Source organism: Polypterus senegalus, chromosome 1, assembly GCF_016835505.1.
Source record: "Polypterus senegalus isolate Bchr_013 chromosome 1, ASM1683550v1, whole genome shotgun sequence".
Lineage (NCBI taxonomy): Eukaryota > Metazoa > Chordata > Cladistia > Polypteriformes > Polypteridae > Polypterus > Polypterus senegalus.
In genome coordinates, this window is record NC_053154.1 from 15948699 (window position 1) to 16092877 (window position 144179).

Consider the following 144179-nt stretch of genomic DNA (forward strand, 5'->3'; position numbering starts at 1 on the left):
TTGCCCATCAAAGTGAAAACCCGTTTTCAGAAAGGTTTGCAAATGTATTAAAAATCAAAAACTGAGTATTCAGACCCTTTGTTGTGGTGCTAAAATTGCGCTCAGGTGGACCCCGACTGCTATTATTCTCCATGAGACGTGTCTAGGACTTGACTGGTCACCTGAGGCAAAATGAATTGACTGGACCTCGTTGGGTAAAGACTCACGTGTATCTGTGTAGAGAAGGTCCAGGCATGTCAGGACAAAAACCACAGCATGAAGTCTAAGGAAGCCTCTGTAGACCTCCGTGATCAAATCGTGGTGAGGCACAGACCAGGCCAAGGGGACAAACCCATTTGTTGAAGCGCTGAGTGTACCAAGTGGCTTCCATAATCGTGAAAGGGAAAAAGGAGTATGGAACCACCGGGACTCTTCACAGACTTGGCTGGCACTGCCAGCTGAACCCAACACAGACAAGCATGGGACACAAGTTCAAGGCACACAGTGATTTTTTGTTTATCTTTTGTAACTTGTGGGAAACGCTTTCCCCATTCCCCATAAGTATAACACAGTCCCAGCACAAGCACAATATTCTCTTCCTTCCCTCTTTTCCTTTGCCTCCTTCACTCCTTGGGTCAAGCTTCATCACTCCTCCTCCTCCCCAGTCTGGCTCCCCAAGTAGTGGCTTCTGGCTCCTTTTATAACGCACCCAGAAGTGCTCCAGGTGCTTGATTATTCGTTTCCGGCAGCACTTCTGGGTGTGGTGGAACAACTGCCCACAGGGGCTCAGCAGCTCCTGCTGCAGCACCCCTTGGTGTCTCCTGTGGGTCCCAACAGGGCTGCACCAAACTCCAAATCCCATGAAGCCCTGTGGAAGTCAGATGCGGCGCTGCAACCCAGGGAGGTGCCATCTAGCATCCTGGGGGATGTAACGCTCTGGCCATGCGTGTTACCCTGGTCCTCCCAGGGTGGCCAGCCGTACGCTACACCTGAGAAGTGGGCCATGGTCAAGGAGGTGACCAAGAACCCAACGGCCACTTTAACAGCTTCAGAAGTCCTCTGCTGATATGGGAGAATCCGTCAAGAAGGAGGACTATCTCAACCACATTCAGTCAAGCAGGCATTTACAGTGGAGTGACTAGTGTCACACACGTGCGCATGGGAGGGGAGGCAGCTAAAGGGCTCAAAAGAAGGTAATTCCCGATCAGACCCGGGGGTGGCAGAGTGCACTAATCCCCTCTCTTGTCTCCCCGCTGACAAAATTCAGGAAATTCCACCTGGCTCTCAGGACAACATCACTTCCGGTTCCGCCCCAGAAGACGTCACTTCTGGTTCCACCTCCCAAGAGGTCGCAGCCCAATGACCTCATTTCCGGTTCCGGTCTCAGGATCCCTCCTCTTCCTGCCGTCCAACTGTATATCCACCATGTTTACTGACCTGTGCAATTCTGTTTTGGACTCTTGTCTGGAAAGACCATTTTGCTTAACCTTTTTTCACATTTTGCAGCCAATCCTCAAGCATGTGGGAGGCCGCCACAAACCTCTTTGTGTGACAAGGCTTCATTATTTACCACAGTAGACAGAAGCCTCTCCTCAGTCAAAGACACACGACAGTTAAAAGGACAACATGAGGGAAAAAGACTCTCTGGTCTGATGAGACAAAGACTGACTTCTGTGGGCAGAACTCCAAGCACCATGTGTGGAGAAGGCCAGGCTCTGCTCATCACCTGCCTAATGTCATCCCTATGAAGTAGTATGGTGGTGGCAGCAGGGGGCGATTACCCCGTGGTCTGAATGTGGATCGCAATGCCCCAGCGCAGTGAAGGGGAGACACCGTGCTGTAAGAATGGTGCCATCAAAACTGAGGCCCTGACTCTCTGTGGTCATAAAAGATCCCTGGACATCCTTTGTAAAGAATGGGGTGTATCTCGATGTCCCGACTAAATTGTCCACCAGGGCCTGGTCATTCTGGCCCCCTAATCACCCCCTGTCTCTGATTGGTCATTTCTCTCTCATCACTTCACCACATAATAGCCAATATGTGGCACAATAATGGCTGCCATCACAATATCCAGGTGAGTGTTGCACATTAGTGGGGCATGAAGATACTCCATACTCACTAAAGTGCTTTGAGTTGTGACAAAAGTGCTATATAAATGTAGATAATTATTATTATAATAATGCAAAAGTGCCAGTGCTTGTATTATGAGTTGAGATTTAAGAAAAAAAAAAAATCAAAAGACATGTTGAATGGCAGTGACCACTACACTTCAGTTACTGGCCATAAAAGCAGACATTCACAACACGCCAGAGGACATCGTTCTGCCTCCGTCAATCAAGAGATGTTTCTGAGAAGAATCAAGTATCCTGAAACCTCACACTGCCATGTGGAGAGGCACTTGCGTCATAGCCTGAAATGTCACACGGCAAACGCCCAGAGAAACTCTCTGAGGTGACCCAGCCAAAGAGCAGCAACTCACGTCCGAAGAATCCAAAGAAATATTTTAAAGAGACTCGATAACAAGGCTTCCAAAGCCTCCAAACACTCCACCAAGCAGCTGACAGAAAACTGGCAGGCCCACTTGTCACCTCACATCAATGCCATTGAAGGCCGAGCAGCCCTGGCACCAGAACTCAGGGAATGAGCTCCATTTGTCGGTAGAATTTCCCCTCAACCTGACAAACAAATGAAGGGGATTTTATAGGCTTAGGGCTTGCGAATGAGTGACACGATCAACATGGCACTACTCGACTTACCTGAACAATTGTGTGTACTGAAAAATAAACACTGCTTACAAGAAATGCTAAAAATAAAAAATCAAACAGTAACAGCGCCACGTCAACTCTTTAAATCAGGGCTGGATGAAGACCTTGACAGGCGGTGCCCCCATAAATGTCTGCTTCAAAATATAAACAGTAATAATAAAGTGTAAAATAAAATTTTAATTTTCAATATGAAACAAAAGTTACAGTAAGATGGAAAATGATGGTGACTTTTGTACGCTTCCATTTGAAAACTTTTCTCTTACTTTTTTTAATTGCAAAGTCTTTGATCAGACCCCCAAAACTAATCTTATGTAACACATCTGCTTCTGTACTTAGCAGAGATAAGGCATCCCGCCTGCCTTTATTTTTTACATTTACAGTATATAGTGCTTTTCTCACTACTCAAAGCGCTCAGCAATTGCAGGTTAAGGGCCTTCCTCAAGGGCCCAACAGAGCAAAGTCCCTATTCCGATTGCCAGTGCAGATCCCTAGCCTCAGAGCCACCACTCCGCAATTGTACAGTTGTTCTGTTGGGAGTTGTATTGCACTTCAACTGAGAAAATGAACAATTTGTGACCATTACGTGAGCCTCGGTGGACTGTGTGCCAGTTACCAGATTCTAATTTTGGTGCGTTCCCAAGATTAATATATACAGGGGGTCCTTGGGTTACGACACAATTCCGTTCTTACAACAGTGATGTAACCCGAATTTTGGTGCAAGTCGAAACACACCCTAGCCTAAGTCACTTACCTATCCTAACACATTTGCAAAATCATAATCTAGAACATAAAAACACAACTAAGCCACAGAAAAAGGAAAAGGACCTAAATATACTGTACTATACACTACTGTAGTAACCACATCGCCCCAATCCTGAAAACCCTTCACTGGCTCCCTGTCCCACTCAGAATTGAGTACAAGGTCGTTCTCCTCACCCATCAGTGCATTTATGGACATGCCCCCCTTTACTTACTTTACCCCTCATACCTTCCTCACGCACTCTCCGCTCTGCACACACTAACACTCTCCAAGTCCCTAGAACCAAGCTTCGCAGTATGGGTGATAGGGCTTTTTCATCTGTGGCGCCGAGACTGTGGAACGCCCTCCCTGACTACCTGAGAGCCCCACAGTCGACTAATGTTTTAAAACGGAATCTAAAAACTCAGCTTTTTAGAAAGATATTTTGTTAAAGTATAAATAGATTTTCTTGTTTTATTATTTTTACTCTGTAGCACTTTGAGATTGAGATGAAGTGCAATATAAATAAAATGTATTATTATTATTATTATTATTATAACAGAAAAAATGACAAAAAAATGAGTGTAAAAAAAAATTCCTCACCTTTATTCCTTCTGATCTCTTTACAATGTCTAATTTCACTTCCATCATGATGGCTTTCTTCTTCTTGGAAGGACTACCATCTGAAGCCATGATAAGGGCTAAAAAGTCAGCAAACAAAGCAACACAAACAGAACACTTGTGCCGAGCGCAACCAAACTAGTTCAGCAACTCCCTCACTCAAACACTGCATTACTACGTATTTTTCTGCTGTGCAAAACCCAACTAGTTCGCCCACATAGTCTGTAAGTACGACGCTAACGGCATAAGCCGAAACACTCACGTCTCAATTTTTTTAAGTTTTTATGGGAGCGAGCGTTGTAAACTCGAGACGTCGTAACCCGAGGACCCCCTGTATATCATTAAACTCTATTATTACTCTTTTTATTATTACATATTATGGGAAACAGCCCATACACAGACAGGCAGCCACCATAGTCTTAACACCCAACACACATTTATTGTACATGCTATTTACAAAGTGACAGCACACAACCCACTTTCACCCAAAAGTCCAGGCCTCTCAACCAATGCCTTCCTCTCTGGTCCGCCTCTACTCCTCTCCTCCTGAGCTCTACCCTCTTCCAGCCATCGAATGGAGGAAGGCGGCCCCTGTTATAATAACCTGGACATGCTCCAGGTGCCTCCAAATGAGCACCGGTGGCACTCCCTGGTGTGGCGGAAGTGCCGGCTGTGCACCCGGAAGCTCTCTGGATGTCCCTGGCTGGTCTTCTTCCCCCCAGCACTTCTGGGTGTGGCAGGCATTCGGACACCCCTGGCAGTGACCACGGGCCCCTATAAGGTTGAGCTTCTATGCTCTGTTCCCGTGTTCCCCAAAGCCACCAGGGCGGTCGCCCCTTCATGGTCTGGAGGAGACATAATCCCCACTCTGGTCCTTCTGGATGTCCCGGCTGGGTACCACCCCCAGCCGCTTGCCACAATATATACAGAGAGATTCATACTCGAAAGAGAAACAGAATATTCTTCTGTAACTCCCGTTAGGATGGAGCAATCTGAAATAAAAACATACCTTGACGTATGTGTAATCAGTTGCATTACGTGGGATGCTGGAAGTGGTTTCCGTGTTCTGCCAGACACATTTCAATGTGGCACTCCATGTTCCTGAACGTATCGGCAAGCATCTCAGGAGGAATAGCAGCAATTTCACGTTGGATGTTTTCCATCAAACAGTGTGATGCTTGTTCCGTTAGACTTTTCTTATGAGCAGACCCCAAAGGAAGAAGTCTGGTGGTGTCAGGTCCGGTAACTGTGATGGCCAAAGCCCCTTTGAAATTACCTTGTTGCCGAAGAAGGACTCAATTTCTGCCATATGTGTGAGAAGTTTCTCCATCTTGCTGGAAGTAACGATCATCCAGTTGATTCTGACATTGCTTAAACAAATTGATGACCCACTGCTCAATACCGTACACCACCATCCTGATGAGAAGTCAAGTGACTGAGTGAAGGGGTACAGGCGGGATGCACCCAGAAGTTGTGATGGCTGTCCAGCACCTACCTCATTGCTCTGATGCAGGGGCATTCCGGCTTGTTCAAAGCTCCATATACTGAGGAGCACATTGCACATTGTTTCGTTCAGATTGCTTCATTCTAGCGAGAGTTATTACAGAATAGTCAGGGCCTAATATAATATATATATCCATCCATCCATCCTCTTCCGCTTATCCGAGATTGGGTCGCAGGGGCAGCAGCTTTAGAAGCAGCTTTTAGAAGAGAGGCCCAGACTTCCCTCTCCCCGGCCACTTCTTTCAGCTCTTCCGGGGGAATCACGAGGCATTCCCAGGCCAGCTGGGAGACAGTCTGTCTAGCGTGTCCTGGGTCTTCCCTGGGACCTCCTCCTGGTTGGATGTGCCTGGAACACCTCACCAGGGAGGCGTCCAGGAGGCATCCTGATCAAATGTCCGATCCACCTCATCTGACTCCTCTCAATGTGGAGGAGCAGCGGCTCTACTCTGAGCTCCTCCTGGATGACCGAGCTTCTCACCCTATCTTTAAGGGAAAGCCCAGACACCCTGCAGAGGAAACTCATTTCAGCCGCTTGTATTCGTGATCTCACTCTTTCGGTCACTACCCATAGCTCATGACCATAGGTCAGGGTAGGAACGTAGATCGACTGGTAAATTGAGAGCTTAGCCTTTTGGCTCAGATCCTTTCTCACCGCGACAGACCGATACAGAGCCCGCATTACTGTGGACGCCGCACCGATCAGCCTGTCGATCTCACGCTCCATTCTTCCCTCACTCATGAACAAGACCCCGAGATACTTGAACTCCTCCACTTGGGGCAGGATCTCTCCCCCAACCCTGAGAGGGCACTCCACCCTTTTCCGGCTGAGGATCATAGTCTCGGATTTGGAGGTGCTGATTCCCATCCCAGCCGGTTCACACTCAGCTGCGAACCGTTCCAGAGAGAGCTGAAGATCACGGCCTAATGAAGCAAACAGGACAACGTCATCTGCAAAAAGCAGTGACCCAATCCTGAGTCCACCAAACCAGACCCCCTCAACACCCTGGCTGCTCCTAGAAATTCTGTCCATAAAAGTTATGAACAGAGTCTGTGACAAAGGGCAGCAATGGTGGAGTCCAACTCTTACTGGAAACGGGTTCGACTTACTGACGGCAATGTGGACCAAGCTCTGACACCGGTTGTACAGGGACCGAACAGCACTTATCAGGGGATCCAGTACCCCATAATCCTGGAGCACCCCCCCACAGGATTCCCCGAGGAACACGGTCGAACACCTTTTCCAAGTCCACAAAACACATGTAGACTGGTTGGGCAAACTCCCATGCACCCTCCAGGACCCTGCTAAGGGTGTAGAGCTGGTCCACTGTTCCGCAACCAAGATGAAAACCACACTGTTGCTCCTGAATCCGAGGTTCGACTATCTGACGGACCCTCCTCTCCAGGACCCCTGAATAGACTTTTCCAGGTATGCTGAGGAGTGTGATCCATCTGTAGTTGGAACACACCCTCCGGTCCCCCTTATTAAAGAGGGGGACCACCACCCCGGTCTGCCAATCCAGAGGCATTGTCCCCGATGTCCATGCGATGTTGCAGAGATGTGTCAACCAAGACAGCTCTACAACATCCAGAGCCTTGAGGAACTCCAGGTGTATCTCATCCACCCCCGGGGCCCTGCCACCAAGGAGTTTATTGACTACCTCGGTGACCTCAGTCCCAGAGATGTGGGAGCCCACCTCAGAGTCCCCAGGCTCTGCTTTATCATAGAAAGGCATGTTAGTGGGATTGAGGAGGTCTTCGAAGTACTCCCCCCACCGACCCACAACATCCCGAGTCGAGGTCAGCAGCGCACCATCCCCACCATATACGATGTTGACACTGCACTGCTTCCCCCTCCTGAGATGCCGGATGGTGGACCAGAATCTCCTTGAAGCCATCCAAAAGTCGTTCTCCATGGCCTCCCCAAACTCTTTCCACGCCCGAGTTTTTGCCTGAAACTACTTCTGACAGGGGACTCTGCCAAACATTCCCAGCAGACCCTCACAACACGTTTTGGCCTACCAGGCCTGACCCGCATCCTCTTCCACCATCGAAGCCTACTCACAACAAGGTGGTGATCAGTTGACAGCTCCGCCCCTCTCTTTACCCAAGTGTCCAAGACAAGTGGCCGCAAGTCCGACGACATGACCACAAAGTCGATCATTGAACTGAGGACTAGAGTGTCCTGGTTCCAAGTGCACATACGAACACCCCTATGCTTGAACATGGTGTTCGTTATGGACAATCCGTGACGAGCACAGAAGTCCAATAACAAAACACCGCTCGGGTTCAGATCGGGGGGGCCATTCCTCCCAATCACGCCCTTCCAGGTCTCACTGTCAATGCCCACGTGAGCATTGAAGTCTCCCAGCAGAACGAGGGAGTCCCCAGAAAATATGCCCTCTCCAAAAAGGGTGGGTACTCCAGACTGCTGTTCGGCACATACGCACAAACAACAGTTAGGACCCGTCCTCCCACCTGAAGACGTAGGGAGGCTACCCTCTCGTCCACCGGGTAAACCCCAATGAACAGGCTCCAAGTCGGGGGGCAATAAGTACGCCCAAACCCGCTCGGCACCTCTCACCGGGGGCAACTCCAAAGTGGTAGAGAGTCCAGCCCCTCTCAAGGAGATTGGTTCCAGAGTCCAAGCCATGCGTCGAGGTGAGCCCGACTATATCTAGCAGGAACCTCTCGACCTAGCGCACTAGCTCTGGCTCCTTCCCCTTCAGAGAGGTGACATTCCACGTCCCAAGAGCCAGCTTCTGTAGCCGAGGATCGGACCACCAAGTTCCCCGCCTTTGGCCACCACCAAACTCACACTGCACCCGACCTCCTTGGCCCCTCCCATAGGTGGTGAGCCCATGGGAAATAAATATATATATTGTGGCACAAGGCTGGGGGTGGTACCCAGCCGGGACGCCCAGAAGGACCGAAGGAGGGCTTGCACCTCCTCCAGACCACAAGGGGGCAACCATCCTGGTTGCAATGGGGACCACGGGTGCAGAGATTGGAAGCTCAACCCTGTAGGGGCCCATGGTCACTGCCAGGGGGCGCCCTGGTGCCTGGAGAGCCCTGGACCTCAGCACTTCCGCCACACCAGGAAGTGCTGCGGGGAAGAAGACTGGGGACTCCCAGAGGGCTTCCGGGTGCGCAGCCGGCACTTCCGCCACATATAGTGTCAAGTCCACTATGATTCCTAAATGCTTCTCATAAGGTGGATTTTCGAATTTCAGACCTCCCATTGTGTGTTCATACGTAAGCGAATCATTTGTGACTGCACTGTATTGCCCAAGTGGGAAAGTAAACATGGGTTCCCTGATTTTCAGGTGGCATAGATAGATATATCGATTGATCTTTATTTGTTCCCAGAGGGATATTATGCAGGTGTATTGCTGAAGGTATAAAGGAGGCTCCATAGCGTTTCCTGATACACTTCTGCTAAGTAATTCATTGGCTGAAAGTCCTCAGTGTTGTTGTGGCAGAGAGAGGATGTGCAGCATTGTTCATAATGGCACTCAGTTTTGTCAAAGTCCATTACATAATTGAGCCTGCCCTTTTAAAAAGCTTGTTAATTTCTGAATTGATGTTACCACCCAGCACACCACACTGGCCATCGCAGACGTCAAGGATGTCACTTCCCACATTAAAGGAATGAAGTCTCCTAAGAAAGAAGAGCCTGCTCTGGCCTTTATTGTATATAGTTAGGTCCATAAATATTTGGACAGAGACAACTTTTTTCTAATTTTGGTTCTGTAGATTACCACAATGAATTTTAAAATGAAACAATTCAGATGCAGTTGAAGTGCAGACTTTCAGCTTTAATTCAGTGGGTTGAACAAAAAGTTCAAAAAGGTGAGGCAACTAAAGCATTTTTTTAACACAATCCCTTCATTTCAGGGGCTCAAAAGTTATTGGACAAATGAAATAACTGGAAATAAAATGTTCATTTCTAATACTTGGTTGAAAACCCTTTGCTGGCAATACCAGCCTGAAGTCCTGAACTCATGGACATCACCAGATGCTGGGTTTCCTCCTTTTTAATGCTCTGCCAGAATTCGGCTGTGTGTGTGATGTTGTGCCTACACGCTCTCCAAGCCTCACCAAGGCTGCCCAAGGATGGAAATTTCACAATGTACTGTCTCCTTCCTTGAGACAACCTGTTGCAGGGTTCCTGAGACTCAGCGAGGAAAGTGTAAGAGCTGCATTAAGTATTTTTTGCATCACATTATTATCTTCGGTGGCCATTTCTGGTTGAAAACATGTTTGTTATACTGGGATTTACACTTCGTAAAAACGAGATTCGTTTAACATGATGTTCTATGAATGGTTATACTGGCCCACACAAAGTATTTGTTATTCTGGAAATGTTGTTTCTTCGGTATTCGCTATAATAAGATTTAACCTGTTTTAAGGTGGATTGATGAAAGTAATCCAATGTTACAAATTTGTTGGTTAAAAACTATGAGAACGTCTAGGATTATCAGTTCATTTCTAATCGAGTCAGTTGTTTCAATCAATGGGATGACAATCCAGTGTACAGTAAGTGTGTGAGGCCCTGCACTATTTAAAGAACATAAATTTGGGTCAAAACTATCAAAGTCTGATCTTCACCACACAGGTTTATGGAAGTATATCACGCCTCGATTAAAGATCGTTTCAGAGTAGCTCAGAAAAAAAATTGATAATGTTCACTAGGCTGGAAAAGGTTACAAAACCATTTTTAGAGTTTGGACTCCACCAGTCCACTGTCAGGCAGATGGAGGAAATTCAGCACCGTTGTTAATCTCTCTAGGAGTGGTCAACCAACAAAGATCACTCCATGAGCAAGAAGTGTAATATTTCAGAAGGTCACAAAGAATCGTAAAAATGTGATCATGTTTTAGGACATATTTATACAGAAACAGAGAAGATTCTAAGGGGTTTTCAGACTTTCCAGCACCAGACTGAACAAAATGAAAGCCTGCACTTGATTATCGTGAGGGAGCAAAATCCAACTGACAAAACAGGGTTTTAAAGGAAGGGGCCATCTAGGAGTCAAGGAATGAGCTGGGCTAGAAAGAAAATGAACCTCATCGACAAGACAGAGTCAAAGTCAAACTAATGACAACAGGTGCCTAATAAACAAAGAATGTGAAGTCACACAGCAAGGTCTGATTAATTTAGATTATCCCAAGGCAAAGATAACATTGATCCCGCATTGCTGTCCTAAATAGTCACGCATTGTACCAACATGTGATGGCAACTGGAAACAACATGAACACCAGCATTCATGAAACAGCCATGTAAGCCGTAACGTGGCTTCTCAAACCCGCGGCTGAGCGAAGTTACTTCTGTAAAATAAAAGATAATAAATAACAACAAATAAAAGACTATTACAGAGGTTCAGAAGCCAAACTAACAGAGGAGAGAGACCTACGAAAAATGAATTTGAAGTCGCAGCCATGTCTTATTCTTGTAAATAGATCCTGCAGGGATGTCACAAATAGTCAGTCGGTGACGTCACATGTTGCAACCACATGGCCGCCACCATTCATAAAACAGTCATGCAAAATGCAACATGGATGCTCAAAACAGCAGCTGACCAATGTTAAGTGTCATAGTGTGAAACATAATAAGGTATGCACAAACAAAAAAATATTGCAAGCGAAGCTTCAGAAGTCAAACTAAAGAGAACAGAGGCCTAAGAAAAATGAATTTAAAGTCAAAGCCATGTCTGATTATTTTAAATTATCACAAGACTAGTAGAGTGAGGATCCCGCAGTGCTGTCATAAATAGTCATAAGATGATGTCACGCATCACACCAACAAGTGACGGCAACTACAAACAACTTGACCACCACCATTCATAAAACAGCAATGCGAACTGCAAGATGGATTCTCAAAATGACGGCTGACCAACATCACAATCATAACGTGAAGCATAATAAATGATGTACAAACGAAAAAAGATCATAACAGAGCTTTAGAAGCCACACTAGTGAGAACAGAGGCCTAAGAAAAATTAATTTAAAGTTGGAACCACGTCTGATTCTTTTAAATTATCACAAAACTAGAAGAGTGAGGATCCCGCAGTGCTGTCATAAAAAGTCTGACGATGATGTCACACATCACACCAACAAGTGACGGCAACTACAAACAACTTGACTACCACCATTCATACAACAGCAATGAACTAAAGAGAACAGAGGCCTAAGATTGACAAAAAAGAATTTGAAGCCATGCACCCAAGTCTGCTTCTTTAAAATTATCCTAATACTAGGACAGTGAGGGTCCTTCAGTGCTGTCCAAAATAGTTGTTAGGTGATGACATCCCACATCGCACCAACAAGTGATGTCAACTACAAACAACATGACTACCACCATTCATAAAACAGCAATGCAAACTGCAACGTGGAATCTCAAAATGACGGTTGACCGACATCACTGTCATAACGTGAAACATAATAAATGTATAAACTAAAAAAGATTGTAACAGAGCTTTAGAAGTCAAACTAGCGAGAACAGAGGCCTAAGAAAGAAAAAAATGAATTTGAAGTTATGCAGCCAATCTGTTTCTTTTAAATTATCCCAAGACTAGGATAGTGAGAGTCCTGCAGTGCTGGTGTAAATACCAGATGGATGCAAACTGCAACATGTATTCTTAAAATGGTGGCTGACTGAGATGTGAAACATTATAAATAATGCACAAACAAAAAATACTAAGGTTTATGAAACTAACCTGAAAGCACTGAGAGAAAAGGAGGACCAATCGATGAATGGGGTGCCAGTCCCCAGTCACACATTCACATGGGGATAATTCAGAGAGACACATCAATCAAAAATAAAATACAAAAAGCATTAGCAGCCCAAACTACTTACGAGTTACATTACAACACAGCCTCCAATTGGGAAACAACAATAAGCAGCACGTTGACAATTTCCAGAAAATAAAACCAACGCAAACTTGTACCTATCACTACAGAACATGTAAATATTGTACATTGTGAAACAAAGAGAGTGCCAAACTCAACAGTTGAGAGATAAATGGAAAGAGACAACGATAACAGTATTGCAGAAATCGGAACATTAGGCCGTTGATGGCGCCACAGACGGAATGTGTTACAGGTGCCAAGTAAGACTGAGACCGGCCAGAAATGCCAGCAGCTGGGAAAAAGCATCGACCCTTCCCCCAAGGGGCAGCCCTCAGGCTCGGGAAAAATAAATACAAAATGTAGTGGTATTTATAGCCACGGGGTCAGGAATCAAAACAACATGTTTATAAAAAATATGAGTTAGCATAGAGGGATTAAAAATAAGAGTGTGAGGAAAACTTATAAAGGCAAAGACTGACATTAATCATCTAAGGTTACAAGCAAGTTAGTTTATTATTCAGCTGTCAAAAGTTACCCTTTGTTGACACGCATTACAGCAGGGGTCTCAGGCTCCGGTCCGGGAGCACGACTGTGGCTGCAGGTTTTAATTCTGACCAGTTTTTGCTGTTAACTTCTTTTAACTGTTGCGTTTTTTAAACTGAATTCATTCAAATTTTTTTCCTTCGATGGCACCCACATAGAAATGAGAAGTTAAGTGAGCCGACAGATGACCAGCTAAGCCTGACCACTTTCTTAATTAGAAGCCGATTCTTGTCATTAATTAAACCCATTAATTCCAGTGGCATGTTGGTGCTCTCATTCTATCACTGCAGACATTTCTTTCTTTCTTTTTATTTTTTACATTTTTTTTAAGAACACTGTTAAAATGTTTTGGTGACCTGAGCAGATCAACATTACCAAGATGTTCGTCCTTCTTAATTTTCAGATATGGTATGATAGACACAGGTTTACTTATCATGTGTTGGATTGTTTTGTATCTCATTATTGTATGGATGTTAATTAAGGGAAAAAAAGAAACAATTAAGGGGGCTTAGATCTTAAATAGCAAGTCAATTAAAATGAATGTAAAAGAAGTTAATTAACAGCAAAAACTGGTCACTAATTAGGAAAAGGGTTAGACAGAAAACCTGCTGCCATGGCAGAGTGGCAGACCCCTGCATTATAAACATGACATCAACTTATCTAACATATCTACAACCTTTTTTCCCCCCTGAGAACTACTTTTACAAAATGAAAATGGCCGAGAGCTCCTCATGTTTTCTAACGTTTATTCTCATCGCTTATTTCAACCCAAACAAACTGAATAAGATTGTTTTGCCTGAACATTTACAAAATGTCGGTGTCCACAACTCACATTTTGCATTAAAACAACACAAAACAATATTTAATTCACCTGCAAGTGCATTTTGTACGTCTGTATGCATTTTCTAATGTATCTCACACTATTGAATTAAAACATGAATGCTGTCAAAACAAAACAATGCAATTCCAAATCCACAGATATGACTTCTTCGTTTGTCATTTTGTCACATGTCACTGTGTCACTTTATTCACAGGTCCAGTTGCATGTGTGACGTGTTGTTTAGTTAGTCAGGTGACTCAACAAGAGAGGCAGGTGTCTGGTGGAGTGGAGCCACTGAGGTTCACTCTGATGGAGTCCTTTAAATGTTCATCTCTCAGTCTTGTTCTGCACTTTGATTTCATGACATTCACGTCAGACTCACAGAGGTATGGAGACCCAAACAAAGCAGACATTTTCAGAGCTGCTTGGTGAAGATTCTTATAGTTATCTGGCTCTACTAAAAGCTGAGGATGCTGTTGAGACTTTAACTGCACATTATTTGAAAGGTTTACTAATATTTAATATATAAAATCCAATGTCTCTCTGTCTGCCTGTATGTCTGCCCGCTTTTCATGAGAGAACAACTTAACGGATTTAGACTGGATTTTTTTCGATAATTTGCTTGAAAATTCCAGTTGATTTTGTGACCTCTCTCATTGCGCTATGTATCACAGTTCACTTGTGGTACCGGTTAATTAGCACGAATCCGAGATCCACACAGCAGGCCGGGGGGGCGGGGCCTTCCTCACTCACTCGGCAGCTTCGGGCCGTGGTCCTTAACTTCGCTTAGTTAGCGAACGAGAGAACAATTGAATTCAACTTTGTTTGATATTTAAAATAAAGTGTTACTTACTTAGGTCTTGATGAGTCTGAGGCCGGATAATCTCTTAAGTGTATGCCACATTGAAAAGATAGATTGCAATTCAGATTGTGGATCGTGACCTTGTGGTAAAAGGATCGTGATATGATATTTTGGAAAGATCGCCCATCCCTAATTTGACTAATCAAGTTTTCAAATTTATGTAGGATTCATTAACCCTTTGGCAAGCTACTTGGAAAGGCGTTGCGAGCTACCAGTAGCTCGCCAGCGACGTGTTGGAGACCCCTGTTTTAGGATAATCATTTTAAAAACTTAAACATGAAAATCCAACACCACAGCAGAAGAACATTAACAGAAAAGAGGCGTTGATCCGTTTCACTCATTTGGTCACACGGTAGCTAAGCTTTACCAGTATGTGAACCAGTAACTTGAAAATGTTTGCTAACACCTTGAATTAACTTGTGCCCAATTGAGTACAGCCAAAAACTATTGACTATGTTTAAACTACAGGGTGGGCCATTTATATGGATACACCTTAATAAAATGGGAATGGTTGGTGATATTAACTTCCTGTTTGTGGCACATTAGTATATGTGGGGTGGGAAACTTTTCAAGATGGGTGGTGACCATGGTGGCTATTTGGAAGTCGGCCATTTTGGATCCAACTTTTGTTTTTTCAATAGGAAGAGGGTCATGTGACACATCAAACTTATTGGGAATTTCACAAGAAAAACAATGGTGTGCTTGGTTTTAACGTAACTTTATTCTTTCATGAGTTATTTACACGTTTCTGACCACTTATAAAATGTGTTCAATGTGCTGCCCATTGTGTTGGATTGTCAATGCAACCCTCTTCTCCCACTCTTCACACACTGATAGCAACACTGATAGTTGGATCCAAAATGGCCGACTTCCAAATAGCCACTATGGTTACCACCCATCTTGAAAAGTTTCCCACCTCACATATACTAATGTGCCACAAACAGGAACTTAATATCACCAACCATTCCCATTTTATTAAGGTGTATCCATATAAATGGCCCACCCTGTATATCTAAAAGAATATGATTTGTGACTCTGGTTGACCAACACAAAGTCTCTTCCATCTGTTATTGAGACATGCAACCAAGCCAGAGCCACAATTTTTATTTGAGGCGGTACCCAAGAATAACCAGAATCTGTACTTGGCGCGCAATCTCGACTTAGCTGTGAATTTCGCCACTACGTGTAGCATACTTACAGTATTCTGTGTCAGTCTGCTAAGTGGCGTTGCTCTGTATTGTTTGGACGGCATTCCGTGTCGGTTTTTCTTGGTGCTTATTAAACGTGTTCCGTGATTTTTGTGATGGGTGATCATAAAGAACAGTGAGTCTGCATTAAAATGTGTTTTCTCTTAGGGAAAACAGCTGATGAAACTGTAATGATGCTTGAAACTGCTTTTAAACAGGAAGCTTTAAGTAAAACTCAGGTCTATGAGTGTTTTTTTTTTGCATTTCAAACGAGGGGAAATGTCACATGAAGACCAACCAAGATCTGGCTGACCTTCCACAATTAGGAATGTCGAAAATCTTGAAAAAGTTTGCAATGCAATTTATGAATATCGTCGTCGGACTATTGAAGAGATTTCTGACTTGACTTGTGTGTCTTGGAGTTCTTGCCAACTTCCCTACTCACCTGATCTTTGCTCCGTGCAACTTTTTCTTGTTCCCGCATATGAAAAAAGAACTCAAAGGAAAGCATTATGGTACCGTGGAGGAAGTCATAAAAAAATCGCTGCAGGCCTTGGACAACGTTCTTCTTCGGCGATTCCAAAAATGTTTTCACCAGTGTGAAAACTGTTGGGACAAGTGCATTCATTCACATCAGGGCCATTCTTAGGCATGGGCAAGCAGGGCAGTCGGTCGGGCCCTGAGACAAAAGGGGTACATCATTCGAGGGTTCTTTTTTTTTTTTTTTAAAGATAGACACAAGCTACATATCTGAACTACGAAGTTTAATGCTAAGCTTACTGCCCTTTCCCCGGACAGGGAAGAATTGGAAATGAATCCACAAGAAATCAGCTTTCCTGCACCAGAAAGCTTGCACGGAAGAAGAGTGCGCAGACAATTTGAGTCAAATTTTGACTACGAAGCATAAGATCAACCGAAACTTGATTCAAAGGATAAATATCACATTGAGTTTTTCAATGTATTGCTTGACCAAGCGATATCGTCAATGACTGAGCACTTTGACCAAATGAAAGGTAATTATGATTACTTTGGTTTTCTTTATAATTATGAGAGAATAAAATGTCTAAGTGATGCAGATTTGATTAAATCCTGTCAGGATCTCAATGTGATTTTAATAGATGAAACGACTGGTTCCGATGTTGATGCTCAGGACTTGTTCTCTGAATTGCGTATTTTGGCAAATCTGGTGCCTCCTAATGCTTCTGCTCTTGAAACAATGCAGTTTATATACCAGAAAAGCTTGCAAGATTCTGTTCCAAATGTCACAATAGCGCTACATATCGCCTTGACTATACCAGTTACTGTCGCTGCTGGGGAATGCAGCTTTTCTAAGCTAAAGATAATCAAGAATTACCTCAGGACAACCATGTTACCAGAACGATTGAATGCTTTAGCATTAATGTCCATTGAGCGAGACGTTGTCCAATCGCTTGATTACTCTGCATTAATTACAGATTTCATAAGTGTTAAAGCGCAAAAAGTTGATTTGATTTCTTGAGCTTTATTCTGGAATGTGCTTTAGCCCAAGTTTTAATTTGGTAGAAAAAAATGGAAAACGGTATAAAAAACACACTTTTTAATTGTGAGAAAAAAATAAATAAAATTCTGTAAAATTTATAAAAATATGCACCACTGCACTGCACATTTTGCACACGCTGGGCTTAGCTACATACCTCCATACAGTGCCCAGTGGAAACTGGTCAAATCTGGCTGAACTGTAGCTAATACTACACGCATTAGTGCCCCCACAGTCTAATTATGCCCAGGGCCCCCAACGTCCTGAGAAAGGCCCTGATTCACATGGAGAGTACTTTGAAGGAGACTAAAGTTTCTGTAAGTAAAACTTATTAAAACAATTGTTTTTTTAAATTTCGGTTATTTTTGAGTACCCCCTCATATATATATAGTACCCTCTATAATGTTTGGAATAAAGGCACATTTTTGCTTTTACACCTGTGCTCCACAGTTTCAAATTATAAATCAAACAATTCAGACATTGTGATTAAAGTGCACATTGCAGACTATCATCTAGGGGATTAGCATACATTTCGGTCACACCAGCTTTTTCTACATGGTCCCCCCATTTCAGGGCACCATAATGTTTGGGACAGTAGGTGTCCCAGGTGTTTGTGATTTCTCAGGTGTGTTTTATGGCTTGCTTGCTTCTACTCTTTGAAGTCTGTAGTTGCCATTGTTCAACATGAGGACAAAACCTGTGCCAATGGAAGTCAAAAAAGCCTTTATATTGCCACACACATGACATTTATGCTGGAGTGACTAGACGAAAACCACTCTTGAGTAAAAGGCACACAACAGCATTTAAAGGACTTGGAGACCTTGAGGAAAAAGACTCTGTGCTCTCATGAGACAAAAACTGAACTGGGCAGAACTCCAAGTGACAGGTCTGCCGAAGACCATGCACCGCTCAACACCTGCCTAATACAACCAACACTTGGCTTAACTTGTCCCTGATTAAGTACAGCCAACAACTATCATCTAAATTTAATTTATATCTAAAAAGAACATGATTTGTGGCTCTGATTGACTAACATAAATGCTATTCCATCTGTTATTGATCAAGCATGATTTTGGCAGTGCCATGCTATAGGGGTGCAGGGCCAGGGCTACTGGTCAACATTGAGAGAAAGATGAATACAGTCAAATACAGAGAGGTCCATGGAGAAAACCTGCTGCAGAGTTCACACCAGCTCAGACTGGGGCAACAGTATACAGCCAAGACAACACTGGATTGACTTGGGGACAAGTCTCCTTCTGTCCTTCACTGGCACAGCCAAAGTCCAGACTTACGTCCCACAAAACATCTGTGGAAAAACCTGAAGATGGTAGTTTATAGACGCTTCCCTTCCTATCTAATGGAGGATCTTCCAAGGAAGAATGGAATAAAATGCCCAAATCAAGATGTGCAAAGCTTGTATAGACTATCCCAAGAAGAGGCTGGGTCTGAATACTTCTGAGTGAGGGAATTCAGTTTTTGATATTTAATAAATTTGAAAACCTTTCTGAAAACATGTTTTCACTTTGTTATTATGGGTTATTGAGTATAGATTGATGGACCAAAATGGCAAATGTATTAATTTAAAACTTAATCTACAACACAGTAAAGTGTAAAAAGTGAAGGAGTTTGAATACTTTATCAGTTCACTGTAAGTTGGAGTTCAGGGTGATGTTTGTAGATGGGTCCAGAATTGGGTCAGACACAGGAAGGAGAGGGTGATGGTGTGAGGAGCCTTATCAGAACTGTCTGATGTTAAGAGCATTTGACACTCAGGTCAGACATGACATTCTACTGTCCAGAGTGGAGAACATGCAGGGTATCCATGGCAATGCCCTCCAGTGGTCCAAGTCCTATCTGACTGACAGACAAGAGTTTGTTAGTCTTAGCAACAGCAGATCCAACTCAGTGCCAGTCACACAAGAAGCTCCTCAGGGCTCTGTCCTCGGCCCTCTTCTCTTCTGTATTTATATGCTTCGCCTTGGCCATATTATTCATAGCTATGGACTGGGTTATCATTTTTATGCAGACGATACTCAACTCTACTTCAATGTTAAAAGTGGAACTTCATCAGAGCTTTCACAGCTCACAACTTGCCTCTGTGAAATTAAAACCTGGATGGAGCAGAACTCTTTAAAATTAAATTGCAACAACTGCTGCAAATTGGCACTAAAGTGCAACTTAATTAAAATGAGCTCCTTCCCAGTCCATCTTGGCGGTGATCTCATCAGACCTGCCTCTAATGCAAAGAATCTTGGTGTCATTTTTGATTCCTCCCTTTCTCATTCTGCCTTCATAAACCACCTTAAGAAACTTTCTTACTTTCACCTCCGTCACATATCCCGTGTTCGCTCCATCCTCTCCTTTTCTAACTCTGAGAAACTTGTCCATGCTTTTATCACATCCCACATCGATTATTGTAATTCCCTGCTGGCAGGTGCCCCTTCTAATCTTATATCACAGCTCCAGCTTATTCAAAACTCGGCTGCAAGAGTCCTTACACGGACAAGCAGCAGCGAGCACATCACAAAGATCCTGCTTTACCTTCACTGGCTCCCTGTGTCTTACAGAATCGAATATAAAATTCTACTAATAACCCACAAAGCCTTAAACGACCCTGCGTCAAACTACATCAGTGACCTTCTCCATCACTATGTGCCTGTCCACCCATTAAGGCCCTCTGATTCTGGTAATCTTATTGTGCCCCACACTAATCTACACTCCATGGGTGACAGCAGGGCCTTCAGCTGTATAGCGAGTGCCCAGACTCTGGAATGACCTACTGAAATTAATCAGATCAGCTGACTCCATGAATTCTTTTAAAAAACAACTTAAAACTCATCTGTTCAGGAAGGCATTTAGCTCAACTTGACTTTATTACCCCTCTCTCAGTTTACCTCCATGTCAAGTTGCTCATGTAACCTGTGTGTATGTGCAGACCATCAATAATGTTGTCTGAATGTACTGTCTTATTCTTCTTTATTTATTTATCTGGTTTAGTAAAATGCTATCTACTGTATACCCTGCCGTTCTTTCTTAAACTCTGTGAAGTGCCTTGAGCATAGGAAAGGTGCTATATAAATAAAATCTAGTATTATTTATTATTAAGAGTGGTGTCCAGGAGGGGTCAGTGCTGGGGTCGCTGCTATTTGTAATATATATAAATGATTTAGATAAGAATATAAGTAACAAGCTGGTTAAGTTTGCAGATTATATAAAGATAGGTGGATTGGCAGATAATTTGGAATCCGTTATATCATTACAGAAGGACTTGGACAGCATACAGGCTTGGGCAGATTTGTGGCACATGAAATTGAATATCAGTAAATGTAAAGTATTACACATAGGAAGTAAAAATGTGAGGTTTGAATACACAATGTGAGGTCGGAAAATCGAGAGTACACCTCATGAGAAGGATTTAGGAGTCATAGTGGACTCTAAGCTATTGACTTCCCAACAGTGTTCAGGAGCCATTAATAAGGCTAATAGACTGTCAGGTTATATAGCGCCTTGACGTGTGGAGTACAAGACACAGGAGGTTACTTATGCTCAACCTTTATAACACACTGGTGAGGCCTCATCTGGAGTCCTGTATGCAGTTTTGGTCTCCAGACCACAAAAAGGACATAACAGCGCTAGATAAGGTCCAGAGAAGAGCGACAAGGCTGATTCCAGGGATACAGGGGATGAGTTATGAGGAAAGATTAAAAGAGCTGAGCCTTTACAGTTTAAGAAAAGGAAAATTAAGGACAGACATGATTGAAGTGTTTAAAATTATGAAGGGAATTAGTCCAGTGGATCATGACTTTAAAACGAGTCCATCAAGAACACGGGGAAATTGTTGGAAACTTGTTAAAGGTACATTTCACACAAACATTAGGAAGTTTTTCTTCGCACAGAGAACCACAGACACATAGAATAAGTGACCAAGTAGCGTGGTAGACCAGTAAAACTTTAGGGACTTTTAAAATTCGATTTGATGTTATTTTAGAAGTATTAAGTGGATAGGACTGGCAAGCATTGTTGTGCTGAATGGCCTGTTCTCATCTAGATTGTTCTAATGGTCTAAGCATTTGGCAGTCTCAGTTCCTGCAAACTTTTACAGAGAATAAAAAACTTTATAGTCATTTAATGTTATTTCATGAGAAAATGTAGCATGGAAAGGAAATAAATACTGTATTATCTGTAAATGATCTCAAATCAATGATTTATTTTAAAGTTACAACAGCAAAAACACAATATTATACAACTTCTTAGTTATAGCTTTTGAAACAAACTTAACAGTAAGACTGTGAATGCAACCCTTAACTGTTTGGTTAATCTGAATAGTGAACCAAGCTGTCAATGCAGCCATGAGAAAAAATGGAAAAAACGTAAAGACTGACTGCCATGTTTTAACCAAAGGAAAAAAAGTCTGCAACAGAGGGATATTCGCAATTTACTTTCAAAAATCAGAAACAGATATTAATCACCTTTGAAAACTATACATTTTTATAAGGCTTCTGGAAAAGAGGCCTGTTATAAGCAAGCCTGAAAGGCTGACAAGGAAAAATAAAAAATAAAAAAGAGTTGTCACCTTGACTTTACAGTGATTGCTTGTTTTGCTAACATGAATCTCCGGTTCAGGTTTTTAGGATTTTTCTAATTAGCAAGCTTCTCCCATTGCTAGCAAACTGCAGTGTTAGCGTAAACTTGACTCCGGGTAGATGGTTCGAAAGGTCAAGTTAATCCTTGGCCCTCTGTCATGGTATTCCTTTGGCACTCTGTGCTGTAAATATAAAAAGAGGAGAGGCCTTGTTAGGATGATCCTTGTAAATGACATGACATTACTACTGTAACCAGCCCCAGATACAATTCTAACATTTGTTCAAGCGGTGGTCAGTGGTCTTTCACCAACTGTTGGATTGCTAAATCAGTCCGTTATCTTTTTTTTTTTTTTCCTTATGTAAGAAGCCATGCCTGAAACTAGGCTTGCGTCTTTTTGAGTATTCTCCCTTGGCCTGACAGCTACATTTCTCATACACAATCTAAATGTAATTTGGATAAGATACATATTATATAAAAAATTTGACCTGATTCTAGGGCTGCTTGAAATGAACCAGAAAAAAAAGGCAATCCAATTAGGCCAACACATGCATCTGTTTTATTGTAAGAACAAGCTGACACAACCAGAATGGGAACTAATAGGACAGGCCCTGGAAAAATGTACAATACAGGTATTTGTGGGGTGTTCACTGTCAATATACAATATAATTTATTTTTGTATAGCTCAAAAATCACACAAGAAGTGCCACAATGAGCTTTAACAGTCCCTGCCTCTAGACGGCCCCCCAGCCTTGGCTCTCTAAGAAGACAAAGAAAAACTCCCAAAAAAAACACTTGTAGGGAAAAATGGATGAAACCTTGGGAAAGGCTTTTCAGGTAGGTTGGACGTGGGTTTCAAAAAGAAGGGTGGATGGAAAATACTCAATAAATGTAGATTATCTAAGGGCAAATTGGCAGAGACAGGTAGGATGCCTGCTGCAGCCCTTCATTCTACCAAACGGCACCCCAGAAAGCTGCCAGGGTACTGCTGCCTGTATATCAGGGCTGCTGTGAATGTGTGAGGTCCTTCAAATGTGACACAAACAACACGTACCACTAGTGACTCTGTTATTCCTGTTCCCAAATTCATTATACTGGATGTTGGGTTAATTTCAGGTCTGCTGCTACTTTGATGGAAATAAAAAGTTGTGCTGCTCCAGAATTACTGAGCACATTGCAATCAAATGTGATAAGTTTAACTGGGATCACCAATGAACTGAAAAACGAATCTGATATTTAGTCACAAACAACTCCACAGCTAACCTGCATCAGGGCCGGTTTAATGTATGGGCCATCAACAAAAAAAACCTAAACACGTAATGCCAGTCTTACACGTTACAAGCTGTACCTGTTCATCCGCATTTGCCAGTAGGCCACCCAAACACGAAAAAAATATAACTGCTTTAGTAAAAAATAAATACATAAATAAAATAAATAATAATAATAAAAAAATCCCATGTGGATACTTCCTAGACACCTGCTTTCAGCTTAGTGCAGGAGTTCTCAGCCAGCAGCCTCCTCACCTTAACATGCGGCATTCACAAAATGTAGCATTCCTATATGCTGATGTCATACAATTATAAATCATTAACTTTCATTGGTCATTTCCTTGTGCTTTTATGTTTAGCAGATGTTTAACAGTTCATTATATGTTAAGACTCCTAATCTTCTCATTATTTTGTATGTCTGTCAAATCAGCGTATTCGAACACTTAGGATACTTATTTAGGGTGTCAAGTAGAACTGACATTTCAAATGCTGTGAGCGAGTACAAACCATTTGATATCGCATATGACCACAAAGCTTTACATAATGAGCATGGCAACTCCTATAATTTTTGCAAGTTACTGTTTTGCCTCAAACCCATTCAGCCCTATTCATATTTACAGTTTTAAGGATGTGCACAGACCAAGAAGCAAAACTCGCATGCTGTCAGCAACCAAAATACATTTATACTTGTAGCGGCCCATTCGTTCACCGAGTTGATATTCTCCTAGTCAGTAGGTGGCAGTGTTTGGTTAATGTTGCATACTCAACAATTTCAAATGTTAGGTGAAATGAATTTTTATATGATTATTCAGTGACACCCAATGAGACTCTACTGATGGAAGAAGAGTTGTGTCTGTTACCTCTAGTGTTCTGAGAAAAATGAGTGGACCTTCAGACCCATTAGCCAAAAGTGGTGAAGTGATGGAGAGTATAATTTTCCCATTAAGCAGATGTGTGACCTACATAATTAAGAGATGTACTTTGAATATTTCTCATGTTTACTGTGAACAGAAGGGGGCGCTACCAAGCCTTAGACCCCAAACACAATCTCACAAACACAGTCCCTATTTTATAAACTACCTTTGAGAGGTTTCTCTCTCTGTATAATACAAAGCAATACCAGAATGTATCTTCTCTCTTTCTCTCTTCTCTTCTCCACGTCTCCCAGTTGAGTGTCGTCCAGCTACTCTCCAAACTCTGACTCCAATGTACTGAAGCAGAGCTGCTTCCTTTATCCAGGACCTTAGAGTACGTCCAGTGCCATGACATTGTCCCATGGAAGCACTTCCTGGTTAACTGGAACTCCCATGAAGCAGGTACCATTAACCCCTTCGGCACCCCCTGGAGGCACCCAACAGGGCTGCCCCACAGTTCCAAATATGCCATGTGGGTATCTGTAGATGTATTGTAACCCAGGGATGCTGCCATCTAGCGTTTTGGGGGATTTAATAACTCACGTAAGTTGCCTCCCCCTGTCCCGTCATTGTACTGGTATCCTGGCAGGTTAAGAATCCTTTATCAAGTCTTTCCAGGATGTGAGACTATCCAGTCCATCCTGTCGATCTCCAAGATGCAGCAGGGACCACCCTGCCTATTTGGTGGGACGGCCTCCTGTCCAGGTAAGGTATCTTGAACCAGCCTGGCTGGGATGTCAGCCGATGCCTGCCACCCACCCCTTGTGCTTTGATGACCTCTTGTGTCATATTCAGCCCTCTTAAGCCCCATCAGATTGTCTGGGAAGCTTACAGTCACTCGTCATATTTTAGCCTCCAGGGCTATGCAGCAAAGAACAGTCACAAGCTACAAACTCTGATCGTCCACTTTTAAGTTTGCAAATTCATATGCATCAACAAGGATTAAGGAACAACCAATACAAGTACAGGAACAACAACTACACTGTGAGGAATTAAATGTCTAATGTGGTGTGACAGATTTTAGAATTCTTGGCCCCTGCTTCTCACGAGGAAACGATAAAACTGTAACAGTAACAACTGAGCGTCATGTGGCTATGCTTCAACACCTGAACTATGCTGTGTTCACACCCTCAGTAGTTTGCGGATTTTTCCTTAGAGCCTAACTAATAATTGTTTGCAGAAACCGCAAATATCCTCCACAATTTTTTATGGCTTATTTCATGGGAATACTGTACTGTAGAGAGAACACAAAGCAACTGTAGAGGAAGATATGGCTTGGGATGGTGAAACTAGCCAATCTAAGAGCATTATTCATTTGTCCTTGCTGCTGATTGGCTGCTGCCCTGTGACACTTCTCCTGCAGATGCAGCCCAGCATTCCCGCATCATAACAGTTTACCACGTGTAGCTGTCTCGAGTGTTTCGCTGAGTGTTCTCATGTTTTTCATTTTGTTCTTCTTAAAGCCCTAAGATGTGGGTTTACTTTTACATTTTTTGGTTTGGTATAATTTATTAAGCTGAGTTTGAAATGAAATTAAAGCATTTTGGGGGTATATTTAGGGGTTAAACTATAAAAATAGGCATTTATGGGCATTTTTTTGACTACATCCAAAATCTGTGTTTTTTCACAATTTGCAGGGGGGGGCTCTAGGAACGTAACCCTTGCAAAATTTCGGGGGTCGTCTGTATTTTATTCCTTCTCTAACTTTTCATACTACTCTTTCAAAAATCACCACAGCTTTGCAGTACACTGTGGACTATTCTTATGAATACACCATATTCTTTTGTTTCAGCAGGTGGGTTTGGGTTATCACTATATCCAAACTACAAACAGAGAAAGTCACGGGTGATTTGTGTATACCTTAGGCTATTTCTAATTTATTTTAGAACATTTAAGCAATTTTAATAAGATCAGGCCATTTTGCATTTTGTGCCATCACCATTGTGACCGAAGCACTGCACAGCAACCTGTGGTGCTGGAATACACAAACGTTTTAGAACATCTCAGCTTTTTCAGTTTTTATGGAAATGCAGGCAGTTTAATGTCTTAATGTTTCATGACGTCAAGGCATAGAACAAACGAACAACAGCAAATAAAAAATAAGTCAAGGAATCATTCATTGTACAAAATTTTATTCAAGTTTTGATTCATCAAAGTAGTCACCCACTGCTGACATAACAGTCAAACTGTGGTAACTCTTTTGATTCAGAATGCAAGTCACCAACTCTGCTTCTAACAAAAGAAAACCAAACCATCACACTTCCTCCTCCATGCTTGACAGATGGTGTCACACAATGAGGAACCATCCTTCTACCAACTCGACGGCATACAAACACACTGCGTGATGAACCGAAGATTTCAAATTTTGATTCAATGGTCGACAAGTCTTTCTTCCAGTCTGCAGTAGTACACAGCTGGTATTTTAAGACCCTATTTTGTACTTTAATGAATGGCTTTTTTTAGTGCCACTTGCTCTTTAGCACAAAGTCTCTTCTTCACAGTAGAGTCTGACACTTGCTTTTTTCAACCACTTTTAAGCTGCGCCTGAAGCTGTTGTGCTGTGAGGCGCCTGTGATCACACAAGCTGGTGACTCTCAGAAACTTGTCTTCTGACTGAGTTGTGACTTTGGCTCTGCCAGATCTCCTCCTATCAGAGGTTCTTCCAGTTTCCAACTGCCTTTGGATTGTGTAGGACACCACTGATGTCACTGACAATTTGATTTTTTTTTTTTTTGCAATTTCTTTAAATGAAAGGCCTACACTTCTAAGGGTAATAATGCTCTGTCTCGTTTCATTTGTTAATTGTCGTTTTCTTGCCATTATCACTGGAATATTGTCCAGGTAGTACCACAGAGGGAGTAGTAACATAGTCTGTTCCAACTCCGCTTTAAGACAGATTGAGAGTTTTTAAGGAATCAACAGAAGTCCGGACACCTGTGCAAACTGTGTGCTTCAACTTGCAAGGCTTCATTGACTTCAATTGCTCCAGAGCACCTGTAGGTTGTGACCTATTAGTTGTTCCTTGACAAAGGCCCATTTGTAATATGCTGAAATTTCCTTTTATTTCAGTTTTTGCTAACCTAAACTTTAAATTGAAACCTCTGGCAGTGTACTGCTTACCTTTTCACCATTTTAGGTCATGCATTGTATTTCAACTAAATAAATATGAAGAAAAACTGGAAACACTGAGGTGTTCTAAAATGTTTGACACTAGTGTAAAGGCAGGTGCCCCAGCTGTCCATGATTTAAGGTGTGTGGAGGGCTGGGTGGTCTTTTGGCCTTGGAACCCCTCCAGATTTAGTTTGTTGATTTTTTTTCCTCCACCTTAACTGGAGTTTTGTTTTTTATTTTTCTTGTCCATCTGACCTTATCACAGACTTAAATTATGATATTGTATATAAGGAATCTACCCTTCTACTAGTTATGTATATCAATGTTTTATAACCTTATATCGTTGTATTTACTTTTTCTTTGTTGCTTATTCATTAATATTCTTATCTAATCTTATTTGTTCTTTCTTTTCTTGTAACTTCCTCTTTGACATCTTGTAAAGTACTTGGAGCTATATTGTTTTTTTTAATTAATTTTATTGTAATCATTCCATTCAAATAGATCTATTTTTACAAAAAATAGGATTGAAAACAAGTCACAGCCCCCAGAGAGAGAGAGCTTGGTCAACGGAGTGAAGCTTAAGGCTTGTAAACATACCTAAACTGATGAGTTTAATAGGGCAATAGAGATGAATGGAGAAGAGAAAGAAATGCGGAGATAATTGCTTCCTCTGCGCTTTAAGAGCTTATTCTAAAATATTATTGATAAGATCCTGCCTGGTTTTGAAAAAAATTCTGTACAGATCCTCAAACTGAATATTTGATTTTTTTCCAATTTCAAATAGTATATAACATCAGTTACCCACTGACTTAGAATAGGAGAGTTAGGATTCTTCCAGTTTAGCAAAATATTGGTCTGCGTGCCAAACGTGTAGTGAATGCAGTCACAGTTTGTTTGTCCTTCTCCACTTTAAACCCATCTGGAAGAATACCAAAAACAGCTGTTAATGGGTTATGAGAGATTGTGACACCAAGTTGTCTGAAAGGCACTTAAAAATTTTGGTCCAAAATGATGTTAATTTGGTGCAGGCCCAAAACATGTGACCCAGTGAGGCTGGAGCTTGATTGCAGCATTTGCAGGTTAGACAGTTTTAGACAAGACAGATGTGCTCGATATATAATTTTGAGTTGAATAATTGTATGCTTTGCGCATGTGGAGCTCGAGTGAAGTCTCTGCATTGCTATTTTCCACTCCTTTTCTGATATATTGATTAAGAGATCTTTTTCCCATTGTCCTCTTGGATCTTTAAAAGGGAGGGACTGTAAAATAATTTTATATATTGCAGAGATGGTGTCTAAGTCCTTGAAACTGAGCAATATTTTTCCCGGAATGGAGGAGGGTACAAGATGAGGAAGGTTCTGTTTAACAAAGTTCCTAATTTGAAGATAGTGAAAGAAATGTGTGGCTGGAAAGTTACATTTGGAATGTAATTGTTCATAGGATGCAAAGATGTTACGTTTATGTGAAAATGTGCTATCTAAATAAATGTTCTTATTTTGTTAATAAATTAAACAGATCTTTTCCTAGTTTTGCTGCCCAGGATGGAATCCATGCAAGTGAGAACAAGGATGTAGACTGACAAGTAAATCAAATGCTTTGTCTCTGGACTTAACCTAACAACCTAACCATAACCTCGTACAAAGCCCACAAAACTGCTGGCTTTACATTGACTCATTCATAACTCAATTTCAGGATCAGCAGTACTTATGCCCGTGAATAAGGTCCCAAAATAGCTGAACTTGACCATTGGGGTGGACGCTTATCTCTTCCCTAAATTATGCAAGACAATCATTCAAGGAGAGAACCATAAACTCAGATTCAGATGTGCACATTTTCATCCAAACACATCCCACTCAGCTGCAAACCAGATCTACAATTCTTGTTTTTTTGTTTTTTTAATATTCACCCTTTTGCAATATCTTCAAATAATATAAAATTCCGCCTGGAAAATGCTTGGTGTACACTTATTAAAGAAAACACACTTTTGTGAACCTGATAACATTCTGCAAAACAAATTACACACACGCATGCTTGTACAAAGGCTGTCTTGCACGGAAGCACAATGATTAAGTGCTCTAATTAAAATTGTTTTCTAAACCTAAAAGAGGAAATTCAAAAACCAAATGACTAAAACGTGATGATTATTGATCACACTGCATACTAAAAGCAATGAAATTAGTCTCCTCTCATCAATAGTTCACTATAAGCAAAACGTGTACACAAAAAAAAAAAAACAATTTGGACGAGAGTATCAGTAGGTTTCAGGATGTTATTCTATAACATTTCAGTAATTATTTACCGCTCTGATGCTGATCTTTATGATCACAAAATTGGTCATTACGATAGCAATTGACAAGAAGAATTCATAATTAATTGCAGAATTACGGTATTTGAGGGTTCCTCTACAGTGCCTCTTTCTCTTCCACGATTTGGCTTAAAAACTAATCAGCACATCGTTATCTCATAACAGGCTTAAGGTATGTGTTTGGGATTATTCCGACCAGTCGTTTTAGCTCTAGACCGTCCTCAAGAAACTGTGAGACACACACAAAGACACACAGAGATACAGATACACACCCATCATCGAGATATCATCAGGGGACCCAAAAATGTTGAGATCCGTCGAAAACCAGAGATCAAACTTTTTGACGAATCTAAAACTTTTGCTCCTCCCCCATAGACGTTAAGTTATGGTTGGGGGTAGAGGTTTCCGGAAGGACGCAAAGCAAAAACAGCACACAATATGAAGTGCTCAAATATTACAGAAATTTTAAAATATTTCGGGTCTGTATGACCTAAAATGTGTACCCCATTAAAATCACTATTCATATTACTCCTTACAGTAAACTTCTGTTGCATTCTCGACATGACTTACTGGTATAAGATAACATTTTGCTTTATCCTAAAAGCCATGTAACTCACCTGCCAGTCTTCCTGTACTGCGCCCTCCATGATCAGCAAGGTGCCATGTGAAAGTGGGATTTTCAGCCGCTCCACGTAAGTGTAATCACCGTTTTCTTCCTAACCAGAAATCAAAGATGACAAATCAAAAGACAAGCCACGTGAACTACTTCTAAAAGTGCATCTTCTAGATACACCTGAGGTACCTGCCACTCTAGCATATCAGGAAGTAGCTAGGCATCCCACGGTGCCTTTCCAGCATGGGAATTTTTGGGAAAAACAAATCATGCTACAACTGCCACTAAAATCAACTACCCTGGGCTAAAGACAGAAAAAGGCAATACTTGTTGATAAGGCCTTAGAGAGTCGTATGTGACGTAAGGGCCCAGATTAGAAGATTAGATCAGGCTGCAAATGAAAGGCTGGACCATCTGTTGATTAAGTCATTAGCAGACCAAGACACCAAGTATTGGTTAGTAGAACACAAACAAGGAGATATAATCTTGGTTTGGGAATGGTCTACTGCCGCGAGGAAGGAGAGGTAAGAGCTTTTGATTTCTGAAATAGCCAAAATGGAAACAGAACTCTACAGAGTGAAAGCAGTAAGCCACAATCAACAAGGGAGCCAGACAATACTGGGAGGGAGTGGTCAGGAAACTGACCTGGAATGACATGTAGAGGATACCACAAGTCAGATTTAATTTCCTTACAAGACTAACCTTTAATGCTCTATCTAGGCCCAGGAACTTGTGTCTTTGGTACAGTTCTTCTGAAGAATTCCTACTCTGTATTGCCCCAGACCTCACACTCATCACATACTTTCCAGCAATAAGGGTGCAATTGGACAGAATCACTATGGATGGCCAGCATGGCCAGGTTTTGGCAGAGATTAGCAGAGATTGTGGTGGTAAGCAGACAGAAAGCAAATGAAACTGATCCAGGATATAAACAACAGTTGATTCCTTTCATTAGATCGGGAGGTAGAGGACAGAACAACCCTCAGACAGCACCGATCCTATCAGCAAGTGACAACTGGAACGTGACAGGACAGGAAACTTCAATTCCTCACTGAGGTTACCACAACTTTACTCCAACATTACATTGCACTGTGGTCTACAGAATCAAATTCAAGCTGAGCCGTGCCATGGAAAACAAGTAGAGATGCAGCCCGCAGGAGAAAGACAGATAGAGAAACATACAGATTTGAAGGCAGAATGCATTGAGTCAGGATGGAGTGCTGTCATCAACCCTGCTGAGATGTGGTGCTGATGCTACATGGGGTCAGCTACCCAGTATTTCCTGAGGGGTAGAGGGAGTGTGATCAAGGAACAAACAAAAGAAGGCACTGAAGGAGCTAGTGGAAGAGTTGGAGAAAGGGAGCTTTTGCAACTGGATAAGGAGGTTAGCCACAATATGGAGGAAAGGGTCCTAGGGTCAACTACAGGGGGTAGAAGGGAGAAATCCCTGGTAGTGCTCCACCACCTGGAGATGTTCCTGGAACACAAAAACATCTATGAGGGGTGGCTCTTGGCTGGTGACCTTGTAGGCAGCCCAATGGCACCGTCAAAGGAGTGTCAAGTAGCAATGCACTACCTATGCAAGTGTATCTACCATGTTGTGTGAGAAAAAGTACCCCACAAATTATGGAGATGACCTTTATGACACACCCATCTGTTGTGTTCACGTATAAGGACTCCTTTCTATATGCCATCCACAATGTCAGTAGTAACCTCTGGGGTCTGGATGGAAGCACTTATTGGTTTTGGTACATTGCTTACAGAACACAAAGCACACAGCTTTTTCATCAATTCCTGAATGGTACAATTCACAGGGTACTGCTCCACAAATCCATCACGTATCAAATGTATGAACTTATAGTTTTCACAATTGAGGCAGACTGTTCCAGGGAATGTGCCCTGTCTTATGCACACAGATAACAGAACTGACAAAAACAAAACAAAATGTGCAAAGAGACTTCCTGCCTGCTTCACCTGATTATGTTTGCTGCTACTAAAATAAGCCAGGGGGTCCTTACTGGACACAGAGCTACTTTTTTTTGTTCACCACCCTACAGAAATCAGTAGGACCATGGCAGTGTGTTGTCTGGGAAACTATGTAATCCGTTAAAGAAAAGAATGTACGATCATGAGTGCAAAGCTATCTGGCACTTAGATGATTAAATGTGCCATCCCCTGAACACGTGACTATAGTTCTGTATAAGCAGCACAAATAAAAGCTTGAAACGTCAAGAATGTCTGCGCTAGTTAGGGGCAGCTTGAGAAGAGGGGAAGGCAATGATAAAAATGACCAAGTCAATGTTCTTTTGCAGAGGAAAGCAGAAAAAAGTGAACTTACATTAAAAGACAAATGCTGTTTTTCAGTGGACACAAGGGTAATGTTTGATTTACACTGCTTTTTATCAGATTTGCTCTTTGTTCATTTCAAGTCAAGCTTATTGTGATATGTACAGTCGTGGCTAAAAGTTTTGAGAATGACACAAATATTGGTTTTCACAAAGTTTGCTGCTTCAGTGCTTTTAGACCTTTTTGTCAGATGTTTCTATGGTATACTGAAGTAGAACTACAAGCAATTCATAAGTTTCAAAGGCTTTTATTGACAATTACATTAAGTTTATCCAAAGAGTCCATATTTGCAGTGTTGGCCCTTCTTTCTATATCAAGACCTTTGCAATTCGCCCTGGCAGGCTGTCAATCAACTTCTGGGCCCAATCCTCACTGATCGCAGCCCATTCCTGCTTAATCAATGCTTGGAGTTTATCGGAATTGGTGGCTTTTTGTTTGTCCGCCCAACTCTTGAGGATTGACCACAAGTTCACAATGGGATTAAGGTGTGAGGAGTTTCCTGGCCATGGACCCAAAATTTCAATGTTTTGTTCCCTGAGCTCCATCATGCTAGAAAAGGCATTGTTGGTCACCAAACTGTTCTTGGATGGTTGGGAGAAGTTGCTCTCGGAGGATTTTTAGTCCCATTCTTTATTCATGGCTGTGTCCTTAGGTAAAATTGTGAGTGAGCCCTGCACTCCTTTGGCTGACCTCACACATGGTCTCAGGATGCTTTACTGTTGGAATAACACAGGACTGATGATAGCGCTCACCTTTTCTTTTTTCCCCCCAATGCCCCAAACAATTGGAAAGGGGATTCATCAGAGAAAGTGACTTTACCCCAGCAGTCCAATCCCTGTACCTTTTGCAAAATATCAGTCTGTCCCTGATGTTTATCTTGGCTTCTTTGCTGCCCTTCTTGACACCAGGCCATCCTCCAGAAGTCATCGCCTCACTGTGTGTGCAGATGCACTCACACCGTCCTGCTGCCATTCCTGAGTAAGCTCTGCCCTGGTGATGCCCCAATCCTGCAGTTGAATCAACTTTAGGAGACGGTCCAGGCACTTGCTAGACTTTCTGGGGTGACCTGACGCTTTCACAGAAGGGAATAAGTTCATTTTCATGGCAAAGAGGGACTTCGCAATTAATTGCAATTCATCTGATCACTCTTCATAATATTCTGGAGTAGATGCCATCATAAAAACTAAGGCAGTAAACTTTGTTAAAATTCATGTGTGTGTCATTCTTAAAACTTTTGGCCATGACTGTATGCATTGTAATGAAATTAATACATGCCTGCAACCTCAAAAAAGTTGGCAAAGACACAATAATCTATACTAATAAAAGGCAAAGCCCTCACTGACTCACTAATTCTCCAACTTCCCGTGTAGGTAGAAGGCTGTAATTTGGCAGGCTCATTCCTTACAGGTTACTTACAAAAGTTGGGCAGGTTTCATTTCGAAATTCTATACGCAATGGTCATAACTGGAACCTATTTTTTCGTCCATATACTATAACAGACTTCTGCTCGATGCCCGTGGGAGGCGGAGTTACGCCTCCCACATAATTTAGTGCCTGCCCATATAAGGTCGTCCGTCAGCGGCAATCCAATAGAAACACTGCCGCTAAATATTCACGGGTGAAGGACTGTGCTTATGCAGGGGAAGATGAGATGGTCAGGGTGGTGTTTGGCACAAACTCGGGGAAACTGCGAGAGAAACTTTAAGTGCCGGGTCTTAGCTAACATTAACTACAGCCGTGGACATCGCACGAGATGGCACAAGCACAGCTGGAAACCTTCCATGCATGTACACCGAGCGGCTCACGTGAATTGACGCAGTGCACAGACAAAAAGCAACAGTTCCAAAGAGTGCTGAACAAAAACCGAATTACACAATTGAGAAGGCAGCAAAAAAATATAAAGCGTGTGATGCATACAAGCATATTCATAAGTGCAGCTACTGCGGAAACAAAGCAAACGGTGTAAAAAGTCAATGTCCCGCTAAAGGAAGACAGTGTAAAAAAACCTGTGCATGTAGTGTGTCACGTCTCAGATAAAGAGGAAGACGAGCTGCTTATTGATGCAGTAAGAAACGACTCGATGAATGAAACGACGATTGACAAACACGGAATGCAACTTGAACACATCCTACAAATACGAACCTAATAGAAATAATGATAATCAAATCCTTGATGACAGCAACACTCCTAACACTCAAAAACAATTACTGTATATTGACACTCATGTTACGTTATTTTTAAAATGTTCCCTTTTCTTTTTCATAACTTCTTTAACACACTACTTCTCTGCTGCGAAGCGCGGGTATATATTGTCACACACATGCGAGTTGGAGGCAGTCAAAGAGCCTAAGGGTGAGTGAAATCTCGCGAGACAAGGGTTTATCATGTGGTACTTACCTGAATCTCTTTATACCTACAGAAAACTGGAAGAAAAATAAACCCATCCATTTTCAGTTCCAAAATGGCCGCGATGGCGTCACTTCCGGTTCCAATCCGATGACGCCACTTCCGGTTCCACACTCAACTACTCCAGTCTACTCACGATGACGTTGGTTCCGTGGTCCCGCCTCCAATCGTCACTTCCTGCCAACCATTTCCTCTCCCATCATCCCATCTGTTATTTAAACGCCATTTTGTTACAGTATTTCATTCATTCTGTACTGGAAAGTCTTTTTGAATCAACCTTTATTTATTACTCTATATATATAAATATATATCCCGATCTACATACTCTCAAATAGACAAACCACACGCCGTGGCGCAATGGTAGAGGCTTCGCCTCTAGCGCCGACGACCGAGGTTCGATTCCCGAGAGGGGGTGCACTGAGTATGTACGCGCGCTTCCCGATTCATTTTACCTTCGCATCCCCTTGGTTTGAGACGATGAAAAAATATGCGGTTAACGCAGAAAGACAGATCACCAATTGAAGCTTTATGAATAATGGATACTTTATTTGCCATCAATGATTGTTTTGGTAAAGCCATACTCAGTGTATTCATTAGATGAACGGTAAAAAAGTAAGAGCGAGGGGAGGGTAACTTATTGAGGCACGCAGGCAAAACCACAATAGCACGCGGGCTCGATGTACTGTAGTGCGCGTCAACTCGATCTGAATTGCGCGAAGTTCTATTTAGTCCATATGTGTCAAAATCAAGGCCCGCAGGCCACATCCGGCCCGGCGTGTAATTATATCCGGCCCACGAGATCATTTTATATACTGTATTATTGTTATTAATGGCCCGGGGATTTGAAGCGCTGATAACACAATAAACTACAGATCCCATAATGCAGCGCTTCAGCTGCCTTGCCGAACACCTACTGCGTTAATCTAGTCTAGCTTATGATGCTGCAAGTTATTGCGAAGCTAGTCCGCACGATGCCGAAGAGAAAAGGTGATTCTGAACATAGAGCCTTTAAAAACCGATGGGAGGCTGAGTATATGTTTACTGACATTGCCGGTAAACCCGTGTGTCTCATTTGTGGAGCTAATGTGGCTGTAATTACAGAATTTAATCTAAGACGGCACTATGAGAAAAAACATCAGGATAACCCGAAGAAGAGTTAAAGAAGAATCTGACACTTCAGCAGACGTTTTTACCCATGCAAAATCACAAAGTGATTTCAAGTGAAGCTGCTTTTATGGGAGACACAAATGCACCAGTGCAACTTGCCCCACTTTCCCTGTTGCCAAGTAATGTTGAACCAAGTCGGCACAACGGTGTTCCCAAATACGCACTTTGCTGATAAACTGAGCGCACTGCGCACTGAGTTCGCACGGCGCTTTGGTGACTTTGAAGAACAAAAAAAGAATTTTGACTTGTTTCACAGCCCATTTGCTGTCGATGTGGAAACTGCACCTGTGCAGATTCAGATGGAGGTGATTGAGCTGCAGTGTAATGGCACACTGAAGGCAAAGTATGATACTGCAGGGCCCGCACAGTTTATTCACTCCGTTCCCGCAGAAATGCTCCAGCTCCGTCTACATGTGGCTCGAACCTTTTGCATGTTTGGTAGCACATATCTGTGTGAGAAGCTCTTCTCAGTCATGAAGACTAACAAAACAGCACACAGGAGTCGCCTCACTGATGAGCACCTGCAGTCCATCCTGAGAATCTCCACAACACAGAACCTCACACCAAACAGAAACGAACTTGTGGCCAAAAAAGATGCCAGGCGTCCAGCTCTAAAATGACATATGAGCAAAGACAACTGAATGATTTGATTTGTTATTGCTGAAAAGAACACATTTCATTTATATTTCCAGGTTTTGTTATGCACCATGTTCATGTTTGAATTAGTATAATTTTGACAGGATATATTTTTATGGAGAGCAAAACCTTTTGGGATATTTAAAATTTAAGTTTATTTTTTATATAAAATTACATAAGAGTAAAGAAATTTAAATGTTTGTTCTTTTAACATTTACTTTATTTCTAACTTGTATAATTTAGACAGGATATATTTTTATGGAAAGCAAAATATTATAATTTATTTAAGGTTTGAATTGATTTATTCCGGAATAATATTCCTGTCTATTTTTATTCATATTTATGTTCAAAAAAGTTAAGTTTTAAAAGTTTAGTTTTAGTGTGTTCAATAAATGTTTATCCTGTTCGGCCTGCGACCTAAAGTATGTTTTGGATTTTGGCCCCCTGTGCAATTGAGTTTGAAACCCCTGATTTAGTCGACACAAATATCTTTGGTTGGAATGTAAGGCAAATTTACTCTTTACATTTGTATGGTGAAGAAAAATTTATGCAATGATGCCTACACTTAACTTATATTCCTACCAAAGATATTTCTGTGGACTAAATAAAAATTCCTTCTATTTAAAATTTAAATAGAACTTGAACAGAAACGATAGTTCATAATATCCACGCAGACTTGCAAGTAAGAGCAGGAGTCATCCGTTTTAACAAGCAGCGTATTGCACTGATACAAAATAGCCTGCCCATTTAATTATTTAGGAATGGATAAATAAAGATTTTGTACAAATAATGTTTTTCATTTTTCTTCCTTGATGGATTCTGCCACCCCCAGCAACAGTTGCTCGCACCCCAAAGAGTGTATGTATGTATATATATATGATAGCAACACTCATCACTCACAACAGTGACAAAACAATTGCATTGACAATCATGTTACGTTATTATTAAAATGTTTCCTTTTCAATTTTTTAATACTTCTTTAACACACTATTTCTCCGCTGCGAAGCACGGGTATTTTGCTTGTATATAAATAAGGTACACTTCTAAGCATACAACACACATGTATGATGATGAGTCAAAAGATAACCTCAAAATTGCAAAAGAGATTCTAAAGCCCAGACCACTGCCATGTATGTTGGTAACATTATTAGCAATGACATTAGGAGTGTCCAGCAGGCGGTAGCAGGGTGAGCTACTTGATATCAAAATAGCAGTATAAAGATGGCAGCCCCACTGCAGCATGTAGCAAAGAGGAGCATAATTCTGTCATCTCCTTTTTGAGCAGTGCAGGGCTAAAGCCTGTCGAAATTTATTGCCAAATGAAGGTTCATTATGGTGATGCATGTCTGTTACTTCAGCAAGTGCATGACTGGAGCAGGACATTTTGAAACAGTGGGAGTTCTATGACAAACTTTCTTCATACCAGGTCAGACGCACCGAGAAGTAACACCAGAGTCAACTGCATAAGTTGGAATGCATCGTGATGGAAAATCGTTGAGTGACGGTGAATGAAATAGCCGCATAAGTGGACGTCAGTCATGGTTTAGCACAACACAGCATCCATGATGTGCCCCACTTCCACAAAATGTCTGCAAGGTGGGTGCTATGGCAGCTGGCTTCAGTGTTGAAACGACCAGGCCCTGGCTTGTGCCCCAGTAGTGAATGTCCACGATTCGGACCTTCTGATCCAAAGCCACTCAGAGGCCCCTTCTGCAGCATCAATGGTAGATTTTATGATCTCCTTTTCACAGCTCCTGTAATGCCAAGCATGTCGTGGACCTTGCATAATGAGTGGCCAGAAAAAGCCACTCCAGATCACTTGCATGAAAATGGGAATCAGATAAGTCAGACTGAGACCGATTCAGAAATAACTGGAAAAACATTGATCATTGGTACATTTTGTTTTGTACATTCACTTTGCTCTCTCACCAGATATCGATGCTATTTTATACGTTGTTTACTCTTCGTGACTCAAGCATGCACAGTTATTTGAGGTCCAATCAACAAAGCTAATGTTCCTTCGAGCAAAGAAAACTGAACTATAACGTAATAGTGATTTTCGCCCTCTACGCCTGGAGGTCAACTAAAGTCGACATTCACCTTCAACCCCTTGTGTCAAGATAAATCAACATTCACCCTCACAGAGAGTCAGGTCTTCAGCTTTACATCTCATCAGGAAGATGGTGCCAATTTGTACAGCACAGTGTCCTCGTTACTGTACTGGGGCACTGAGATCCATAGACAGACCACAAGGTAAGTGCCCCCTGGTGACCGCACCAACAATTCTTCCAGCAGCAACCCAAGCCTTTTACTAGATGACCTCCCACCCAAGGCTTAAACATGTTCAGCTTCAGTTGGACAAATTGTTCTGAAGTGCAGGTGGTATGGCTGCCGGCTAATGCAAGGCGATTCCTTCTGTTCTGCACGTGTGAACAATCAGGCCCTACACACATAGGAGTTTATAGTCCAATGTTTGAGTCACTATGTTACATAACAAGCATTCCAGATGCTCCTCCGGCACTGCTCCACAAGCTCCTGGTACTTGGACCACTTCAAAAATTAGCCTCTTCAATGCGGTCCTCCCAAGTGACTGTCAGCTTCACTATGAGCACCTGCTTCGAAGAGGCAAATGTTAATGCCCCATCTGGTTTCAAAGAAGTTGGTGTAACATGGTCCAGATACTTGGGCTGCTTGCCCAAGTCAACTATGAGCTCCCAGTGAAGTAAGTAAAAAGTGTGTTTCACCATACAGTCCTATGAAAACGCTTGGGAACTCTCTTAATTCTTTGGATTTGTGTTTCTCATTGGCTGAGCTTTCAAAGTAGTAACCCTTTTAATATCTGACATGCCTTATGGAAACAGTAGTATTTCAGCAGTGTCATTAAGTTTATTGGATTAACAGAAAATATGCAATATGCATCATAAAATTAGACAGGTGCCTAAATGTGGGCACCGCAACAGATATATGACATCAATACTTAGTTGAGCCTCCTTTTGCAAATATAACAGCCTCTAGACACTGTCCTCCTACAGCCTTTGATTAATGTCTGGACTCTGGATGGAGGTATTTCTGACCATTCTTCATACAAAATCTCTCCAGTTCAGTTCAATTTGATGGCTGCCGAGCATGGACACCCTGCTTCAAATCATCCCATAGATTTTCGATAATATTCAAGTCAGAGGACTGTGACGGCCATTCCAGAACATTGTACTTCTCCCTCTCCCTGAATACCTTTGTAGATTTCGAACTGTGTTTTGGGTCATTGTCTTGTTGGAATATCCAACCCCTACTGTATGTAACTTCAACTTTGTGACTGATTCTTGAACATTATCCTGAAGTATATGTTGATATTGGGTTGAATTCATCCGACCCTCAACTTTATCAAGGGCCCCAGTTCCTTAACTAGCCACACAGCCCCACAGCATGATGGAACCTCCACCAAATTTGACAGTAGGTAGCAGGTGTTTTTCTTGGAATGCGGTGTTGTTCTTCTGCCATGCAAAGCGCTTTTTGTTCTGACCAAATAACTCAATTAGTGTCTCATCAGTCCAAAGCACTTTGCTCCAAAATGAATCTGGCTTGTCTAAATGAGCATTGGCATACAACAAGCAACTCTGTTTGTGGCGCGAGTGCAGAAAGTGCTTCTTACTCATCACCCTGCCATACAGATGTTCTTTGTTCAAATTGCACTGAATTGTAGAATGATGTACAGATACACCATCTGCAGTGAGATGTTCTTGCAGGTCTTTGGAGGTGATCTGTGTGTTGTCTGTAACCATTCTCACAATCCTGCCAGTGGATATGCCGCTCCTGTATTTTTCTTGGCATGCCAGACCTACTGGGTTTAACAGCAACTGTGCCTGTGGCCTTCCATTTCCTGATTCCATTCCTTACAGTTGACACTGGCAGTTTAAACCTCTGATATGGCTTTTTGTAGCCTTCTCCTAAACCAGGAGACTCAACAATCTTTGTTTTCAGATCTTTTGAGAGTTGCTTTGAGGATCCCATGCTGTCTGTCACTCTTCAGAGGAGAGTCAAAGGGAAGCACAACTTGCAATTGACCTCCTTAAATACCTTTTCGCATGATTGGACACACCTGTCTATGAAGTTCAAGGCTAATCCAAGCAATTTGGTGTTGCAAATAATCAAGCGATTCTAAATTGTCCTTAGTGTGTGCTTGGTGTGTGGATGTGTGTACACGCCCTGAGTTGGGCTGACACCCTGCCCGGGGTTTGTTTTCTGCCTTGCGCCCTGTTTTGGCTGGGATTGGATCCAGCAAACCCCCGTGACCCTGTAGTTAGGATATGGATGGATGGATTTAACTTCATACAACTAAATACTGCTTCACTAAAAATCTTTGTACAGAAAACACCCCAGTACTCAGATGTTCCTAGGAAATGAAAGACATACCACTGTTATCTTTTTTGTTGAAAGTACAGTCAATTATGCAGGCTGAGAGGGATTCCAAAAACTTTTTCATATGACTGTATGTTAAGTCATTGCAGGTGTGACCTCCTACCACCTGCTGCTTCTCTGCTCATACAGAATAAAACAGATGCCAAACACTGAACTTTGCTTTGGGGAGTGGGAGGGCATGTTGCAGGTGCCGTATTTGCCTGAGTGGCCTCTTCATCTTCTGTAACATGTTTTATTTTTTTACATGTTGTACTGCATGTACTGTCATCCTATGAAAAGCCTAACAATCTGCCAATGGTTGTGATTGCTAACAGTAACACTCCAAACACTTCCACTTCTGATCATTGCTCTATTTTTTTCACACTCATCACTACCAGGCAATGATGTAAACACACTTAAAAAGAGCAGCTCAGACTCTGCAGATTTTATTTAATGTATAGAAGAACCTATAGAAGATCAAAAGAATATACTGAACATTGCAATATTGGCTTTTACAAACTGATTTTTCTGAAATAAAATCAAATCAACAATTCAGTAAATTTCCAAATCCTAACTGACATATACACCCTCATCATTCACACAGTGCCCTTTTACAATTTACATCCATCCATCAATCCTCTTCCGCTTATCCGAGGTCGGGTCGCGGGGGCAGCAGCTTAAGCAGAGAGGCCCAGACTTCCCTCTCCCCGGCCACTTCTTCCAGCTCTTCCGGAGAATCCCAAGGCGTTCCCAGGCCAGCCGGGAGACATAGTCCCTCCAGCGTGTCCTGGGTCTTCCCCGGGGCCTCCTCCCGGTTGGACGTGCCCGGAACACCTCACCAGGGAGGCGTCCAGGAGGCATCCTGATCAGATGCCCGAGCCACCTCATCTGACTCCTCTCGATGCGGAGGAGCAGCGGCTCTACTCTGAGCCCCTCCCGGATGACTGAGCTTCTCGCCCTATCTTTAAGGGAAAGCCCAGACACCCTGCGGAGGAAACTCATTTCAGCCGCTTGTATTCGCGATGTCGTTCTTTCGGTCACTACCCATAGCTCATGACCATAGGTGAGGGTAGGAGCGTAGATCGACTGGTAAATTGAGAGTTTTGCCTTACAGCTCAGCTCCTTTTTCACCACGACAGACCGATGCAGAGCCTGCATCACTGCGGATGTCGCACCGATCCCCTGGTCGATCTCACGCTCTATTCTTCCCTCACTCATGAACAAGACCCCGAGATACTTGAACTCCTCCACTTGAGGCAGGATCTCTCCCCAACCCTGAGAGGGCACTCCACCCTTTTCCGGCTGAGGACCATGCTCGGATTTGGAGGTGCTGATTCTCATCCCAGCCGCTTCACACTCAGCTGCGAACCGATCCAGAGAGCTGAAGATCACGGCCTGATGAAGCAAACAGGACAACATCATCTGCAAAAAGCAGTGACCCAATCCTGAGTCCACCAAACCGGACCCCTTCAACACCCTGGCTGCGCCTAGAAATTCTGTCCATAAAAGTTATGAACAGAATCGGTGACAAAGGGCAGCCCTGGCGGAGTCCAACTCTCACTGGAAACGGGCTCGACTTACTGCCGGCAATGCGGACCAAGCTCTGACACGGTTGTACAGAGACTGAACAGCTCTTATCAGGGGTCCGTACCCCATACTCCCGAGCACCCCCACAGGATTCCCGAGGGACACGGTCGAATGCCTTTTCCAAGTCCACAAAACACATGTAGACTGGTCGGGCAAACTCCCATGCACCCTCCAGGACTCTGCTAAGGGTGAAGAGCTGGTCCACTGTTCCGCGACCAGGACGAAAACCACACTGTTCCTCCTGAATCCGAGGTTCGACTATCCGACGGACCCTCCTCTCCAGAACCCCCGAATAGACTTTTCCAGGGAGGCTGAGGAGTGTGATCCCTCTATAGTTGGAACACACCCTCCGTCCCCTTTTAAAGAGGGGACCACCACCCCGGTCTGCCAATCCAGAGGCACTGTTCCCGATGTCCATGCGATGTTGCAGAGACGTGTCAACCAAGACAGTCCTACAACATCCAGAGCCTTAAGGAACTCCGGGCGTATCTCATCCACCCCCGGGGCCCTGCCACCAAGGAGTTTTTTGACCACCTCGGTGACTTCAGTCCCAGAGATGGGAGAGCCCACCTCAGAGTCCCCAGGCTCTGCTTCCTCATTGGAAGGCATGTTAGTGGGATTGAGGAGGTCTTCAAGTACTCCTCCCACCGACCCACAACGTCGAAGTGAGGTCAGCAGCGCACCATCCCCACCATATACGGTGTTGACACTGCACTGCTTCCCTCTCCTGAGACGCCAGACGGTGGACCAGAATCTCCTCGAAGCCGTCCGAAAGTCGTTCTCCATGGCCTCTCCAAACTCCTCCCACGCCCGAGTTTTTGCCTCAGCAACAACCTAAGCCGCGTTCCACTTGGCCTGCGGTACCTATCAGCTGCCTCCAGAGACCCACAGGACAAAAAAGTCCTATAGTACTCTTTCTTCAGCTTGAACATGGTGTTTGTTATGGACAATCCGTGACAAGCACAGAAGTCCAATAACAAAACACCACTCGGGTTCAGATCAGGGGGGCCATTCCTCCCAATCACGCCCTTCCAGGTCTCACTGTCATTGCCCACGTGAGCATTGAAGTCTCCCAGCAACACGAGGGAATCCCCAGAAGGTATGCCCTCTAGCACCCCCTCCAGAGACTCCAAAAAGGATACGCACAAACAACAGTCAGGACCCTTCCCCCCACCCGAAGGCGGAGGGAGGCCAACCTCGTCCACCGGGGTAAACCCCAATACACAGGCTCCGAGTCGGGGGGCAATAAGTATGCCCACACCTGCTCGGCGCCTCTCATCGGGGGCAACTCCAGAGTGGTAGAGAGTCCAGCCCCTCTCAAGGAGATTGGTTCCAGAGTCCAAGCTGTGCGTCGAGGTGAGTCCGACTATATCTAGCCGGAACCTCTCGACCTCGCACACTAGCTCAGGCTACTTCCCCTTCAGAGAGGCGACATTCCACGTTCCAAGAGCCAGTTTCTGTAGCCGAGGATCAGACCGCCAAGGTCCCCGCCTTCGGCCACCACCCAGCTCACACTGCACCCAACCTCCTTGGCCCCTCCCATAGGTGGTGAGCCCATGGGGAGGAGGACCCACGTTACCTCTTCGGGCTGTGCCCGGCCGAGTCCCATGGGTGCAGGCCCGGCCACCAGGCGCTCGCCATCAAGCCCCACCTCCAGGCCTACGATTTACAATTAACCTAAATTGTATGTCTGTTACAGTAGGGGAGTAAAAAGAAAACTACAGTGGCAAAAGGGCAATTTACCCAGAAACAATGTCTTGCAGACAGTGAGAAAGAGATTCAAACATGTCTGCCAGAGTGCAGTGGCACTGGTAACCACTGTGCCACTCTACTTTCTTAGAGTGAAACCCAAACGCATAATTTACCTCACACAAATTCCATTATATCATTGTAGTAGAAATAAAAATATATTATTGATGAGTGCTTTGGGCTTTTAATGTAAATTTTACTATAATATGGGCATCCCCCACCCCTAACCCTTATCTTAAAAATAACAATGGTCTACAAAAAAATATTTTTTGTTTGCTACTGGAAACTTCAGAGCAGCTCTTTATTAAGTTTTTTACACTAATTTCATGTATGAAATTGGAATTAAGCCAGCACATCAGGTTTTTGAAATACATATCATTGACGTTTTGACAATTTTGAATATCAATATAATATATCAACATGATATCTGTAGTTTGGACTATTTCCCACCAAAATTGTTTTGATGTGTTTATTCTGAAAACAAACCAGAAGATAATACCAGAGACACATTAAAGCATATTTATGTCAATTTACCTCAATATAAAAGTGAGGTCAGCGTGCCCAAAAATGTTGGAGGCCCTCGCTTTTGCACTTGTACTGCACATCCGTCTCTCTTTGCAAGCACCAACAGTAGTCACCCATCATGCTCGGAGTGAATTTTCCCCGATATCAGTTTTCCATCACCTTTGTATCTTGATGAAATCTTTCTCTATATTCATCGCTGGCATCGCCCAGATTTGGTGTAAAAAGTGAAGATGTAAAAATTGCAAATCAGTGACATTCGGGCTCCCATAAGCTGATATGCTTTCAGCAGGTCCTCTACAAGCTCAACATTATTCTCTGCTCTGTGACTGCCAAGAAAATTCTGGACAACCTGCACGAATGCTTCCCATGCTGTTAATTCAGGGGGGTTCAGTTCCCTTTTGAACTCATCGTCAAGCAACACTTCACGGATTTCAGGAACAACAAAAACACCTTCCTTAATTTTGGCTTCACTTTTCTTGACACCAAATTAATTTCTTAAATGTTGAAAAGCATCGCCGTTTCTGTCCATCGACTTGACAAAATTTTCAAAGTAATGGTGAATCGAACAAATAAAATGTCCTGAAATGCAATGTTATGTTTAACAGTAAAATCTCTACCTACTGCACCGTCATGTCTGAGTTGTGTCATTATGCTTTAGAGTCAAATAAGACCTGGTAATCAGTAACAAATATGTTTCTGCTAATTAAAAATTAATAATTTTTAAATAAAATTAATAATGACGAGGTAAACAACTCACAGCTGTTAGTAACGTGTGGTGAACTCTGCTATCTCAATGGCATCCCTAGTGGAATTACCGGTATTTATCAAAATGGTTATCTGCCTTTACCGTCCAGTCACCCTAGCTGTCCAAGACCTGGAACATGATAACTAAAAAATGGGACGTGCTCGACGAAAATGGCTTTCAGATTTGGAGTCAGCAAGTGAAACCTGTTAAAGTAAAGGTGAAAGACTCCCAGTAGCAAAATGCTTGTTGACCAGCAACCCTAACACCTAACCCTAACACTTTTTAGAGCCCTGATGTTAATAGATTCTTCTGGGGGCTCTGAGATTAAATATACCTCTTAGGGCCCTGAGGTTAAAAACACTCCTTGGGTCCCTGATCTTATATTTTACCCCATGGGTGCCTTAAATTAAAAAATAATCCTGGTGGCAAATGTCTATCTTTTAGTTTCCCTTATTTTAGATTAATTTTGATACTTTTAATGAAACTTTAGATTAAAATAATAAGGAGCTGTTAGAATTTTTCCATTTTATTAAGGTCATAAATTTAGTTTTGATTTAAATTAGTTTTAAAGTATAATTTAATTGTTTATATGCAGTTTTTAAAATGACCAATAGGGGGACTATTTTGGAACCTTCATACAAATTTGCAAATATTATACAATTATTTACACTTTATTTAAATATATTTTAAAAGTATTTTAATATTTTAGAATGAACATTTCTACAGCAAAAACCTTAACTATTATTGTTTTTTTAATTTTATAGTGTAAAATAAAATGGATGGTTAAAAGACAAAAAATATGATAAATATTTGGATCAGTGCACCCGTGAACGACTTTTAAGTCTCCCCATCCCTAAACCAACCACTAAGATACAGTAGCTACCCGTAAGGCACCAAGTCATCACCATTTTTAAATAGACCCTATACCGTCTTACCGGAGATGGCTGCTTGCGTAGCTCAAAACTGCGAGTATCGCCAAGGCTGACTGATCCAATGACAGGGTGTGGTCCAAGTGAAGGCTCAGAGTCACTGTGCCAGGCAATGCTGTCCTTGCCGTCACGATAGAGGTTACACAGCAAAGAGTTAAAGGTGTGTCCGGAAGCCAACTCAACACGCTGACGCAGCTCCACTAACACTGGGTGCCACTGAGAAAAGAACAAACAGTTTTGATTGGTCATAGAGTCACCCATGAAGTGTTCTGTAATGCTCCACACTGTCAGAGATCTAAGCATTTGCAGGTTGTTTTGATTGCCATTCAAGGAAATAACATTTGCAATGAATCCTAATTTGCTAACTACAGTTCTGAGCAAAAAAAAAAAAACTATAGATAGCCCTTTATGGACTTTCTGACTTTTTTTTTTATATATTTTTCTGAAATTCATTGTTAACATGCGTTCAACCAAATCCTAACACCAAGAGTTTAGAATGGCATACAGTGGATTCAGAAAGTATTCAGACCCCTTCAATTTATGCCCTGTGACACTACGCGAAAATCCGTGATATAGAAAGACCATATAAATACATTTTTTTTTATGCTTTAAGCCTTAAAATACCCCTCCCACACGCTTTAAACACATGTTAACTTATTAAAACACACTTTGTAAACACATATGATATGTGGATGTCTGCCTAAGTATAGGAGTAACATCTCTCTATTATAAAAAAAAATCTTGGCAGGGAGACCAAGGAGACGAGGCGTGATCTTCTTTGAAGACAATATGACGTCCCACGAGAGACATTTTAACATCACGCAAGACAAGGCAGTGAGACAGAAGGACGGCTGCTGTACAGGCTTTTAAAAAATTGACGTGCAGAGAGACAAACAGAACATGCATCTTGGTAGAAGCAGCACAAAGCCAGTAGCTGGTCCGTCCGCTTCTCCTTAGCGTGCGTTCAGCTCCCCCCCCTTCACAACGAGAGCGAGAGAGACACGAAGTGGCAGGAGCGTGGCGCACCTCTGAGGAGGTTGAGTAAAGCGATTGAGACCAGTTCATCTCGGAGACACACTTTGACGACATGTGAGACTAGACATTATAACCTTAGGAAGCTTAACCCGTGACACGGTGACTTTTGCATGTCACGTCCTACTTACTTATGCTTTTGGCAGACACACTTCAGGTGCTCCCAGCTCTTAAAACAAAGACAAGAAGAACACGCAGCTCGCCAGCAACAGCAAGCCAGCAGATGATCCGAGCGCTTCTCCTTAGCGTGCATTCTGCCCTCACGCCCCCCTCCTTCATAATGCTAGCAACAGAGACGCGAATTGGCAAAAGAACAGCTGCTGTAAATGTTTTTAAATGACTGACGCAGCAGCAGCAAGACACCAGCTAAACCAATCACATCTCTTTAGCGTGTGTTCAGACCCCCCTTCCCAATGCGAGCAGTGTTATGAGTCTTTTGATCTCCTCTCCTTCCTGGCAATTTAAGAATTCTAACTACTAGACGCTTAAGAGCTGTGTGTAGTTAATAGTAAATTAAGTTATGGTTAATTCCATTTGGAGCTCTACCCGTTTCTTATTTTATTTATTTATTCTGTTTGGCTTTGGAATTGTGATGGATGAACTGGTGTCCCAGCCGGGTTGTACACTATTCCCTTACCTGGCTGGGAGACCAGTATAACAGATGGTCAGGAAGGGTGGTGTGACATTTCCCCTCCTTGCTAAGAGATGGTGCAGTAGGACTGCTATCCCAGCAGCAATGGGAGGCCAGCATAATGGATGGATGGACAATGTGGCTGGAGAGGTATCCCGACCAGGAATGGTAGTATGCTCCTTCCTGGTTGGGAGGCCAGAAGAAATTTGGGGCAGTGTGACACTGACTCCCATTCACAGGTCACTGGGTGGTAGCATCCCTCGTGGTGAGCCCCCATACAAACACCAGCAGGGAAGCATGGGAGTTGTGGTCCCATTTGGCTGCCCTGTTGAGTTCCGTGGGGGACACCAGAGGGAGTTAATAGGAGATGAATGGCTTTTTGCAGGGTGGTCTGCCTGATTGCAAAAGTGCCTCCTAGAGACAACTGTTTGGCCACTAAAGTTCTCCCAGAGAGCCCTTTACTTTGACCTGAAGGTCGGATTCTGCAGAAGAGCTGGACAACACTCGACTGGGAGGAATGGAGGAGAAAAGAAAAGGAGTGCATTGTGTTGTGCACTACTGAGGAAAAGAAGCCTGTCTGAGATACTGCTTAAACATAAAAATCACATTTGGTTGAACCCAGGTGTGTCATTGTGTAGTTGTGCCTGGGGTTTGGGGCTCAGTGATGCCCCCTAATGGCCACAGAAACATTCTGTTACTTGTTGTAAACCACTTTGAGCTACAGTGCTTGTAAAACGTATTTACCCCTTTGGAAGATTTCACATTTTATTGCTATTCGGAATTGAATCACAGTGGATGTCAAAGTAAATACAGATCTCTACAAAGTGGTCTAAATTATTTGCAAATATAAAACATGTATAAGTCTCAATTGCATAAGTATTCCCCTCATTTAATAGGACACCCCAAAATCATCACTGGTGCAGCCCACTGACTTTAGAATTCACAGAATTAGTTTAATAGAGATTGACTGTCTGGGGTTTCATTTGATTGTGGTCTAAATGCACCTAGTCTGGAAGTGGTGAGTTAGCAAGATGAACTAACCTACACAATGAAGACAAAGGAACACTCCAAGCAAAACTGTGAAAAGGAGATTGAAATTCACAACTCAGGGGATGGAGACAAGAAAATATCTAAGTCACTGAATATCCAGTTAAATCAATCATGGTGAAATAGCAAGAGCACGGCACAACTGTGAATCTACTGGAGTAGGCCATCTATAAAAACTCAACGAGGCAAGTGAGGGAGGTCATTAAGAGACCTCTGAAAGAGTTAGAAGTTACTGGGGCTGAGACTGAAGAGATAGGCTATGCAGACAGCGCTTGTTGCTCAGGTGCTTCAACAGTCGCAGTTTTATGAGGGACTGCCAAAGAGAAAAAGCACACAGCCCATTTCAGCTAGATTTGACCAGGAGACCCATGTGAGACTCTGAAGTCAGATGTAAGCAGGTTCTGTGGTTTGATGAGACCAAAATGGAGCTGTTTGGCCATCAGACTAAATGCCATGTTTGAACACTGCACATCATCAAAAACACACTATCCTCAGCATGAAGCACGGCATTGGCAGCATCAGGCTGTGGGGATACTTCTCTGCAGCAGGCCCTGTAAGGCGTGTGAGGGTGAAAATTAAGGCAGCAAGCACAAGGAAATACTGGAGGAAAACTGGATGCAGGTTGCAAGAAAACCTGCACTTGGTAAGAAGATTTGTTTTCCAGCAAGATAACGACCACAAGCACGGGGGCCAAAGCTACACTGGAATGGCTTCAAAACAACAACATTAATTTTCTGAGGACAGACAGGATTAGAAATGAGGACATTAGAGGGTCAGCTTAGGTTGGACAGTTGGGAGACAAAGTCAGAGAGGTGAGATTGCTTTGGTTTGGACATGTGCAGAGGAGAGATGGTGGGTATATTGGGAGTAAGGATGATAAGGATAGAGTTGCCAGGAAAAAGGAAAAGAGGAAGGCCTAAGAGAAGGTTTATGGATGTGGTGAGAGAGGACATGCAGGTGGTGGGTGTAACAGAGCGAGATGCAGGGCACAGAAAGATATGGAAAATGATCCGCTGTGGCAACCCCTAACAGGAGCAGCTGAAAGAAGAAGAAGAAGACAGAAGAAGCCTAGATTAGATATAATTAGATTACATTAGATTAGGTCTACAGGACGGTAGTGAGACCAGCTATGTTATATGGGCTGGAGATGGTGGCATTGACCAGAAAGTAGGAGACAAAGCTGGAGGTGGCAGAATTAAAGATGCTAAGATTTGCATTGGGTGTGACAAGGATGGATAGGATTAGAAATGAGGACATTGGGTGGTCAGCTCAGGTTGGACAGATGGAATAAAAAGTCAGAGAGGTGAGATTGCACTGGTTTGGACATGTGCAGAGGAGAGATGCTGGGTATATTGGGAGAAGGATGTTAACACTAGAATTACCAGAGCCTACGAAAAAACTCGTAGATCCGGCCCACCTTAAATCCATCCGCACCTCTCCATCAGCGTCTTTTGTCCTGTAAATGTGCCGATAAATGCAAGCAGCCTGGTATCCCATCCCCCACCGCCGCAGAACGTGCACAATTTTCTCCCAGCTCATGCCTTGATTGATTATTTGGGAGTGAAGTGCTGGAGTTTTAGAGTGGAAATCGGCACATTTACAGGACAAAAGACGCTGTCGGAGAAGTGCGAATGGATTTAAGGTGGGCCGGATCTACGAGTTTTTTCGTAGGCTCTGGTAATTCTAGTGTTAAGGATAGAGCTGCCAGGCGAGAGGAAAAGAGGAAGGCCTAAGAGGAGGTTTATGGATGTGGTGAGAGAGGACATGCAGGTGATGGGTGTGATAGAACAAGATGACGAGGACAGGAAGATATGGAAGATGATGATCCGCTGTGGCAATCTCTACCATGAGCAGCCGAAAGAAGAAGAAACAATGTGACAGCTTAAAGGTAAAAATGGCGAATTGACCGAGATCCTGGTTGCTGAAAAAACCCGCAGACACAGGAGGCTCTGAGGACTGAACAATGAGAATCATTGGGGGCCGAGTTCCAGGGGCCTCATCTATAAAACTGTGCTTAGATTCATCCATCCATCATCTAACCTATTATATCCTAACTACAGTGTCACAGGGGTCTGCCAGAGCCAATCCCAGCCAACACAGGGTGCAAGGCAGGAAACAAACCCACCGCAGTGTGCTTAGATTCCATAAGAAAATTTTTACTTACACTTGAAAGTCATAAATGGTACACACACACAAGAAAAACTCACACTTCTAAAACCGTATGTATGCCTGATGACACGGCAAGTTCCTTTGTAAATCACAAATCAACTTAAAACTATATGCACATACATACGCTTTTAGCCACTCCCTATCACCGCATCTCAATATATGGCATGACAATGCCTTTTTTGTGGATATTTTGATCTAATCACCATATACATTAGCCCATATTCCTAAGTGACCTTTGTACTATAAAGCACAAAAGAATCAAAAGGAAAAAGGACAGAAAAAGAAACTTAAGTGAATGTGATCTTGAAGTATTACTGACTTAAATGGTGAACTGCAAAAACATTCTTTTTGCTGGTCTCTCTGCAGGAATCACAAGTAAAAGAAAAAAAAAAACAAGCTGAGTGAAGAGAGCAATAACAAAGTGACCAGACCACCACCAGAGCACAGAATGAATTGACGCAGACTGTATGCGTAGAACCACAAGATATTAAAAACGTTCCTATTGAACTTGCAAAGTGAAAATAAAATCATTTTGCCAAGTAAATGTCAGTGTTGCAATACACTCAAGTCAATTTACATTCACCTTACAACACCCAAATGTCTTTGAATTGCCACTGCGTTGAGGAACAGGATGTGGGTGATGCATGTGCTCATCTTGGCCTGCCTCAGGTGGCAGAGACACTCCATGTTTGTCTACTATGTTATGCAGTACTGCACAAGCCATCACAATGCAACAACCCTTTGTGGGGCTGGACAGCAGTGTGAGAGGCTATGCAAGTACTGATCAGGACGATTCAGACTTCCAGACTATGTACTGAATTGAAGCCTACATTACAGATTCCATCAAGAAGAAATCACATGATTCCTGCTCCATTACAGGTTTTAACAAGGTATTTGGCGATGGGTGTTTTCAGCGTGAACTGGGTAACCAGTCAGTAATCCTGAGGTCATCACTGAGCTGTAATCAACTGCTTGGGGCAGAATTAAATAACTGCCAGTGTACATACTCAATTTTGAGTCTGCTTCCTCTTACTTTTCACAATGCATTATTAAAATACACAGACCTTCTAGAGAACAGGAGCTAGTTCAGTCTTACTTAAATACTTGCAAGGTCACAGTACAATGTGCTGGTACACGTCCACTATCTGCAGGGAAGTGCCAGCACTTCAAGCCAAGGTGCTAGAGTCAGGCAATTTGCAGCGACTGCTGATTTTCCTAATGTTATCGGCACAATTAACTCAATAAATGTACAAGGCACCATCACAGAGAGTCCTGAGGCTTTGGAAAACATCTTGTATCACCCCAGTCCCAAAGGTATCATGTCCTAGTGAGCTGAATGACTTCCGGACTGTCACTCTGATGTCACATGTGATGAAGACCATGGAGCGGCTGCTACTTCACCACCTGAGGCCACAGGTCCGCCACATCCTCGACCCTCTGCTGTTCGCATACCAGGAGAAGGTGGAAGCGGAGGATGCCATCATCTATATGCTACACCGATCCCTCCCCACTTGGACAGAGGCAGTGGTGCTGTAAGAATTATGTTTCTGGACTTCTCTAGCGCCTTCAACACCATCCAATCTCTGCTCCTTAGGGACAAACTGACAGAGATGGGAGTAGATTCATACCTGGTAGCATGGATCATGGACTATCTTACAGACAGACCTCAGTATGTGCGTCTTGGGAACTGCAGGTCTGACATTGTGGTCAGCAGCCCAGGAGCGCCGCAGGGGACTGTACTTTCTCCGCTCCTGTTCAGCCAACATACATCAGACTTCTAATACAACTCAAGAGTCCTGCCACATGCAAAAGTTCACTGACGACACTGCTATGGTGGGCTGCATCAGGAGTGGGCAGGAGGAGGAGTATAGGAACCTAATCAAGGACTTTGTTAAATGGTGCCACTTAAACTAACTACACCTGAACACCAGCAAAACCAAGGAGCTAGTGGTGGATTTTAGGAGGATCAGGTCTCTCAGGAACCTTGTGATCATCAGAGGCGACTGTGTGCAGAGGGTGCAGACCTATAAATACCTGGGAGTGCAGCTGGATGATAAATTTGACTGGACTGCCAATACTGATGCTCTGTGTAAGAGAGGACAGAGCCAACTATACTTCCTTAGAAGGCTGGTGTCCTTCAACATCTGCAATAAGATGCTGCAGATGTTCTATCAGATAGTTGTGGCGAGTGCCCTCTTCTACACGATGGTGTGCTGGGGAGGCAGCATAAAGAAGAAGGACGTCTCACGCCTGGACGAACTGGTGAGGAAGGCAGGCTCTACTGTAGGCACGGAGCTGTACAGTTTGATATCCGTGGCAGAGCAACAGGCGCTGAGCAGACTCCTGTCAATCATGGAGAATCCACTGCATCAACTGAACAGGATCATCTCCAGACAGAGGAGCAGCTTCAGCGACAGACTGCTGTCACCGTCCTGCTCCACTGACAGACTGAGGAGACCCCACACTATGCGACTCTTCAGTTCCACCTGGGGTGGGGGCTAAACGTTAACATTATAGAAAGTTATTGTCTGTTATACCTGCATTTTTATCATTCTTTAATTTAATATTGTTTTTTATCAGTATATTGCTGCTGGAGTATGTGAATTTCCCCTTGGGATTTATAAAGTATCTTTCTATCTATCCATCCATCCATCCTCAGAGTGAATTTGCTTTTGTAAACAAAGAGCACTCACATCCAATTAATATAAAACTAATACATGAGGCTCAAATGTCAGACTAATGTTGTTGCAAGGTTTCCCAGCTGAACCTATGATTCCTTTATTTTATCAAATAATAGTGTGGGAAGCAAATTGACTTCAGGACAATACTGTGTGATATGGCTGGCTTCTTGGTAACACTGCCTTTTCCATTTATTTGCTACAGCAGTCTTTTAATAGGCAAAACAGACAGGCTATACACCAAGGCAAATTAACACCTAACATTATTACAAATGTTTCGCCCATTGCTCAACTTCATTTCCGTTTCTTTCTAATTCGTATGGCTTATGAACTTCAGACATGGAGAAGTGTTGAAAAACTGATGGGTCCTCTGACAAGATGGTACCTCCACACTCATTTATTTTGCAATCCTGCCCTACATATCAGAGGCCATTCAATTTCCTCCTCCTCCTTCTCCTTGAAGTCTGGTTTATCTGTGCTAGGAAATATATTAAATGAGTCAAAGCTGGAAGTGTTCCTTTCTCTTTGCTCAATCCCTTCTGTATTGTACTTTTTCTGTTGGCAGGTGAAGTCTATGCTCACTCTCCCCCTCTTCCAATTCATCCTCTGTAATCATTTGCTTCATCCCTTTCTCATAAATCCAAACAGACATCCCCCCTCCACAAAGCTTCCCTCAAAACTCTCCCAATCACGTTTCATTGGCTAACAGACCGTTGCCCATCCTCGGTGTTCTGCTGGCAAACCATCCTTTCAAATACCAAACATTGCTCTAACAATCTAACAACACTATTTAAATTTGTTCATAGACTGCACCCTACTCCCCAGAGACTTTATCTAATGGGACTAGAATTAGATCTGCTTTGTCATCTCTGTCCTCTTGAAGTTCCTGACACTTTCCTCCATATGTTCTGGGAATGTCCTCCAGAATGCTCTCTGGTGCTATGTGGCTATGATTCTTTTGTTCCCCATTCCATTGTCCCCGCAAGTTCTTCTCCCCCTAGACCTCTCTCTCTTCCAATGGCGGCTTTTATTGACTACAACCATCTCAATGGAAAGTTTCTGTCTCTCCTGTAATATGAAAGTCTTCATTTTACAATCTTACCCTTCTTCAACTTTCTGCAGCTAGAATCAACAACTCTTCCAAGCTCTACTATCCACAACTGGCTTCATGCTGCTCATTTAGTAAAGCGCTGCTTGTGGTTGTAGTTTCTTCTGTACATCTTTCTTCTTTTTTTTTTTTTTGTTAACATCTTTTGTTAACATTGTCATGCACTCCTTGTGTGAGGTGTGTGTGTGTGTTTGCATGTGCCAGTTTACCAGTTGACTCTTTTCTTTTTCTCTTATTGCGTTTCTGTTTAATTGTAACAGAGCAAGATGTAGAGGACTGGAAGATAACAGAGCAAAATGCAGAGGACCGGAAGATATGGAAAAAGATGATCTGCTGTGGCAACCCCTAACAGGAGCAGCTGAAAGAAGAAGTGTTTCTGTTTAATTGGCCGTTTCATGTGGGGTAGGGTTGGGGGTGTTTGTGTTTGTTGTTACACAGCCCAAAAAAAATTTTGTTCTTTTACTGTATCTCTTTTACATTTTAATCACAAAAAAATATTATTAATAATGTTAAAAACAACTATATTGAGAGAACATGTCAGTAGAGTGTGACAGAATTAGTTCAAGAACATCAGAACGGGACTGACAATTCATCCAACACGTGCAATGAAGTGACATTTTCTGTTCACTGTCTTGCTGTCTGGAGTCACTGCCAAAATCAAAAACAATCAGCGTAGGACTTATGGATGGTCAAAAGCTGCCATAAACTCAGGCCAATGTTCTCACCTAGTTTGTGTTTAAACAATGCAGACTTTTTTGTAAGGAATGGCTTACGCATGTTTCAGAGTAGAAGCAGGTTTTATACACGAGGCCCCAGATCTCAATCCAACTGAGAATTTGTGGCTGAACTTGAAAAAAGCCGTTCATTCACAATCACTAGGACACCTGACAGAGCTTGAGCAGATTTGCAAAGGATAATTCGGAAGCCTAGATGTGCAAAACTGACAGAGAGGGAGAGAGACACCAGTGCACAAACATTCAAAAGACTGACAAGGCTGTTAAGTATGCATCTACTAACTACTGAATTGAAGGGGGTTAATTTGTGGTTTTTTTATATATAATAAATGTAGGCAACTTTGAAGAGACCAATTTTCACTTTGACATTAAACTCCTTAGTGTTACTTGGGCTGCGAAAAACATGCTGAAAGCATTAGTCCCGAGTGTCACTTAGGCAACTGTACAGATGCATCTTGCATAAGCATTAGAACCGAGATTCAGAGAAAGTCTCGTGGCTAATAAGGGCAGACTGTCATGGATACAGTATATCACATCAAAAAGAGCAAGATTTGGCATAAAGCTTTACAAGCTTTGTGAATCTAAAACGGGATACATTGAGAACTCGGTTCCATACACAGGGAAAGGGACAATGTTTGATCCGAAATACAATCAGCACAGCATTGCTATGTCATCGGTGTGGACTGTGATAGATGCTCTGCTGGATCAAGGTTACTATGTAACCATGGACAATTGTGATACCTTGCCAGAGCTATTTGACATCTTGCTGCAAAAAAAGACTGATGTATATGGAACAATGCGTCCCAACTGTCGTGGCATGCCTGAAGACTTTGGCAGTGCTAAATTATGCGAGCTGCACCAGTAGCTTGGCAAAAGTGTTAAATGCTTGCACTGGAATAGAAGGACAAGAAAGATGTTTGTCTACTTAGCACTGTACATAATGCAGCTACAGTCACTGTACAGGTAAAAAGGAAACAAGCAGGTTACGAAGCCTTGTGCTGTGGTCGACTACAACATCACAATGGGTGGCGTAGATCGTGCGGATCAAGAATTGACTTTCTATCCCATTATGCAGAGGCAAGAAAAGAAACATTTCAAAATTATATTTTGTCATCTGGTGGAACAGTACATTTGGAATTCATTTGTGTTATACAAACAAAAATCTTGCAAAACTGTATCTCATGCAAACTGTACATGACAGCTTGTAGAACAAATCAATACTGCACATCCACTGTCCACACTACCGCTAAAGAGATGCGGTCAACATAGCATATCGTGGATCAATCCATAGCGTCTTATTGGTAGACATTTTGTTGATTATATACTACCAACAGAAAAATAAAAACAGAATCCAACTCGTATCTGTGTAGTGTTCTGTTCAAAAACTGGTAAATGTGAAAACTAAGCCCAAAATTAAAACACTGTTATTGTCCCGACTGTGACGTTGCATTGGGTCTTTCACTGTGCTTTTAAGATTTACCACTGAAAGGACTCATTTTGAGATTATAAATTGTTTTGGCATCATTAGCAGTATTATTATTACTGTTATTATTATTGTTGTTGTTGTTCAGTTTATATTTTTATGTTTATTCATCATTACCATTAATATTTGTATCATTATTATACTTTTGAGATTTAATAAAAATGTCATTTTTCATGCCAAAAAAATGCAACGCTTTTTACATGTTTTTTCGGAATCAAATGCAATGCTAAGGTGGTTAAAGAGTCTTTTTAAGATTGATCGGTGTCAAAAAATTGAAATCAAATCCAGTATGATTTAATGCTATATAACATGGGTCCCCACACTTTTTCAGCTTGTGAGCTACTTTTAAAATGACCAGGTCAAAATGATCTACCTACTTTAAAAATTATATATATATATATATATATATATATATATATATAGTGTGAAAAACTATTTGCCCCTTCCTGATTTCTTATTCTTTTGCATGTTTGTCACACAAAATGTTTCTGATCATCAAACACATTTAACCATTAGCCAAATATAACACAAGTAAACACAAAATGCAGTTTTATGTGATGGTTTTATTATTTAGGGAGAAAAAATCCAAACCTACATGGCCCTGTGTGAAAAGTAATCGCCCCTTGTTAAATAATAATCTAACTGTGGTGTATCACACTTGTGTTCAATTTCGTAGCCACCCCAGGCCTGATTACTGCCACACCTGTTTCAATCAAGAAATCACTTAAATAGGAGCTGTCTGACACAGAGAAGTAGACCAAAAGCACCTCAAAAGCTAGACATCATGCCAAGATCCAAAGAAATTCAGGAACAAATGAGAACAGAAGTAATTGAGATCTATCAGTCTGGTAAAAGTTATAAAGCCATTTCTAAAGCTTTGGGACTCCAGCGAACCACAGTGAGAGCCATTATCCACAAATGGCAAAAACATGGAACAGTGGTGAACCTTCCCAGGAGTGGCCGGCCGACCAAAATTACCCCAAGAGCGCAGAGACGACTCATCCGAGAGGTCACAAAAGACCCCAGGACAACGTCTAAAGAACTGCAGGCCTCACTTGCCTCAATTAAGGTCAGTGTTCACGACTCCACCATAAGAAAGAGACTGGGCAAAACGGCCTGCATAGCAGATTTCAAGATGCAAACCACTGTTAAGCAAAAAGAACATTAGGGCTCGTCTCAATTTTGCTAAGAAACATCTCAATGATTGCCAAGACTTTTGGGAAAACAACTTGTGGACTGATGAGACAAAAGTTGAACTTTTTGGTAGGCAAATGTCCCATTACATCTGGCGTAGAAGGAACACAGCATTTTAGAAAAAGAACATCATACCAACAGTAAAATATGGTGGTGGTAGTGTGATGGTCTGGGGTTGTTTTGCTCCTTCAGGACCTGGAAGGCTTGCTGTGATAGATAGAACCATGAATTCTACTGTCTACCAAAAAATCCTGAAGGAGAATGTCCAGCCATCTGTTCGTCAACTCAAGCTGAAGCGATCTTGGGTGCTGCAACAGAACAATGACCCAAAACACACCAGCAAATCTACCTCTGAATGGCTGAAGAAAAACAAAATGAAGACTTTGGAGTGGCCTAGTCAAAGTCCTGACCTGAATCCAATTGAGATGCTATGGCATGACCTTAAAAAGGCGGTTCATGCTAGAAAACCCTCAAATAAAGCTGAATTACAACAATTCTTCAAAGATGAGTGGGCCAAAATTCCTCCAGAGCGCAGTAAAAGACTCATTGCAAGATATCGCAAACGCTTGATTGCAGTTATTGCTGCTAAGGGTAACCCAACCAGTTATTAGGTTCAGGGGGCAATTACTTATGTAGGTTTGGATTTTTTTTTCTTCCTAAATAATAAAAACCATCATTTAAAAACTGCATTTTGTGTTTACTTGTGTTATATTTGACTAATGGTGAAATGTGTTTGATGATCAGAAACATTTTGTGTGACAAATATGCAAAAGAATAAGAAATCAGGAAGGGGGCAAATAGTTTTTCACACCACTGTATATCAGAGTATCAGAGGTGGGTACTAACGAGTTATACTTGTCCCGCTACATTTACTTGAGTAACTTTTTAAAAAAAATTGTACTTCTAAGAGTAGTTTTACTGCACCATACTTTTTACTTTTGTGAAGAAGAAACGCTACTCTTACTCCGTTACATTGGGCAACACTCGAATCATTACTTTTTTTCCATTAGGTAAAGTCTGACAGACAATTTTCAATCTGCTCTGTAGCATATGCTGTCAGGTTGCACACACGCCTTCCATTGTGTCTCAACTGCGATTTTTGTTCCCTCTCCTTTCTCTTTCTCAGATCGCTTTTCGGAAGGAAGTCAGTTTCGTAGTTTTTATGAACAGTTCGAAGGTGCCTTTCCACAATTTCCTTTTTTGGAATAGCAATGATAGATTGTGAGATCAGACAAACGCACTTCAATTGTGACATTGTGAGAGAAATAAATCCTCTTCCAATTCCACATCCAGCCCATAAAGAACAATTTTATAAATTGCTATAAATTGGAAGGCTAACTAGATCACTTAGATAGCCAGAGTTTTGCAGTAGCTTGCACGTTTGATTGTGCGTGCAGGATGACCAGTGTGTTAGAAGAAAAGAGATCTAAGACTTGCCACCCTGTATGTCAATCAAGTGGCAAATGCCATAGGGAGGATATATGATAGACTAACATTTAAAAAAAAAATTTTTTTTGAATGCAACGCGATCTACCTGCACTACATTTCCGATCTACTGGATATATACCGATCAACGCATTGGGCACCCCTGCAGTATAACAATAAAATGTGACAACCTCCAAGGGAGTGAATACTTTTTACGAAAGCCAAATCAACAAGTAAATAAAAGGGCAAGCTTAGTTATGTATGGGCCACACTCTAGACCTCCCTAGAGGTAGTAGAGGAGGAGAGAATGAAAGCCAATCTGAGTGCCATTATGAACAATGCTGCACATCCTCTCTGTGACACACCAATACTGGGGACATTAACACAACCAGTTATTCAGCAGAAGTGTGTCAAGAAATGCAATGGGGCTCCTTTATACCAATGGCAATATGCCTGTATAATGCCACAGGGTGACTGTGACAGTCAAGTCAGAAGTTTTCTATCATTTCTTTTTAAAATTTTCTACCTTTTTAGTCAATCTGGTATGTGTTCAGACCACAGTGGGTGGGTGGGTGTGTGTGTATATTTATCTACCTATTTATGTATTTGTTTATTTAAAGAGTTTCTGAAAAAAGGCAATATCTATTTGTATGAAGATGTTCTATTAATAAATGTTTTTATTTTTAGTCAGGCATTGATTCTAAAGTAAACAGGATAAAATATGAATGGTAAACACTGTGGTAACAAAGAATTGTGTTTAAGGCAAGAATGGATACATCTGGCATCTTGCTTCTTTTATCTCATAACTGTAAATGGTTGTATGTGTGCACTAAAACACTGAATGCCCAAAAGATAAGTGACTTATCCGGCATCCCCAAAGCAAGTTTTCAGTCTGCTCCTGGAAGGGTCCTATAATTTGCTATTTAAACAAAGCAGGAAATGTTATGTGGATGACAGGAAATGCATTAACCTTTGTCCTGGGTTGTAAAGTGGAGTGGGAGTAGGTATAAGGCAGCTCTCCAAACCAGCATGTCAGTCTTGGCTCTTCATAAGGCACTCCTGTAAAAAAAATATGAGTAAAAATGGTTACCACGGTAGATAATCCACTGCACTTTTTTTTGTTAAGAAACACAACATGTCATATTATCATAAAGCATTACAGAAGACTAGTTTGCAAAGTAAATGCCTCTCTATAGGTGAAAACCACCCAACATGTACAGAGTTACAATACAATTGCTTACAAATTAATTTTTACAGCCTTTTCAGTAATTTGCTTAAAATCATACACTAATTAGATAGACAATACTTTACAGAAGCTCAAGAAATATAAAAAAAAACAACAACTCCCTCAAATGTTCACAAGAATTACAAAAAAAGAAACAAATGTGTGACTTAGCTAAAGGTAAAAGAGGAGTCACAGTGATCCACTATAATGCTTCTTGACACACTTCTGCTGAATAACTGCTTGGCTCAAAAGTCCTCGGGGTTTGTGTGTCAGAAAGAGGATGTGCAGCATTGTTTATAACGCACTCAGTTTTGTTTTAATTTGTTCCTATACTACTCCCCTCCAGCAGGTCCAGACGGCATCCCATACAGTAACTGAGCTTGCTTTCTTAATTAGCTTGTTGATTCATCATGCCTGTCTTGAAGTGACAGTAGCTGGGCTGGTATTATGCAATAGCCATCCCAGAGTTATAGAACATGTAAAGGATATCACTACCCACATTAAAGGAGCCAGTCTATTAAGGAAAAATAAGAGACTGTCTTGCTGTTTCTTGTATCATTCTTCTGTGTTTCTAGACTGGTTAACTCTGTCTTTGACTCCCAAGTACTTATAGCACTGCACCACCTCTATATCCACTCAATGAATAGTGGCCGGACATAGAGGCGAAAGTCAAAAAGAGTTCCTTCCCTTGGTTTTGCTAATGTTAAGTTGAAGACAATTCTCAAAGTTCTCCACATTGACTCCTCTACGCTGTGTCATCACCCTTGTCAAAATACCCCATTCATGCAGGTCTTGACTAAACCAGTAAACTAGTGGATTAAAGTCAAGTGCATTTCATGCCAGTTTCATATCATGTGTACAAAGTTTCAAACAAATTCTTACTTGCATGATGTTCAGACTCCGTGGCCTAGTCATTCTGGCTCCCTTATCATCCCCATCTCTAATTGTCTACCTATCTCTCATGCCTTCAAAACCTTATTGCTAATGTGTGATGAGCGGACTGGTGCCAAATAGGTACCGTTGCATCATCCTGATGGTTGCTGCCCATTACTGGTGGTTGAAGTGGCTCCCCCACTCTCTATGTAAAAGTGTTTTGAGTAGTGAGAAAACTGCTAAATAAATGTAAAGAATTATTATTATTTATTATTACTAGGGGGCTTTGCCCCCTGCTCGCTTCGCTCGCCAACCCCAATGTTTGGTTGTCCGGAAACACACTTGTAAGATTTTTTTTTTCTTTGAATTGTTGCTATTTCATTAGTTTCACTTTTATTTCAGAACTTCTGTAAAAAGAGTATTTGGAATCTTTTGTGTCCCAATGTGCTGAATCTTTTAAATGAGGTCTGTGAGACTTGTGTTTAATGACTTTGTACCATATTTCAGCACAGACAAAATGACCCACATCATCAGCAGTTAATCATTTTTTTTTTTGCAAAGTAACCAATAAATGCATGTGAGTTAAACCCCGTTTTTGAAATTCTCTGCCTTAAACTAATTACCTTTTGTTTGTGTCAATGCGATCTGTGCTCTCTTTTTTTTTGATACTGTAGCGACTGACATAATAAAATGTCACAATAGTTCTACTTTAACAATCGCCGACCGAGTAACCCCAAACACAACTTTATACCACCCACTCCAATCCCTCCTCCCAGGGTCTCGCCTCTCCCTTACCGCATCAGTCAGCACACAGCTATCAGTCTTCCGTGCTGCACTCTGCCCTCAATCGATCGGACCCAACAGTCACTTAAAACAAAAAAATGCTTCAGCTTGGCTTGGATGCTACAATATTTTTGACTGTTACTGCTTTCATATCCTGTACCTTTCTCTGCATGTGTATTGCGCCTTGGGTCTCTTTTATCCGCGCTGCTCTTTCTTCTTTGGGGAGAGCACAGGATACGTGTGTGCCACGTGACTTTATATGACTGAATGTGTTGCTGGCTGGCCGTGCCCCTATATAATAGGAGAGGCGTGTCTTGCAAGAATCTTATGTTCCACGTCCCCGCGAGACTGCCCGGGGACAATCTCTTGGCACCAAGTCTCATGTTTATGGTCCCTGCGAGACACTGCGTGGCCAGTCTTTTTTGTCTCGCGGGTCTTTAAAATGTCTTTCGAGAACTTCCAAGAAGATCACGTATCATCGCCTTGCTTTTCCATTCCACCAGGATTTTTTTTTTATATAGAGAGATGTATCTTCAAAACAGTTGACAACTGTAAAATACCAACAAAAAGACACACACATTCCGGGAAGTTACATGATTTTGAAAATTTTTGACCGATTTAATGGACATTTTCTGTTTTGACCCAGGCTACTTGTTTGTCCCTAAATGTTTCTCCTTCACTCTCAACAGTCATGGGTATCAATTGGGGTGAGGCCCATTCCTATCCCATTCCTGCCACCATGTGTTCTTTGGCTTACCTCTTCTCTCCATCCCTTTCACCTCCATCTTGATGTACGTTTTCACACAATCACTTTGATCTAAGCTATATTTACCTTGGGGCCTTTCACTTTCAATATCTTCTAGGTCAATTCTGCTCCTTTAGTCTCTTTATGAGATGTAAGACTAAGTAGGGATACATCCCAATAAACTGGGAAGTAAAAACAATCAGTCTCTACTAAAATTTTGTATCGTGAAAGCAGTTGGATGTGTTTTAATTAATTGGTATTTTGATCATTTATTAATAGTCTCTGCTCATCAAAACATAATATGACTACATTTCTGACTTCCTTCATAGTGTACACTTGTCCAGTTGTGTAACAAAGATGTCATCTTGTAATACCACTGGGCTTTTTGATATGCAGGGAGGTCAACTAAATTTTAAAATAAGCTCAAATTTGAATTTTACTGAATTTTTCAATGTTTGGGCATTGCCCTCCCCCACCCTCCTGTAGACACGACCCTGTACATAACCTTAACAGATTAACAGATATTCAAGACAACAAGTTTATTAATTTTAATGCAAGATAAAAGCTCTCTATGTGGCCTATCCACATATATGGTGATTAGGAAAATTAATTCACTTACAAAGCAAGCAATGCAAACTCAAAAAGAAAAACACAACCACCAGTGACACAATTTACCCCATACCTGACACATGATAACTGACAAATATCCCTACAGGACTTTTATTGATTTTACTTTATATGGTTTTATTCTCCCTTGTAATGCTGAAATATGGAGCCAATATGAATTGCATGGATGAATACATAACGGTACTTTGACATGTCGCTTTTGTGGTTTAGTTAATTTGACCAAAGACAATATATTACCATTTTTAGGGCTCAAATCAAGTAAGGAAATGTTTTTCAAACCCTTTGACTATAAAATGGAAGTAGCAAGCGTGATATCCTCTTTGTTCTATTGTCCAAACTGAACCCAGAATCTGTGATGTTTTAAAAACTAAGCCATCATAGCATCTTGCCAAGCTTTATGTAAAAAAAAAAAAAACAGTGTGTGTGTGTATATATATATATATATATATATATATATATATATATATTTATACAAACATATAATGTACAGTGGTGTGAAAAACTATTTGCCCCCTTCCTGATTTCTTATTCTTTGGCATGTTTGTCACACAAAATGTTTCTGATCATCAAACACATTTAACCATTAGTCAAATATAACACAAGTAAACACAAAATGCAGTTTTAAATGATGGTTTTATTATTTAGGGAGAAAAAATCCAAACCTACATGGCCCTGTGTGAAAAAGTAATTGCCCCCTGAACCTAATAACTGGTTGGGCCACCCTTAGCAGCAATAACTGCAATCAAGCGTTTGCGATAACTTGCAATGAGTCTTTACAGCGCTCTGGAGGAATTTTGGCCCACTCATCTTTGCAGAATTGTTGTAATTCAGCTTTATTGGAGGGTTTTCTAGCATGAACTGCCTTTTTAAGGTCATGCCATAGCATCTCAATTGGATTCAGGTCAGGACTTTGACTAGGCCACTCCAAAGTCTTCATTTTGTTTTTCTTCAGCCATTCAGAGGTGGATTTGCTGGTGTGTTTTGGGTCATTGTCCTGTTGCAGCACCCAAGATCGCTTCAGCTTGAGTAACGAACAGATGCCGGACATTCTCCTTCAGGATTTTTTGGTAGACAGTAGAATTCATGGTTTCATCTATCACAGCAAGCCTTCCAGGTCCTGAAGCAGCAAAACAACCCCAGACCATCACACTACCACCACCATATTTTACTGTTGGTATGATGTTCTTTTCTGAAATGCTGTGTTCCTTTTACGCCAGATGTAACGGGACATTTGCCTTCCAAAAAGTTCAACTTTTGTCTCATCAGTCCACAAGGTATTTTCCCAAAAGTCTTGGCAATCATTTAGATGTTTCTTAGCAAAATTGAGACGAGCCCTAATGTTCTTTTTGCTTAACAGTGGTTTGCGTCTTGGAAATCTGCCATGCAGGCCGTTTTGCCCAGTCTCTTTCTTATGGTGGAGTCGTGAACACTGACCTTAATTGAGGCAAGTGAGGCCTGCAGTTCTTTAAACGTTGTCCTGGGGTCTTTTGTGACCTCTCGGATGAGTCGGCTCTTGGGGTAATTTTGGTCGGCCGGCCACTCCTGGGAAGGTTCACCACTGTTCCATGTTTTTGCCATTTGTGGATAATGGCTCTCACTGTGGTTCGCTGGAGTCCCAAAGCTTTAGAAATGGCTTTATAACCTTTACCAGACTGATAGATCTCAATTACTTTTGTTCTCATTTGTTCCTGAATTTCCTTGGATCTTGGCATGATGTCTAGCTTTTGAGGTGCTTTTGGTCTACTTCTCTGTGTCAGGCAGCTGCTATTGAAGTGATTTCTTGATTGAAACAGGTGTGGCAGTAATCAGGCCTGGGGGTGGCTACGGAAATTGAACTCAGGTGTGATACACCACAGTTAGGTTATTTTGTAACAAGGGGGCAATTACTTTTTCACACAGGGCCATGTAGGTTTGGATTTTTTTCCTCCCTAAATAATAAAAACCATCATTTAAAAACTGCATTTTGTGTTTACTTGTGTTATATTTGACTAATGGTTAAATGTGTTTGATGATCAGAAACATTTTGTGTGACAAATATGCAAAAGAATAAGAAATCAGGAAGGGGGCAAATAGTTTTTCACACCACTGTAAATATATGTAAATAAATAAAATCCACCATCTGTCTGTCCGCTTTTGGTTAACGAATGCTTAACGGATTTAGATCGGGTTTGTTTCTAGAATTTGCTTGACCATTCCTGTTGATTTTGCGACCTCTCTCATCGCGCTATATATCATAGTTTGCTTGCGGTACTGATTTATTTGTACGAATCCAAGAGAGACGCAGCAGACTGAGGGTAGGGGGGTGGGGCCCTCCTCACTCACGCTCCAGCTTCAGGGCACGTACCTTACCTACGCTTAGCTAGCGAACAAGAGAACTCCTTAATGGATTTAGATCGGGTGTTTATTTCTATAATTTGCTTGAACATTATGGTTGATTTTACGACTTCTCTCATCGTGCTATGAATCATAGTTCACTTGCAGGAGCGAAATATTCACACTTTTCCAAGACAGAGGCTGTGGGCTGAGGGGAGGGGGAACTGTGACGTCTGAAGCAGAGAGTCGAGCAGGGCCCTCTTCACTCACGTTCCAGCCCCTTCGAGAGGCTGGAACTACTTATTGGAGTGTACCTTGCCTCTGCTTAGTTTGTTTATTGATTTTTTGTTTGTTTACTGATTTTTGAATTTCCACAAATATGCAGACGGACCTGTGGCGGATGGCTAATATATATATATGTATATTCTAAACATATATACACCGTTCTAAACAGCAAGTTAAAATCATGTGTACAGAGTATAGTGGAATTCTTAATTTGTATCTGCTAACCATTACCATGATCGTTGCATTTCAAAAACTGGTCATGCAATATCCTGCATGAAATCCAGAATTACGAATGTATTTTTTAGGGTAGTGTTACTTAAACTATGTGTCACGACCCACCTCTTGCAGACTTCTGAATTACAACTGAACTGAAAGGTCTGTTGATGTGTCACTGCTTGCACTTTTTGGCGAACAAACCACCACTGCAGATTCCCAAAGGGGATTAATCCGGATGACCTTTGGTGATGATTCTCAGAGTGGAAAAGGACTACAGTCGGTGGCGATTTTCCAAGGGGAAAGTACAATGCTCAAGGGAACAGCAGAATGATTGCCTGCTGTTACGCGGTGACTACAAGTTGCCATTTTACGCCAATGCATCATTTATCTTCATAGTAATGTTACCCAGAATTTCACAAAGTGATTGATTAGATAGACTTTTTTAATCCCATGGGAAAATTCAGATGCATGCAACAGCAGAAACATAAAAACCAAGGATACAGTCTCACAAGACAGATAATACAGTCAATCAATCGATGAGTAAATAAATAAATAAAAATAAACTTGAGGACATCGGGTGGAAGCATTGAATTGCCTGATAACAGTGGGCAGAAAAGAGCCCCAGAGGCTCTTCTTAGGACACCATGGTGGAATAAGCCAGTGGCTTAAAGTGCTCCAAGACAGCGCTTCCTGGAGGGGATTTTTCATGATGGCATCCATCCTCTTTTCCACAACTGCTTCCTGTGTATCCAGGGTTTGCCCTGTGAGGAGCAGGCTTTTCTAATAAGTTATACATCTTTTGTGCTCAGGTTGCTTCCCCAGGAGACTGCAGCGTAGAACACTACAATGGCTACTATGGACTGGTAGAACACTTCCAGCTGCTTGCTGCATACATCAAAAGACCTGAGTCTCCTTAGCAAGTACAATCTGTCTGGCACTTCTTGTACAATCCCACTGTGTTGTCAGATGCTTCTGTTGTCATCACAGCAATGGTATATAAGGTATGACAGCAAAAGCATTTCCAGGCTATCCAAATTTGCGGATAAAAAAACCTGGTTTTGTGACTTTCCCAAGATCTTTATTTTACCGGTTCATAAATTTTTCTTCTTGTCCCTGATCTTTGATTATGTTTTGGCCTAGTAGAAAGGCCGTTCTGACACTCAGTTTTGACTTTGGATTGTTTATTAACTTCATGTAACTCCTGGTTATTTAACTCATCATGCTGTCTTCTGCAAATCTTCTGCAACCTAATGAAGGTTAAAAGGATTTTCCAGGAAGAATGTAAAAAGTTCCAAATCCTGTTATGCAAGGCTTTTAGAGACAAGCTTGTAAAGTCTCAAAGTTGGAACTGCTGCCATAGGGGCATCTACAAAGTACTGAATTAAGGGTCTGAATACTTACATGAATGAGACATTTCATTTTTTTGATTCTTTAATAAATTCTCAAACCTTTCTGGAAACATGTTTAAACTTTGTCATTATAGATAATTGAGTGTAGAACTGATGGCCAAAAATGGCAGTTTTACCCATTTAAAATTACACAATAAAGTGTGCAGAAAGTGAAGATTCTGCATACACAAACATAGGACAATAAACAAATGACACAAACCATAAATTTAGTCTGAATGGATTTCTTTCTTTATTTTCTGTCCTAATGATATGATTGTGGCTTCTCTATATTTGTGTATAGCAGAGCTTCTTAAATTATGGGTCGTGACCTAAAATTGGTCATGGGTTGCTGCCATTTGGATTGCACAAGGTCTCGATTCACCATAGTATTTAACGGGAAAGGGGTCATGTATAGGCCAACAGTATGACTGTCACTATGACTGTCAGTGACAATTCTCCAAGGGGGACCCTACCCCCGTCTTCCGATCTGACAGTCGTCATGGACTAGGTTTCAAAAACAGTAGAAACGGCAAGACTTGGACATAAGAAATAAAATGTTTAAGAAACCCTGGGACCTACTAAAGAAAATGAGCTATTTAGCAAGTGATGAAGATCAGAATCATTTTTAACTAGGAAATGATCAACAACTGAGTTATGATTATTAAAGATACTACACTGTACTTTCTCAGGTGAGGAAAAAAGAAAGAATATACTGGTATTAAAAAATATTGAAAAACTACAGGCTTAAGATCTCATTATAAATATACCAGGGGGCCAACAAGATTTGAGACTTCACTTTCCCCCCTATGCCTCTCTAGCCCTTGAAATCATAAATAACTAATCCAAGACAGGGTTTTGTAAGTGTATGTTGCCCACATTCTCACAGAACTCTGTGCCAGAGTCACATCAATCACTATTAACGAATAAATAAAGCAGACAGAAATGGCCAGACTAAAAACATTTCGTAAGTCATGCAAGCTTTCAGAAACAAGCAAACCAGATTAAACTAGAATGTGAGCTACAGAAAAACATTTGGCAAGTCTGTTGCTTATCTCAGACCTTAAGATATTGTTGGTATCAAGGGAAAAAGAGTAGATTTTTTAGGCGGTAAGTGTATTTATTTTTAGTGGAGCTGTCTTCATTTAATTACTTAATGTATTATTTTATTCTGTTTGTGTATTTTTATTTTTTGTCTGGCAGACAAACAGTAACTGGGCATAAAAGTCTTTTGCCTGTTTATTTTTAACAATGTAAATTTAATGTAGGTAGCAACCCAACAGTAGGCTCGAAAATATTTACAAGTTTGTTTTTTTTTAAATAAATGGTGTATGGCTTTGAAGAAATCCTTTAAAAACATAAGGCGTCCCTCAAATTGTTAGGTGGTATTCTATAACCCAAAGAAGCATGGATGAGCTCCACACTACTACATTTCCATTTAAAAATGCAGGCATTAGTCTCCAATTCTGCCCTTTTTCCGCAACAACCCCAGCATCTTCAGAGCTGTATACTTCTAAAAATGCCAGCTTGGTGCTGCAAAATGGACAAGTGAAAGTGTAGACTTGAAAAATCATAGTCCAATAGCAATCTGATTTGTTTGTGCTTATTACATAGTCCTTCCCTGATTGGATCCTGCTGGTTAAAAAATCTTATGCCATAATTGGTTGCTTTTCATTGTGCTTGTTTTGTTGCATTTCTGTTTGGAAGTACTGAAACACTAACCTTAATTTTAGTATAAATCAGTACAACTCTTAAAAGTGTTAATCCAGTACAAGTTGTACTTAGCAGGTGATTCTGTAAATGAAGGCACAGCACAGGCACTGACCTTTTAGATAGCAACTGATAAAGACCTGTACAGACTGTACAAACAACTAATATGAGAAAGGGGAATTCAGCAGATCCAACATGTAACCAACTTTGGTAAAATTGTACCACTGTGGCATTGCATGAAGCTAAAAGCATATACCGTGCCCTCCACTATTATTGGCACCACTTGTAAAAATTAGTAAGGGTTTGAAAAAAATTCACTGCTTGCTGAAGAACCCTCGTCCCACACTGGCAACATGAGAAACATCTGACTTTAATCAAAACAAGTTCATTCAAAGAAAAACAAAGCCGTCATCAAAACATCTGCCACAATTGTTGGCACCCCTGCATTTAATACTCTGTACAACCTCTCTTTGCCAATATAACAGCATGAAGTCTTCTCTTGTAACCTTTTATGTGGTTGGAGAATACAGAGCATGGCATCTGAACCCACCATTCTTCTTCTTTCCATAATCTCTCCAGATCATCCAGGGTCCTCTGCCCTCTCCTGTGTACTCTCCTCTTCAGCTCACTCAACAGATTTTCAATAGGGTTCAGGTCAGATGGCCATGGCAGAACTTTGATTTTGTGGTCAGTTAACCATTGCAGGGTTGATTTGGACATGTGTTTTGTATCCTTCTCCTGGTGGAAGATCCAATGATGACCTAGTTTTAGTTTCCTGGTGGAGGCAGCCAGGTTTTGACTGAAAATCTCCTGCTATTTCATGGAATCCATCATGCTATGTACCCTAATGATGTTTCCAGGGCTTTTGAAGGAAAAACAGCCCCACAACATCACAGAACCTGCACCATATTTCACAGCTGGGACCAGGTTCTTTTCATTATAGCCATCCTTCTTTTTACACCAAGCCCACTTTGCATGTTTATTGCCAAAAAGTTAAATTTTTGTTTCATCAGACCATAGAACGCGGTTCCAGTCAAAGTTGTAGCAACGTTTTACAAACTCCAAACATTTACGTTTGTGGATAACTGACAGAAAAGGCTTCTTTCTGGCATACCAAATAATCTTTATGAAGATACCGTTTGATGGTGGTTCTGGAGACTTGATAACCCCAGGATTTTACTTTTTCTTGCAATTCACCAACATTGATCCTTGGAGATATTATTGCCTCTCTTACCATCCATCTCACTGTACATGGGAGTAAAATAAACTTGGGTCCTCTTCCAGGCAAGTCTGTCACAGTTTCAGTTGATGATCACTTCTGTATTATTGCCCTAACTATAGAAATGGGCATTTTCAGGTAAGTAGCTATTTTATTATAACCATTCCCTGAGGGCAACACATTTATCCGTCATTTAGATTGAGTATTCTCTTTTCTTTGCCATGATGATGGTTGGCTAAGGAAATTCGGTTCTGTGTCTCCTCACATTTGTATCCTAGTTAATCAGGAAGGCATTGGATTCAGCTGGAAAGTTCCTAAACACTCGAGTCAACTTAACAATGTCCAATTTCAATGGGAAACATGCTTCAGTTACATTGTTCCACATTCATTTCCATGGGTGCCAGATGGAGTATTGCCACGACTGCTGAAGGCCTGTGCGCTGGAACTGGGGAGTCCTCTACAGCGCATCTTCAACCTGAGTCTGGAACAGGTGAGACTCCTGAGGCTTTGGAAAACATCTTGCATCACCCCAGTCCCAAAGGTATCACGTCCTAGTGAGCTGAACAACTTCCAGCCTGTCGCTCTGACATCACCTGTGATGTAGACCATGGAGGGGCTGCTGCTTCACCACCTGAGGCCACAGGTCCGCCACACCCAACCCTCTGCAGTTCGCATACCAGGAGAAGGTGGGTGCGGAGGATGTCATCATCTATATGCTACACCAATCCTTCTCCCACTTGGACAGAGGCAGTGGCGCAGTAAGAATTATGTTTCTGGACTTCTCTAGCGCCTTCAACACCATCCAACCTCTGCTCCTTAGGGACAAGCTGACAAAGATGGGAGTAGATTCATACCTGGTAGCATGGATCATGGACTATCTTTCTTACAGACAGACCTCAGTATATGCGTCTTGGGAACTGCAGGTCTGACATTGTGGTCAGCAACACAGGAGCGCCGCAGGGGACTGTACTTTCTCCGGTCCTGTTCAGCCAACATACATCAGACTTCCAATACAACTCGGAGTCCTGCCACGTGCAAAAGTTTGCAGACGACACTACTATCATGGGCTGCATGAGGAGTGGGCAGGAGGAGGAGTATAGGAAACTAATCAAGGACTTTGTTAAATGGTGCGACTCAAACCACATACCCCTGAACACCAGCAAAACCAAAAAGCTGGTGGTGGATTTTAGGAGGCCCAGGCCCCTCATGGACCCTGTGACCATCAGAGGTGACTGTGCAGAGGGTGCAGACCTATAAATACCTGGGAGTGCAGCTGGATGATAAATTGGACTGGACTGCCAATACTGATGCTCTGTGTAAGAAAGGACAGAGCTGACTATACTTCCTTAGAAGGCTGGCGTCCAACATCTGCAATAAGATGCTGCAGATGTTCTATCAGATGGTTGTGGTTGTGGGGAGGCAGCATAAAGATGAAGGATGCCTAATGCCTGGACAAACTGGTGAGGAAGGCAGGCTCTATTGTACGCACAGAGCTGGACAGTTTGACATCCGTGGCAGAGCGATGGGCGCTGAGCAGGCTCCTCTCAATCATTGAGAATCCACTGAGCAGGATCATCTCCAGACAGAGGAGCAGCTTCAGCGACAGACTGCTGTCACCGTCCTGCTCCACTGACAGACTGAGGAGACCCCACACACTATGCGACTCTTCAATTCCACTGGGGGGGGTAAATGTTAATATTATACAAAATTATTGTCTGTCTGTTATACCTTCATTGTTATAACTCTTTAATATTGTTTATTATCAGAATGCTGCTGCTGGAGTATGTGAATTTCCCCTTGAGATTAATAAAGTATCTATCTATCTACATGTGTTTTTGTTAAAAATATTTATTTCTTGATGAGGGCTTTGTTTTTCTTTGAATGAACTTGTTTCAATTAAAAGTCTGATGTTTCTCATTTTTCCAGTGCAAGATGACGGTTCTTTAGCAAACAGTGACTTCTTTCTAAACTTTCTTACTAATTTTTGCAAGGGTAGCCAATAATAATGGAGGATACTGTATAAGGAGAAATGCTCTAATGAGAAGTTAGGCACATCTGCATTACACCAGAATTCTGTCCAGTGTCTCAATCCTGTATGCAGAATTATAAATAAATCCTTGATTTAGTGATTCAGATTATTAAGCCTGGTATTTTTCTTCCATACCTGCATGCGTTTACAAGCACAAAAGAAAAATAATTAACTGGCTGCTACAGTTTTGCAAAAAATCCCATTGATGATGGCATTACTGTCCTTTCAAGGATTTTTCCACCAAAGCACGCATGCTCAGTGAAGGCAAATGTCTACGTCATCTGCATTTTCGGTCATTTTAGTGTGGATGGAGATACTTTGGTAAATGATGTAAAAACACTAGTGTAGATGGACATCTTATTCCATTAAACATGCTGTTTTTCAATGAAAACATAGCTGTGTGGATACAGCCTGAGGATAACTATGGTTTACTTAACCTGGAATTGTAGGATTATCTGATGATACAGCTCTTTATCAAAAGCCACAGGACCTTTATCCACCTTGTGCAAGACATCTGATCTTGTCCAGAAATGTCTTCATGATCCCGTGCTGAAACCTCCTGCTTGAGATTACTTAACGGTAAACATACAACCATTACGGGAGCAAAATTCCACTTATTTATCATGATTGGATGAAATAATGGTTCTAAACCTACACCAGTTGACAAACAGGGAGGACGACTTATTTAAGTGGCCCCCACTGATGTACGAGTATACAAGGTAGTACCCAAAAATAACCGGAATCTGTACCTGGCACACAAACTTGACTTAGTTGTGAACTTCGATGCTAGGTGTAGCACACCTACAGTATTCTGTGGCAGTCTGCCAAGTGGTGTTGCTCTGTTTTGCTCATATGGAGGAATATTTCAGACAAAATTAAATAAATAAATGTGTAAATAAATAAAAGTACTGTGAAATGTGAGCATAAATAAATAAATGTGTCATGAAATGAAGCCTTAATAAATAAATGTATCATGAAATGAGAGCATAAATAAATAAATGTGTCACAAAATATGTTTTTCGTTGCTTATTTATTTATTTCATTTTGTCCGTAACATTCCTGCAAATCGTCATGAAATACGACTTGAAATAAAACTGTCACTTTCACTCGTCAAAGTTGAGAGGGTGGGCTTTAACACACCCTCTAGTTACTGATTGGTGAATCGATAGCACAAGAATAATTAAAAAAATGCTTACTACTGCCGATGAAATGGATTCTGCCGAAGATATTACGTATTTCAGAGAGAGAACTGAAGATTTATCGGAAGAAATTACAATGTTGGCGGCCCTTTTAGACTCCGATATAGAGGAAACTAATTTTGAAATTATCGAAGAACAGGTGGAACGAACTCTACTACACTCCAGTTCAGGTGATGCAGTTCCCTGCTCTGGACGTCCATCCTTTGACATTCCAGGTGAGTCAATAGAACACCTTCTGTTATGCGGTTTAAAAGTACGACAGATTGCAGATCTATATGGTGTATCGGAGAAGACGATCACAAGGCGAATGAGCCAGTTTGATATACAGTAGAGCTGCAACGGCTGTATTAGTTTAGGTACTTTGACATGGACAAAGCAGCGCCAACTAATATTTTGAACTGAACAACTTTGCCACTGATCAGGATAGACATCCAGAGCAGGGTACTGCATCACCTGAACTGGAGTGTAGTCGAGTCCGTTCCACCTGTTCTTCGATAATTTCAAAATTAGTTTCTATATCGGAGTCTAAAAGGGCCGCCAAACATTGTAATTTCTTCCGATAAATCTTCAGTTCTCTCTGAAATACGTAATATCTTCGGCAGAATCCATTTCATCGGCAGTAGTAAGCATTTTTCTATTTAATTCTTGTGCTATCGATTCACCAATAAGTAACTAGAGGGCGTGTTAGAGGCCACCCTCCCAATTTGACGAGTGAAAGTGACAGTTTTATTTCAAGTCGTATTTCATGACGGCTTGCAGGAATGTTACGGACAAAATGAAATAAATAAATAAGCAACAAAAAACATTTCGTGACACATTTATTTATTTATGCTCACATTTCACAGTACTTTTATTTATTGACGCATTTATTTATTTATTTAATTTTGTCCGAAATATTCCTCCATATGCTCGTACGCCATTCTGTGTCGTTTTTCTTGGTGCTTATTAAATGTGTTCTGCGATTTTTGTGATGGGTGATCATAAAGAACAGCAAGTCAAATTTGGTTTTCTTTTACAGAAAAAAAGCTGCTGAAAGTGTAGTGATGCTGGAAACTGCCTTTAAAGAGGGGGCTTTAAGTAAAACACAGGTCTGCAAGTGGTTTTCACATTTCAAACGAGGGGAAATGTCACTTGAAGACCAACCAATATCTGGCCGACCTTCCACAATTAGGAATGACGAAAATCTTGAAAAAGTTCGCAATTTAATTTATGGAGATTGCCGTTGGATTATTGAAGAGATTTCTGAATTGATTCGTGTGTCTTGGAATTCTTACCACCCTCCCTACTCGCCTGATCTTTGCTTGGTGCGACTTTTTCTTGTTTCCACATGGGAAGCGTTTTTGTACCATGGAGGAGTCAAAGAAAAATCGTTGCAGGCCTTGGACAATGTTCCTCTTCAGCAATTTCAAAAATGTTTCCACCAGTGGGAAAACCGTTGGGACAAGTGCATTCATTCACATGGAGAGTACTATGAAGGAGACTAAAGTTTCAGTAAGTAAAAATAATTAAAACCTTTTTTTTTTTTCCCAATTCTGGTTATTTTTTGGTACCCCATCATATAAGTAACTACTTTTTTTTACACTTCCAAGTTAACAGTGAGATGAGTAGAGATTACAAGAGCAACACTGTATACCAGTACCACCATAGTGGTAAACTGGGTTGCTAAAACTCATCAAATGGGTCTCCTAAACTCATTTAATAACATTGATTTTTTTGTTTTTGAGAGGGACAATATACTGCAAAGATGAGGTGAATGCTAGGTGGGTGCTTATTAAGTCGCTGGGCATTATGAAAAAAATTAGATGCTACTGCATTACTGGGTACGGAAATTCAAAAAGCAACACCACAGCATTTCATGAAAGGTATGGCATTGTTCTTCATAATTACATTTCAACAATCATGAGTTTTTTAATATCATATTGAGCACAGCCAAGATTAGGTGTTTTTTTTTTCTCAAAATTAACCTGACAGGAGATGTGGATAAACATTGAACTGCTTTGTGACAGGTGGGTCTGCTAGTGGGCAATGCAGCAGAGTAGGTGGAAATGTGAGTAATTCACACAGAGTCCCTACATCATAGCAGTCCCTTCCAGCATTGTCATCTTCCAAAATGCACTTATACAGATTTTGAGTCACACGGCCATCAGTTGACCCGCTAAGAATTGCCTACACTGACACCCCAACTCATTCAATTTTGAATAGCACAGGTCTTAGTTGTGAAAGGCTAACCTAATGTAACGGGTAATAAACATCTATTTCTTCAATCTTAAGGGGTATTTAAACAGAAGATCGGCTTAGTGTGTGGAAACTTCTGACCCACTGAGTAATTTGATTTAGTAAGTAAAGGCAAAAATAAATCTCTCTCTTAGCTAGAATTCTGACATTACCACTTATGGAATTAAAATAGACACCATAACTGACATAACACAGGGAATGTATGCCAACATGACCTGTCTGGATTTAGGAAACAAGCAACTTGAAAGTCTTAGCTGAGGTGGATGGAAACTTTTGGCTTAAACTGTACATGACTCATTTGGGTTATGTGTCTACCTACTAAAAATGGCTGCTATAAGCACTTCTTTTTTTCTTTGAAAGGAAGTGTATACTTATTAAGGTTAAAATAAAGTCATCTGTCAGGTGTCTTTAAATAAACTTATACCTACCATCATGTAAATTTGATTTTTGCTGCCAGGGGAGTTCAGCATGGAGCTGGGAGAACATCCAATCAGCTTCTGAGATGGGCAGAAAAGAAGGGAAGAGGCGGAGTCTATGTGAAGCAAAGAAAAGAAAGAAAACAAAAGATTTATGAACATGTGACCATAAATAAGAACAGCCATTAACACTACAAAGGTTAAGCATTAAGGCCAAGTCACATATGTACTGCCATTGGAAATGCAGAGCACCAAGATATGCCAAGGCTGAAGGCTGCTTCACAATGTCTAGAACAAAATATTGCCACACATTCAAGGAAGTAGAAAAATGTTTTTATATCTTACTCACACAGTGCATCTGAGCTACAAAGAATTTAAAAACAAAATGGCATTTTAAAAAATAAAAACATGTTTTGATGAGTAAAGTCTATTCAGACCAAGCTATTTTGTCAATCTTTATTCATCTAACTCAAAAAAAACAATTCTGATTATTTGAACCTAAATTATAACACTATTAAAAATGAATGAGAATTTATTCCATTAAACACATAGTAAAACCACAAACAGGTATTTTCAAATTCTTAGAAATGTGCTTTCAGAAACTAGTGACATAAAAGTAAACATCTTCAAAAATGAAGTCTTAGCAATTTCCAAGTTGCTTGTAGTAGGGACAGACCTGGACACTCCTGAAGGGCCATGGCTGATTTCATATGAACCCTCCTTCCTATGGAAAAAAAAAAATGAAAGTCAGTGTTAAAAAGGACTACAGACAGTGTGACACAGCGGCTAAAGTGCTGGACTGAAAACCACAAGAGCACCAGTTCAACACATATCACTGCCACCCTGAGTAACAGTCAGCAAGTTAGCTACCCTGCCAGTGTAATCAGATGTACTAGAGGACTCGTTACTTTTACACATTATATACATATATTGTGACAGGCGCCTGGCATCCATGCCCAGCCGGGACGCCCCTGCACATTGTATTCTGGGGGGAGCAGCCCTGGACAGTCCAATACCTCCCCCTGGACACTAGATGGCCACCCCCCTGGGCTGGTGTAGTGCCTCGGTTTCCCACAGGGCTCCCAGGGAATTGGAGTTGGGCGCAGCCCTGTTGGGTCCTGCAGGTACCGCCAGGGGGTGCTGTGTTTGGGACTCCTGAGCCCGTGTGGGCAACAGCTTCATCACACTTGGAAGTGCCGCCGGATCTTGGTGATCAAACACCTGGAGCACTTCCAGGTGACCTATAAAAGGGAGCGAGTAACCACCACTCATCGGCCAGAGTCGGGTGGAGGAGGACAAGGGAGGAGGAGTGGTGCCAAGGAAGAGAAGAGTGTTCGTGCTGTACTGATTTTGAGACTGTGTTGTGGCTGGTTGGAGTACGGGGAAGACGTGCCCTCCAGCTGAAGAAGAATAAAAATCCTTTTATTTTACACATGCCTCCCGTGTCCAATCTGTGTCGGGTCAGGTGCTATATAGTGCCTTTTACAATATATATACACACATCTCTTTATAAATATATATATATATATATATATAAAATCCAACATCTGTCTATCTGCTTTCATGAGAGAACTACTTAACTGATTTAGATTTGGTATTTTCCTATAATTTGCTTGAACATCCTAGTTGATTTTGCGACCTTCTCAACGCGCTGTATGTCATAGTTCACTTTTGGTACCAATTTATTTGCGCAGTGGGCCGAGCCCTCCTCACTGACATGCCAGTCTCGGGGCGTATCTTATATCAGTTTAGCTAGCAAATGACAGAACTACTTAATGGATTTAGATCAGGTATTTTCTATAATTTGCTTGAACTTTCAGGTTGATTTTGCAAATTCTCTTCATTTGCGGTACCAATGTATTTATTGATTTTTAAGTTTGTCCTGATTCACTAGTCTCTCTCTCTATTATTATATATATATATACATATACACACACACACACACACACATATATATATATATACACATATATACATATATATGTATATACACACACGATATATACACATATAAAGAAATACTGCTAAATAAATACTGCATATATTTTACATAATTATATATATTGTCATAGAAGACAAGGGTTGGCTGGCATCCTGGCCAGAATGGCACCTTAATAATAGAAGGGTGGAAGAAGACTGCCACCTGGGGCCTTGTGCCCTCTCAGTCTGACAGGTGGCAGCAGCTCTCTGGTGGGACTGCCATATGCACACCCGCACTGTTTCATGGTATTCCAACCCTGAATTTGTGTCTGTGCAGTTGTGTCTGGGGTGCTGCAACGCCCCCTTGTGGTTACAATTTACACAAATGAAAGATTCAGAAATTATTTAGACCCCTTCACTTTCTGCACACTTCACTGTGTTGTACACTTTATTTTACATGGATAAATTTGATATTTCTGCACATCAATCTACACTCAGTAACCCATAATGACCAAGTGAAAACATGTTCTCAGAAACATTTGCGGCTTCATCAAAAATCAAAAATTGAAACTGTTTTCTTACTAGTGGTGTCAAAAGTATAAAAATATCAATTGATTTTAATATTTTGATACTATTTCAAAACTCATTTTTCCTAGTATTGATTCTATGTCATACATTACGAAGGCACTTCAGGTTCACTTTGGCTTTTGACTGGTGAGTCTCATAGGCCATCAGTTGGCAAGGCTGGAATTGCAGTACTCTTTCCACCCACTCACAGGTGTTAATAAGATGCCGGCTTCAGCACTGTCCGAGCTTTCACCAGCACACTTAATTTAGGGAAGCCGTAATGATTACTGAAAATAATTATGTTGTGGCAAATGGGAATTGAAAACCACAAGATAACATGCAAGCCGGTATGTAAGATTTGCTACCACACAATTCCAACTAAAGGAGCTAACACAACCAATTTAGCCAAACCTGTCAAGGACTGACACACGAGTCAATAACAAAGAATTTCAAGAGGTATCTTATGTCCAAATTACAGAAATATTAATAAGTATTAATCTGTAAACTGCAGTGTTTGATGTTTATTTTTTTTTCGACAGTATAAAACATTCTGTATAGTCAGTTAAACTTTTAACACATGAAGACAGGGGTCTCCAATTATCTTTACTCTAGCAGAGTTTTATGCTGTGCTCTTTATTCAGCACTCCTTAGCACTCTCCTTCAATTTTTAACCCAGCGCTGCTAAGTCTGCTGCCGTAGTGTGTTCTTTCATTTTATCACAAGCAATTTAAAAATTTTATTTCATCCGATTTTCTATATGATATAAGGTGCTGTAACTTTTCATTGCTCAACTGCAAAATCGGTGGCGATACTTCTCCGTGTGCTCAGATTCCATCTGTGGTTCAGTGCGTGTACATCAGGGCTCAATGGCCATCCAGTAAATGCACGTCGCGGCCTCATGAAAGAGGACATGGACATTCTAGTCTTTCTTGCAAAAACTGTGCAGGTTACAAGGACATCATCATTTATTTACACAGAAATACAATGTGCACTGCTTGCATTTATGCAATTCCCTTAAAGGTGTTAGTGGTCCGTTTGTGTGCTGTTTTACTGAATAATTGTTTACAAAAGACCACATTCATGTTCTTTTTCCTTGAATATTTATTTAATGTTTTGTTTTATATTTTTATGTATATTGTTTACAAAAGATTGCAATGCTTATTCAATTAACATGTAATGACATTAGTAATATTTCATTGTACTATCTCACTGACAGTATTAGTTTTCATCAATGTAAATAACTGTTGGCTGGACTTAAACGTCTTTACTTTTTATTGTTTACAGCACTTTACTCTTACCTTTGGTAAAATATTGCACAACTTGAAGCATTTGTAGTTAATGACTAAAATTTAAATTAATTGTTTCCTTCAATGTAAACATTTTAATACATAAAGAATTGAAATTTATTTAAATAAATTACATTATATACTGTATTGGGTATTGAAAATGCCATCAATTTTCAATACTTTTCCTACATTTTCTTAGTTTCAGCCAATGAATCATTCAGCAGAAGTATGTCAGGAAACGCGACAGGGACTCCTTTATCAGTGTTGTGCATGAACTAGTTCAAAAGAGCGCGTTCATTGAACAAGCTCATTTTTCTAAGAACGGTGAACTTAACATAATGTATTTGGAAGTGAAGAACTTGAACGTGAGCCAATTCAGTTTTAGGTGACATTCTGGATCTGGTTTAGGTCCTGATTAAACGTTTTGCCTTACCCAGTAATGTAGGAGTGTGGCCGAATCCGAATACTGTACTCAGATAAGCACAAATAGTGGATTTTTTATGAATATTTATTTTGTACGAATGTTTTGCCATTTATTTGTATTCAGAAAAAATAACGTAATATCAAAAAGGCACCGTCTGTGTATGCCTGCTTGTGCTTAAGCTGTACCCCCGCTTACACAAAGACGTAGTGAAACTTCGATTTCGCTTTTAGGAAAACGTTGGACTTCATGAGGCCACTTTATATTTTTCCCCATTGGACATGCAATATGTGATGCAAATTTTGACTGGCAGCGTAAAATGTTACTTCACGTACATGCTGGTTCCACAGTCACCATTTGTGTCTCAAAGCTGGAAACAGAGTGGTAATTTATATGTATACTTGCATCTATTTAATTTCTTTCTTGACCGGGAGGATATTAGCAATATGGTTATACGTGTTTGTTGCTGGGAAGAACTCAATAAAGTGTATTTAAATAAAAAAGGTCTTCATAATTATTGTATTTTATTCAAGAACACTGTAATAGCCTAATATAAGGTATGCAAAATTGAAAAAAGTAAACTCATGGGTCATTTATTCTCACTCCTTAAAAAATACAAAATGAACTGAAATAGTTAAAAATTTAAATAGTGAACTATGAAAGTGAATTTATTCATGTAATCTGTGTGGGCTGAACCTTGAGCTAGTTCTTGTGACGTGTGAACTTGCACAACACTGCCCTTTATACCAACAGCAATATGCATGTACAGCGCCTTACAGGGACTGGCACTGCCAAGTCAGAAGTTTTCTTTCTTTTTAAAATATTCTACCTTTTTAGTTAGTCTGGTGTGTGTTCAGGACAAAGTGTATATATTTATTTATTTTCTTACTTATCTACCTATAAAACTAATTTTCTCCTGGGACAAATAAAGTTTTTTCATTCTTTCTATCTGTAGTATCTATATATTATACAGTGCCTTTCACATCTGTCTGTCTATCTATGTTATATAGTGCCTTTCTATCTATCTATCTATCATATGGTGCCTTTCTATCTATTTATCTATCTATCTATCATATAGTGCCTTTCTATCTATCTATCATCATTTCAAAGTTTGAAATCTTGGTATCGTGACAACCCTAATCCTTACCTCTAGGAAATGGAACCTTGGGTCTAGAATTGGGTGAATTATTTCCAGTTTACCTTTGTTGTCACAAGCATGTATCAGAAAGGCAGAAGGGATGCTTTCCTAAATCAAAACCCCTGCTACTTCAGAGTAAGTTTTAATTCTTTTTTTCACAATGGGATCTCGGTAATCATTAAATCCATTATAAAACTCAAGAGCAAACTAGATATTTTTTAAAATCTATAAAAAAAAATGCTACACAATACTGGTTCATGTGGAAAATGAATTTGTACCATGACTGTGAAGAAACAAGTTTGACTTGAAAAATACCTAACTTTTCCTTTAATATCAATGCCAAAAAAGATAAATATTTATAAATGTACAAGTACTTCACTAAGAAAAACAGACCACCCAGGAAAGAACATAGGGCACTCACATTATCACTTTCTCCTCTGGCACATTCCTCTTCACCTATGAAAAAATGACAAGATATATAAAATAACGCACATCTATATGTTTAGCCAGTGGAATATTCAGAATCATCTAAAGAATGGTCGAATTCAATGAAATATCAACAATTTGAAGAATGTTGTTCTTTTGCACATTTTAGTGTACTATAAGCCGAGAGCTCCGGTGAAGTGTTACCAGCATCTTTGAAGCACTCACTGGCCCAGACCAACTTCCTTAAAGTGTAAATATGCAGCAGGATGTTTACAAACTGCTGACTAGTGTTTGCTGTTAAATTCTAAATGTGGTAACGTAGAAAATATATGCTTTCAAATCAACACAATGATTATTATCTAAAATTGTTAACTGATTTAAAGAAGACTGCACTCTTTTAACACCTATACACAAAGAAAATATTAGATTTTACAATAATGCACCCTCTTTGTCAATTACACAATTATGTAATTGAATTTAAATTAGATGAATGAGAGTTGTGTGCTGGCTTTCAATGAATGCTTCACTGTAGACACCAAACTGATCAGGTTCAAATGTTAAACACTGAAAATATTACACATTTAGAGGAAGCAGACTTAATTATCATAAGATTGTACAAGCTTATTATTGTCATATCATTTTCTAAGCCATTTAATCCAGACCAGGGTGGCCTGTGATAAGGCGCCAGTCCATCGCAGGGTGACCACAAACACATTAGCACCAATTTAGCGTTGTCAGTTCACCTAGCCTGCATGTCTTTGGAACACCTGGAGGAAATTCATGCAGACACAGGGTGAACATGCAGAATCTACACAGGAAAGGTCCCAGGATGCAGACCCTGCTTTCCTTACTGCAAGGCAGCAGCACTACCACTGCGCCACTGTTGCGCCAGCTCATTTGTATTTCTTACAAATCTCATAGTGCTTTGCTACTATGACTGAATGCTGCAAGTTGAAAACAGAGAATAAGAAATCAAATTATTAGGCGAGAGAATTAGTCTAAATGCGGCACCCAAGCACCACTACATTCTCTTTTTCCACTTTCTTCTCATTTAATCATATCTTCGTTTTTATCTCACCGCTTTACCTCCATCACAGTTTTTTCTCTTCCTTTCACTCCACATGCCTAGAACACCTAATTCTGTTTCACCTAAACATTAGTCCTTTGCCTCAATTTCTCTCCTTCAATGAATCCCATCTCTGATTGTTTCCACTCCTGTCTTTTCTCACATTGCTTCATGTTGTCCCTTTCAACAGTTGCCTTATACTAAAGAGTGAATTGCATTGCTTGTATAAACTTTTCCCTTCAATGCCAGTGATGTTTTGTATCCTAAAGGGGGAACCAGCTTCCTAAGAATTGAGTACTTTGATATTAGTAGTTACAGTAAGTTACATCTGCCCCTCAACCCACAGATAAAAGAACTAAAGTGAAATGAATATGTGCACTTTAATACTGCAAGGTGACGATATTGAGCAGAAACAAAAACTTTACCTTAAAAGTCAGTATGTGAAGTATCTGTTCTACTAGATCTTCCCAGGTCAACTGTAAGGGCAGTTATTGTGAAGTGGAAGAGTTGAGGAGCTACAACAACTCAACCACAAAGTGGTAGAATACAAAAACTCACAGAGCAGGGCCACCGATTGTTGAAGCACCTTGCAAGTTAAAATGGCTAAACCTCCGGTGCATCATTCACAACAGAGTTTCAAACTGCCTCTGGAAGCAACATCAGCACAAGAACTGTGCATCGGGAACTTCATGAAATAAGACCCCACAGCTGAGCAGCTGCATACAAGCTTGAGAAGACTATGTTTGATGCCATGTGTCAGCTGGAGGGGTGAAAAACATGTCACCATTGCACTATTGAGCAGTGGAAACATATTCTCTGGAGTGATGAATCGTGGTTCACTGTATGGAAGTCTGACAGATGATTCTGAGTTTGGCAGATGCCAAGAGAAACACCACCCTTTGGACTGCATTGTCCATCCATCCTAACAACTTTCTCTCTTTCTTTCCTAGGTGACGAAGCGGAAGCGGAAGTAGAAGCAGACAATGGCGGACAGTGAGATGAATCGTGTTGCCGTCGTCGTCGAAGAACTGCAGGCACTCGACAAACAGATTCAGAAACTCCTGTCCAGATGAAGGTACCTCAGAGACTTGAAGGCTCAGCTGCTGGACAAACCACACTCAACAACTGAAGTCGACGTAACATCAACCCCACCTCGTGCCGCTCAATTCCAAGGGCAAGTAAGCTTCACCCCCACGCCTCGTAGGAGCAACGATAACGCAGATGAAGACCTCGACGGGTTTCAGCTTTGCAGGCGGGGGTTCAAGGCTAGAACACCCCCATCGGCACAGGCGAGCATCCCAATCCAGAACCGATTCGACCCTCTGCGTCCCCAGTCTGCCTTCAACCCCGGGTGATGTAATCGTGGTAGGTGATTCGATTGTACGAAACCTGAATATCACATGCCCTAATCGAAAATCCTTCGCTTCTTGTTTTCCCAGTGATGAATCGTGGTTCACTGTATGGAAGTCTGACAGATGATTCTGAGTTTGGCAGATGCCAAGAGAAACACCACCCTTTGGACTGCATTGTCCATCCATCCTAACAACTTTCTCTCTTTCTTTCCTAGGTGACGAAAGCGGAAGTAGAAGCAGACAATGGCGGACAGTGAGATGAATCGTGTTGCCGTCGTCGTCGAAGAACTGCAGGCACTCGACAAACAGATTCAGAAACTCCTGTCCAGATGAAGGTACCTCAGAGACTTGAAGGCTCAGCTGCTGGACAAACCACACTCAACAACTGAAGTCGACGTAACATCAACCCCACCTCGTGCCGCTCAATTCCAAGGGCAAGTAAGCTTCACCCCCACGCCTCGTAGGAGCAACGATAACGCAGATGAAGACCTCGACGGGTTTCAGCTTTGCAGGCGGGGGTTCAAGGCTAGAACACCCCCATCGGCACAGGCGAGCATCCCAATCCAGAACCGATTCGACCCTCTCGCGTCCCCAGTCTGCCTTCAACCCCGGGTGATGTAATCGTGGTAGGTGATTCGATTGTACGAAACCTGAATATCACATGCCCTAATCGAAAATCCTTCGTTTCTTGTTTTCCCAGTGCTCGAGTCCGAGATGTGATGAGGCGGTCGCCGACCTACTACGAGAAGCACAAAAGGGCAATTGGATCCATTATTTTACACGCCGGCGAAAAACAACATAAGGTACAGAGAGTCGGAGGTTCACAAGGTTGACTTCGCATCAATAGTTAAAGACACGAAGGAGAGGACCCAATCAGCAAAAATCTTCATCTCGGGTCCACTACCTCTCGTCAGACGATCGAATGAATACTACAGTCATCTGCTGGGTTTAAACAACTGGCTGAGAGGCTTCTGCGAGACTCAAGACATCGGGTTTAATGACAACTGGGATCTTTTTTGGGAAAGGCCGCGCTTCTTCAAGCGGGATGGACTGCATCCGAATAGATTTGGCCCGGTCCTCTCCTAAAACATCGCTAAGGTAATTTGTCTATCTTGACTGTCTACTTCTACTTTTAACTCCTTCCGTAATGCTACTGCTTTGATAGGACATAATGGCTTAACACAGTCTTCCGTTAAAGTGCACAACATTAATAATCTAATAACAAATCTTAATGCACGTAAAAAATCTAGGCAGTGCGGCATAAACACCAATAATTTAATTGAAATTACTACTTTAGATCAACACTGCATTAAGACTATAAAACGGATTGTAGATTACATAAAAATACACACAGAGCGTTAACAAAAATAACTTAATTTTTGTTCCGAATACCAATAACACGCATAAAATTCAGCTCTGCCCCTCCGAAACATTAAATATGGCACTATTAAATGTTAGAGCTTTAACTAACAAGACATTTTTATAAACGATCTTATTAGTGATAGAAACATTGATTTTATTGCACTAAGTGAAACATGGCTTAACTCAGAGGGCGGCTGTTTTAATGAATCTGCGCATCCGATTACAGTTTTACTCGTGCAGACCGCCAGGGAAAAAGGGGCGGTTTGGCAAACATTTACTCGAGCCGATTAAAATGTAAAGATGTTAGTTTTGGTAAATTTAAGTCCTTTGAGTATCTCGCCATTGTTATTCATGGAGATTCTCACGTTCTAGTATTATCCGTGTATAGACCTCCTAAATATAACGCGCCTTTCTTTGAGGAATTCTCTGACTTAATGTCAATTTTAATTACAAACTATGACACACTCTTAATAGTCGGCGACTTTAACTTTCATATCGACAATCAGTGTGACCAAAAAGTAAAAGAATTCATGAACCTCCTGGACTCTTTTGATTTGAGACAGCTCGTTAATCAGCCTACACATAAAGCAGGTCATACGTTAGACTTAGTGATTACTAAAGGACTTAAAGTTGATATAAAGCAGGTCATTGATATCGGTCTATCAGACCATTTCCTTCTACTATTTAATATAGAAATAAAGATAGAAAACACTCATGAGAAGCATTTTGTTAAAAAACGCTTCTTTGACTCATCAGCAGCTTTAAAACTTACAAACATTCTAAGCAATCAGTCCGTTTATAATGCCAACTATAATAGCGAGGATAATGTAAATAGTAAAGTGGAAAACTTTAATTCTAAAGTAAGAACTGCTGTTGACATAGTTGCACCTGAAAAGACAGTTAAAAATCTTCTAGTATTGTTATTCCATGGAAGACCCAAAGAGTGTCTGATTTAAAAGAACATGTCGTAGAGCTGAGCGTAAATGGAGGAAAACTAAACTAACTATCCATTATGAGATATTGAAGGTTAAAATAACAGAATACAATAACACTGTCCGTCTTGAGAGGCTGCTATTTCTCTAATATTATAAATAACAATGCTAGTAATCCCAGAGTCTTATTTTCTACAATTGATCGTCTGTTAAACCAGGTAACACAAAGGAATGCCCCCAGAATACTTCCAGTGAAACCTGTGAGAACATTGCTGTATTTTTCAATCAAAAAATTAATGATATTAGAGATAACATAGTATATCTCCCCAACACTGCAGAACCTCCAAAGCCCCGGTACTCCGTTATAAACAAATTAAATGCTTTCACCAGGATAGATTTACCTGAATTACATAGTATAATCTCTCAACTGAAACCCTCCACCTGCGTCCTTGACCCAATACCAACAAGGTTTTTCAAAGAAATATCAGGCGTGCTAATTGACAATATTCTTGATATAGTTAATTCGTCATTAGATAAGGGGTCTTCCCAGACTGTCTTAAGACTGCTGTAGTTAAACCCCTGCTTAAGAAAAATAATCTTGACCCATCTCTAAGCTGCCGCCCTTAAGTAAAATTCTAGAGAAGGCAGTGATTTATCAATTAAATGACCACCTCAATAAACCTGCTATTCTTGATAAATTTCAGTCAGGCTTCAGAACAAATCACAGCACAGAAACTTCACTCGTTAAAGTAGTAAATGACTTGCGGGTAAATGCAGACAGAGGCCATTTATCTGTTCTCATCCTCTTAGATCTGAGTGCTGCATTTGACACCATTGATCACAATATTCTCAGAAATCGCCTTAGTCTATGGGTGGGCCTCTCTGGCAGTGTCTTAAATTGGTTTGAATCCTACCTGGCAGGTAGAAAATTCTTTGTTAGTTGAGGTAATCACTTCCGTTAGGTCAGATTATCTCAGGTTACAACGTGAGTTACCACAGCTATGCTGATGACACACAGCTGTACTTATCAATAGCACCTGATGACCCCGACTCTCTTGATTCACTAACACAATGTCTTACTGGTATTTCTGAATGGATGAATAGTAATTTTCTCAAACTAAATAAAGAGGAAACTGAAATTTTAGTAATTGGCAATAATGGATTCAATGAGGTTATCAGAAATAAACTTGATGCATTAGGATTAGAAGTTAAGACGGAAGTAAAAAACTTAGGGGTAACTGTTGACTGTAACCTGAATTTTAAATCGCATATTAATCAGATCACTAGGACAGCATTTTTTCACTTAAGAAACATAGCAAGTAAGACCTCTTATATCATTGAAAGATGCTGAGCAATTAGTTCACGCTTTTGTTTTCACTCGACTAGATTACTGTAACGCACTCCTCTCAGGACTACCCAAAAAAGATATAAATCACTTGCAACGAGTGCAGAATGCAGCTGCTAGAATCCTAACTGGGAAAAGAAAATCCAAACACATTTCTCCAGTTTTGATGTCACTACACTGGTTGCCTGTGTCACTCAGGATTGACTTTAAAATACTGCCTATGGTTTATAAAGCCTTAAATAATCTCGCTCCATTTTATATATCGGAATGCCTGACACGTTATATTCCAAATCGTAACCTTAGATCTTCAAATGAGTGTCTCCTTATAATTCCAAAAGCTAAACTTAAAAGAAGTGGTGAGGCGGCCTTCTGCTGTTATGCACCTAAAATCTGGAATAGCCTGCCAATAGGAATTCACCAGGGTGATACAGTAGAGCACTTTAAAAAACTGCTGAAAACACATGACTTTAACATGACCTTCTCATAACTTCACCTTAATTTAATCCTGATACTCTGTATGTTCAATTCCTCATAATAACTATTTATAGTGGCTCCAAAATCCATACTGACCCCAACTCTCTCTTCTGTTTCTTTTTCCGGTTTCTTTGTGGTGGCAGCCTGCGCCACCACCACCTACTCAAAGCATCATGATGCACCGACATTGATGGACTAAAAGCCAGAAGTCTACGTGACCATCATCATCAAGTCTTTCCATGAAAACCCTAAATACAAAGAGGACTGTTTGATTTATGTTAGGTAGATTGCCCAGAGGGAACTGGGCGGTCTCTTGGTCTGGAATCCCTACAGAATTTATTTTTTTTCTCCAGCCTTTGGAGTTTTTTTTTTGTTTTTTCTGTCCACCCTGGCCATCGGACCTTACTTATTCTATGTTAATTAATGTTGACTTATGTTTATTTTTTATTGTGTCTTCTATTTTTCTATTCTTCATTTTGTAAAGCACTTTGAGCTACATTTTTTTTGTATGAAAATGTGCTATATAAATAAATGTTGATTGATTGATTGATCCTTTTCCGCTTATCCGCGATTGGGACGCGGGGGCAGCAGCTTGAGCAGAGATGCCCAGACTTCCCTCTCCCCAGCCACTTCTTCTAGCTCTTCCGGGAGAATCCCAAGGCATTCCCAGGCCAGCCGAGAGACATAGTCCCTCCAGCGTGTCCTGGGTCTTCCCTGGAGCCTCCTCCCGGTTAGATGTGCCCGGAACACCTCACCAGGGAGGCGTCCAGGAGGCATTCTGATCAGATGCCCGAGCCACCTCATTTGACTCCTCTCGATGCAGAGGAGCAGTGGCTCTACTCTGAGCTCCTCCCAGATGAACGAGCTTCTCGCCCTATCTTTAATAGAAAGCCCAGACACCCTGCGGAGGAAACTTATTTCAGCCACTTGTACTCACGATCTTGTTCTTTCGGTCACTACACACAGCTCATGACATTAGGTGAGGGTAGGAACGTAGATTGACTGGTAAATTGAGAGCTTTGCTTTATGGCTCAGCTCCTTTTTCACCACGACAGAATGATGCAGAGCCCGTATCACTGCAGACACCACACTGATACACTGGTCGATCTACCGCTCCATTCTTCCCTCACTCGTGAACAAGGTAAGGTAAAGGGTGCACACTGTCCGGGGGCATCAACCCCAGAATTAGACGTGTCTAACCATTATCATGTCCTTGCGGAGCTGGACAGTGACTCTGATAATTCTGAGGTGGTAGGCAGAGTTGAGGAGCCCCAATGGGCCACCTCAAAACTAGTTCCCAAAAATAGAGAGGTAGTGATAGTTGGGGACTCAACATGACATGTGGCTTCACCTGGAAAATATTAGGGAAAGAGTCTTATTTTAGGAGTGTGTTATAGACCACCCAATTCAGACAGTAATTTCAATAAACATCTTTTTAGTAATATCAAAAGGCAAGTTTACAGGGGGATATTATAGTCATGGGGGACTTTAACTATCCAAATATTAACTGGGATAACCTTGCAGATGGAGTACAAGAGCAGGAGTTTTTAGAAGTAATCAGCGACTGTTTTTTAACACAGCATGTTAAAGCACCAACACGGGGTGAAGCCTGTCTGGATTTAGTATTCTGTAATAATCAGGATATAATTGAGGGTGTACAGGTGATTGGACCACTAGGGTCAAGTGACCATAATATAATACAATTCTCAGTATTTTGTAAGAGTGCAGATGCAAAGACTAAGATTGTTAAGTTGAACTTTGGTAGGGCTAATTTTGAGCAGATGCGACAAAGTCTAAGTAGGATATACTGGGATAAGCTTTTAAATGAGGAGACAGTCGAGGAGCAGTGGAACAGGTTTAAAATGTTTTACATGTAATTCAGGACAGATACATACCTAGAATTGGAATTAATAGGAAATTAAAAAAAACTCCACGATGGATTAATAAAGATTTAAATAAGAAGTTGCAAAGGAAATAACTGCTGTATAAGGCATATAAGACTAATGACTGCAAAGAGAATCGTAGCACGTATGTGAACATGAGGGCAACCATTAAGAAGGATATCAGAGAGGCTAAAAGACAGTTGGAGAGGAATATAGCAGATAAGGCAAAGAAGACCCCAAGAGATTCTTTCAGTATTTTAGTAGTAAAAGAACAGTTAAGGAGGAGGTCAAGTTCATCAGGAATAGTAAAGGGAATTAAAAGATACAGACAATGAAATAGCAGATGCCCTAAACTTACATTTTTCTGAGGTGTTTACAAGTGAGCAAGTGGATAACCTCAGAGGTAAACAACTACTAAGGAGGTACTGAGGGATTTGGAAATTGTAGAGGGAGAAGTGCTGCTCAGATTAAATAAGATGAAATCAAACAAATCACCAGGCCCAGATAATATTTATCCTCGTGTTCTTAAGGAGGCTAGTGAGTACATATATAAACCCTTGACACATATTTTTAGGAAGTCACTGTGCACTGGAGAGATTCCAAGGACTGGAAAATGGCAAATATCATCCCATTATATAAAAAGGGTGACAGGGCAGATCCAAGCAACTATAGGCCAGTAAGCTTAACATGCATCACAGGAAAATTAATGGAAGGAATTATTAAGGATAAGATTGAGCAACACATGGCAAGGACAGGAGTTATTCTGAACAGTCAGCATGGGTTCAGAAGAGGGAGGTCGTGTTTTACTAACATGTTGGAATTCTATGAGGAGGCAACAAAAGGATACGATCAAAGTGGAGCTTATGATATTATTTATCTGGACTTTCAGAAAGCATTTGATAAGGTGCCACATGAGAGGTTGGGCATCAAGTTAAAAGAAGTGGGAGTTCAGGGTGATGTTTTTAGATGGGTGCAGAATTGGCTCAGACACAGGAAGCAGAGGGTGATGGTGCGAGGAACCTCATCAGAACTGGCCGATGTTAAGAGTGGTGTTCCACAGGGGTCAGTGCTAGGGCGCTGCTATTTTTAATATATATAAATGATTTAGATAGGAATATAAGTAACAAGCTGGTTAAGTTTGCAGATGATACCAAGATAGGTGGATTAGCAGATAATTTGGAATCCGTTATATCATTACAGAAGGACTTGGATAGCATACAGGCTTGGGCAGATTTGTGGCAGATGAAATTTAATGTCAGTAAATGTAAAGTATTACACATAGGAAGTAAAAATATTAGGTTTGAATACACAATGGGCGGTCGGAAAATCGAGAGTACACCTTATGAGAAGGATTTAGGAGTCATAGTGGACTCTAAGCTATCAACTTCCCAACAGTGTTCAGAAGCCATTAAGAAGGCTAACAGAATGTTAGGTTATATAGCACGATCTGTGGAGTACAAGTCCAAGGAGGTTATGCTCAACCTTTATAATGCACTGGTGAGGCCTCATCTTGAGTACTGTGTGCAGTTTTGGTCTCCAGGCTACAAAAGGACATAGCAGCACTAGAAAAGGTCCAGAGAAGAGCGACTAGGCTGATTCCAGGTCTACAGGGGTTGAATTATGAGGAAAGATTAAAGAGCTGAGCCTTTACAGTTTAAGCAAAAGAAGATTAAGAGGTGACATGAGTGAAGTGTTTAAAATTATGAAGGGAATTAGTACAGTGGATCGAGACTTGTATTTTAAAATGAGTTCATCAAGAACATGGGGACACAGTTGGAAACTTGTTAAGGGTAAATTTCGCACAAACATTAGGAAGTTTTTCTTTACACAAAGAACGATAGACACTTGGAATAAGCTACCAAGTAGTGTGGTAGACAGTAAGACGTTAGGGACTTTCAAAACTCGACTTGATGTTTTCTTGGAGGAAACAAGTGGATAGGACTGGCGAGCTTTGTTGGGCTGAATGGCCTGTTCTCGTCTAGAGTGTTCTAATAACAAGACCCCAAGATACTTGAACTCTTCCACTTCAGGCAGGATCTCGGTCCTAACCCTGAGAGGGCACTCCACCCTTTTCCGGCTGAGGACTATGGTCTTGGATTTGGAGGTGCTGATTCCCATCCCAGCCGCTTCACACTCGGCTGCGAACCGATCCAGTGAGAGCTGAAGATCACGGCCTGATGAAGCAAACATGACAAAAAGCAGTGACCCAATCCTGAGCCCACCAAACCAGACCCTCTCAACACCCTGGCTGCGCCTAGAAATTCTGTCCATAAAAGTTATGAACAGATTCGGTTACAAAGGGCAGCCCTAGCGGAATCCAACTTCAAACGGGTTTGACTTACTGCTGGCAATGCGGACCAAGCTTTCACACTGATTGTACAGGGACCGAACAGCCCTTATCAGGGGATCCAGTACCCCATACTCTCGGGGCATCCCCCACAGGATTCCCCGGGGGACACGGTTGAACACCTTTTCCAAGTCCACAAAACACACGTAGACTGGTTGGGCAAACTCCCATGCACCCTCCAGGACCCTGCCAAAGGTGTAGAGCTGGTCCACTGTTCCACATCCAGGACAAAAACCACACTGTTCCTCCTGAATCCGAGGCTCGATTATCTACCGGACCCTCCTCTCCAGGACCCCCGAATAGACTTTTCCAGGGAGGCTTTGTAGTTGGAATACACCCTCCAGTACCCCTTCTTAGAGAGGGCGACCACCACCCCGGTCTGCCAATCCAGAGGCACTGTCCCTGATGCCCATGCGATGTTGCAGAGGAGTGTCAAACAAGACAGTCCTACAACATCCAGAGCCTTGAGGAACTCTGGGCGTATCTCATCCACCCTTGGGGCCCTGCCACCAAGGAGTTTTTTGACCACCTCAGTGACCTCAGTCCCAGAGATGGGGGAGCCCACCTCCAAGTCCCCAGGCTCTGCTTCCTCATTGGAAGGCATGTTAGTGGGATTGAGGAGGTCTTCGAAGTACTCCCCCCACCGACCCACAATGTCCCAAATCGAGGTCAGCAGCGCACCATCCCCACCATATACAGTGTTGACACTGCACTGCTTCCCCCTCCTGAGATGCCAGATAGTGGACCAGAATCTCCTCGAAGCCATCCAGAAGTCGTTCTCCATGGCCTCTCCAAGCTCCTCCCACACCCGAGTTTTTGCCTCCAGTTTTATATTGCTGGACTGCATTGTCCCTACTGTAATGTTTTTTGGAGGATGGATAATGGTCTGGGGCTGTTTATCAGGGTTGGATTCGGCCCCTTGATTCCTGGGAAGGGTACTGTAAATGCTACAATGTAGATATAGTGCAATTGTGCACTTAACACTTTGAGGCAACAGTTTGAGGAAGGTCCTTTTCTGTTCTAACATGACTGTGGCCCAGTGCACGAAGCCGGGTCCATAAAGACAAGGAAGACCTTGAGTTGCCTGCACAGAGCCCTCACCATTACGATGAACTGGAATGCTGATTGAGAGCCAGACCTTCTCGTCCAACATCATTACCTGACCTCACAAATGCTCTTTGGCTGAATGGGCATAAATTCCCACAAAAACACTCCAAAATCTTCCCAGAAGAGTAGAGGTTGTTATAGTTGCAAGGGGGAAGCAATTCCATATTAATTCCCAAGGGTTTCGAATGAGATGTTCAACAACATCACATAAGTGTGATAGTCAAGTGTCCACAAACTTTAGGCAATATAATGTATACTGCATAGTACCACAGTATGATACCAGTGTTCCACAAGCACTGGAGTACTAACTACATGCCCTAATACCAAGATCATGATATTCATGTTTTGCCCTGATTTTAAGTGCAGTTATGTATGACTTATTATAGCCCAGACAGAGGCTATGTTCAAATAAGTGTATTATTTTTCAAATCAGTTCACAATATGTCACATTTGCTATCAAATTAATCAATGAGGATGGAAAGAGGCAGTAAATTAAATTATAAGTCACAATATTAATGAATACTGAAAAGTATTTCAATATTGAGATTCAATGTTTACCTATAAATGGTTAAACTGCAATATGAAAATTGGGTTATGCATAAATGGACTTGCATAACACTTACCTTTTACATAACTCAGCAAAACCTGGACGCCAAATCACCATTCCTTTGAATCATTTGTTTGATCTAAGTGCTTACTCACAAAAATGTGAAGCAACAATGTCTTTTGCCGCCTACTAAGGTAATTCACGTTTGACAGAGCATGCTGGGCTGCTGGTAGATTATTGAAAAATGTTACCAAATCCTTATAGTAGCAAGTGTGAAAAAATAATGTACGCAAGAACAAAAGGCTCTGTTACTTTAATTTTCCTAACACCCCCTTTTTACATCTTATGGTCCCTTAAACTTACAATATGCAGTTCGCATAGTACTTGGACATTTATAAAGTTATTGTACTTTAAACTTTTTACCATATGTAATGAATGAGGGCTGAAAGTGCAGACTGTAAGCTTTAACCGGAAGCAATGATATACATATATATGTATATCATATTATATATGTTATATATATATACTAGGAGGCTTCGCTCGCCAACCCCCGTGTTTGGTTTTCCAGGTAACACACTTTTAAGATTTTTTTTTTCTTGGAATTGTTGCTATTTCATTAGTTTCACTTTTATTTCAGAACTTCTATAAAAACAATATTTGAAATCTTTCGAGTCCTAATATGCTGAATCTTTTAAATGCGATCAGTGAAACATGTGTTTAATGACTTTGTACCAAAATTCAGGATAGGTTTCTCTGCTTGGAATTTCAACATAGACAAAACGATCTACATCATCAGCAGTTAATAGTTTTTTTTGCAAAGTAACCAATAAATGCACGTGAGGTAAACTCCGTTTTTGAAATTCTCTGACTTAAACTTCAAAGCCTTACAATATTTACATACTTCCGACATATCACCTTTGTCCATATATTCGATCTCTATTCACCTTTTCGTTATTTCTCCGAGTTATAATTTCTCTTTCTTTGCGCTGTGATGTTTATGTTCTTTGTTTCGACACTGTTGTTTTTTTTCTGCTTTCATATTCTGTATCTTGTATCTGTATCTCTGCAAGTGTTTCGCGCATGTGTTTTTTTTTGAGTCTTTTGATTTCGAGTTTTCATTATCTCTAGCCTGTTCTGCATGTGTTTGACCCCCTTGTTTTTTAAACTCTTTATGATGTTTTACTTTGTTTTCTACTCTGTCTTTTTATTTCTGACCTCGCTTTCTCCTGCTTTTTTTTTTTTAATGACACCTGGTCCATGGTGATTATTTTCCCTTTCTCGAGTAATAATTTCTGTTTGTTTGCACTACTGCGATTTTTACTTTCTTTTTTTTATACTTTCTAATAACCCTAACCCTACTTTCATATTCTTTAACATTCTCCACATGTGTATTGCGCTAACGTTTTTTTTTTGACCCTTTTGAATTCCACTGCTTTCATAATCTCTTACCTGCTCTGCAGGTGTATAGCGCCAACGTTTGTGAACTTGTTTATAAAGTTCTGCTTTGTCTTTTACTCTCTGTCTTTTAATTCTGAGCCGGATTGGATGTGTTTTTTTTCAGTTCCACTTGTTCCTGGCTGATAATTACTTTTCTTATTTTCTGAATTTGCACCTAGATTCTTCTTTTTCTTTTTTTTTCTCTAACACTTTTGAGTATCTTTTCTCTGCGCTGCTTTTTTCTTCACTTAGTCATCTAAATTTCATTTATAACGTACTGTCCTTATTCACTTTATATGCGCTGAGAGCCCTGGATCTGTGTGTGCTCAAAGCCTACTTTACACGACTGAGTGTTTTGCTGCCACTGGGCTTATTTGATATTGATTGTAAGTAGGGCGTGTCTTGCAAGAATCTCATGTTCCATGTCATCGCGAGACGGTTCTGGGTCAATCTCTTGGCACAAAGTCTCATGTTTAAGGTCCCCGCGAGACACTCCGTGGCCAATCTCTTTCATCTAGCGGTTTCTTGTAAGTGTCTTCCGTGATCTTCACATGAGGATCATGTCTCGACGCCGTAGTGTTTCTCTCCAGGATTTTTTTTTTATAATAGAAAGACATACATACATACACACATATATATATATATATATATACACACACACACACACACACACATACAGTCGAACCTCGGGTCACGACCATAATTCGTTCCAAAACTCTGGTCGTAACACCGAAGTAATTTCCCCCATAGGATTGTATGTAAATACAATTAATCCATTCCAGACCATACGAACTGTATGTAAATATATTTTTTTAATAAATAAATGATCCCATAAAAACAGAAGTGGAGGTTAAAATCCAATAGAAAAAAGTCTTCATTAAATACAACAAGGTTAAAACAATGCTCGAATCAGTCTCTTTAAAAACAAGCCCAGTGCCTTCTTTAGCTGCATTCTCTATCTTTCGTTCTCTCTCTTGCGCTCTCTTTCTCGCTCGCTCGTTGCACAGGGAATGCACAGGGAGAGACTGAACACGTATGGAAATCATCGGCATGTACGAACCAGATGGGAAACTGGCTTGTTCATAACCCAAGAGTGTGGTTGTCCTGTTGAAAAATAAATGATCGTCCAACTAACCTGACTTCTGAACAACACAACTGCTGGTCCCAACCCCATTGATAAAGCAATAAATTCCACTAAATAACCCTGATAAGGCACACCTGTGAAGTGAAAACCATTTCAGGTGACTACCTGTTAAAGCTCATTGAGAGAATGCCAAGAGTGTGCAAAGCAGTAATCAGAGCAAAGGGTGCCTATTTTGAAGAAACTAGAATATAAAACATGTTTTCAGTTACTTCACCTTTTTTTGTTAAGTACATAACTCCACATGTGTTCATTCATAGTTTTGATGCCTTCAGTGAGAATCTACCAATGTAAATGGTCATGAAAATAAAGAAAACACATTGAATGAGGAGGTGTGTCCAAACTTTTGGCCTGTACTGTATATGCATATATATATACATACACACATATACATACATATATATATATACATATCTATACTAATAAAAGGCAAAACCCTCACTGACTGAGTGACTGACTGACTCATCACTAATTCTCCAACTTCCCGTGTAGATAGAAGGCTGAAATTTGGCAGGCTCATTCCTTATAGCTTACTTACAAAAGTTAAGCAGGTTTCATTTCGAAATTCTACGTGTAACGGTCATAACTGAATCCTACTTACATACATATATACGGCCATAGCCTGCAGCTCAGTCGCCGTGTGAGGCGGAGTTGCATCACCCATCACCACGCCTCCCACGTATTTGGCAAACTGACTGCCTATATAAGACCATCCGTCACTCCGGTCTCTTCATTCCCTTCCTTGCTTCGCCACAGTATTCACGTCTCCCTGCTGATAACTGCAGCTTTTTTATTTAATCCACGGCTTCTCCATTGTTTTAATGTTCGTTTATTACGATTATAGTTATTGTGTAGGTATTTTAGACTTACTTTACATTGTTCAAGTACCCATTTCCTTTATCGTTCCAACCGCATCCCCCATTAACATGTCTATCGAGGTGATCACCATCAATCAAAGAACTGTCACTTACCGAGTAGTTTCCATGCCCCAAGATGGCACCTACCTTTTCCATTCTCTTTGTTACATATTGCACAGCCATATCAGGCTCACTCTTGATATCCGGAGGAACATTGTGTCTTATGTATTGAATGACTGGGACAGGTTCAAGGTGTGGACTGATGACGATACAGGAGATAATTAGACTACACAGGAGCACTAGAAGAGTGAAATGCTTAAGCCCTTCACCTATGGTTCTGTATGTGAGTTGATGGCTGCCGCTGAATTGTTCGGTTGTCGCTTTCAAGTGTACCGAAATGGCCAAATATTTTACACCTTTGGACAACCGCCAATGCCTCTTAAACATCTTAGATTCACAGGTGACGATTTGAGTAGTGGACACTTTGATGTTTATGAATATTTAAACTCTCAAAAGCTGGATATGAAGTTATCGATGAAACTGGTTATATGCTTACAACGCTTGACAGATGCCGAATGTCACTTCAACATAACAAGTCCTGCAAAAACTAACGTAATTGAAACAAACCATGAAACTCAAACTGATTATGACAGCAGCAATCCAAGCTGTGAGATTTGAGGAAAGATGGCCAACTGTACATTGCATGCTCAAGAGTAAGCTCAACACACAGCTTGGTCATATTACAATCGGAGGGCTGAACTGACAACGTGGCATACAAAGAGATCCTTAACAAATAATTATTGGTATATTTTCCCTCAGTTTAAAAGGTTTACTTTTCTTCTTAATACAAATTTTAAGGCAATACTTTGCAGCTATGTAAGCGGGTATTTTGCTAGTATATATATATATATATATATATATATATATATATATATATATATATATATATGTGTGTGTGTGTGTGTGTGTGTGTGTATACATAAATACATGTATACGAGGGGGGACCCAAATATAACAAGAATTTTTTCTGGAGGCTGAAGGGGCATTAGTTCCGACGTTTATCGCTAGGTGCGTATACTAGACTGCCCTCTGCATCATTTGGCCATCATAAGCGGTATTCCTTAAAGTTCTCAAGCGATTGCGTGATGCAGTGTGGAAAAAATTACCCGAATTGTGGCAATCAGGCGAGTGGCTTCTGCATCACGAGAATGCTCCAACCCAAACAGCATTAAGTGTGTGGCAGTTGCTCACAAAAAATAGGATGACAATGGTTTTTCACCCCCTCTACTCCCCGGACCTTGAACCCTGTGATTTTTTTCTTATTTCCAAGAATGAAGAGGGACCTTAAAGGAAAGCATTTTCATGATGTAGAGGAGGTCAAGAAGCAAACGACAGAGGCACTGAAAGCTATCACTTTGCAAGAGCTTCAGAACAGTTTTGAACAATGGAAAAAGTGTATTTCGTCTCAGGGATATTATTTTGAATGTGATTAAATTTTGGAAATGTTCTGAGAAACATACAATTTTTGGGTCCCCCTCATCTATATATCTCTCTCTCTATATATATCTATCTATCTATCTATCTCTCTCTCTATATATATATATATATATATATATATATATATATATATATATATATATATATATATATATATATATATATATATAAACACACACACGTACACAAACTTATTATCACAATTTAATACTTTCAAAAGATGCTCTAAACAAACTGGCCAGAAAGTTAACCAGCACACCATGGTTAGGATTCTGCTAGTTTATATAGCACCGTTCAGAACTTGTATACCAAATGTCCCTTTATTTTTTTTTTCTGATCAAATATTTACTGAAGAAAATAAATAAAATACATAAAGAACATGGATGTATGCCTCCATCCTTGTTTGGATGGTTCCAGTGTTTGGAGATCCAGATAAACTCTCTTCACTGTCTTCTACTGTACTAAACAAATAAATGTTAGTGGCTAATTTATTGATGCTTAAGGGTAGACATGCACAAAGTATGGCCTGTGTGTAAAATCCATCCTGCCAAAGTACAGGGTGGGTCATTTATATGGATACACCTTAATAAAATGGGAATGGTTGGTGATATTAACTTCCTGTTTGTGGCACATTAGTATATGTGAGGGGGGAAACTTGTCAAGATGGGTGGTGACCATGGTGGCCATTTTAAAGTCGGATATTTTGGATCCAACTTTTGTTTTTTCAATAGGAAGAGGGTCATGTGACACATCAAACTTATTGGGAATTTCACAAAAAAAACAATGGTGTGCTTGGTTTTAATGTAACTTTATTCTTTCATGAGTTATTTACAAGTTTCTCTGTGTTTACAGCCATTGACATGTCGCAGAGGTTAACACGTGAGGAGCGGATAGAAATTGTGTTGATGTCTGGTGAACGCAGTAACCGGGTCATTGCAGCAGATTTCAATGCAAGACACCCTACAAGACCACCCATCTCTCATGCTACAGTTAGCAAACTGCTTGCTAAGTTTCGTGAAACTGGTTCAGTGTTGGATTTGCCAAAATGTGGACGCATGAAAACTGTCACTAATGAAGAAACATCAGTGGCTGTCCTAGCTTCATTCAGCAAGAGCCCACAGCGTAGCACTCGCCGCGTGTCACTGGAGAGTGGAATTAGTCAAACATCCCTTCGGCGGATATTAGCTACTCACAAATGGCACCCTTACAAACTCCAGCTACTGCAGCATCTCAATGAGGATGACCCAGATCGGCGCACTGAATTTGCAGAATGGGCAAAACAAAAATTGGAACAGGACCCTCAGTTTACGCAGAAGATTTTGTTCAGTGATGAGGCAAACTTTTATGTGAATGGTGAAGTTAACAAACAAAATCACCGCTACTGGTCTGACACTAACCCACATTGGATAGATCCCTCCAAGAATATTGGAACAAAAAAATTGATGGTATGATGTGGTATATGGGGTACAAAGATAGTGGGGCAATTCTTCATCAATGGAAACCTCAAGGCCACTGGATATGCAAAATTGCTACATGATGATATGTTTCCCTCTTTATGCACTGAAGCTAGCACGTTCCCTGAGTTTTTCCAGCAAGATGGTGCACCACCACATTATGGGTGTCAGGTCCGAGCATTCCTAGATGAACAGTTTCCTGGAAAGTGGATTGGTCTTTGTGGCCCAGTTGAATGGCCCCCAAGGTCTCCCAATCTGACCCCCTTAGACTTTTATCTTTGGGGTCATCTGAAGGCAATTGTCTATGCTGTGAAAATACAAGATGTGCAGCACCTGAAACTACGGATTCTGGAAGCCTGTGCTAGGATTTCTCCTGTGGTGTTGCTATCAGTGTGTGAAGAGTGGGAGAAGAGGGTTGCATTGACAATCCAACACAATGGGCAGCACATTGAACACATTTTATAAGTGGTCAGAAACTTGTAAATAACTCATGGAAGAATAAAGTTACGTTAAAACCAAGCACACCATTGTTTTTCTTGTGAAATTCCCAATAAGTTTGATGTGTCACATGACCCTCTTCCTATTGAAAAAACAAAAGTTGGATCCAAAATGGCCGACTTCAAAATGGCAACCATGGTCACCACCCATCTTGAAAAGTTTCCCCCCTCACCTATACTAATGTGCCACAAACAGGAAGTTAATATCACCAACCATTCCCATTTTATTACCGTGTATCCATATAAATGGCCCACCCTGTATTTCTTCTGGCTCATGAGGAGCATGTACGCCTGGTTCCTTTAATAATGAACATACATTTCTGGACACAACAACTTTACCAAGTATATTCAGATGTGTTTGGGTCACAACTGACATGCTTATTCTCTCCACATTTTTATACTGAGCCCACAGGAGAAGGCAGGCAAAGGAGGAAGCTTGCCCATGTTCGAAAGCACAGTAGATGTTCACCCATGGTTTATGGTATATTTACTTTGTTGTTCCTATTACACTCCAAGTATTAGTTCTAACCTCTGTGGGCTGCTTGAATTCAAATGTGTTCTCTGAATCTCTCCAGGCACATGCTGATGCAGATGGATTGGTTGTTCTTCCCACTAAAACAAAAGATAAATATTCAACCAGTTATTTCAAGCTAATACAAATCAAAGCAGAGACATTTCATGCTGTGATTATTTGGTGTAACTATCCTTCTTTCTTTTTAAATGTGTTCCTTGTGTAACTTCTGAACAGTCCTTACAATGATAATACCAGCCCAAACACTTCATAGTCTTCACAAGACTGAGAAGCAGCCAATCAAAGTATAGATATTTGGATATTAATGGAGATAGGAACTAATTTATCTCCACTAGTTTATATAAAACATGATAAAGAAGAGTTAACACCTTCTTATATGCTGTAAACAAATGTAATATAAATTAAATGATCATTATATGATAAAACACTGGTTTATATTAAACAACATTTTGAAACCTGCCTCAGAGTTGTGGTGGCAAGAGTTCTAACTGGTACAGAAACCAACCATCAATGGGATGCTAGTCTACTGCAGGGCAACTCATACAAAGACATCCATATTCAATAAGGACTAATTGTAAAATAACAACCTAACAAGCACATGCTTGGTAACGTGGGAGATGATTCAAACTCCACACTGATAGTGCCTTGAACTGAGAGACAGCAGAGCTAACCATTGCAGGGATTGGATCATATAAAAATTACATAATATTAGGAATCAGAACTTGTATCTAAAAGTATGAGTCATTTATTTACAGTGTAAGCTCCAAAAGGTCTAAATAGAGGTAATGAGGGGTACAACACAAGAAGACTAAAACATCTAAAAATCTTCTATATAAGTGTACAGTTTTAGTGGTGCCTGTTTAATCCACATTGGAGACATGGCTCGTGACCAAAGAAAGTCATTTAATCTGCCTTTGTGCTCACTGTAAAAATAAATAAATAAATGCACACACATTGCCCACAAATTACAAATCAAACAATTTCGACACGATTAAAGTGCACACTTTCATTTAAGCAGATCTGTATACATTTCGGTCACACCATGTAGAAATGACAACACTTTTTATACATGGCCCACCGTTTTAGGACACCATAATGTTTGGGACAATTGGTGTCCCAGGTGTTTGTTATTAGAAACATTGGTGACACTTTAGGATTACCTAAATCAACTGTCAGGAATATCATTTAAAAAAAAGGACGCACTGGTGAGCAAAGTAATTACAAAGGGACTTCACTCCTGATGACGGAAGATGGGACTATTAACTGCAACCTTGACCCACATAAGCAGCAGAAAGCGGATGGATGAATGGATAGTTATCATCTAACAAAAAAAATAAAGCTTACTGAACTGAAAAATCTCCTCTCTTTTGTAAAATACCTTCTCCTCTTTCAAAACTTTTACTACCTGCAATCCAAAATGTTACACATGCAAACTCGTGGCTGGGCCATGCTGCTGATTAGGGTCGACTGACAAAATCTGCCAAAGAATTTTTTTTGCAGAGAATTTGCTGGGTTCGGCAGTGACATTATTCACTGAAATAATTCTTTATTCTGCTGTATGGCCGGATTAAGTAAACTTTTATTTTCTAGCCTCCCATTATGCTGAGAGGCCTGCATGACATCACAACATCAAAGCATAGCTGTGTGACGATGTGGGTTCTTCTCCAGACACCCATCTAGCTTCTGGGAGATTTTGAACCCGACACCGTTGGTAATGTCATCAATGAGCTGGACACAACAAAGCAAGGGGATGGTGCAAAAAAAGTGCAAAACTGCTTTTAATAAAAACAAACCAAAAACAGTGTCCAAATAAATGGTGCGGTACTTCAAATAAATACTCCAATAAAACCAGTGAATGGGTGGAGGTTAAAATCCCATAAATGAGGTTAAACACAATGGCTGGAAGCAGTCTTTCAAAAGAAAGCCCGGTGCCGCCTTCTGCTGGCGACTCAGCTGTTTCTCCCACCCAGGCTATGCACAAGGGGAGTCACCCCACCTGCAGCTGACCTTCTATATTTGGCTGGTCTGGTGGCCTCCCGATCCCTGGCTTCGTTCAGCCATCCGCCAGACTGAGACTTGACTTCCCCTAACGGCCAGGACACTCACGCTGGGGTTCCACTCCAAATCTCTGAGTCCCACTGCCTTCGCTGCAGCGAGCCAACCACACCAGCGCTCAGCAGGAGCGACTACTACCGACAAACACCCCACTAGGGTTTGCCTCTCCCAGCTGCATGCAAACATCCGCGAGTCTGCACTCACTCTCTCTCTCGCACACACCGGCTCCCTCGCTTCCAGCTGCCTTCTTCTCCCTTAACCTCCGTTCATTTATTCATTCTCTCCCTCCACATTCGCACATTTCTAATATATATAACAGGGACGTGGATCAGGTATGGCGATTAGCAGCTCCCGGCATCAATTACAGATGCGGACGACTCCTCAACTGTGCACTTAAGCAAAGACCGCCCACAATCACGAAGTGCTCGGGAAACGCTCTGGCCACACTACCATGGCCCCTCTTTAAGCCGCGAGTGCACGATTATCAATTTAAAAAACTGGCCTTTTCAATCTAAGCTGTAGACCCGCTACACCACAAGCTGGCAGATGCTTCCCGGAGACTCGGAAACCTAAAAAACCAGGCCACCATTATAATCCACTCAAAACTAGTCCTCCTTCCCAATTAGCTTCAACGAATTTCCATGAGTTTGGCAAAGTTCCCAAACATTTCTGTGCTATTAACAAACTCCACGGGGTTCACTCAAGCCTATTGCTGATGTACTAATATGTTATAAACCCTTTCACTCATTTTATTTACTTACTTGGCTGACGCCTTTATCCTAGGCGACTTACAACACTTAAGATACAATTGGCTCCATTTCTTTTGGTTTTCCAATTGGAGAACAGGCATGCAGGTCAAGTGACTTGCTCATAGTCACATAGTATCAGTAGTGGGATTCGAACCCACATCCTCAGTGTTTAAAGCCCAAAGCCTTAACCAGTACACCATACTGACTATCTGCCTGACTACTGTAATAATTTTGAGGAACAGCATTCACAAATACCTGCTGGTGTTGTCTGAACGGGCTTCTTGAGTGGGCCAGCCCATGATCCTTGAACTCTGATACGCTGCCTTTTATCTGCCATGAGGCTGCATCAGGACAGACATAACTGGAAAGCAAGCAGAATATCATAACTAATGTAAACTTTGCTGAACACCAATAATTTACAGTTAGATATGCACTGGTTGGAAGTAATTTGTTATTTTTAATAATGATATGCATCACAAAGGCCCCTTTTATTCCCTGTCCCTTATTACAAGACAACCGTCTGAGGTCAGGGAGTATGCACTGGTACAGCACTTTGTCGCACCCACCACACGACAAAACAGTTCAGGATTCTGGTTGGCTACCCCCCCCCAGGCAGACACGCGGTCCAGTCCGACCCTCCGGAAATGACCCTATATCTACTGCTGCCAGGTATTACGTGGGCATCCCCTTGGCCTGGTCCAGACGCTCGGGTCCTCAACAATGAGGATCTTGTGAGCCGGATCACCATAGGGGAATAAAATCACATGGCCATAAGTGCCACAACCGACACACAATGCTGGTAATGTGCCTCATTCGGGACTCCATGAGCAACCGCTCATTTGTCACTAAGTCAAACCAGCGGTGCCAAAGGATTTTCCGAAGAGAACACATCTATACTAATAAAAGGCAAAGCCCTCACTCACTCACTGACTCACTGCACTCACTGACTCACTGACTCACTCACTCATCACTAATTCTCCAACTTCCCGTGTGGGTGGAAGGCTGAAATTTGGCAGGTTCATTCCTTACAGCTTCCTTACAAAAGTTGGTCAGGTTTCATTTCGAAATTCTACGCGTAATGGTCATAACTGGAAGCAGTTTTTCCATTTACTGTAATGGAGATGAGCTTCAACGCCGTGGGGGCGGAGTTTCGTGTGACATCATCACGCCTCCCACGTAATCACGCAGTACATAGAAAACCAGGAAGAGCTCAAAAAAGCACTTAAGAAAACATGCATTATATAATTGAGAAGGCAGCGAAACAATAAGAAGCGAGCGAAAGTGACATATACAACCATATTCATGAGTTCTGCTACTTCGGAAACAAAGCACGATGTAAACCTACACTTTAAATTCAGTTCATAGACAGGCTGCCGCTGGCGTTTGTAATTTAGTGCCTGCCCATATAAGGCCGTCCGTCAGCGGCAATCCAATAGCAAACTGCCACGGGTAAATATTCACGGGTGAAGGACTGTGCTTATGGAGAGGAAGATGAGATGGTCAGGGTGGTGTTTGACACAAACTCAGCGAAACTGCGAGAGAAAGTTTTAAGTGCCAGGACTAAGGTAACATTAAATACAGCCATGGACATAGCACGAGATGGCACCAGCACAGCTGGGAACCTTCGATGCATGTACACCGAGGCTCACGTGAACTGACGAGTGCACAGATAAAAGCAACAGTTCCAAAGAGCGCTGAACAAAACCGAATTACACAATTGAAAAGGCAGCAAAAATATGAAGCGTCTGATAAGCATATTCATAAATCCAGCTACTGCGGAAACAAAGCACACGGTGGAAAAAGTCAATGTCCCGCTAAAGGAAGACAGTGTAAAAAAAACCCGTGCATGCAGTGTGTCAGGTCTCAGATAAAGAAGAAGACGAGCTGTTTATTGATGCAGTAAGAAACGAATCGATGAATGAAACCTGTCATCTTTACAACGATTGACAAACACGGAATGTAACTTGAACACAACACATCCTACAAATACGAACCTGATTGAAAGAAATAATGATAATCAAATCCTTGATGACAGCAACACTCAGTAACACTCACAAAACAAATACTGTATATTGACAGTCATGTTACGTTATTTTTAAAATGTTCCCTTTTCTTTTTCTACCTTTTTAACACACTACTTCTCGCTGATACGCTGGTATATATATATATGTATATATATATATCCCGCTCTACATACTCGAATAATGGATACTTTATTCGCCATCAATGATTGTTTTGGTAAAGCCATACTCAGTGTATTCATTAGATGAACGGTAAAAAGTAAGAGCGAGGGAGGATGACTCATTGAGGCATGCAGGCTGTAGTGCGCGTCAACTCTATCTGAATTGCTCGATCACATTTGAAAAAACATATCTTTTCAAGTTCTATTTAGTCCATATGTGTCAAACTCAAGGGCCGGGCCACATCCGCCCGCGTAATTATATCCGCCCGAGATCATTTTATATACTGTATTATTGTTATTAAAGCCCGGTATATGAAGCGCTGGTAACACAATAAACTACAGATCCCATAATGCAGCGCTTCAGCTGCCTTGCATCAGGGTAACCTGAATGCAATTCAGAAGATACAGAAAACAGCATAATTAAATAAGAATCTGACACTTCAGCGGACGTTTTAACCCGTGCACAATCACAAAGTGATTTCAAGTGAAGCTGCTTTTATGGGAGACACAAATGCACCAGTTCACCTTGCCCCACTTTCATGTTGCCAAGTAATGTTAAACCAACTCGGCACAACGGTGTTCCCAAATACGCACTTTGCTGATAAACTGAGCGCACTGAGTTTGCACGGCGCTTTGGTGACTTTGATGAACAAAAAGTCCGCCTACATGCGGCTCGAACCTTGTGCATGTTTGGTAGCACATATCTGTGTGAGAAGCTCTTCTCAGTGATAAAGACTAACAAAACAGCACACAGGAGTCGCCTCACTGATGAGCACCTGCAGTCCATCCTGAGAATCTCCACAACACAGAACCTCACACCAAACAGAAACGAACCTGTGGCCAAAAAAAGATGCCAGGCGTCCAGCTCTAAAATGACATCTGAGCAAAGACAACTGAATGATTTGATTTGTTATTGCACGTAAGAGCGGAGTCAACTGTTTTAACAAACAGCGTATTGCACTGATACGAAATAGCTGTGTGTGTATATATGTAGATATGTATGTATATGTATATATATATGTTTATATATGTGTGTGTGTATATATGTATATATATATACTGTATATATATATATATATGTATATGTGTGTATATATGTAGATATATATGTATGTATATATGTATATATGTATAGATATGTATATATATATATATGTTTATGTGTGTAAATATATATATATATGACAACAACACTCATCACTCACAACAGTGACAAAACAATTACATTGACAATCAGGTTACGTTATTTTCAAAATGTTTCCTTTTCTTTTCATTGCTTCTTTAACACACTACTTCTCCGCTGCGAAGCGCGGGTATTTTGCTAGTCAGATAAATAATTATCACCAAGCATAAAAATTCAAAAATGGTACAAAGCTGGCCATCTCCAGAGATCTTGGCATTCCTGCTTCCACAATTCCCCACGTTATTGAGGAGTAGATGGTCATGCAACTGTCAAAAACCTATCTGGACATGGTAGGAAGAAGAAAGATGAACAATTAAGGTTTGACTGATTTTTGGCCAAACGTACTGAAAGCAGAGCTGTCTGACAATGCTCATCACTGATTTGTTTATAGACTACTAACTGTTCCCTGCAGCTCCGCCAGCGTAGTAGTGAAACAGGACAATGAGGAGGGCCCTGCCCAGTTCCCCACTCCAGACGTCACGCTTTCCTCTCCCCTCAGCCCGCAGCCTCTGTCTCGGATTAGTGTGAATATATCACTCCTGCAAGTGAACTATGATTCTAAGCACGATTAGAGAAGTCGCAAAAGCAACTGGAAAGTTCCAGCAAATTATAGAAAAAACCCAAACTAAATCCGTCAAGTAGTTGTCTCATTTGCTAGCTAAGCAGAAGATACATCCTGAGGCTGATGAGTGAGGTGGGCCCCACAACCCTCCACTTGGCCCACTGAGTGTCTCTCGGATTCGCACAAATAAATCGGAACCACAAGCAAACTATGATACATAGTGCGATGAGAGAAGTCAAAAAATCAACCAGAATGTTCAAGCAAATTATGAAAAAAAACCTGATCTAAATCCGTTAAGTAGTGGTCTCATGAAAAACGGACAGACGCACAGACAGATGTTGGATTTTATATATATACTAGCAAAATACCCGTGCTTTGCAGTGGCGAAGTACTGCCTTAAAATTTTTATTAAGAAGAAAATTAAACCTTTTTAAACTGAGGGAAAATATACTAATAATTATTTGTTAAGGATCTCTTTGTATAGCACATTGTCAGTTCGGCCCTCCGGTTGTAATATGACCAAGCTGTGCGCTGAGCTTACTCTTGAGCATGCAACTTACAGTTGGCCATGTGAACAGTAATCTTGTTTCAGATCTCACAGCTTGGATTGCTGCTGTCATAATAAGTTTGAGTTTCATGGTTTGTTTCGATTACGTTAGTATTTGCAGGACTTGTTGTGTTGAAGTGACACCTGTGAATCTAAGATGTTTAAGAGGCATTGGCAGTTGTCCAAAGGTGTAAAATATTTGGCCATGTGACTTGAATTTGGCCATGTGACTTGAAAGCAACAACCGAACAATTCAGCGGCAGCCATCAACTCACATAGAACCATAGGTGAAGGGCTTAAGCATTTCACTCTTCTAGTGCTCCTGTGTAGTATAATTATCTCCTGTACCGTCATCAATCCACACCTTGAACATGTCCCAGTCATTCAATACATAAGACACAATGTTCCTCCGGATATCAAGAGTGAGCCTGATATGGCCGTGCAATATGCAACACAGAGAATGCAAAAGGCAGGTGGCATCTCGGGGCATGGAAACCACTCGGTAAGTGACAGTTCTTTGATCGATGGTGATCACCTCGATAGACATGTTAATGGGGGTACTGTTGGAACGATAAAGGAAATGGGTAACTGAACAATGTAAAGTAAGTCTGAAATACCTACATAATAACTATAATCGTAATAAATGAACAATAAAACAGATAAAACGTTGGAGAAGCCATGGATTAAATAAAAAGGCTGCAGTTATCAGCAGGGAGACGTGAATCCTGTGGCGAAGCAAGGAAGGGAATGTAGAGACCAGAGTGACGGACTGACTTATATAGGCAGAGGCGTTGGGATGGGGGACCCAACGCTACCTCACACAGTGACCGGGCTGCAGGCTATGGACGTATATATGTATGTAAATAGGATTCAGTTAGCGTTGGGAACCCGCATACCAAATTTCTTGAAGATGGGCCCATAAGTAACAAAGACCGTTGGAAAGTTCAATATGGCGACCGACAGAGGCGTCATATCACCGAAATAAGTATGTACATTGGTTTCGGTTAGCGCAGGGAAGTCGCCTACCAAATTTCATGAAGATGGGGCTATAAATAAGAAAGTTCAACATGACGGACGTTGTTGACCATTATGACCATTACGCGTAGAATTTCGAAATGGAACCTGCTTAACTTTTGTAAGTAAGCTGTAAGGAATGAGCCTGACAAATTTCAGCCTTCTACCAGAAGGGAAGTTGGATAATTAGTGACGTTGGAAAGTTCAATATGGCGGCCGACAGTGGCGTCATACCACCGAAATAAGTACATACATTGGTTTTGGTTAGCGCAGGGAAGCCACCTACCAAATTTCATGAAGATGGGGCCATGAATAAGAAAGTTCAACATGGCGGACGTTGTCGACCGTTATGCGTAGAATTTCTAAATGAAACCTGCTTAACTTTTGTAAGTAAACTGTAAGGAATGAGCCTGCCAAATTTCAGCCTTCTACCTACACGGGAAGTTAGAGAATTAGTGACGTTGGAAAGTTCAATATGGCGGCCGACAGTGGCGTCATACCACCGAAATAAGTACGTACATTGGTTTCGGTTAGCACAGGTAAGACACCTACCAAATTTCGTGAAGATGGGGCCATAAATAAGAAAGTTCAACATGGCAGACGTTGTCAACCATTATGACCGTTACGTGTAAAATTTCGAAATGAAATCGGCTTTGTAAGTAAGCTGTAAGGAATAAGCCTGCCAAATTTCAGCCTTCTACCCACACGGAAAGTTGGAGAATTAGTGATGAGTGAGTCAATCAGTGAGTGAGTGAGTGAGTCAGTGAGGGCTTTGCCTTTTATTAGTATAGACTAGCAAAATACCCATGCTTCGCAGCGGAGAAGTAAAGTGTTACAGAAGTTATGAAAAAGAAAAGGAAACATTTTAAAAATAACGTAACATGATTGTCAATGTAATTGTTTTGTCACTGTTATGAGTGTTGCTGTCATATATATATATATATATATACACACACACACACACACACATAAACATATACATATCTACATATACACATATCTATATACAGTATACAGTACAGGCCAAAAGTTTGGACACACCTCGTCATTCAATGTGTTTTCTTTATTTTCATGACCATTTACATTGGTAGATTCTCACTGAAGGCATCAAAACTATGAATGAACACATGTGGAGTTATGTACTTAACAAAAAAAGGTGAAGTAACTGAAAACATGTTTTATATTCTAGTTTCTTCAAAATAGGCACCCTTTGCTCTGATTACTGCTTTGCACACTCTTGGAATTCTCTCGATGAGCTTCAACAGGTAGTCACCTGAAATGGGTTTTCACTTCACAGGTGTGCCTTATCAGGGTTATTTAGTGGAATTTCTTGCTTTATCAATGGGGTTGGGACCAGCAGTTGTGTTGTGCAGAAGTCAGGTTAGTTGGACGATCATTTATTTTTCAGCAGGACAATATTCACGGGTGAAGGACTGTGCTTATGCAGAGGAAGATGAGATGGTCAGGGTGGTGTTTGGCACAAACTCGGCGAAACTGCGAGAGAAACTTTTAAGTGCCGGGTCTTAGCTAACATTAAATACAGCAGTGGACATCGCACGAGATGGCACCAGCACAGCTGGAAACCTTCGATGCATGTACACACGAGCGGCACACGTGAAATGATGCAGTGCACAGACAAAAAGCATCAGTTCAAAAGAGTGCTGAACAAAAACCGAATTACACAATTGAGAAGGCAGCAAAAAAATATGAAGCGTGTGATACATACAAGCATATTCATAAGTGCAGCTACTGCGGAAACAAAGCAAATGGTGTAAAAAGTCAATGTCCCGCTAAAGGAACACACAATTACAACGATTGACAAACACGGAATGTAACTTGAACACAACACATCCTACAAATACGAACCTGATTGAAAGAAATAATGATAATCAAATCCTTGATGACAGCAACACTCCTAACACTCAAAAACAATTACTGTATATTGACAGTCATGTTACGTTATTTTTAAAATGTTCCCTTTTCTTTTTCAAAACTTCTTTAACACACTACTTCTCTGCTGCGAAGCGCAGATATATATATTGTCACACACGTGCGAGTTGGAGGCAGTCAAAGAGCCTAAAGGTGAGTGAAATCTCGTGAGACAAGGGTTTATCACGTGGTACTTACCTGAATCTCTTTCTACCTACAGAAAACTGGAAGAAAAATAAACCCATCCATTTTCAGTTCCAAAATGGCCGCGATGACGTCACTTCCGGTTCCAATCCGATGACGCCACTTCCGGTTCCACACTCTACTACTCCAGTCTACTCACAATGATGTTGGTTCCGTGGTCCCACCTCCAATCATCACTTCCTGCCAACCATTTCCTCTCCAATCATCCCATCTGTTTTTAAACGCCATTTTGTTACAGTGTTTCATTCATTCTGTACCGGAAAGTCTTTTTGAATCAACCTTATTTTCATTTTGTCTGGACGACAATATATGGGGACGCCCCAAATCTTTTTCTATTTTGAAAGACTCTTTATTTATTACTCTATATATATATATATATATATATATATATATATGTATATATATACCCCGATCTACATACTCTCAAATAGACAAACCACACGCTGTGGCGCAATGGTAGAGGCTTCGCCTCTAGCCGGCGACGAGGTTCGATTCCCGAGAGGGGGTGCACTGAGTATGTACGCGCGCTTCCCGATTCATTTTACCTTCGCATCCACTTGGTTTGAGATGTATGAAAAAATATGCAGTTAACGCAGAAAGACAGATCACCAATTGAAGCTTTATGAATAATGGACACTTTATTCGCAATCAATGATTGTTTTGGTAAAGCCATACTCAGTGTATTCATTAGATGAACGGTAAAAAAGTAAGAGCGAGGGGAGGGTAACTTATTGAGGCACGCAGGCAAAACCACAATAGCACGCGGGCTCGATGTACAGTAGTGCGTGTAAACTCGATCTGAATTGCACGATCACATTCGAAAAAATATATATTTTCAAGTTCTATTTAGTCCATATGTGTCAAACTCAAGGCCCGCAGGCCACATCCAGCCTGGCGTGTAATTATATCCGGCCCGCGAGATCATTTTATATACTATATTTATATACTATACTAAACTACAGATCCCATAATGCAGCGGTTCAGCTGCCTTGCCGAACACTTACTGCGTTAATCAAGTCTAGCTTATGATGCTGCAAGTTATTGCGAAGCTAGCCCACACGATGCCAAAGAGAAAAGGTGATTCTGAACATAGAGCCTTTAAAAACCGATGGGAGGCTGAGTATATGTTTACTGACATTGCCGGTAAACCCGTGTGTCTCATTTGTGGAGCTAATGTGGCTGTAATTACAGAATTTAATCTAAGACGGCACTATGAGACAAAACATCAGGATAACCTGAAAGACCTGAATGCAATGCACAAGATACAGAAAGCAGAAGAGTTAAAGAAGAATCTGACACTTCAGCAGACGTTTTTACCCGTGCAAAATCACAAAGTGATTTCAAGTGAAGCTGCTTTTATGGGAGACACAAATGCACCAGTGCAACTTGCCCCACTTTCCCTGTTGCCAAGTAATGTTGAACCAAGTCGGCACAACGGTGTTCCCAAATACGCACTTTGCTGATAAACTGAGCGCACTGAGTTTGCACGGCGCTTTGGTGACTTTGAAGAACAAAAAAAGAATTTTGAGTTGTTTCGCAACCCATTTGCTGTCGATGTGGAAACTGCACCTGTGCAGATTCAGATGGAGGTGATTGAGCTGCAGTGTAATGGCACACTGAAGGCAAAGTACGATACTGCAGGGCCCGCACAGTTTATTCACTCCATTCCCGCAGAAATGCTCCAGCTCCGTCTACATGCGGCTCGAACCTTGTGCATGTTTGGTAGCACATATCTGTGTGAGAAGCTCTTCTCAGTCATGAAGACTAACAAAACAGCACACAGGAGTCGCCTCACTGATGAGCACCTGCAGTCCATCCTGAGAATCTCCACAACACAGAACCTCACACCAAACATAAACGAACTTGTTGCCAAAAAAAGATGCCAGGCGTCCAGCTCTAAAATGACATATGAGCAAAGACAACTGAATGATTTGATTTGTTATTGCTGAAAAAACACATTTTATTTATATTTACAGGTTTTGTTATGCAGCATGTTCATATTTGAATTTGTATAATTTTGACAGGATATATTTTTATGGAGAGCAAAATCTTTTGGGATATTTAAAATTTAAGTTTATTTTTATATAAAATTACATAAGAGTAAAGAAATTTGAATGTTTGTTCTTTTAACGTTTACTTTATTTCTAACTTGTATAATTTAGACAGGATATATTTTTATGGAGAGCAAAATATTATAAGTTATTTAAGGTTTGAGTTGATTTATTCCAGAATAATATTCCTGTCTGTTTTTATTCATATTTATGTTCAAAAAAGTTAAGTTTTAAAAGTTTAAAAGTTTTAAAAGTTTAGTTTTAGTGTGTTCAATAAATGTTTATCCTGTTCGGCCCGCGACCTAAAGTGTGTTTTGGATTTTGGCCCCCTGTGCAATTGAGTTTGAAACCCCTGATTTAGTCGACACAAATATCTTTGGTTGGAATGTAAGGCGAATTTACTCTTTACATTTGTATGGTGAAGAAAAATTTATGCAATGATGCCTACATTTAACTTACATTCCTACCAAAGATATTTCTGTCGACTAAATAAAAATTCCTTCTATTTAAAATTTAAATAGAACTTGAACAGAAACGATAGTTCATAATATCCACGCAGACTTGCACGTAAGAGCGAGAGTCATCCGTTTTAACAAGCAGCGTATTGCACTGATACAAAATAGCCTGTCCATTTAATTATTTAGGAATGGATAAATAAAGATTTTGTACAAATAATGTTTTTCATTTTTCTTCCTTGATGGATTCTGCCACCCCCAGCAACAGTTGCTCGCACCCCAAAGAGTGTATGTGTATGTGTGTATATATATATATATATATATATATATATATATATATATACACACACTCACCTAAAGGATTATTAGGAACACCATACTAATATGGTGTTTGACCCCCTTTCGCCTTCAGAACTGCCTTAATTCTAGGTGGCATTGATTCAACAAGGTGCTGAAAGCATTCTTTAGAAATGTTGGCCCATATTGATAGGATAGCATCTTGCAGTTGATGGAGATTTGTGGGATGCACATCCAGGGCACGAAGCTCCCGTTCCACCACATCCCAAAGATGCTCTATTGGGTTGAGATCTGGTGACTGTGGGGCCATTTTAGTACAGTGAACTCATTGTCATGTTCAAGAAACCAATTTGAAATGATTCGAGCTTTGTGACATGGTGCATTATCCTGCTGGAAGTAGCCATCAGAGGATGGGTACATGGTGGTCATGAAGGGATGGACATGGTCAGAAACAATGCTCAGGTAGCCCGTGGCATTTAAATGATGCCCAATTGGCACTAAGGGGCCTAAAGTGTGCCAAGAAAACATCCCCCACACCATTACACCACCACCACCAGCCTGCACAGTGGTAACAAAACATGATGGATCCATGTTCTCCTTCTGTTTACGCCAAATTCTGACTCTACCATTTGAATGTCTCAACAGAAATCGAGACTCATCAGACCAGGCAACATTTTTCCAGTCTTCAACTGTCCAATTTTGGTGAGCTCGTGCAAATTGTAGCCTCTTTTTCCTATTTGTAGTGGAGATGAGTGGTACCCGGTGGGGTCTTCTGCTGTTGTAGCCCATCTGCCTCGTGTTGTGCGTGTTGTGGCTTCACAAATGCTTTGCTGCATACCTCGGTTGTAACGAGTGGTTATTTCAGTCAAAGTTGCTCTTCTCTCAGCTTGAATCAGTCGGCCCATTCTCCTCTGACCTCTAGCATCAACAAGGTATTTTCGGCCACAGGACTGCCGCATACTGGATGTTTTTCCCTTTTCACACCATTCTTTGTAAACCCTAGAAATGGTTGTGCGTGAAAATCCCAGTAACTGAGCAGATTGTGAAATACTCAGACCGGCCCGTCTGGCACCAACAATCATGCCACGCTCAGAATTGCTTAAATCACCTTTCTTTGCCATTCTGACATTCAGTTTGGAGTTCAGGAGATTTTCTTGACCAGGACCACACCCCTAAATGCATTGAAGCAACTGCCATGTGATTGGTTGATTAGATAATTGCATTAATGAGAAATTGAACAGGTGTTCCTAATAATGTATATATATAAACATACACATATATATATCATCTTTAATAAAACTTCTTTGTGCGTCCAGGTGTCCGTGGTGTGTGTCTTCTGGTGAAGTGCGCATGTGCGGGGCCACACGGCACGTGTTCAGTCTCTTCCTGTGCATTCCCTGTGTGTGCAGAGAGAGAGAGAGACACACACAGGTGCACGCACACACACGCAGGCAGGCCCTCGCGAGAGACAGACAGACACGCACACACACACACACACACACACACACGCACGCACGCACGCACGCACGCAGGCAGGCAGGCCCACGCAAGAGACAGACACGCATGCACGCACGCACGCACGCACGCACGCACGCGAGACACACTCACACACACACACAGGCAGGCCCGCATGGGGGACAGACACACACGCACAGGCCCGCGACAGAGACAGACACACACACACACACAGGCGCACACGTGCATTGTTGCAATGTTACTTTTCTTGGTTGTTTATTAGATTACAGATTTTTCAAATGTTCATTTTTTTTCCCTGTGCTTAAAACTCATTAAAAAAGGTGTTTTTAGCGAGCGGGTCGTAAGGCTATAGCGCAAACTCTTGTAGTGTTAGTTTTCTTTGTTGTTTAAGGTTTTCTTAGTGTTATTCAATGTTTTTACATTTAGTTTACTATTACGCTGTGCATTCAATGGTATAATTAACTATATTTATGCTTAAAATCTTAAAAAATATATATTTACATACAGTTCATATGGTCTGGAACGGATTAATTGTATTTACATACAATACTATGGGGGAAATTACTTTGGTTCCACCAAGGTTCCACTGTATTACTGTCCGACAAAATTACAGGCATTTTACGGAAATACAAACCAGTATTACTGAGAGAGAAAATTAAAGGCACACAATACAGTGACACATATTACAGCCACATACAAGGTCCCTTGCCATTTAATATACATAGACTGTTCCTACTAATGTTTATGCACTACTGTTCTAGCGCCCGTTATTGTAACGGGCTTAATGTCTAGTATATATATAATACCTCTGCAGATTACTTCATCTGTTGCTTATACACTCTCTGGCATAATTATTTTTCTAATCAAAAACACTTTGGCCTTTTATTTTTATTATAATCACACATCAGCCTCCGATAAAAATCCAGCCAATCCCCTGCTAAATTAGTCCTTAATGCCGACCTTGCCATATGGTTGAGTTATTTCATAGTATCATTTTCACAATCACTGTTAGATGGAGTGCTGATCAGCACAAGAGATTCCTGTTTCTTCATTTTGTTAATTAACTTAATAATGTCATGTTTTACCCAGGGTACCAACCCAGGTTTAAGCTTCCATCCATCCATTCTCTTCCGCTTATCCGAGGTCGGGTCGCGGGGGTAGCAGCTTAAGCAGAGAGGCCCAGACTTCCCTCTCCCGCCACTTCTTCCAGCTCTTCCGGGAGAATCCCAAGGCGTTCCCAGGCCAGCCGGGAGACATAGTCCCTCCAGCGTGTCCTGGGTCTTCCCCGGGGCCTCCTCCCGGTTGGACGTGCCCGGAACACCTCACCAGGGAGGCGTCCAGGAGGCATCCTGATCAGATGCCCGAGCCACCTCATCTGACTCCTCTCGATGCGGAGGAGCAGCGGCTCTACTCTGAGCCCCTCCCGGATGACTGAGCTTCTCACCCTATCTTTAAGGGAAAGCCCAGACACCCTGCGGAGGAAACTCATTTCAGCCGCTTGTATTCGCGATCTTGTTCTTTCGGTCACTACCCATAGCTCATGACCATAGGTGAGGGTAGGAGCGTAGATCGACTGGTAAATTGAGAGCTTTGCCTTACGGCTCAGCTCCTTTTTCACAACAACAGACCGATGCAGAGCCCGCATCACTGCGGATGCCGCACCGATTCGCCTGTCAATCTCACGCTCTATTCTTCCCTCACTCGTGAACAAGACCCCGAGATACTTGAACTCCTCCACTTGGGGCAGGATCTCTCCTCCAACCCTGAGAGGGCACTCCACCCTTTTCCGGCTGAGGACCATGCTCTCGGATTTGGAGGTGCTGATTCTCATCCCAGCCGCTTCACACTCAGCTGCGAACCGATCCAGAGAGCTGAAGATCACGGCCTGATGAAGCAAACAGGACAACATCATCTGCAAAAAGCAGTGACCCAATCCTGAGTCCACCAAACCGGACCCCTTCAACACCCTGGCTGCGCCTAGAAATTCTGTCCATAAAAGTTATGAACAGAATCGGTGACAAAGGGCAGCCCTGGCGGAGTCCAACTCTCACTGGAAACGGGCTCGACTTACTGCCGGCAATGCGGACCAAGCTCTGACACGGTTGTACAGAGACCGAACAGCTCTTATCAGGGGGTCCGGTACCCCATACTCCCGGAGCACCCCCCACAGGATTCCCCGAGGGACACGGTCGAATGCCTTTTCCAAGTCCACAAAACACATGTAGACCGGTCGGGCAAACTCCCATGCACCCTCCAAGACTCTGCTAAGGGTGAAGAGCTGGTCCACTGTTCGCGACCAGGACGAAAACCACACTGTTCCTCCTGAATCCGAGGTTCGACTATCTGACGGACCCTCCTCTCCAGAACCCCCGAATAGACTTTTCCAGGGAGGCTGAGGAGTGTGATCCCTCTATAGTTGGAACACACCCTCCGGTCCCCCTTTTTAAAGAGGGGGACCACCACCCCGGTCTGCCAATCCAGAGGCACTGTCCCGATGTCCATGCGATGTTGCAGAGACGTGTCAACCAAGACAGTCCTACAACATCCAGAGCCTTAAGGAACTCCGGGCGTATCTCATCCACCCCGGGGGCCCTGCCACCAAGGAGTTTTTTGACCACCTCAGTGACTTCAGTCCCAGAGATGGGAGAGCCCACCTCAGAGTCCCCAGGCTCTGCTTCCTCATTGGAAGGCATGTTAGTGGGATTGAGGAGGTCTTCGAAGTACTCCTCCCACCGACCCTAACGTCCCGAGTCGAGGTCAGCAGCGCACCATCCCCACCATATACGGTGTTGACACTGCACTGTTTCCCCCTCCTGAGACGCCGGACGGTGGACCAGAATCTCCTCGAAGCCGTCCGAAAGTCGTTCTCCATGGCCTGCTTGGTTTCATTTTTGTGATCCTCATCTTATTCTTTAACTTTGTACTGGCAAGTACCATCTGGTACCCCAACCCCTTGCACTGAAATTTGAATTGTGAGCACTGCTCTCTGGTTTTTTGATCATTGCTGACAGATTATTGGATCTTGGACTAGGTTTGTTTGAACCAGTTTTCCTCTTTTAAGAACACCTTTTGCCTTTTCTTTGGTATATTTAGAAACTTTCCCCTTTTTTTGTGGCTTTGGAAAAAGGCATATTTTGAACATTAAGCCTAAGAGTGACCTGTGGCTCAATTTAGAAGGCACAGCCACATTTGGGCATTTATAGAGTTTGGAAGGTAGGAAAGTCTGAGGCTCAGTTTCAGCGGTTTAGAGCTTAGTTTTCATTTTATATCTTTTAAGACAGAAAACTAATTTTATTAATATATAAAATCCAATGTCTCTCTGTCTGTCTGTATGTCTGTCCACTTTTCACGGGAGAACTACTTAACGGATTTAAATTTTTTTTCTATAATTTTTTTCTATAATTTGCTTGAAAATTCCGGTTGATTTTTTGACCTCTCTCACTGCGCTATGTATCAAAGATCACTTGCGGTACTGATTTATTTGCGCAAATCCGAGAAACACGCAGCGGGCCGAGGGGGCCTTCCTCACTCGCTCACCAGCTTTGGGGCATGGTCCTTAACTCCCCTTAGCTAGTGAACGAGAGAACAATTGAATTCAACTTTGCTTGATATTTAAAATAAAGTGTTACTAAAGTCTAGATGAGTTTGAGTCCGAACTAAGTGTATGCCACATTGAAAAGATGTAATTCAGAATGTGGATCGTGATATGATTTTTTGGAAAGATCACCCACCCCTAATTTGACTAATCAAGTTTTCAAATTTATGTAGGGTTAATTAATTAACCCTTTGACGAGCTACTTGGAAAGGGGTGGCAAGTTACTGGTAGCTCACAGGCGACGTGTTGGAGACCCCTGGGCTATAGTCAATGGAGAAAGTGGGAGAACAGACAGTCACTCAAAAAGCTGCTGCCTATCCTGGACAATCACTCTCACCTCCTGTACGAGATTTTGGTTAAAGAGAGGAGCACATTCAATAACTGACTGAGACAAGTGTGTTGCTCCAAGCAGTGCCATGTGAGGTCATTTCTACCCTCAGGCTCTATACTGAGTCACCCCTTGGCCAAGGTGGTCTTGTTCTCATTGTGTTTAATGGTATTGAGAAGATGGTCTACGAGACGTCTTCATGGACAATGATGCCTTATGCAATATACCGGGCCAGTGAGCGACAACTGAAATTGGAAATGATAAGTACTTGCAATTCTAATCAAATTTAGTAAATACCGACACTTTGTTCATTTACTCATATGCTACATTTGTATTTCGTTAGAATACTTAAGATTATTATAAATCTTGCTATATGTACAGTATATTTGTGCCTTTTTTGTCTGCTGCTGTGAGCCTGTAATTTTCTTCAGGATTAATAAAGTTGTTATCTATCTATATATTTTCACAGTGTTGTACAAAACATATCTGAGGAAACCAGCAAAGTGCAACAGGTGTCAGGACGGCAGTGTGCAGAGAGTTGAATAACTGCAGTGAATACTCATGACGGCCCACGATTTCAAATTATTTGCACCCAGAATACTTTACATTTATGATCATTGCAAAGGACCCATGAGGCATTATAAAATATTCTAATAAACTAATCTGATAGACACACAGATTACGAGAGTAGTGCAAACCTTAACCCACTTCACAGTTTCAAAACTTGTATGCTTTATAATTATGAATGAAAGCGAATCTATTCATAAGACTGTGTCCGCTGGCATAACCTTAATAGCATGTGACATTTTATCTACTCTTGGGGCCATTCAACAGTTTTATATGGAAAACAAGTTCAATTTAAGACAGATGGTACTGTTTACCTCAAACGGCGCATCATTCATGCAGGGCAAACTAAAAGGTGTAGCTGCTCTTCTGCGGCAGTCCATTCATCATGAGGACCCATGCGTACAGATGATGCTTATAAAGACATTGCCCTGATGGATGACATTGAGACTTTGCTAAGGACTATTTATACAAATTTTTGCAGGTCATCTCTAAGGGCTCGTTTATACTTCACACTCAGAACACGTATGCGCACGCATCATGGCTGCCACGCGTTCCCAGCATTCATTTGACGCGTCCTGTGGGTGTGTCCTCAGAAATTAACACAACGCGTGAGCAAGTTGCAGTACACAGCAAAAAGTCGGGGGGCGCAGTGTGCTAAAAGTTGTAATGGGACGTCAGAGTCACTGCTTAATATCTACATGTGACAGAAAGCCGCTATGTAGATCCTACGGGATCGATGTGCGCAACTTCGATGTTTTATGAATGGTTCGACGTGGTGAAGCAAAATACCGACATACAGATGCATTCGTGGTACTTTTCTATTCAAGCGTCACATATTCCCGATCGTAATAACACAATACATTTTAAAAGTCTCACATGCCATCTTTTGAGCTTCCTCCTGACCTGATAGCAGCAGCAAACAGAACACATGAAATGTATGATATTCCAACTCTCTGCACATTTAGAATCCTTACGATTTATACTTGATATCACTTTCATGATGAAATGCATTAAAGTATGTATATTACATTTTACACATAAATTGTTAATTTTGTTTAAATAATGAATACTTTTAATGATTACACACATGAGGGTGACATGGTGGCGGAGCGGTAGCACTGCTGTCTCGCAGGGAGTCACGTCACTGGTATTCTCTGCCTAGAGTTTACATGTTTTCCTGCACAGTGTGCTCTGGTTTCCTTCCAAAGATATGCAGATTTGGTGACACTAAAATGACGCCAGTGTATGTGAGTGCTTGTATTCACCTTGCAATGAGCTGATGCCCCGTCCAGGGATTGTTTCTGGCTCGTGCCCAATGCTAGGTGGAATGGGTACATCCCTGGATTGATGGATTTAATCATTAAACATCCTTTTCAGAGATATTGCAGTAAGGTGTCATCGGAATTTAATGGGTGTTCCAGGCAATTAACAAGACAGCGAAGCCAAACCTGTTCTCACCGTGATAATATCTCACACTGCCTCCTGGTGGATTCTTCCAGATTTACGTGAAGTGTGCACACAAGTAAAACGCTTGTGTAGCACGAGTATCCGCTGGAGCATGTGTCGTGTCATGTGAAGTATAAACCTGGCCTTAAGAAGGCAATATTTGAAGGACACAGATCATTAGAGGAGTACAAGCCTTTGCGTAGAGTGTACCATTAAACATCAGCAAAACATAAACATGGAGAAATTATCAAAGCAAAAGATTTGCACTTGCGTGTCAGGAATATCCCAGAGCTGTGTCGGAGGAACGCTGAAGTGAGGTGGTGTCCCCACCGGCTGTACAGAAAACAGGGGCTTAGGATGTCAGCTCTGACATGAACAGTTCAGTTTCATCAAGGACATTAAGTTATTTATTTATTAGCAAGGGGTCTTGTTTATTTTTAATTAAACCAGTAAATGCAGATGTGGCTATAGGGATGCTTATCAGGTTTGAATTTGGTGTTTTCGTGCTTAGGTTTTTTGGTGCCAGTGACCCTGTGTTTGTTCCACGTGGCTACCCAGATGGGCCGCCTCAAACTGGGGCCCGAGTGCTGCCGTACAGCACCACACTAGTTTTGATCCCCAGTAGGCTTGACCCCATTGGGTCTCCAACGGTTTTGACTCTTCCTGGGATGGTCCTCCCGGGGGCTTTCCCCATCCCCTTCATAATGCCAGCAACCTTCTATGGGCTGCTGCACAGCAGAGCTACACCCATGGACAGCAGAAAGTACTCCTGTCTGTTGTGAGTCCTGGTGGCGTGAAGTTTTTTTGCAGTGGCTGGAGTGGCAATCCTGCCACCAACCCCAATGATTTCCCTGCAAGTTGGAGTACCGCTTGCAGGGCCAGATGCAATTTAAAGTCATACCCAGGACTATATTGCTGCGAGAAATGTATGTTATCCAGTAGGGGTGTGACGAGACGCTTTTCCCACGAGACGAGACGAGACACAAGACTGGGTTCACGAGAACGAGACGAGACTTTTAGAGACTTTTTTTAAAGAAATCTTTAATGTTTAAATATATAGCAAAAATAGCCTTTTATTTAACTGAAAAACACAAAATGCAAAAAATGCATGTCCATTTTGAAATCAACTTTTTGAAATAAAACTTCTATTTTGATGAATGATATGCAGTAATAAAATGTAAACACTGCAAAACATTTTGCCACAAACTGATAGGCAATTAATTGCACAATAAAATTAAATAGTATAAACAAAAATAATTAATAAACAACACAAATATCCTTTACGTGCAATTAACCATAATTAGTGCAACTATCAAAGTAGTGCTGTCTTAAAACTCAGAGTGCAAAACAATGAACAAAATTTTCTTAAGCATGGAAAAAGAGCTAAGACCTAGGTAATGAGGTAATGACCTATACAGAACAGCCTAAGATATGGTCATGTTCTTTTTTAAGAATATAAGCATGTCTACATTTTCTGGCAGCAATTGTGACCTCTGGGCAGTGACTATGTCTCCTGCAGTTGAAAAACACGCTCACTTGGAACAGAGGTCGCAGGAATGGAAAGATATTCTTTGACAAGTGGAGACAGCAAAGGATATTTGGAGCTGTTTCTCTCCACCATGTCAGAGGGCAGCAACTAAGTGGGATAGATGCCTCTCTTCTGTAAAGTTCAGTTTCCCTCTCAATTCCTTTGCTGGGCTGTTCTGTCTTCGAGAAAGAGTCCCCTAGCAGATCCTCAAGTGCTGTCTTCTTGGAAGCAGGTTCCTCTTCTGACTCAGCTCTGCCTTCAGCTTCAAGAGCCCCCTCGCCCCCATGTGTGGAACAATGAACTGATGCCTCTTCCTTGCGCTCCATACTCTTCTCATCTGTGGGCTTCAAGCAGCAGAAACACTGGCTTTAACATTAGCAAGCAGCAAAGCAGTCCCCCTCTCTCTTTTAACACAAATACACTCACTCTGATGCTCTCATGTTTACAACACACACACACACACACACAAATACAGCATGAACCTATTAAATCAATTAAAATTTAGTACTGGAAACATAAATCTTCTAGGGAAAAAAAAATCAAGTCAATGATACCTGGTTTTGCTGCAACTGTTCCACCCTTTTCTGTATCCTCTGAAAGACTGCCTCACGCTGATTGCAGTCTAGCTGCTGTAGAGACTGGAATCTTGGGTCCAGCGCAGTGCTCTCCAGCAGGTAGTTGTATACATCCCCACTGTATCTGCCTGAAATATTGCTGAGAATTGCTCTCTTTGTGTCGGCCACAGTAGGGGAATCACTGTCATTTGGTGCCATGTTTTGTTCTATCATGTTCTTCAGTGGCACGATGAGTGACACTGTGGGCCTCTTTCTTCACACAAGACAGAGGTAGCTGTCTTTAAAGGATTCAGCAGCTTCACAAGAAATTCGGCATTGACAATGTCGCAGGTATCCAGTGTGTCAATGTTTCGGGCATTTTGTCTTATTTCTGGACTGGTGAGCGTTGCTGCTATAGCAGTCTGCTGCTCCAGGTAACGAACCAGCATATCCAATGATGAATTCCATCGCGTGGTGACGTCCATTATTAATTTGTGCGGTGGCAGTTGTAGCAGCTTCTGCTTAGACGTCAGTACCGCGGCAGCTGTCGAACTCCGGTGAAAAAGAAGTTACACGTCTCACCCGCCCGAGCAAACGGCGACACGCGCAACACCGAGGCCAGCCTGTGTAGCGAGATTTATTGTGTGCGCGAAGCATTTGATGTGCGGCTCAAATCCTGCCTCGCACACAGCCACATCCATATTACGCGCATTGTCTGTTACAATAGCGATGCAATGGTTTGGCTTTTTAAGACCCCACTGTGTGACAGCTTCTAGTAAAACTTCAGCGACGTTTGCCCCTGTGTGTGATTCAAAAAGTGGGCGCGTCTGCAGTACAAAATGTACCATTTCCCAATTACTGTTGATAATGTGGGCTGTAATTGTGATATAGCTCTGTGTACACCTAGAAGTCCAACCGTCAGTAGTTATGGCGATGGTTTCTGCCTCTTTCAGAGCCTGTACAACGTTTACCTTGCACTCTTTGTACAGGGTCGGGACCACCCGCGAGTAAAATGTGCACGTGACGGGATGGCATACTTTGGTTCCAGTGTGTGGATGAGTCGCGAAATCCCAGATTTTCCACCACAGAAAATGGTCTCATATCGGCTGCAATGAAACGCCGATGTCTCTTGTTATTGCCGTGGCTCTTGCATTGGATGGTGGAAGTTTAGCTGCAAAGGCATTTGTTATGGTTGTTTGCCCTTTTATGCGAACTGAATTGCTTTCCATTTTCTTCACAGGCAGCTTTTAGTAACGAGCTGTGGTTGTTTTCTAAATGCTTTTGCATAGTGGTTGTGTTAGCAGAGGTGTACGGTATTAATTTCTTACAGTGTTTGCAAATTGTCTTTGTCTTGTCTGTCATTTTTTCGCCATTTCTTATTTCCACAAGGAATCCAAAATGTTGCCACACGAATGATTTAAATGTCGCGGGCGCATCTTCTATCCTTACTTCTTCCTCACGCTCCATCATGCCAATAACGCAAGGATATCGCCACGTTCTCGCGAGACCAGGCGCATCTCGCCAGACAAATCTGATCTCGCGAGATCTCGCACCACGAGATCTCGTCACACTCCTATTATCCAGTGACCTAAGACGAAGACTGGACTCCTTTGGTACTGTCTCTTCGGAGAATCCTTGGGTACCGCTGGTTTCACTTTATGTCGAGTGAGCTGTTGCATGATCATGGAGTCCCAAATGAGGCACGTTAATCTACATTGTGAGCGAGCGTCAGTTACGGCACTATTGTCATGTGGCGCGATTCCCTGAGGGTGATCCAGCTCGCAAGATCCTTATTGTTGAGGACCCAAGTGGCTGGACCAGACCTAGGGGACACCCATGTAACACATGGCCACGGGAGATAGATGGTCATTTCCGGAGGGTGGAACTGGACATCATTAGGGCTGCAACGATTAGTCGACGTAATCGACGACGTCGACTACAAAAATTTTCGACACAGACTTTTTATTGTCGACGCATCATAAACAGAACCTTCAATAGCGGGTCCAGTCACGTTTGTTATTGTTTGTCAAGACGCACACAGTCCTACCAACGCAAGCATCCAGGAGCTGTGATGACGCCGTCTCTCGATAGGTAAGTTTTAGCGAGTAAAGTTAGTGTCACGTGTGAACGTTGATGTTTGTACTATAATGTGTATATCAAGGTTTCAACAATGATAGTTAACCCTTAAACCGACACATACTTGAGGGTTAATGCACCCCTGGATGCCAAATACTTTTTAGCTGCACTTTTTAAGTAAACATCCCAACTCACAAATGTGAAATTTTAACGGAACACGTATTTTTTTTAATGCAAAGAGCATCACAATTACTGCAACACTGATCATTTTATACACTGCAAATGAACTGTAAAAAATATTAAAAAAAAAAAAAAAACTTCTGCAACAATCTATTACTATATGTTCAATATGCAACTGAAGTCATTGATGAAATTCAGTATATCATCGAGCCCCAACTGTGCTTGAACTCGCTGCATGCAAACACACAAGGGTAAACGCTGATGATTGCAGGCTCGTCTAGTGCAGCGAATGAATCCCAGAGACAGTGTTGCTGCAGTTCTGCCGGGGCCGGCAATGGTTGTGAGCTGGCTGCTCAACGAGTATACGGCACTGACTGATCAGCTCGGGCATGCTGGGAAATTGACAAACAACTTCAGCTGGTTGCGCAGTTCAATGAATGTATGTCGCCGCCTATACTCAGCTTCGCCGTGCTGCCAAATTGCACTGGAAACCGACTCTAGTGGGTTGCGGCGTTCAACAAGTGTACTTTTCTGAATATACTCGGCTCCAATGTGCTGACAGTAATTACCTTGTTACATATTTTAGTCCGTTATTTTTTTATTTTGGCATAATATAGTAAATGATGTGATAAACAATAACACTTTTCGTTCAGAGTGTGATGATTAAAACATCTTTCTCTGTCTCCAGAATCATTCTTATGTATTCCTGCTACCTCTACTCTCTCTGAGAGTCTCTTCTCAGCAGCTGGGAACATTGTCTCAAAGAAGAGCGCCAGCCTCACACCAGAGCATGTTGAAATGCTCACATTCCTGCACTACAATCAGGAATATATGAACTGAATCTTTTATAAACTGTACATTATTGTTTTATTTTATTTGAATTGAAGCTTTAGTTAAACCTTTGGACTTTAAGACACACCAGTGGCCATTTTTGGTTAAGTTAAATGCACTTTTTGTGTTTAAAGACTATGTGCACTTTAGTTTGTATTGTTTAATGTATTTATTCTTTATTGTGATGGTCACACTAATATAAAAACATCTGATTATTTTCAAATTCATATGTTTCACTGGTTGTTATTTTAATTTGATTATTATTAATTTTAATCATGTTAATGCAGGGACATCAGGGTGGACAGACGTGAGCAGATGAGGTAAAACATGCACTGGAGCCCAGAACAGGATGTGCAACCACAGGTCACAGGCATGAAATAAACGTGACTAATCGAAAAAAAATTGAACGATTAGTCGACTACCAAAATAATCATTAGTTGCAGCCCTAGACATCATGTCTGCCCGGGGGGTTGTCAACCAGGATCCTGAGCTGTTTCGTCATGTGGCGGGTACAGCAATGCACTCTACCAGTGCATGCTCCCCAACCTGACCTGCCCCGGGCTACCTACCCAGTCACCCACACTGTAAATATGACCCTGCAAACTTAAATGAGTGCAAATTAAATCTGTTTTGCAAAAAACAGTGGGATAAAATTTCTCAACATCAATATGACAGACAGATCAAATGATAGGAAATGTTTAGTTTCAATTATTGCTGCCATAAGATGTTGAGATTATGAGAGCAATACTTTTTCATTTGGGGTGTTGGATAGCTTTGTCGGCAGCATGGTGGCACACAGCGCTGCTGCCTCACAGTTAGGAGACCCAGGTTCGCTTCCCAGGTCCTCCCTGCGTGGAGTTTGCATGTTCTCCCCGTGTCTGCGTGGGTTTCCTCCGGGTACTCCGGTTTCCTCCCATCATCCAAAGATATGCAGGTTAGGTGGATTGGCGATTCTAAAATTGTCCCTAATGTGTGCTTGGTGTGTGTGTCCTGCAGTGGGTTGGCACCCTGCCCTGCCTTGCACCCTGTGTTGGCTGGGATTGGCTCCAGCAGACCCCTGTGACCCTGTGTTCGCATTCAACAAGTTGGTAAATGGATGGATAGCTTTGTTAAATGTATGAGGAAAGTAATGATCTAAAAAAAATATACTGCGTGTTCACTCAGGTTCCTCAGGTTTTATTTACCTAACGGTCTGAGGCCATTCATTGTGTAGCATATGGAAAAAACAGAGGAAAATAAATAAAAGGCAACTTTTTTTCACAACACTCTAATAAAGTAATAAAAACAATCAAATGTGATGGCAAAAATAGTTTAGGGTTAGCTGACCAAGTATGAGTCCCAAGGGGGCATGTCTGAAGCATTTCCCATTCTGCCGAGATTTGTTTTTTAACCCAAGACAAGCTGCCTAAATGTTGTAGGGGGACCTTGGTGTGCTGCTTTGTGACATTCTTCTAGTTCCACGAATTGAAAGAGAAGAATACTAATAATACATTTTATTTATATAGCACCTTGTTCATGGTCAAGGAAGGCTAATGTTTGAGCAATAAATGCCTACACGTGTTTGTGGTATTAGCATTTTCTGCACATTGTAACTTCTCATTCCACCACTTACAGCAGGGGTTCTCAACGTCGGTCCTGGGGACCCCCTGTCGCTGCAGGTTTTTGTTCCAACCAGCTTCTGTTTTTAATTGAACACTGTGTTTAAGGAACAATATATTAATTAGAAAACTAAGTTTGCTAAAAAAAAATATATATATATATTAAAATGTACCAAGCAGTTATATAGGAATAATGTATTTTTTCTGTTTAACAGTATTTTCATCTTGATTTTCATTCTCCTTTTCTAAGTGTTCTAATTGTTTAATTAATCCATTATTTACTAATTAGTGGGTCTGACTCTAAAGTAGCTGCAGCCTTTGATTATTCTGTGTTGTTTGCCTGGGTGTCTGCTCTGCTCGTTTTAAGTTTTCATTATTAAGATACAATGAAGGGGGAAAAACTGCACAGAGAAAGGGCAAAGTATAATGAAATCAACAAAAGAGAGTTAAGCATTTAAATCTAGAGCAAAAGCAGAAATATTTATAAATGTCTTATAAATGTAAAAAATCATGCTGCTATGCTTTTCTGAATGTCGAATAAAAGAAAAAAAAAATAACAGCTACAACAACAACAACAACATTTATTTATATAGCACATTTTCATACAAACAGTAGCTCAAAGTGCTTTACATATTAAAGAATAGAAAAATGAAAGACACAATTATAAAACAAAATAAATCAACATTAACATCGAATAAGAGTAAGGTTCAATGGCCAGGGTGGACAGAAAAAACAAAAAACTCCAGACGGCTGGAGAAAAAATAAAATCTGTAGGGATTCCAGACCATGAGACCACCCAGTCCCCTCTGGGCATTCTACCTAACATAAATGAAACAGTCCTCTTTGGATTTAGGGTTCTCACGGAAGGACTTGATGAAGATGGTCATGTAGAATTCTGGCTTTTAATCCATCCATCATTGTTGGAGCTAATTAAATGAGATCAGTGCTATAAGGTGTCACTGATTAGGAATCTGCTTGGAACAAAAACCTGCAGCCACAGGGGGTGCCCAGGACCGACGTTGAGAACCCCTGACTTACAGGAAGCCAAAGTGCTCCCAAACACCACCTCTGACAGATACTGGGGAATTTTCAGTTTCTTGACATTAGCCATTGCTGTCTTCCATGATGTAACTTGTTTTTTTTGCTGCCTATATACAGTATCTCACAAAAGTGAATACAGCCCTCACATTTTTGTAAATATCCTATGATATATTTTCATGGGACAACATTGAAGATATGACACTTTGATACAATGTAAAGTAGTCCGTGTACAGCTTGTATAACAGTGTAAATTTGCTGTCCCCTCAAAATAACTCACCACACGGCCATTAATGTCTAAACTGCTGGCAACAAAAGTGAGTACACCCCTAAGTGACAAGTGTCCAAATTGTGCCCAAAGTGTCAACATTTTGTGTGGCCACCATTATTTTCCAGCACTGCCTTAACTCTCTTGGGCATGGAGTTCACACGAGCTTCACAGGTTGCCACTGGAATCCTCTTCCACTCCTCCAAGACGACATCACGGAGCTGGTGGATGTTAGAGACCTTGTGCTCTTCCACCTTCCGTTTGAGGATGCCCTCCAGATGCTCAATAGGGTTTAGGTCTGGAGACAACCTTGGCCAGTCCAGCACCTTTACCCTCAGTTTCTTTAGCAAGGCAGTGGTCATCTTGGAGGTGTGTTTGGCGTCGTTATCATGTTGGCATACTGCCCTATGTCCCAGTTTACGAAGGGAGAGGATCAAGCTCTGCTTCAGTATGTCACAGTACATGTTGGCATTCATGGTTCCCTCAATGAACTGCAGCTCCCCAGTGCCAGCAGCACTCATTCAGCCCCAAACCAAGACACTCCCACCTCCATGATTGACTGAAGGCAAGACACACTTGTCTTTGTACTCCTCACCTGACTGCCACCACACACGCTTGACACCATCTGAACCAAATAAGCTTTATCTTAGTCTCATCTGACCACAGGACATGGTAATCCAGTAATCCATGTCCTTAGTCTGCTTGTCTTCAGTAAACTGTATGCAGGCTTTCTTGTGCATCATCATTTAGAAGAGGCTTCCTTCTTGGACGACAGCCATGCAGACCAATTTGATGCAGTGTGTGGTGTATGGTCTGAGCACTGACAAGCTGGACCCCCCCCCCCATCACTCCTTCAACCTCTGCAGCAATGCCAGCAGCACTCATACGTCTATTTTCAAAAGACAACCTCTGGATAGGACGCTGAGCACGTGCACTCAACTTCTATGGTCGACCATGGTGAGGCCTGTTCGGAGTGGAACCCGTCCTGTTAAACCGCTGTATGGTCTTGGCCACCGTGCTGTAGCTCAGTTTCAAGGTGTTGGCAATCTTCTTATAGCCTCGGCCATCTTTATGGAGAGCAACAATTCTTTTTTTCAGATCCTCAGAGAGTTCTTTGCCATGAGGAGCTATGTTGAACTTCCAGTGACCAGAGTGTGAGAGCGATAACACCAAATTTAACACACCTGAGACCTTGTAACACTAACACGTCGTATGACACCGGGGAGAGAAAATGGCTAATTGGGCACAATTTGGACATTTTTCACTTAGGGGTGTACTCACTTTTATTGCCAGCGGTTTAGACATTAATGGCTGTGTGTTGAGTTGTTTTTGAAAGGATAGCAAATTTACACCGTTAGACAAGCTGTACACTGACTACTTTACATTGTATCAAAGTGTCATATCTTCAGTGTTGTCCCATGAAAAGATATAATAAAGTATTTACAAAAATGTGAGAGGTGTACTCACTTTGTGAGATATTGTAGGTTCCAAAGATTTAAAAAAATAAAGGGTTCAGAAACTTTCAGGCACTGCTGTACAATATGAGGTTCAGCAGGCCGAATTACTCATTTATGGTTAGCAGTCAGGACTGGGGACTGAACTGGCAGCCTTCACTGTGATCCATTAGCCTCCAAGTTTCAGACAAAGTGGCTTTCTGGCAATAAAATGAGCTGCTCAGTTTGCTACAGTTCCAAGAGAAGAGAGCAGCTAATTGGCTTTTTGGGTCCTTGAAAGTTTACAATGTTTCAGCACACCAACCTGTCAATGGAAAAGGGACAGGACAAATACAGAGTGAGGCAGAAAGGACGGACATATTTGAAATGGCTAGAACTCACCACCAGGTGGAGTGACAGATGTGTGATAGGTGGCGTTAGGTTTGCGAAGTCTTAGCATTTTTTTTTTCTTTTTAGTTGGAGCCATGAAGCCGTGGACGATAGAACACCGTGTTTTTGCATACAACTGTTTTGTCAAGAAGAACCAATCTACAGTATTACCGCAGTTCAGCCTGAGTTCCATTGCCATTTCAATATCCACAGAAATAAAGCTGTTCCCGCTCGTAACACTATCCTACGTTGGGTTAAAGCACTTCGTACATAAGGTTCACTAATGAACAAAAGACCACCGGGGACCACATGAACGGCAAGTACCCCTGAAAATTTGGAAAGCGTACGACTAGCCGTGCTGCGCAGTCCAAGTCGATCTGCTCGGAAGCATTCTTCTGATCTTGGTCTCAGTAATCGTTCGGTAAGGCATATTTTGCATTTAAACCTGCATTTCCATCCCTACAAATTGTCAAATGCTATTTCAATATGAACTCAAATCTTTCAATAAACTAGGCTGACCCGCCTTTTAAGGCGAGCGACTTTTAAGTTGACCACTTCTTAAGGCAATTCAATATGTAGATCAATTTGATATTTTATACAAACTGATTAATTTGGGTTATATTGCAGTTGAGAGGTATTACTTTAATACTCGTAGTTTCTGTTATTTTTGGGATGAAATTTAAACTTTTTTTCTATATTGAGGTCACCCTTTTGAACCCCCCTAATATTTACTACGCGGTGAGGCATTGGTACTCCATCAACATTAATTATTTCCAGAGACATAATTTTGTCTATTTTTTCAGCGCATCGCACACAAAAGCAAGGGAACGATGGGAGCACCAGAACTCTGCTCACATCATGTCACGTCGTACCGCAAGCTGCAAGTAGTAAGTCTGTGATAAGCGGAATACCGCTATGCTTTCCACTCACGGGACGGAAGGACAATCCCGACCGCTTTTATATAGTAAGAAAGAAGAAGAAGATATCGCACAGTCTGGAGTAGAAAATCATCTTTTACCTGGAAAAACGAAACTACAAATCCCATCGTGCATTGCAAAATGGACGGGGCGTGTGTGAAATTCCGCGCCTGTGTAGCACTCCCGGGACGGAAGGACAATCCCGACCGCTTTTATATAGAAGGATTTCTTTGTAAGAAAAAATTAACAATTTTGTGATTTTGCAAAAAAAGTCCGTCCTTTCTGCCACATCCTGTATCATGACTTATACTGTGAAAAAGGTGATTGTTTATACCAGAAACAAAATCTTCCTTTCTAGAATTGGAAGACGGCTGTCTGAGAGTGGAAGGCATCCCATTTTCTTACAACAGCAAAAGGCTGCCATTGTAGATACGGTTAATCACAACAAAGTGGTTTAACTGAGTGAAACACAGCATCATATTTTAGAGAACAACGTAACCTTTGGTGGAACTGACAGTGTCGGTATTTCCACCATTGACCACACCCTTTAGTGTAGTGTTTCTCAACCTTTATTGCCTCGGGTCACAGTTCTACCTTTTTAAGTTCATAGAGAGAACTGAAGAGTTTAGGACCCCCATGATGAACCAAATGCGATTAGAAGAAGTGGAGGTGTGTCCTTGGTGAAACAAGCACGATTAGATGAGCAAAGGGAGTGGCAGCCCCATTGCTGAAACGAGCGCATTTAGAAACATGGAAAAATATCACATAACACTGTTGACCGGTTCACCAGACGGGAGGGAGGGGGTGGGAGATGAGTTGCGACAGACACTTGCAAACCACCGACGGAAAATTTGGGTCGTAAACCCAATGGTTGAGTAACACTGCTTTAGTGCAACAGAGTGCACATGAAGCAAGTGTACAGAGGACCCTTTGAGCACAACTCAGAAAGAATAAAAGTTCTACAATTTCAGCATGTCCAACTAAGTGTACATTCAAGCAGAGTTGCCTGCAATGTTTGTACAGTACTGCATAATGTACTTGCATGATACATAATCACAGAGGCAAGCAGTTAATAGGAATGGCAAAACAGCATACTCCACTGCTGAATACGAATCTGCAAATGCTAAATTTGTATACAGTAATCCCTCCCCGCGATAGGTGAAAATCCGCGAAGTAGAAACCATATGTTTGTATGGTTATTTTTATATATTTTAAGCACTTATAAACTCTCCCACCCTGTTAACATTATTAGAGCCCTGTAGACATGAAATAACACCCTTTAGTCAAAAGTTTAAACTGTGCTCCATGACAAGACTGAGATGGCAGTTCTTTCTCACAATTAAAAGAATGCAAACATATGTTATCTTTAAAGGAGCGCCCGTCAGGAGCAGAGAATGTCAGAGAGAGCGCTCGCTAAGAAAAGCAAACAATCAAAAAATCATTACGTGCTTTTAAGTATACAGAAGCATCGCGATAAAAGCGGCATTTTGTAGAGGAGCGTCCGTGTCCTCTGTGCAAACAGCCACTCTGCTCACACCCCCTCCGTCAGGCAGAGAGAGTGAGAGAGACAGAGAGAAGCAAACAATCAAGCACCGCGCAGGAAGCATATCTTATATCATTGAGGAGTTTTAGTTAATATGTAATACGTGCTCTGATTGGGTAGCTTCTAAGCCATCCGCCAATAGCCTCCCTTGTATAAAATCAACTGGGCAAACAAACTGAGGAAGCATGTACCATAAATTAAAAGATCCATTGTCCGCATGAAAGCGGCGAACCAGCGAAAAATCTGTGATATATATTTAGATGTGCTTACATTTAAAATCCGCGATAGAGTGAAGCCGCGAAAGTTGAAGCGCGATATAGCGAGGGATTACTGTATTTGGTTTTTGAAACCGTAACTAGTATTCATTAGCAGAACCTTTAAAATGTGATGAAAGTTGTGAAAGTACATACTGTATGTCATGCACTTGAGAGGTATGTTGGTGAATGTATTGCAGTTTACCAGTTACAAACTGATTGACAACAGGCAATGTCAGTCCAGTTAGTTTTCTAATTTTGGATATGTACACAGGCTAAGAGATAACAAAAACCATTTTCCTAGTTCTATAAGATTCATGAATATTTTACTAGATGACAATGCATAATCTATGGGAGGTTCCTATAACCCCCGTAAATCGAATTGTATTGGTATATTCCTGCCATTTCTAACAGCTTTGACTAAAACATTAATCTTCAGTTAGTGACAGCCTTGCCAGTAGTAAGGTGTGGAAGGCATAAGGTTTTAAACCTTGCCAACTGGCCTACGGGCCTTTTGAGTGTGAAGTACCTCGTAAAACAGCACTTATTTAAGTGTTGAACCGTATGCTTAAGGCATACAGGAGAAGAAATTAAGAACCTTTAAGTACAGAAAGAAGAAGCTTAGAATCTTTAAGTATATAAGAAATTAAGAACCTTTATAGAAATAAGAAGTAAAGAACTTTTAAGTATATAAATAACTAAAGTTTCTCAAGAAAAGCTAAGTTTATAGAAGATACATTTTTCCTTTTTTTTGCCTTTTATTCTACGTGTGTAACTATTTTTTCCTGTGTGGATTATTTGCCTTTAGCTTTCACTAAATATTTTAAAAACAAGCTTTTGCACTTTGAGATTTCTTTTGGCAGGCGTTTACCCGTGCTTGACAACGCCTTACACTACGGCGGCTACACTAAAGTAAGATATTTTGAAAATAGGACAAACAAACCCTGTGTAGAAGGAGTTCTAAAATATTGGAGTTTGATTTTAAAGAGGAACAATCAAAGTTAGAATGAATGTAAACAAAGGAGGGAAAGATTTGGAAAATTAGAGCACCAGGAGATCGTGACATTTGAAATTAGAAGTCATTTTGCTTATCCATTAAATAGAATTCTTTAGTAACAGTTAATGAAACAAATATAAATCTTACAATTGCAAATGCAGTAAACCTAACAGAGTGATTCCCTGACAAACCAGGGCCTGCGTTTGTCAAGCATCTCAGAATTCTGGTTAGGATAAGAATTTGTCCTACCTCAGAGTGGGGCATGAAAACGCGTTTCGAAGTGCCCAAGTCCCAGAATCAGTGAGGATCAGGAGGGCACATCTAAGAATAAATGACTTCACGATTTCTCGGCATCCCTTGACACAAATTAACACTCATGATGACATTTTGTAGTTTTCTGATTCTAATGTTGAGGCTTCAGCACAAAGATGATGATGATGATGGTAATAATACATAAAAAAAATATTCAAAGTAGAAGAAAAAGAAGGAACACATAATAAGGTAAGATACTGCACTAAGCTGCGTGTAACTGTTGCCACTTTGCAATTATATTTGATTTTTTTATTGTTAGTTCTGCTCATTTTAAATAGAATTGTTTGGTTGCTGGAGAGAAATTTGTCAGAGAATAAATTCAGAATTTGCACATAGTAAGAGGTAGTCTATCATATCATTCTTTGTATGTCATATGCTGAAGCTACAGAGCAGTCAACACGTCAACACCTGAGTATATGCAGACACTGATGAGGTGCTATGCTCCTTCACACCCACTCTGACCTGGTTATGTCTGCTGATGCCACCTCTACATGGTATCAAGTCTCAATCCAGACACTTTGCCTGTGTAGTTCCTAGTTGGTGGAATGGGTTGCACACCTCCCTCAATGTACACTCACCTAAAGGATTATTAGGAACACCTGTTCAATTTCTCATTAATGCAATTATCTAATCAACCAATCACATGGCAGTTGCTTCAATGCATTTAGGGGTGTGGTCCTGGTCAAGACAATCTCCTGAACTCCAAACTGAATGTCAGAATGGCAAAGAAAGGTGATTTAAGCAATTTTGAGTGTGGCATGGTTGTTGGTGCCAGACGGGCCGCTCTGAATATTTCACAATCTGCTCAGTTACTGGGATTTTCACGCACAACCATTTCTAGGGCTTACAAAGAATGGTGTGAAAAGGGAAAAACATCCAGTATGTGGCAGTCCTGTGGCCGAAAATGCCTTGTTGATGCTAGAGGTCAGAGGAGAATGGGCCGACTGATTCAAGCTGATAGAAGAGCAACTTTGACTGCAATAACCACTCGTTAGAACCGAGGTATGCAGCAAAGCATTTGTGAAGCCACAACATGCACAACCTTGAGGCGGATGGGCTACAACAGCAGAAGACCCCACCGGGTACCACTCATCTCCACTACAAATAGGAAAAACAGGCTACAAATTGCACAAGCTCACCAAAATTGGACAGTTGGAGACTGGAAAGATGTTGCCTGGTCTGATGAGTCTCGATTTCTGTTGAGACATTCAAATGGTAGAGTCAGAATTTGGTGTAAACAGAATGAGAACATGGATCCATCATGCCTTGTTACCACTGTGCAGGCTGGTGGTGGTGGTGTAATGGTGTGGGGGATGTTTTCTTGGCACACTTTAGGCCCCTTAGTGCCAATTGGGCATCATTTAAATGCCACGGGCTACCTGAGCATTGTTTCTGACCATGTCCATCCCTTCATGACCACCATGTACCCATCCTCTGATGGCTACTTCCAGCAGGATAATGCACCATGTCACAAAGCTCGAATCATTTCAAATTGGTTTCTTGAACATGACAATGAGTTCACTGTACTAAAATGGCCCCCACAGTCACCAGATCTCAACCCAATAGAGCATCTTTGGGATGTGGTGGAACGGGAGCTTCGTGCCCTGGATGTGCATCCCACAAATCTCCATCAACTGCAAGATGCTATCCTATCAATATGGGCCAACATTTCTAAAGAATGCTTTCAGCACCTTGTTGAATCAATGCCACGTAGAATTAAGGCAGTTCTGAAGGCGAAAGGGGGTCAAACACCGTATTAGTATGGTGGTCCTAATAATCCTTTAGGTGAGTGTATTTAAGAAGAGATTGAAGACCCAACTGTTCTGGAAATATCTGTCTAATTGATGAAGAAAAAAAAATGTGATACTTTATATTCCTGGTTAATTTCTTTACGTTTAATTGCTTTATTGATTGTAATCTGTGATTGGAAATGCATGAGTTATTACATTACTTGATTACTAATGTTACTCAATTATGCTGACATCTTTTCTAAGTTACTTTGGATAAAAGCGCCTACAAAGCAAATAAACGTAAATGTAAATTCTCCCCAAGATTATAATCCCGCATGTGTTGTTACACAGGAGGAAATGCTCTGCCTAAGTAAACTAGTGCTAATCTTAGTTTACTTAAATGACAGTTGAGTAAAGGATACACCACTGTTTAAAAGCTGTTCATACTATCAGTATTTACGTATTTTACCAGCAAGAGTGAAAGGGAAGGTCTACAGGACGGTAGTGAGATCAGCTATGTTATACGGGTTGGAGACGGTGGCACTGACCAGAAAGCAGGAGACAGAGCTGGAGGTGGCAGAGTTAAAGATGCTAAGATTTGCATTGGGTGTGACGAGGATGGACAGGATTAGAAATGAGGACATTAGAGGGTCAGCTCAGGTTGGACGGTTGGGAGACAAAGTCAGAGAGGCGAGATTGCATTTGTTTGGACATGTGCAGAGGAGAGATGCTGAGTATATTGGGAGAAGGGTACTAAGGATAGAGCTGCCAGGTTAAGAGGAAAGGAGGAAGGCCTACGAGAAGGTTTATGGATGTGGTGAGAGAGGACATGCATGTGGTGGGTGTAACAAAGCAAGATGTAGAGGACAGGAAGATATGGAAAAAGATGATCAGCTATGGCGACCCCTAATGGGAGAGCCGGAAAAAGAAGATATCCTATTAGATAAAAAAAGTCCAATATTGGTCACTTGAATAATGGGGTGATTTTTTTATTTTAATAAAAATTGGATTTCTTGGTACAACAACAACAACAACAACATTTATTTATATAGCACATTTTCATACAAAAAAAATGTAGCTCAAAGTGCTTTACATAATGAAGAATAGAAAAATAAGAGACACAGTAAGAAAATAAAATAAGTCAACATTAATTAACATAGAATAAGAGTAAGGTCCAATGGCCAGGGGGGACAGAAAAAAAAAAAAACTCCAGACGCCGGAGAAAAAAAATAAAATCTGCAGGGATTCCAGGCCATGAGACCGCCCAGGTATAGAATAGGTTTGTAGTATTATAACATTTCACTGGTGACATCCCTACCACATTGTGCAAACAAGTATTCGAGAAGGGGCCCTTTAATACAGTCCAGGTGTAATTTTCATTTCCTTCTATGAAAAAAATACATATCAATTGAATGGACATTTTTCTTTATGTCTAATACTTCATGTATTTCTGAAGGTTTTGTACATGATACACCACATCTATAAATTAATGGTACCAATAATATTAATAAACCAGTAGCAGCGCACTGCACGGTAACATGCAGTGAATACACTTGACTTGAGCATTCCTAGTTTTCCTCCTCTTTCTCTGTATGTTTATCATTCATTTGCTCAGAGGTTGATGTGCTTGCTGCTTCCTGAGCAGCTCTTCTTTTTTCCACCCTAGCGGCCCGCTTCTTCTCTTCTTTTCGCATTAAAACTGATTAAGTCAGTGTTTGTGCTGCAATTACTCAGTACGTTTTCCTTAATTTTTCACTTAAGCTGGCACTTAAGTGTTCAATCTGCCTCAAGAATGATTTAAGATATGAAGAGGTAGAGGAAGTGATGGCAAAGGTGGGAGGGAATGAGAACGGCGCCCATACACATGCACCACACGGCCGCCCTGTGGCTCGCTGCAGAGAGTTGATTCTACAATAAAATAAAAATAAAAAGAGGAATAAAAATCACAACCCTGAAAGTGGATAGTAGACATTACGTACTATATGTGTACCAAATTCCAGATCAATCGGTCAAACGGTTTGCGAGCTACAGGTGATTTAAAATCCTGGACAGACAAACAAACAGCCACGTTAGCATATTATATAAGAAGAAGATATCAGCCATCTGGAGTAGTGAGGTTTCGGTTCCTTTCTCCAAACAAATCTCAATGTGCTACGCTGTAGAAAGACAGTGCGATCCCGCAGCAGAGCGCCCATGTTTAGCAACCTTGGCTTCAAACAGACTAATGGTGGAGCTCTGTGCTGTGCGCGTCTGAACTGCCCATAAGCCATCACAAACGTGTTGTATTTCATCAGCTTCCACCTGTTGAGGTTACCACATACCCTCATGTATTATGACAAACAACGCACCCCTCTCAAATACACATACTTGAATTTAGTAAAAAGAAAACTTTATACAGAAAGCAGCACCTTATGTAGCAGACCACTTCATTTTTGGGACCATGTGACTCGTGTTCTTTTGGTTGCTCAGGTATGTCCTGTTAAAGTGACTGTATAAACAATAAGTAGCACTGAATGAAAACTCTTGGTTTCAGCCTTGGGTCTCACTTGTGAAGACTGCAATTGTTGTTGAAAAAGGATAAACCAACATGAAGACCTGAAAGCATTTTTGTTAGAGGAAAAGAAAGCCATTTTTAAGCCAAGAAAAGAGAGAAAATCAATCAGAGGAACAGCACTAACGGTGGGTACAGCTAACAACCTGGAATGTTCTGAAAAAGAAAGATAGCACTAGCATACTGACCAACAGACATCATACAGTTTGGACAAGGAAAACTACAACAGTTAATGGTGGAAACACTGTGGGAGCTTTGAAGAAAAAAATAATCATTGACATCACCAACAACCTTTTAAGGAACAAGGATGAAGGTAGCACTTCCAGTGTTTGAAGACCATATAAAGAGCAGAAATAGAGAGGCCATATCACAAGATGCAAACCACTCATCAGTAGTTAGAATCGGAAAGCCAGATTATAATTTGCAAAAAAAGTACACAGATGAGCCACAAAAGTTCCGGATCAAAGTTTCATAAACAGATGTGGCCAAGATCAACCTCTAGCAAAGTGATGGAAAGGCCACACTGTGGGAGGATCTGCTCATGATCCAAAACACACAAGCTCATCTGTCAAGCACGGTGGAGGGTAGTGCCACGGCTTGGGATTGCATGGCTGCTTCTGGGACAGGTTTACTAATTTTTATTGATGGCAGAACTCAAGATGGTAGCGGCAAAACAGATTCAGAGGTCTACATGAACATTCTGTCTGCCAATTTACAGGGAAATGCATCCAAAATAATTAGGAAGAACTTCATCACGCACACTGCCAACTCAACAAAGGATTTCATTAGGGGGGACAAGAGGAAGGTTTTAAGACTGGCCAAGTCAATCACCAGCCCTTAAACCAACGGTATACGAGGAGGAGACTGAAGGGAAGAAAGCCTGAAACCAAAAATCGGGAGTGGGCTCTCCTAGACTTTCTTGTATACTCAGACATTGGGATGGATATTTGAGGAGTAAACCGCAAGACAATGATTATATTTTTATAATATGTACATTAAAGAACCATCAACAACAAAAAAAATCTAATTAATAATATATTGAACAATTGTTATAAAAAGTAAAGTTGAATAAATCGGACTCTGCAGCTGCATGAGTAAAAAATTTGCCATGATAATTTTATTATGGCGAACAATTCAGGTAAATAACCACTGTCAGTAAGCGGAAGTAGGTCAAAAGTTGCAAGAGACTTTAGTAATGTGTGTAATGTAATACTTTTACACAAAATTTCATTTACTTAAAGCAAAAACATTCTCAAATATGTAGGTACTAGCCATGTGCGGCCAACTACGTTGCGCGTGTTAAAGTTGTCTGTGAAGGGCTCCCTGTTTAAACGCGGCTGCCAATCGTGAACTGGGCCCTTCGTCGCACAGCATTATGATTTTTTTATAAGGGAAACAAAATTACAAAAGAAAACCCTTGGACATTGATTCGATAGGAACGGCCTACTCAGAATCACTGTCCGAATAGTAATTATGTGGTGGTGTAGGAGCATTCTGTCCGTTCACAGTCCGTCTCGTTTTCACGACGCTGTCGTTTCCTCTCATTCTCAACCTTTCTCCAATCTCGCAGGTTGCTTTGTGGCAATCCAAAGAGTAAGGCAATATACACAGAGCAACTGTTATAAAAGGGGGACACATAGGTATCCAGGCTCTTTAAAGCATAAATAGGGATCACGTCACTGACATGTCAGCAAGCCACGGTACAACTGTGAGACGTGCAGCACTCGCCGCTCAGCGTAACAATAATAATTTCCCGAACGTGCTGTTACGTTGTCATTCATTTTACCCACTGTCTTTCTTTCATTCATATATTACGTAGGCACGTATCTTTTATCTTCGGCAATCTCATTCTCTAACCAGGCCTTAGGAGCTAACCAGCGTAACACTGTCCACCACCCCTTTCATTATTCTGAACATTGTTGACATCCGTGAGTAACAACAACGTACTAAACTGGAAGGTGGTCTACGCATGTGTGGAATTCGCAGACAAACAAAGAGCAAGATCTAAATGAAGATCTCTAGTTAATTTAAAGCACAACAATTTGTTTAGTTTGAATGTCTGTGTTTTGAGGTGTGACTGGCGTACTACAGTCTTCAGTAGTATAAGCCTGGAGGAGATTCTTAATGCAATGCCTATGTTTTAGCTGTTTCTCTACTGCCATCTAGTGCTTCTTCTTCTAATTCATTTGCAGACAAACAAAGATCAAGATCCAAATGAAGATTATATATAGAGATTACCATTTGAACATCAAACGGAAAATTGCAATTATCTCAAAAACTGGTTGTTTTTCGAAAAAATTGCAAAGCGACAAAAAATGTTTAGAATGTGG

The 144179-nt window shown here is 41.4% G+C and overlaps 2 protein-coding genes across 2 annotated transcripts; both read right to left on the minus strand.

Annotated features, from left to right (window-relative positions):
• Nucleotides 1-21566: 21566 nt before the first annotated feature.
• Nucleotides 21567-106174, minus strand: alkbh3 (alkB homolog 3, alpha-ketoglutarate dependent dioxygenase). Its single transcript, XM_039744208.1, has 9 exons — nt 106069-106174; nt 103007-103089; nt 83175-83209; nt 78098-78145; nt 77434-77537; nt 61132-61220; nt 46667-46876; nt 30180-30278; nt 21567-22148 (listed from the first exon to the last, which is right to left on the minus strand). The coding sequence occupies exons 1-9, from the start codon at nt 106148-106150 to the stop codon at nt 22062-22064; spliced, it is 837 nt and encodes a 278-aa protein (XP_039600142.1). The 5' UTR covers nt 106151-106174; the 3' UTR covers nt 21567-22061.
• An 18885-nt stretch (nt 106175-125059) lies between these two features.
• Nucleotides 125060-125999, minus strand: LOC120517539. Its single transcript, XM_039739938.1, has 2 exons — nt 125732-125999; nt 125060-125521 (listed from the first exon to the last, which is right to left on the minus strand). Exons 1-2 carry the CDS (start codon nt 125963-125965, stop codon nt 125060-125062), a joined length of 696 nt encoding a protein of 231 aa, XP_039595872.1. The 5' UTR covers nt 125966-125999.
• Nucleotides 126000-144179: the final 18180 nt, after the last annotated feature.

Bases quoted from the DNA above. Each gene is read 5' to 3' on its own strand.
- alkbh3 (XM_039744208.1), bottom strand. From the start codon at position 106,150: ATGGCAGATAAAAGGCAGCGTATCAGAGTTCAAGGATCATGGGCTGGC. The intron at 83,210-103,006 runs GTTAGAACTAAT...ATTTTTTCATAG, and splicing joins AATTCAAGCAGCCCACAGAG to GTGAAGAGGAATGTGCCAGA. The intron at 46,877-61,131 runs GTTAATGCATTT...TTCTTTTCTCAG, and splicing joins CTTTACAACCCAGGACAAAG to TGGCACCCAGTGTTAGTGGA.
- LOC120517539 (XM_039739938.1), bottom strand. From the start codon at position 125,965: ATGATAGAACAAAACATGGCACCAAATGACAGTGATTCCCCTACTGTG. The intron at 125,522-125,731 runs GTATCATTGACT...TGCTGCTTGAAG, and splicing joins AACAGTTGCAGCAAAACCAG to CCCACAGATGAGAAGAGTAT.